Below are 144179 nucleotides of genomic sequence, written 5' to 3'. Positions count from 1 at the left end.
CTGGGTAGGGATTGCCTCTATCTTTTGCTGAATTGCACTCCCCAAGCGCTTAGTACAGTGCTCTGCACACAGTAAGCGCTCAATAAAGCGTGGCAGCGTGGCTCAGTGGAAAGAGCCCGGGCTTTGGAGTCAGAGGTCATGGGTTCAAATTCCGGCTCCACCAGTCGTCAGCTGTGTGAAGCCTTCCCCTCCCCACAGCACCTGTATATATGTATATATGTTTGTACGGATTTATTACTCTATTTATTGATTTTATTTGTACATATTTATTCTATTTTATTTTGTTTATATGTTTGGTTTTGTATGGATTTATTACTCTATTTATTGATTGATTTTATTTGTACATAGTTATTCTATTTATTTTATTTTGTTAATATGTTTGGTTTCGTCGTCTGTCTCCCCCTTCAAGACTGTGAGCCCGCTGTTGGGTAGGGACCGTCTCTCTATGTTGCCGACTTGGACTTCCCAAGCGCTTAGTCCAGTGCTCTGCACACAGTAAGCGCTCAATAAATATGAATGAATGAATAACGATAATACTAACAATGTCAGCTGTGTGACTTGGGGCAAGTCACTTCACTTCTCTGGGCCTCAGTTCCCTCATCTGTAAAATGGGGATGAAGACTGTGAGCCCCACGGGAGACAACCTCATCTCCTCTCCCCCTCCTCGCCCTCCCCATCCCCCCCGTCTTACCTCCTTCCCCTCCCCACAGCACCTGGATATATCTTTGTACATATTTATTACTCTATTTTATTTGTACATATTCTATTTATTTCATTTTGTTAATATGTTTTGTTCTCTGTCTCCCCCTTCTAGACTGTGAGCCCACTGTCGGGTAGGGACCGTCTCTAGATGTTGCCAACTTGGACTTCCCAAGCGCTTAGTCCAGTGCTCTGCACACAGTAAGCGCTCAATAAATACGATTGAATGAATCCTTCCCCTCCCCACAGCACCTGTATATATGTTTGTACAGATTTATTACTCTATTCATTGATTTTACTTGTACATATTTATTCTATTTATTTTATTTTGTTAATATGTTTGGTTTTGTTGTCCGTCTCCCCCTTCTAGCCCGTGAGCCCGCTGTTGGGTAGGGACCGTCTCTAGATGTTGCCGACTTGTGCTTCCCAAGCGCTTAGTCCAGTGCTCTGCACACAGTAAGCGCTCAATAAATACGATTGAGTGAATGAATTAATGAATCACCTTGTAACCTCCCTAGCGCTTAGAGCAGTGCTTTGCACATAGTAAGCGCTTAATAAATGCCATCATTATTATTACTATTATTATTATAATAAGAATATAACAGACATATTCCCTATAACAGTCAGCCATATAACATATAACAGGCATAGAGAAGCAGCATCGCTCAGTGGAGAGAGCCCGGGCTTTGGAGTCAGAGGCCATGGGTTCAAATCCTGGCTCCGCCACATGTCTGCTGTGTGACCTTGGGCAAGTCACTTAACTTCTCGGAGCCTCAGTTCCCTCATCTGTAAAATGGGGATTAAGACTGTGAGCCCTCCGTGGGACAACCTGGTCACCTTGTAACCTCCCCAGGGCTTAGAACAGTGCTTTGCACATAGTAAGTGCTTAATAAATGCCAACATTATTATTATATAAGAATATAACAGACATATTCCCTATGACAGTCAGCCATATAACAGACATAGAGAAGCAGCGTGGCTCAGTGGAAAAGAGCTCGGGCTTTGGAGTCAGAGGTCATGGGTTCAAACCCCAGCTCCGCCACATGTCTGCTGTGTGACCTTGGGCAAGTCACTTCACTTCTCTGTGCCTCAGTTCCCTCATCTGTAAAATGGGGATTAAGACTGTGAGCCCCCCGTGGGACAACCTCATCACCTTGTAACCTCCCCAGGGCTTAGAACAGTGCTTTGCACATAGTAAGCGCTTAATAAATGCCAACATTATTATTATATAAGACTATAACAGACATATTCCCTATAACAGTCAGCCATATAACATACAACAGACATAGAGAAGCAGCGTGGCTCAGTGGAGAGAGCCCGGGCTTTGGAGTCAGAGGTCAGGGGTTCAAACCCCGGCTCCGCCACTTGTTAGCTGTGTGACTTTGGGCAAGTCACTTCTCTGTGCCTCAGTGACCTCATCTGTAAAATGGGGATTAAGACTGTGAGCCCCCCGTGGGACAACCTGATCACCTTGTAACCTCCCCAGGGCTTAGAACAGTGCTTTGCATAGAGTAAGCGCTTAACAAATGCCAACATTATTATTATTATCATCATCATCATTATTATTATTATGATTGTTATTGTTATTATTATTATTATCCACTCCTGTCCCCCGCAGGTATATTCCGGTTACAGGTTCATTCTCGCTGCCCACGAGAAGAAGCTGCCCATCGCCATCGTAAACATCGGGCCCACGCGATCAGACCAGCTCGCAGCTCTGAAAATCAATTCCCGCTGCGGAGAACTGCTGCCCCTCATCATCCCTCAGTGACCGGAGCCTCACCGGGCCCAGCTCAGGAAGAGAAGGCCGCACTCAATCAATCAATCAATCAATCAATCGGATTTATTGAGCGCTTACTGTGTGCAGAGCACTGGACTAAGCGCTTGGGAAGTCCAAGTCGGCAACGTCTAGAGACGGTCCCTACCCGACAGCGGGCTCGCAGTCTAGAAGGGAGAGACGGACAACAAAACAAAACATGTGGACGGGTGTCGAGTCGTCAGAAGAAACAGAATTAAAGCTAAATGAAGACCACAATTCGTACTATTAATAAGAAGAAGTTCTTGGGAGAGGACGGCTCATTCATTCATTCAGTCGTATTTATTGAGCGCTTACTGTGTGCAGAGCACTGGACTAAGCGCTTGGGAAGTCCAAGTTAACATCTAGAGCCGGTCCCTACCCGACAGCGGGCTCACAGGCTAGAAGGGGGAGACAGAGAACAAAACAAAAAACATATTAACAAAATAAAATAAATAGAATAAATACGTACAAATAAAATAAATAGAGTAATAAATGCGTACAAACATATATACATATATACAGGTGCTGTGGGGAGGGGAAGGAAGTAAGGCTGGAGGGATGGGGGGAGAGGAAGGAGGGGGCTCATACATTTATTCATTCATTCAATCATATTTATTGATGGGGAAGGAGGTAAGGCTGGGGGGATGGGGGGGAGAGGAAGGAGGGGGCTCATTCATTTATTCATTCATTCAATCATATTTATTGATCGCTTACTGTGTTCAGAGCACTGGACTAAGCGCTTGGGAAGTCCAAGTTGACAACATCTAGGGACGGTCCCTACCCAACAGCGAGCTCACAGTCTAGAAGGGGGACACAGACAACAAAGCCAAACCTATTAACAAAATAAAATAAATAGAATAAATATGTACAAGTAAAATAGAGTAATTCATTCATTCATTCGTCAATCAATCGTATTTATTAATAATAATAATGGCATTTATTAAGCGCTTACTATGTGCAGAGCACTGTTCTAAGCGCTGGGGAATTTACAAGGTGATCAGGTTGTCCCACGTGGGGCTCACAGTCTTCATCTCCATTTTACAGATGAGGGAACTGAGGCCCAGAGAAGTTAAGTGACTTGCCCAAAGTCACACAGTTGACAAGTGGTGGAGCCGGGATTTGAACCCATGACCTCTGACTCCAAAGCCCGTGCTTTTTCCACTGAGCCACACTGCTTCTCTAAGGGGGAGACAGACAACAAAGCCAAACCTATTAACAAAATAAAATAAATAGAATAAATATGTACAAGTAAAATAGAGTAATTCATTCATTCATTCGTCAATCAATCAATCGTATTTATTGAGCGCTTACTGTGTGCAGAGCACTGTACTAAGCGCTTGGGAAATCCAAGTTGGCAACATCTAGAGACGGTCCCTACCCAACAGTGGGCTCACAGGCTAGAAGGGGGAGACAGACAACAAAGCCAAACCTATTAACAAAATAAAATAAATAGAATAAATATGTACAAGTAAAACAGGGTAATTCATTCATTCATTCGTCAATCAATCAATCGTATTTATTGAGCGCTTACTGTGTGCAGAGCACTGGACTAAGCACTTGGGAAATCCAAGTTGGCAACATCTAGAGACGGTCCCTACCCAACAGCGGGCTCACAGGCTAGAAGGGGGAGGCAGAGAACAAAACCGAACATATTAACAAAATAAAATAAATAGAATAAATATGTACAAATAAAATAGAGTAATTCATTCATTCATTCGTCAATCAATCGTATTTATTGAGCGCTTACTGTGTGCAGAGCACTGTACTAAGCGCTTGGGAAGTCCAAGTTGGCACCATCTAGAGACGGTCCCTACCCAACAGTGGGCTCACAGTCTAAAAGGGGGAGACAGACAACAAAACCGAACATATTAACAAAATAAAATAAATAGAATGGATAGGTACAAGATAAATAAATAGAGTAATAAATATGTACAAACATATATACATTGTGGCTCAGTGGAAAGAGCCCGGGCTTTGGAGTCAGAGATCATGCGTTCGAATCCCGGCTCTGCCACCTGTCTGCTGTGTGACCTTGGGCAAGTCACTTCACTTCTCTGAGCCTCGGTTCCCTCATCTGGAAAATGGGGATGAAGACTGGGAGCCCCATGTGGGACAACCTGATCACCTTGTATCCACCCCCAGCGCTTAGAACAGTGCTCTGCACATAGTAAGCGCTTAACAAATGCCATTATAATTATAATTATTATTATTATTATTAGTCTCTGGGCCTCAGGTACCTCATCTGGAAAATGGGGATGAAGACTGTGAGCCTGATTACCTTGTAACCTCCCCAGCGCTTAGAACAGTGCTTTGCACATAGTAAGCGCTTAATAAATGCCATCATTATTATACATATATACAGGATCTCCTAGACCCCAGACCCAATACCTTCCAGCGTGGGGACTTGTAGTAATCAGTCGTACTGAGCTTTACGGAGAAGCAGCATGGCCTAGTGGATAGAGCATCATCATCATCATCAATCGTATTTATTGAGCGCTTACTATGTGCAGAGCACTGTACTAAGCGCTTGGTAGAGCACCGGCCTGGGACTCTAAAGGTCATGCATCCTAATCAATCAATCAATCAATCAATGGTATTTATTGAGCGCTTACCGTGTGCAGAGCACCGTTCTAATCCCGGCTCCGCCACTTGTCTGCTGGGTGACCTTGGGCAAGTCACTTCTCTGGGCCTCAGTTCCCTCACCTGTCAAATGGGGATGAAGACTGGGAGCCCCACGGGGGGCCAACCTGATTACCGTGTACGTACCCCGTAACTTCCAGAGAAGCAGCGTGGCTCATTCATTCAGTCGTACCATTAAATAATAATGGCATTTATTAAGCGCTTACTATGTGCAAAGCACTGTTCTAAGCGCTGGGGAGGCTACAAGGTGATCAGGTTGTCCCACGGGGGGCTCCCAGTCTTCATCCCCATTTGACAGATGAGGGAACTGAGGCCCGGAGATGTGAAGTGACTCGCCCCAAGTCACACAGCTGACAAGTGTGAGCCCACTGTTGGGTGGGGACCGTCTCTCTATGTTGCCAATTTGTACTTCCCAAGCGCTTAGTCCAGTGCTCCGCACACAGTGAGCGCTCAATAAATACGATTGATGATGGTGATGATGAAGTGTGTGTCACTTGTCACGCCCCCTGATAGACTGTGAGCCCGCTGTTGGGTAGGGACCGTCTCTAGATGTTGCCAACTTGGACTTCCCGAGCGCTTAGTCCAGTGCTCCGCACACAGTGAGCGCTCAATAAATACGATTGATGATGATGATGATGAAGTGTGTGTCACCTGTCACGCCCCCTGATAGACTGTGAGCCCGCTGTTGGGTAGGGACCGTCTCTAGATGTTGCCAACTTGGACTTCCCGAGCGCTTAGTCCAGTGCTCTGCACACAGTAAGCGCTCAATAAATACGACTGACTGATTGATTGAAGTGGCGGAGCCGGGATTTGAACCCCTGACCTCCGACTCCAAAGCCCGGGCTCTTTCCACTGAGCCACGCTGCTTATATATTCGAAATTATTTACCTCTATTAACGTCTCTCTGTCTAGATCTCCCCCTTTTAGACTGTGAGCCCACTGTTGGGTAGGGACTGTCTCTATGTGATGCCAATTTGTACTTCCCAAGCGCTTAGTACAGTGCTCTGCACATAGTAAGCGCTCAATAAATACGATTGATTGATTGATTGATTGATTGACAGCTCGTTATGGGCAGGGAACGAGCCTGCCAATTCTGTTGGATCGTGCCCTCCCAAGCGCTTAGCACAGTGCTTTGTTTACAGTAAGCGCTCAGAAAATACCACCGAGGGATTGACGTGTCACACGAGTACTCCCGTTCCCTGGCTGGCAACTCAGGCTGAGCCGAGGACCTGTTTCTTTCATCCGCTGTGCCAACTTGTCCTTCCCAAGCGCTTAGTACAGTGCTCTGCACACAGTAAGCGCTCAATAAATACGATTGATTGATTGATTGAGCGCTTACTGTGTGCAGAGCGCTTGGGAAGTCCAAGTCGGCAACGTAGAGAGACGGTCCCTACCCAACAGTGGGCTCACAGTCTTGAAGGGCTCAGTGGAAAGAGCCCGGGCTTTGGAGTCAGAGGTCATGGGTTCAAGTCCCGGCTCCCCCCACTGTCAGCTGTGTGACTTTGGGTAAGTCACTTCACTTCTCTGGGCCTCAGTTACTTCATCTGGAAAATGGGGTTTAAGACTGTGAGCCCCCCGTGGGACAACCTGATCCCCTTGTAACCTCCCCAGCGCTTAGAACAGTGCTTTGCACATAGTAAGCGCTTAACAAATGCCATCATTATTATTATTACCCCGTAACTACCAGAGAAGCAGCGTGGCTCAGTGGAAAGGGCCCGGGCTTTGGAATCAGAGGTCATGGGTTCAAATCCCAGCTTCGCCGTTTGTCAGCTGGGTGACTTTGGGCAAGTCACTTCACTTCTCTGGGCCTCAGTGACCTCGTCTGTAAAATGGGGATGAAGACTGTGAGCCTCCTAGGGGACAACCTGATCACCTTGTAACCTCCCCAGCGCTTAGAACAGCGCTTGGCACATAGTAAGTGCTTAATAAATGCCATCATTATTATTATTATTCTCTGGGCCTCAGTGACCTCATCTGTAAAATGGGGATGAAGACTGGGAGCCCCACGTGGGACAACCTGATCATCTTGTAACCTCCCCAATGCTTCGAACAGTGCTTGGCACATAGTAAGTGCTTAATAAATGCCATCATTATTATTGTTATTCTCTGGGCCTCAGTGACCTCATCTGTAAAATGGGGATGAAGACTGGGAGCCCCGCGTGGGACAACCTGATCACCTTGTAACCTCCCCAGCACTCAGAACAGTGCTTTGCACATAGTAAGGGCTTAATAAATGCCATTATTATTATTACCCCAACACTTAGAACAGTGCTTGGCACATAGTAAGTGCTTAATAAATGCCATCATCATTATTATTATTATTCTCTGGGCCTCAGTGACCTCATCTGTAAAATGGGGATGAAGACTGGGAGCCCCACGGGGGACAACCTGATCACCTTGTAGCCTCCCCAGCGCTCAGAACAGTGCTCTGCACATAGTAAGGGCTTAATAAATGCCATTATTACCCCAACACTTAGAACGGTGCTTGGCACATAGTAAGCACTTAATAAATGCCATCATCATCATTATTATTATTATTCCCTGGGCCTCAGTGACCTCACCTGTAAAATGGGGATGAAGACTGTGAGCCCCACATGGGACAACCTGATCACCTTGTAACCTCCCCAGCGCTCAGAACAGTGCTTTGCACATAGTAAGGGCTTAATAAATGCCATTATCATTATTATTAATTACCCCAGCACTTAGAATAGTGCTTGGCACATAGTAAGCGCTTAATAAATGCCATCATCATTATTATTATTATTATTATTCTCTGGGCCTCAGTGACCTCACCTGTAAAATGGGGATGAAGACTGGGAGCCCCACAGGGGACAACCTGATCACCTTGTAACCTCCCCAGCGCTCAGAACAGTGCTTTGCACGTAGTAAGGGCTTGATAAATGCCATCATTATTATTATTATTACCCCAACAGTTAGAACAGTGCTTGGCACATAGTAAGGGCTTAACAAACACCATCATTATTATTATTATTCTCTGGGCCTCAGTGACCTCATCTGTAAAATGGGGATGAAGACTGGGAGCCCCACGGGGGACAACCTGATCACCTTGTAACCTCCCCAGCGCTCAGAACAGTGCTTTGCACACAGTAAGGGCTTGATAAATGTCATTATTATTATTATTATTATTATTACCCCAACACTTAGAACAGTGCTTTGTTAGTATGTTTGGTTTTGTTCTCTGTCTCCCCCTTTCAGACTGTGAGCCCACTGTTGGGTAGGGCCTGTCTCTATATGTTGCCAACTTGTAATAATAATAATAATAATGATAATAATGGCATTTATTAAGCGCTTACTACATGCAAAGCACTGTTCTAAGCGCTGGGGAGGTTACAAGGTTGTCCCACATGGGGCTCACAGTCTCAATCCCCATTTTACAGATGAGGTAACTGAGGCCCAGAGAAGTGAAGTGACTTGCCCAAAGTCACACAGCTGACAATTGGCGGAGCCGGGGTTTGAACCCATGACCTCTGACTCCAAAGCCCGGGCTCTTCTCCACTGAGCCACGCTGCTTCTCTTGTACTTCCCAAGCGCCTTAGTCCAGTGCTCTGCACAAAGTAAGCGCTCAGTAAATACGACTGATTGACTGATTGATTGCTTGGGGCATAGTAAGCGCTTAACAAACACCATCATTATTAGTATTATTGTTATGATCGTCAGTACCATCATCATAATGATTGTATTTGGTAAGTGCTTAGAACAGTGCTTTGCACATCGTAAGCGCTTAACAAATACCAACATTATTATTATTATTATTATTATTATAAACGCCGTTCTGAGCACTGGGATATAGACAAGTTACAGTTGCGAGATACAGACCACCACTCTCCCCACCTTCAAAGCTTCTTAAAATCACATATTCTCCACAAGATCTTCTCTGCCGAAGCCCTCTTGGCCTCTCCTCCCGCTCCCTCCTGCGCCGTCCTTGCCTCTGAATCCGTCCCTCCGCTCACCCCATCCTCAATCCCACAGCGCTTGCGTCCACGGCCGTCATTTTTAAAATTTATTAATTCATTCAGCCGTATTTGTTGAGCGCTCGCTGTGTGCACAGCACCGGACTAAGCGCTTGGGAAGTCCAAGTCGGTAACGTCTAGAGACGGTCCCGGACCCAGCGACGGGCTCGCAGGCTAGAAGGGGGAGACGGACAGCAAAACAAAACAGGGAGACAGGTGTCAAAATCGTCAGAACAAATAGAATTAAAGCTGCGTGCACATCATTAACAAAATAAATAGTAAATATCATCATCAATCGTATTTATTGAGCGCTTACTATGTGCAGAGCACTGTACTAAATATGTACAAGTAAAATAAATAGAGTAATTAACCTGTGCAAATATATATATGTACAGGTGCTGTGGGGAGGGGAAGGAGGGAGGGCGAGACATTTGTTTTATAATACGTATCTGTCTGACACTGTGCAATCCAGAGTCAGCAGGAATAAATAAATACGCTCAATAAATACGATTGATTGATTGATTGATTGAATAAACTGTAAGCTCCTTGTGGGTAGGGGACGTGACTACCAAATCAGCTATATTATACATTCCCAAGCTCTAAGAACAGTGATCTGCATGCAGTAGACGCTCATTAAATATCCGCTGTGTGACCTTGGATAAGTCACTTCGCTTCTGTGCGTCTGTTACCTCACCTGTACAATGGGGATTCAATTCAATCGTGTTTATGGAGCGCTTACTGTGTGCAGAGCACTGGACTAAGCGCTTGGGATGTCCAAGTTGGCAATCTATAGAGACGGTCCCTACGCAACGACGGGCTCACAGTCTAGAAGGGGGAGACAGACAAAACATGGAGACAGGTGTCAAAATCGTCAGAACAAATAGAATTAAAGCTGTGTGCACATCATTAACAAAATAAATAGTAAATATGTACAAGTAAAATAAATAGAGTAATTAGCCTGTACAAATATATATATACAGGTGCTGTGGGGAGGGGAAGGAGGTAGGGTGAGACATTTATTTTATAATACGTATCTGTCTGACACTGTGCAATCCAGAGTCAGCAGGAATAAATAAATACGCTCAATAAATACGATTGATTGATTGATGGATTGAATAAACTGTAAGTTCCTTATGGGTAGGGAACGTGACTACCAAATCTGCTATATTATACATTCCCAAGCTCTAAGAACAGTGATCTGCATGCAGTAGACGCTCATTAAATATCCGCTGTGTGACCTTGGATAAGTCAATTCGCTTCCGTGCCTCTGTTACCTCACCTGTACAGTGGGGATTCAATTCAGTCGTATTTATTGAGCGCTTACTGTGTGCAGAGCACTGTACTAAGCGCTTGGGAAGTCCAAGTTGGCAACATAGAGAGACGGTCCCTACCCAACAGCGGGCTCACAGTCTAGAAGGGGGAGACAGACAACAAAACGTATTAACAAAATAAAATAAATAGAATAAATATGTACAAATAAAATAAAGAGAAATATATCCGTACAAACATACATACATATATACAGGTGCTGTGGGCAGGGGAAGGAGGTAAGGCGGGGAGGATGAAGGAGGGGGCTCAGTCTGGGAAGGCCTCCTGAAGGAGGTGAGCTTTATTTATCAATTAATTCAATCATATTTATTAAGTACTGAGATGTGAGTTTTTGCAAAATTGGAGGAGTTTTGCAGTACTTTTGCTGAGGGCCCTGCAGTTTCTATTAATACCGATTTGTTTTAGAGGTCAGACCGCCTTATTAAATCCCCCTTTTAGACTGTGAGCCCACTGTTGGGTAGGGACCGTCTCTATATGTTGCCAACTTGGACTTCCCAAGCGCTTAGTCCAGTGCTCTGCACACAGTAAGCGCTCAATAAATACGATTGATTGATTGATTGATTGAAGGGTCACTTACTAGCTACATTTTTCGAAGCAAACTAGATCCGCTTCTCAAGTTCTGATGTGGAAGTCGCGTGGTCACAGGATTAGGCGCTGGGCCCTGTTTCTTTCCGGAGATTTCTTACTCGATTTCAGATACAAAACTGCCATTAGGACATTTTTTCCCCCGGGAATTGCTGGCTGGAGAAATCCTCAGGGAAAATTTCCGACAGACAACTCAACCTGGGAGGAGGGAGAAAAATAAAATCCATAGAAAATGAGCGCTGTGCCATCCCTATCCTCTCAGTGTAGACGGCGGAGGTATCCACGAAGCAAACATGTCGAGAAGCAGTGTGGTCTTGTTCATCATCAATCGTATTTATTGAGCGCTTACTATGTGCAGAGCACTGTACTAAGCGCTTGGGAAGTACAAATTGGCAACATATAGAGACAGTCCCTACCCAACAGTGGGCTCACAGTCTAAAAGGGGGATTTAATAAGGCGGGCTGACCTCTAAAACAAATCGGTATTAATAGAAACTGCAGGGCCCTCAGCAAAAGTACTGCAAAACTCCTCCAATTTAGCAAAAACTCACATCTCAGTACTTAATACGATTGAATTACTTGATAAAAAAAAGCTCACCTCCTCCAGGAGGCCTTCCCAGACTGAGCCTCCTCCTTCATCCCCCCCCGGGCCTTACCTCCTTCCCCTCCCCACAGCACCTGTATATATGTATATATGTTTGTACGGATTTATTACTCTATTTATTTTATTTGTACATATTTATTCTATTCTCACAGTCTTGTTGCCAACTTATACTTCCCAAGCGCTTAGTACAGTGCTCTGCACACAGTAAGCGCTCAATAAATACGATTGATTGATTGATTGATTGGTCTAGTGGAAAGAGCCCAGGCCTCGGAATCAGAAAGACCTGGTTTCTAATCCCAGCTCTGCCACTTGTCTGCTGTGCGGCCTTGGGCAAGGCACTTAACTTCTCTGTGCTTACCTGTAAAAAAAAAAAAGGGGGGATTAAGAGCATGAGCCCAATGTGGGACATGGACTGTGGCTACCCTGATTAGCTTTATGATGGCATTTATTAAGCGCTTACTATGTGCAAAGCACTGTTCTAAGCGCTGGGGAGGTTATAAGGTTGTCCCACACGGGGTTCACAGTCTTCATCCCCGTTTTCCAGATGAGGTCACTGAATCAATCGATCAATCAATCGTATTTATTGAGCGCTTACTGTGCGCAGAGCACTGGACTAAGCGCTTGGGAAGTCCAAGTTGGCAATATATAGAGACAGTCCCTACCCAACAGTGGGCTCACAGTCTAAAAGGGGGAGACAGAGAACAAAACCAAACATACTAACAAAATAAAATAAATACACTGAAGCCCAGAGAAGTGAAGTGACTTGCCCAAAGTCACACAGCTGACAAGTGGCGGAGCCGGGATTTGAACCCATGACCTCTGACTCCTAAGCCCAGGCTCTTTCCACTGAGCCACGCTGCTTAATACAGCGCCTGGCACATAGTAAGCACTTTGTTAGGGAAAGAGCATGGGCTTTGGAGTCAGAGGTCATGGGTTCAAATCCTGACTCCTCCAACGGTCAGCTGGGTGACTTTGGGCAAGTCACTTCACTTCTCTGGGCCTCAGTTCCCTCATCTGGAAAATGGCGATTAAGACTGTGAGCCCCCCATGGGACAACCTGATCACCTTGTAACCTCCCCAGCGCTTAGAACAGTGCTTTGCACATAGTAAGCGCTTAATAAATGCCATCATCATTATTATTATTCTCTGGGGCTCAGTTACCTCATCAGTAAAATGGGGATGAAGACTGTGAGCCCCCCGTGGGACAACCTGATGGCCTTGTATCTCCCCAGTGCTTTGCACACAGTAAGTGCTTAACAAATACCATCATCGTGATTATTATTCTCTGGGCTTCAGTTCCTTCATCTGTAAAATGGGGATGAAGACTGTGAGCCCCACGAGGGACAACTTCATCACCTTGTATCTCCCCCAGCGCTTAGAACAGTACTTTGCACATAGTAAGCGCTTAACAAATACCATCATCATTATTATTATTCTCTGGGCCTCAGTTCCCTCATCCGTAAAATGGGGATGAAGACTGTGAGCCCCACAGGGAACAACCTGATCACCTTATATCTCCCCAGCGCTTAGAACAGCGATTTGCACATACTAAGTGCTTAACAAATACCATCATCGTTATTATTATTCTCTGGGCCTCAGTTCTTTCATCTGTAAAATGGGGATGAAGACTGTGAGCCCCCCATGGGGTAACCTCCCCAGCGCTTAGAACAGTGCTTTGCACATAGTAAGTGCGTAATAAATGCCATCATCATTATTATTATTCTCTGGGGCTCAGTTACCTCATCAGTAAAATGGGGATGAAGACTGTGAGCCCCCCGTGGGACAACCTCATCACCTTGTATCTCCCCAGCGCTTAAAACAGTGCTTGGCACATTGTAAGTGCTTAACAAACACCATTATTATTATTATTATTATTCTCTGGGCCTCAGTTCCCTCATCTGTAAAATGGGGATGAAGACAGTGAGCCCCCCGTGGGACAAGCTGATGGCCTTGTATCTCCCCAGTGCTTTGCACACAGTAAGCGCTTAACAAATACCATCATTGTTATTATTATTCTCTGGGCCTCAGTTCCTTCATCTGTAAAATGGGGATGAAGACTGTGAGCCCCATGAGGGACAACTTCATCACCTTGTATCTCCCCCAGCGCTAGAACAGTACTTTGCACATAGTAAGCGCTTAACAAATATCATCATCATTATTATTATTCTCTGGGCCTCAGTTCCCTCATCCGTAAAATGGGGATGAAGACTGTGAGCCCCACGGGGGACAACCTGATCACCTTGTAACCTCCCCAGCGCTTAGAACAGCGCTACGCACATAGTAAGCGCTTAACAAATACCATCATCGTTGTTATTATTCTCTGGGCCTCAGTTCCTTCATCTGTAAAATGGGGATGAAGACTGTGAGCCCAATGGGGGACAACCTCATCACCTGGTATCTCCCTCAGTGCTTAGAACAGTGCTTTGCACATAGTAAGTGCTTAACAAATATCATTATCATTATTATTATTCTCTGGGCCTCAGTTCCCTCATCTGTAAAATGGGGATGAAGACTGTGAGCCCCACGGGTGACAACCTGATTACCTTGTATCTCCCCCAGCAATAAGAACAGTGCTTGGCACATAGTAAGCGCTTAACAAATGCCATCATCATTATTATTATTCTCTGGGCCTCAGTTCCCTCATCTGTAAAATGGGGATGAAGACTGTGAGCCCTATGGGGGACAACCTCATCACCTGGTATCTCCCTCAGCGCTTAGAACAGTGCTTGGCACATAGTAAGCGCTTAACAAATACCATCATATTATTATTATTCTCTGTGCCTCAGTTCCCTCATCTGTAAAATGGGGATGAAGACTATGAGCCCCACGGGGGACAACTTCATCACCTTGTATCTCCCCAGCGCTTAAAACAGTGCTTGGCACATAGTAAGCGCTTAACAAACACCATTATTATTATTATTCTCTGGGCCTCAGTTCCCTCATCTGTAAAATGGGGATGAAAAATGTGAGCCCCAGGGGGGACAACCTCATCACCTTGTATCCCCCCCCTCAGCGCTTAGAACAGTGCTTGGCACATAGTAAGCGCTTAACAAATACCATCATTATTATTATTATTATTATTATTATTCAACACGAGGCTTCAGAGCGAAATCCCCTCAGCCCGGAGGCCGCCTCACCTCAGCGGGGCAGGGCGGGAACGGCGGGCCGGGGGGGAGGGGGGGAGGGGGAGGGCCGCGCCCGCCAATCAGAAGGAGAAGAGAGGGTCACGTGCAACGCCCCAACCAATCGCCTCCCCGGATCCGTTTAGGCGGGGCCCAGTGTGACGTCACGGCCACGAGACTGGCGCGCGAAAGGGAGGGCGGGGGAGGAGGCGGGCTTAGGGGGTCACGTGACGGGGAGAAGTCAATACTGCCACGTGGTTCCCCTCCCGGCGAACCCTGCTCCTCCTGCCGGAAGGGGCTCGCTCATCATCCATCCATCCATCCATCCATCCATCCATCCATCCATCCATCCATCCATCCATCCATCCATCCATCCATCCATCCATCCATCCATCCATCCATCCATCCATCCATCCATCCATCCATCCATCCATCCATCCATCCATCCATCCATCCATCCATCCATCCATCCATCCATCCATCCATCCATCCATCCATCCATCCATCCATCCATCCATCCATCCATCCATCCATCCATCCATCCATCCATCCATCCATCCATCCATCCATCCATCCATCCATCCATCCATCCATCCATCCATCCATCCATCCATCCATCCATCCATCCATCCATCCATCCATCCATCCATCCATCCATCCATCCATCCATCCATCCATCCATCCCGATTGATTGATTCTTTCATTCATCCCTCCACCCATTCATTCAGTCATTCATTCATCTACCCATTCATCCATCCATTCACCTCCTCCAGGAGGCCTTCCCAGACTGAGCCCCTTCCTTCCTCTCCCCCTCGTCCCCCTCTCCATCCCCCCATCTTACTTCCTTCCCTTCCCCACAGCACCTGTATGTATGTATATGTGTTTGTACATATTTATTACCCTATTTATTTATTTATTTATTTTACTTGTACACATCTATTCTATTTATTTTATTTTGTTAGTATGTTTGGTTTTGTTCTCTGTCTCCCCCTTTTAGACTGTGAGCCCACTGTTGGGTAGGGACTGTCTCTATATGTTGCCAACTTGGACTTCCCAAGCGCTTAGTCCAGTGCTCTGCACACAGTAAGCGCTCAATAAATACGATTGATTGATTGATTGATTTAGACTGTGAGCCCACTGTTGGGTAGGGACTATATATGTTGCCAACTTGGACTTCCCAAGCGCTTAGTACAGTGCTCTGCAGACAGTAAGCACTCAATAAATACGATTGATTGATTGATTCATTCATTCATCCATCCATCCATCCATCCATCCATTCATTCAATCGTATTTATTGAGCACTTACTGTGTGCAGAGCACTGGACTAAGCACTTGGGGAGTACAAGTCGGCAACATATAGAGACGGTCCCTACCCAACAGTGGGCTCACAGTCTAGAAGGGGGAGACAGAGAACAAAACAAAACATATTAACAAAATAAAATGAATAGAATACATATGTACCAATGAACTAAATAAATAGAGTAATAAATCAAAAATAAATAGAGTAATAAATCCATCCATCCACTCATCCATCAATCCATCCATCCATCCATCCATCCATCCATCCATCCATCCATCCGTCCATCCATTCATTCATACACTCATCCATTCATCCATCCATTCATTCATCCATTCAACCATCCATTCATCCATCCATCTATCCATCCATCCATTCATTCATTCATTCATTCAATTGTATTTATAGAGCGCTTACTGTGTGCAGAGCACTGGACTAAGCACTTGGGGAGTACAAGTTGGCAACATATAGAGATGGTCCCTACCCAGCAGTGGGCTCACAGTCTAGAAGGGGGAGACGGACAACAAAACAAAACATATAAACCAAGTAAAATAAATAAAATATGTACAAGTAAAATAAATAAATGGAGTAATAAATACATACAAACACATATACATATATACAGGTGCTGTGGGGAAGGGAAGGAGGTACGGCAGGGGGGATTCATTCATTCATTCAATCATATTTATTGAGCACTTACTGTGTGTAGAGCCCTGTACTAAGCGCTTGGGAAGTACAAGTTTGCAATGTATATTCATTCATTCATTCATTCAATCGTATTTATTGAGCGCTTACTGTGTGCACAGCAATATGCTAAGCGCTTGGGAAGTCCAAGTTGGCAACATCTAGAGACGGTCCCTACCCAACAGTGGGCTCACAGTCTAGAAGGGGGAGACAGACGACAAAACAAAACATATAAACCAAATAAAATAGAATGTGTACAAGTAAAATAAATAAATGGAGTAATAAATTCGTACAAACATATATACATTTATACAGGTGCTGTGGGGAGGGGAAGGAGGTAAGGCGGGGGGGATTCATTCATTCATTCATTCAATCGTATTTATTGAGCGCCCACTGTGTGCAGAGCACTGGCAACATATATTGAGCGCTTACTGTGTGCAGAGCACTGTACTAAGCGCTTTGGAAGTACAAGTTGGCAACACGCAGAGACGGTCCCCACCCAACAGCAGGCTCACAGTCTAGAAGGGGGAGACAGACGACAAAACAAAACAGATACACCAAATAAAATAAATAGAATAAATATGTACAAGTAAAATAAATAAATGGTGCTGTGGGGAGGGGAAGGATGTAAGGCAGGGGGGATGGGGACTCTTCTAGACTGTGAGCCTGCTGTTGGGTAGGGACTGTCTCTCTATGTTGCCAAATTGTACCTCCCAAGCGCCTAGTCCAGTGCTCTGCACACAGTAAGGGCTCAATAAATACGATTGAATGAATGAATGAAGGAAGGGAAGGAGGTAAGGCGGGAATTCATTCATTCATCCATCCATCCATCCATCCATCCATTCATTCATTCTTCATTCATCCATCCATCCATCCATCCATCCATCCATTCATTCATTCATTCATTCATCTACCCATTCATCCATCCATCCATCCATCCATCCATTCATTCATCCATCCATTCATTCATTCATTCAATCGTATTTATTGAGCGCTTACTGTGTGCACAGCACTGGACTAAGCGCTTGGGGAGTACAAGTTGGCAACATATAGAGACAGTCCCTACCCAACAGTGGGCTCACAGTCTAGAAGGGGGAGACAGAGAACAAAACAAAACATATTAACAAAATACAATAAATAGAATAAATATGTTCAAATAAAATAAATAAATAATGTCAAAAATAGAGTAATAAATCCATCCATCCACTCATCCATCCATCCACTCATCCATCCATCCATCCATCCATTCATCCATCCATCCATCCATCCATCCATCCACTCATTCATTCATCCACCCATTCATTCATTCATTCATCCATCCATTCATCCATCCATCCATCCATCCATCCACTCATCCATCCATCCATCCATCCATCCATCCATCCATCCATCCATCCATCCATCCATCCATTCATTCATCCACCCACCCATTGATTCATTCATTCATTCAATCGTATTTATTGAGCACTTACTGTGTGCAGAGCACTGTACTAAGCGCTTGGGAAGTCCAAGTTGGCAACATATAGAGACAGTCCCTACCCAACAGTGGGCTCACAGTCTAAAAGGGGGAGACAGAGAACAAAACCAAACATACTAACAAAATAAAATAAATAGAATCCATATGTACAAGTAAAATAAATAAATAAATAAATAAATAGAGTAATAAATATGTACAAAATGCCAGGTTGAACCGCAGACAAGTGGAGGAGTCAGGATTAGAACCCTGTTACTCTATTACTTACTCTATTTATAAATTACTCAATTACTAAATTATAAATTTATAAATTATTTTACTTGTACATATTTATTCTATTTATTTTATTCTGTTAATATGTTTGGTTTTGTTGTCTGTCTCCCCCTTCTAGACTGTGAGCCCGCTGTCGGGTAGGGACCGTCTCTAGATGTTGCCGACTTGGACTTCCCAAGCGCTTAGTCCAGTGCTCTGCACACAGTAAGCGCTCAATAAATACGATTGAATGAATGAATGAATGAATGAATGAATGAATGAATGAACCCAGGTCCTTCTGATTCCCGGGCCTGGGTTCTAGTTACTAGGCCACGCCGCATCGCCCTGCTCATTGTCTTCATCATCATCAATCATATTTATTGAGCGCTTACTGTGTGCAGAGCACTGTACTAGGCGCTTGGGAAGTACAAGTTGGCAACATATAGAGCCCACTATATATGTCTCTATATGTTGCCAATTTGTACTTCCCAAGCGCTTAGTCCAGTGCTCTGCACACAGTAAGCGCTCAATAAATACGATTGATGATGATATAGAGACAGTCCCTACCCAATAGTGGGCTCACAGTCTAAATCAGTCACATTGTCCCCATCCCCGTCTCCCGTCATGGTTCTCCGGGAACGCGGTCAGGCAAGGTCAGAGTGTCCCTTCCTAATCCGTCCTTCCCTCCCGTCCCCATGGGAAGTTTTCCAAGAGGAAAGAGTCACCCAGCGTAAGATCTTTCTATGAGATGCTTTAATGGAGGCAGTGAGGAAGTCGGTCGGAAGAGAGGGTCCCCCGGGACCCCCCTAACGAGTGGAGCAGTATTTCTTGGTGTCCAGGCTCTTGTATTCCTCGTTGTACGGAGCTTCCGCGAAGCACATGGCCGCGGTCCGGTCGCAGTTGCAGATGAAATCGTCGCATACGCTGTTTTTTTCTAGAAAATATGGGTAATGCAAATCAATCAATCAATCACTCAATCAATCGGATTTATTGAGCACTTACTGTGTGCAGAGCACTGGACTAAGCGCTTGGGAAGTCCAAGTTGGCAACATACAGAGACGGTCCCTACCCAACATCATCATCATCATCATCAATCGTATTTATTGAGCGCTTACTGTGTGCAGAGCACTGTACTAAGCGCTTGGGAAGTCCAAGTTGGCAACATATAGAGGCGGTCCCTAATCAATCAATTGTATTTATTGAGCGCTTACTGTGTGCAGAGCACTGGACTAAGCGCTTGGGAAGTACAAGCTGGCAACATATAGAGACAGTCCCTACCCAACAGTGGGCTCACAGTCTAAAAGACTAAAAGACAATCAATCCCGCTTTAGGGAAAACTCCAAAATCCCCACAAAGGAATCCTAGCTACTCGCTTGCCTGCCCAGTGAGGCTGGGAAAACCACACAGGAGGCTGATTTCAGTCACTGTCTTTGAGGCCTTCGATGGAGGAATCGGACCGGGCGACTATTTCAATCAATCGATCAATCAATCGTATTTACTGAGCGCTTACTATGTGCAGAGCACTGGACTAAGCGCTTGGAAAGTCCAAGTTGGCAACGTATAGAGACAGTCCCTACCCAACAGTGGGCTCACAGTCTACAAGGGGGAGACGGAGAACAAAACCAAACATACTAACAAAATAAAATAAATAGAATAGATATGTACAAGTAAAATAAATAGAGTAATAAATATGTACAAACATATATACATATATATACATATATATGTGTATACACACATACATATATACACACACACACATCATCATCAATCGTATTTATTGAGCGCTTACTGTGTGCAGAGCACTGTACTAAGCACTTGGGAAGTACAAATTGGCAACATATAGAGAAAGTCGCTACCCAACAGTGGGCTCACAGTCTAAAAGGGGGAGACGGAGAACAAAACCAAACATACTAACAAAATAAAATAAATAGAATAGATATGTACAAGTAAAATAAATAAGTAAATAAATAGAGTAATAAATATGTACAAAATGCCAGATGCCAAGCGCTTGGGAAGTCCAAGTTGACAACATATAGAGACGGTCCCTACCCAACAGTGGGCTCACAGTCTAAAAGGGGGAGACGGAGAATAAAACCAAACATACTAACAAAATAAAATAAATAGAATAGATATGTACAAGTAAAATAAATAAATAAATAGAGCAATAAATATGTACAAAATGCCAGATGCCAAGCGCTTGGGAAGTCCAAGTTGGCAACATCTAGAGACAGTCCCTACCCAACAGTGGGCTCACAGTCTAAAAGGGGGAGACGGAGAACAAAACCAAACATACTAACAAAATAAAATAAATAGAATAGATATGTACAAGTAAAATAAATAAGTAAATAAATAGAGTAATAAATATGTACAAAATGCCAGATGTCAAGCGCTTGGGAAGTACAAGTTGGCAACATCTAGAGACGGTCCCTACCCAACAGTGGGCTCACAGTCTAAAAGGGGGAGACGGAGAACAAAACCAAACATACTAACAAAATAAAATAAATAGAATAGATATGTACAAGTAAAATAAATAAATAAATAGAGTAATAAATATGTACAAAATGCCAGATGCCAAATGCCAGAGGCGACTCTACCGGCAGCTGCTGGTTTCCTAGGCTGCAATTCCGGGACGGCTTCCCGCCCTACTAGACTGCCAGCCCCTCTTGGAGGGACATTCCCACCCGATCACCTTGATCTATAATAATCATAATGATGGTATTAAGTGCTTACTATGTGCAAAGCACTGTTCTAAGCGCTGGGCACAGTTATCTACCCCAGCGCTCTGCACAATGCACGGCACAGAGCAAGGCAAGCAGCGTAGCTCAGTGGAAAGAGCCCGGGCTTTGGAGTCAGAGGTCATGGGTTCATATCCCGGCTCCGCCAATTGTCAGCTGGGTGACTTTGGGCAGGTCACTTCACTTCTCTGGGCCTCAGTTACCTCATCTGTAAAATGGGGATTAAGTCTGTGAGCCCCACGTGGGACAACTCGATTAGCCTGTATCTACCCCAGTGCTTAGAACAGTGCTTTGCACATAGTAAGCGCTTAACAAATGCCATTATTATTATTATTATTATTTGGAGTCAGAGGTCATGGGTTCATATCCCAGCTCCGCCAATTGTCAGCTGGGTGACTTTGGGCAGGTCACTTCACTTCTCTGTGCCTCAGTTACCTCATCCGTAAAATGGGGATTAAGTCTGTGAGCCCCACGTGGGACAACTCGATTACCCTGTATCTACCCCAGTGCTTAGAACAGTGCTTTGCACATAGTAAGCGCTTAATAAATGCCATCATCATCATCATTATTATTATTATTATTATTATTTGGAGTCAGAGGTCATGGGTTCATATCCCGGCTCCGCCAATTGTCAGCTGGGTGACTTTGGGCAGGTCACTTCACTTCTCTGTGCCTCAGTTACCTCATCCGTAAAATGGGGAATAAGTCTGTGAGCCCCACATGGGACAACTCGATTAGCTTGTGTCTACCCCAGTGCTTAGAACAGTGCTTTGCACATAGTAAGCACTTAACAAATGCCATTATTATTATTATTATTATTATTATTTGGAGTCAGAGGTCATGGGTTCATATCCCAGCTCTGCCAATTGTCAGCTGGGTGACTTTGGGCAGGTCACTTCACTTCTCTGTGCCTCAGTTACCTCATCCGTAAAATGGGGATTAAGTCTGTGAGCCCCACGTGGGACAACTCGATTACCCTGTATCTACCCCAGTGCTTAGAACAGTGCTTTGCACATAGTAAGCGCTTAATAAATGCCATCATCATCATCATTATTATTATTATTATTATTATTTGGAGTCAGAGGTCATGGGTTCATATCCCGGCTCCGCCAATTGTCAGCTGGGTGACTTTGGGCAGGTCACTTCACTTCTCTGTGCCTCAGTTACCTCATCCGTAAAATGGGGAATAAGTCTGTGAGCCCCACATGGGACAACTCGATTAGCTTGTGTCTACCCCAGTGCTTAGAACAGTGCTTTGCACATAGTAAGCACTTAACAAATGCCATTATTATTATTATTATTATTATTATTTGGAGTCAGAGGTCATGGGTTCATATCCCAGCTCTGCCAATTGTCAGCTGGGTGACTTTGGGCAGGTCACTTCACTTCTCTGTGCCTCAGTTACCTCATCCGTAAAATGGGGATTAAGTCTGTGAGCCCCACGTGGGACAACTCGATTACCCTGTATCTACCCCAGTGCTTAGAACAGTGCTTTGCACATAGTAAGCGCTTAATAAATGCCATCATCATCATCATTATTATTATTATTATTATTATTTGGAGTCAGAGGTCATGGGTTCATATCCCAGCTCCGCCAATTGTCAGCTGGGTGACTTTGGGCAGGTCACTTCACTTCTCTGTGCCTCAGTTACCTCATCCGTAAAATGGGGATTAAGTCTGTGAGCCCCACGTGGGACAACTCGATTAGCCTGTATCTACCCCAGTGCTTAGAACAGTGCTTTGCACATAGTAAGCACTTAACAAATGCCATTATTATTATTATTATTATTTGGAGTCAGAGGTCATGGGTTCATATCCCAGCTCTGCCAATTGTCAGCTGGGTGACTTTGGGCAGGTCACTTCACTTCTCTGTGCCTCAGTTACCTCATCCGTAAAATGGGGATTAAGTCTGTGAGCCCCACGTGGGACAACTCGATTACTCTGTATCTACCCCAGTGCTTAGAACAGTGCTTTGCACATAGTAAGCGCTTAATAAATGCCATCATTGTTATTATTATTATTATTATTATTATTATTATTATTTGGAGTCAGAGGTCATGGGTTCATATCCCAGCTCCGCCAATTCATCATCAATCGTATTTATTGAGCGCTTACTATGTGCAGAGCACTGTACTAAGCGCTTGAATTGTCATTTGTCAGCTGGGTGACTTTGGGCAGGTCACTTCACTTCTCTGTGCCTCAGTTACCTCATCCGTAAAATGGGGAATAAGTCTGTGAGCCCCACGTGGGACAACTTGATTAGCTTGTGTCTACCCCAGTGCTTAGAACAGTGCTTTGCACATAGTAAGCGCTTAATAAACGCCATTATTATTATTATTATTATTATTTGGAGTCAGAGGTCATGGGTTCATATCCCAGCTCCGCCAATTGTCAGCTGGGTGACTTTGGGCAGGTCACTTCACTTCTCTGTGCCTCAGTTACCTCATCCGTAAAATGAGGATTAAGACTGTGAGCCCCCCGTGGGACAGCCTGATCACTCTGTAACCTCCCCAGTGCTTAATAAGTGCTTAATAAATGCCATTACCATTATTATTATTATTATCATCAAATACCACCGTGATCATTAGTAAATGCGAGGAGGTTTATTTTACCTCCCCAGCGCTTAGAACAGTGCTTTGCACATAGTAAGCGCTTAACAAATACCATCATTATTATTATTATTATTACTTTCTCCCCTCTAGATCGAGCCCGGGCCTGGGAATCAGAAGGTCACGGCTGATAATCATCATCATCATCATCAATCGTATTTATTGAGCGCTTACTATGTGCAGAGCACTGTACTAAGCACTTGGGAAGCCCAAATTGGCAACATCTACAGACAGTCCCTACCCAACAGTGGGCTCACAGTCTAAAAGGGGGAGCCAGAGAACAAAACCAAACATACTAACAAAATAAAATAAATAGAATAGATATGTACTCTGTGACCTTGGGCGAGTCACTTCACTTCTCTGGGCCTCAGTTCCCTCACCCGTCAAATGGGGATTGGGACTGCGAGCCCCATTTGCTTGTCTCCACCCAAGCGTCTAGTGCAGTGCCTGGCACACAGTAAGTGCTTAACTTAGTTACTAAGTGCTTAGGCCCTGCTGAGAGCTCACCTCCTCCAGGAGGCCTTCCCAGACTGAGCCCCTTCCTTCCTCTCCCCCTCGTCCCCCTCTCCATCCCCCCATCTTACCTCCCTCCCTTCCCCACAGCACCTGTATATACGGATATATGTTTGTACATGTTTTTTACTCTATTTATTTATTTATTTAATTTATTTCTACGTATCTATTCTATTTTATTTTGTTAGTATGTTTGGTTTTGTTCTCTGTCTCCCCCTTTTAGACTGTGAGCCCACTGTTGGGTAGGGACTGTCTCTATATGTTGCCAATTTGTACGTCCCAAGCGCTTAGTACAGTGCTCTGCACATCGTAAGCGCTCAATAAATACGATTGATGATGACGAACACCACAATAATAATAAAAAGACAACCTCAGGGGACAGGGAATAAAGAAGGTTTCGGCTCAGATTGGTTTCTAGTTCTCGGGGAGCGGTGGGGGCCGGTGGTAGGGGTCTTGGGAGCGGGGGAAGACCTACCGCTGCAGGTGATCTCCGTGCCGGAGCACTTGTAGGAGTAGCTGTTGGTGTAGGGATTGCCCAGGATCCATAAGCAATTGCTCAGTTTCTTGGCTTCGTCGTAACAGTTGTCATGCACCTGACAGCACCTGGAGAGCGAGAAGAATGACAAGAATGATAATGATAACTGTGGTATTTGTTAAGCACTTAAGAGCACAGGCTTGGGGGCCAGAGGTCATGGGTTCTAGTCCCAGCTCTGCCGCTTGCCACTTCGGGCAAGTCTCTTCGCTTCTCTGGGCCTCAGTGGCCTCATCGGGAAAATGGGGATGAAGATGGTGAGCCCCACGTGGGACAACCTGATCACCTTGTATCTCCCCCGGCGTTTAGAACAGTGCTTGGCACATAGTAAGCGCTTAACAAATGCCAACATCATCATCATCATGTAAAGCATCCACCTTCATCCTCCTCCTCCTCCCTTCCTCCTCCTCCTCCCTTCCTTCTCCTCCTCCCTTTATCCTCCTCCTCCCTTCTTCCTCTTCCTCCTCCCTTCTTCCTCCTCCTCCCCATCCTCCTCCCTTCCTCCTCCTCCTCCTCTCCCTCCTCCTCCTTCTTTCCCTCCTCCTCCCCATCCTCCTTCTTCTCCTCTTCCTCCTCCTCTCCCTCCTCTTTCTCCTTTCCCTCCTCCTCCTCCCCATCCTCCTCCTTCTCCTCTTCCTCCTCCTTCTCCTCTTCCTCCTTCTTCTTGTCCTCCTTCTCTACCTCCCTCTCTTCTTCCTCCTCCTCTCCCACACCCTCCTTTTCCTCATCTTCTTCCTTCTCCTCTTCCTCCTCCTTCTCCTCTTCCTCCTCCCTTTATCCTCCTCCTCCCTTCTTCCTCCTCCTCCTCCCTTTATCCTCCTCCTCCTCCTCTCTTCTTCCTCCTCCTCCTCCCTTCCTCCTCCTCCTCCTCTTCCCTTCCTTCTCCCCCTCCTCTTCCCTTCCTTCTCCTCCTCCTCCCCATCCTCCTCCCTTCCTCCTCCTCATCCTCCCTTTATCCTCCTCCTCCTCTTCCCTTCCTTCTCCTCCTCCTCCTCCCCATCTTCCTCCCTTCCTCCTCCTCTCCCTCCTCCTCCTTCTTTCCCTCCTCCTCCCCATCCTCCTCCTTCTCCTCTTCCTCCTCCTCTCCCTCCTCTTTCTCCTTTCCCTCCTCCTCCCCATCCTCCTCCTTCTCCTCTTCCTCCTTCTTCTTGTCCTTCTCTACCTCCCTCTCTTCTTCCTCCTCCTCTCCCACATCCTCCTCTTCCTCATCTTCTTCCTCCTCCTCTTCCTCCCCTTCCTCCTTCTTCCCTCCCTCCTTCTCCTCCTCCTCTTCCTCCTCTTCCTCTCCTTCCTCCTTCCCTCCTCCCCTTCCTCCTCCTCCTCCTCTTCTCTCCCTCCTCCTCTTCCTTCTTCTTCTCCTTCTCCTTCTCTTCCTCCTTCTCATCTTCCTTCTCCTCCTCTCCCTCCTCCTGCTCCTCCTTCTCCTCCTGCTCCTCTTCCTTCCCCTCCTCCTCTTCCTTCCCCTCCCTCCTCCTCCTCCTCCTGCATCCCTCCTCTGCCCCCTCACCTGTCAAGTTCATCCACAGGGGTGCCACTGCCACCCAGGCCACAGTAGCAACCGTAGTTGTTGTATTCCAGCAGGGGTTTGCTGTCCGGGATGGCGCACTTGATCATCCGCCGGAACTGCCATACGGCCCGGGAGCTGGTGTCTTCAGTAGAAGACACCCCTGCCGAGAGATGGTACAGTGCTCTGCACATAGCCGGAGTGCCCACTAAGTACCACAGATTGGTGGTGGGGTAGGGGGCATGGCAGGGGAATCCCATCCCCAAGAGGCAGGCAGTCAATTGCATTTACTGAGCGCTTACTGTGCGCAGAGCACTGGACTAAGCACTCGGGAGAGGACAACAGAACAGAACAGACCCATTCCCTGCCCACAGCGAGTGTACATTCAAGAGATATTCATTCATTCATTCAATTGTATTTATTGCTCAGGGGAAGCAGCGTGGCTCAGTGGAAAGAGCCCGAGCTTTGGAGTCAGAGGTCACGGGTTCAAATCCCGGCTCCAACCCTTGTCAGCTGTGTGACTTTGGGCAAGTCACTTCACTTCTCTGGGCCTCAGTGACCTCATCTGTCAAATGGGGATGAAGACTGGGAACCCGCCGAGGGACAACCTGATCACCTTGTAACCTCCCCAGCGCTTAGAACGGTGCTTTGCACATAGTAAGCGCTTAATAAATGCCATTATTATTATTATTATTATTATTAAGTGGCCAAGCCGGGATTAGAACCCACAACCTTCTGACTCCCAGGCGCCTACTCTATCCACTATGCCATGCGTCTTCCTGTGAGCCCTAAGTGGGACAATGATGGCATCCAACCCAATTATTTCCTTTCTACCCCAGTGCTTAGAAAAGTGCTGCCACACATTAATAATAATAACAATAATGATGGCATTTATTAAGCACTTACTATGTGCAAAGCACTGATCTAAGTGCATTGACAAATATCATTATTATCATTGCTATTATTGAGAAGCGGCGTGGCTCAGTGGAAAGAGCCTGGGCTTTGGAGTCAGAGGTCAGGGGTTCAAATCCCGGGTCCGCCAATTGTCAGCGGTGTGACTTTGGGCAAGTCACTTCACTTCTCTGGGCCTCAGTGACCTCATCTGGAAAATGGGGATTAAGACCGTGAGGCCCCACCGTGGGACAAACTGATCACCTTGTCACCTCCCCGGCACTTAGAACAGTGCTTTGCACATAGTAAGTGCTTAATAAATGCCATTAAAAAAAAAAATAATAATGCAGGGCACTGTACCCAGTGGGCGCTCAATAAGTGCTGCTATTACTCCTCTAATGGGGGCCTAACTCAATTACCTAGCAACCCCAGCCCGGGAACCAGCCAGTCAATTGTATTTATTGAGCGCTTACTGTGTGCAGAGCACCGCACTAAGCACTTGGGAGAGGACAAATATAACAATAAACACATGCGCTTAGAACAGTGCTTTGCACAGAGTAAGTGCTTAATAAATGCCATCATTATTGTTATTATTTATGTAATGTAATACATAAATGTAGTAATGTAATGTAGTAATGTAATACCATCATTATTGTTTTTATTATAATGTGTGCCCGCAATGAGCTTTCAGTCTAGAGGAAGCTTCTAGCCACTCTTCTAGACTGTGAGCCCGTTGTCGGGTAGGGACCGTCTCTATAGGTTGCCAACTTGGACTTCCCAAGCGCTTAGTCCAGTGCTCTGCACACAGTAAGCGCTCAATAAATACGATTGAATGAATAAAATGGGAACTCAATACCTGTTCGTCCTCCTATTTAGACTGTGAGCCGGACAGGGACTGTAATCAATCAATCAATCATTCAATCGTATTTATTGAGCGCTTACTGTGTGCAGAGCACTGTACTAAGCGCTTGGGAAGTCCAAGTTGGCAACATATAGAGACAGTCCCTACCCAACAGTGGGCTCCGACCTAAGTAACCGGTTCCTACCCCAGCAATTAATAATAATAATAATGATGGCATTTGTTAAGCGCTCACTATGTGCAAAGCACTGTTCTAAGCACTGGGGAGGATACAAGGTGATCAGGTTGTCCCACAGGGGTCTTCATCCCCATTTTCCAGATGAGGGAACTGAGGCCCAGAGAATCAATCAATCAATCAATCGTATTTATTGAGCGCTTACTGTGTGCAGAGCACTGGACTAAGCGCTTGGGAAGTCCAAGTTGGCAACATATAGAGACGGTCCCTACCCAACAGTGGGCTCACAGTCTACAGAGAAGTGGGCTCACAGAGAATCAATCAATCGATCATATTTATTGAGCGCTTACTTTGTGCAGAGCACTGTACTAAGCGCTTGGGAAGTCCAAGTTGGCAACATCTAGAGACAGTCCTGACCCAACAGTGGGCTCACAGTCTAAAAGGGGGAGACAGAGAACAAAACCAAACATACTAACAAAATAAAATAAATAGAATAGATATGTACAAGTAAAATAAATGAATAAATAAATAGAGTAATAAATATGTACATGAGAAGCAGCGTGGCTCAGTGGAAAGAGCCCGGGCTTTGGAGTCAGAGGTCATGGGTTCGAATCCTGGCTCCACCACATGTCTGCTGTGTGACCTTGGGCAAGTCACTTAACTTCTCTGAGCCTCAGTTACTTCATCTGTAAAATGGAGATTAAGACTGTGAGCCCCACGTGGGACAACCTGATCACTTTGTATCCCCCCCCAGCGCTTAGAACAGTGCTTTGCACATAGTAAGCGCTTAACAAATGCCAACATTATTATGTGCTGTGGAGAAGGGAAGGAGGTAAGATGGAGAGGGGGGCGAGGGGGAGAGGAAGGAAGGCCTCCAGACTGAGAAGTGAAGTGACTCGCCCAGAGTCACCCAGCTGACAAGTGGCGGAGCGGGATTTGAACCCACGACCTCGGACTCCAAAGCCCGGGCTCCTTCCACTGAGCCACGCTGCTTCTCCTTAGGGCAGAGAGGGAGAGACAGAGACAGCCCTTGCCCAGATGAGAGCGAAGAAGGAGAGATGAAGCAGACATACCTATCAGGAGAGCAGCCAGGAGGAAGAATTTCATTTTGTTACCAAAGAGGGCAAATGAAATTGAGAACCGCCCTGAAAGCCGAGCTGGTTTCTTATAGCCACCCATTCCTCTGCGATAAGAGGATTGTGTTTACTCTTCTGACGGCCAGTTCTCTTCAGTGGCCTTGATTCTTCGGTTGGAAATAACTCTGAGCAGCTCTCCTTTAAAAAAAAATAAAGGAGATTGATTTGATTTTTGTATCACCTTTACGCCAAAGGGCCGAGTTGGGCGCTTCACGTTGGAAACACAAGTGACCGTGGTATTTAATAATAATAATAATAATAATAATAATGGCATTTATAATAATCATAACAATGGCATTTGTTAAGCGCTTACTAGTTCTATTACTCTTCTGACAGCCAGTTCTCTTCAGTGGCCTTGATTCTTCGGTTGGAAATAACTCCGAGCAGCCCTCCTGTAAAAAAAAAAAGAGAGATTGATTTGATTTTTGTATCACCTTTACACCAAAGGGCCGAGTTGGGCGCTTCACGTTGGAAACGCAAGTGACCGCGGTATTTAATAATAATTATAATGATAATAATGGCATTTATTAAGCACTTACTATGTGCAAAGCACTGTTCTAAGCGCTGGGGAGGTTACAAGGTGATCAGGAGGCCTTCCCAGGGCTGTGCAGGCCATGCTGCTTCTCTTCTACGCTGTTCTAGCTCCATTCCTTCAGCAGCGTGGCTCAGTGGAAAGAGCCCGGGCTTTGGAGTCAGAGGTCGTGGATTCGAATTCCACTCCCCCACATGTCTGCTGGGTGACCTTGGGCAAGTCACTTCACTTCTCTGAGCCTCAGTTCCCTCATCTGTAAAAGGGGGATGAAGGCTGTGAGCCCCACGGGGGACAACATGATCACTTTGTAGCCCCCCCCAGCACTTAGAACAGTGCTTTACACATAGTAAGCGCTTAACAAATGTCAACATTATTATTATTATTATTATCTGTTCCCTCCATGGTTCACTGACCCCAGAGAAGGGAGACCTGGGCCTCTCCTCCGCCCCTGACGGGACCTAAGCCGACCCCGAATGATGGCGGCCACTGCCCTCACTTGGCCGCTTTCTTTTTTTTTTTCTTTTTTTTTTTATAATGGCATTTATTAAGCGCTTACTATGTGCAAAGCACTGTTCTAAGCGCTGGGGAGGTTACAAGGTGATCAGGTTGTCCCACGTGGGGCTCACAGTCTTCATCCCCATTTTACAGATGAGGTAACTGAGGCCCAGAGAAGTGACTTGCCCAAAGTCACACAGCTGACAAGTGGCGGAGCCGGGATTTGAACCCATGACCTCTGACTCCAAAGCCCGGGCTCTTTTCCACTGAGCCACGCTGCTTCTCATTTGTTTTTTGACATTTGTTAAGCGCCTTACTATGTACCAGGCACTGTACTAAGGACTGGGGTAGCTACAAGCAGCGTGGCTCAGTGGATAGAGCCCGGGCTCCAATTTGTACTTCCCAAGTGCTTAGTCCAGTGCTCTGCACACAGTAAGCGTTCAATAAATACGATTGATTGATTGATTGATTGATTGATTGATTTGGAGTCAGAGGTCGTGGGTTCAAATCCTGGCTCCCCACAAGTCTGCTGTGTGACTTTGGGCCAGTCACTTAACTTCTCTGGGCCTCAGTGACCTCATCTGTAAAATGGGGATGAAGACTGGGAGCCCCACGTGGGGCAACCTGACCACCTTGTAACCTCCCCAGCGCTTAGAACTGTGCTTTGCACATAGTAAGCGCTTAATAAATGCCATCATTATTATTATTATTATTCTCTGGGCCTCAGTTACCTCATCTGTAAAATGGGGATGAAGACTGGGAGCCCCACGTGGGGCAACCTGACCACCTTGTAACCTCCCCAGCGATTAGACCAGTGCTTTGCACATAGTAAGCGCTTAATAAATGCTATCATTATTATTATTATTATTCTCTGGGCCTCAGTTACCTCATCTGTAAAATGGGGATGAAGACTGTGAGCCCGCCGTGGGACAACCTCATCACCTTGTAACCTCCTCAGCGCTTAGAACAGTGCCTTCCACATAGTAAGTGCTTAATAAATGCCATTATTATTATTATTCAATGGGCCTCAGTTACCTCATCTGTAAAATGGGGATGAAGACTGTGAGCCCCCCGTGGGACAACCCGATCACCTTGTAATCTCCCCAGTGCTTAGAACAGTGCTTTGCACATAGTAAGTGCTTAATAAATGCCATTATTATTATTATTCAATGGGCCTCAGTTACCTCATCTGGAAAATGGGGATGAAGACTGTGAGCCCCCCGGGGTACAACCTGATCACCTTGTAACCTCCCCAGCACTTAGAACAGTGCTTTGCACATAGTAAGCGCTTAATAAATGCCATTATTATTCAATGGGCCTCAGTTACTTCATCTGTAAAATGGGGATGAAGACTGTGAGCCCCCCGTGGGACAACCTGATCACCTTGTAACCTCCCCAGCGCTTAGAACAGTGCTTTGCACATAGTAAGTGCTTAATAAATGCCATCATCATCATTATTATTATTCTCTGGGCCTCCGTTACCTCACCTGTAAAAGGGGGGTGAAGACTGTGAGCCCCCCGTGGGACAACCTGATCACCTTGTAACCTCCCCAGCGCTTAGAACAATGCTTTGCACATAGTAAGCGCTTAATAAATGCCATTATTATTATTATTATACAAGCTTATCAGGTTGGACGCAGTCCCTGTTCCACACAGAGCTCACGGCCGTGACCCCTTTTTTTACCGATGAGGCAACTGAGACCCGGAGAAGTGAAGTGACTTGCCCGAGGTCACCCAGCAGCACCTGTATACATGTATATATGTTTGTACATATTTATTACTCTATTTATTTATTTATTTTACTTGTACATATTTATTCTATTTATTTTATTTTGTTAATATGTTTTGTTTTGTTCTCTGTCTCCCCCTTCGAGACTGTGCGCCCGCTGTTGGGTAGGGACCGTCTCTAGATGTTGCCAACTTGGACTTCCCAAGCGCTTAGTCCAGTGCTCTGCACACAGTAAGCGCTCAATAAATACGATTGAATGAATGAATGAACCTGATGAACTTGTATCTACCCCAGCGCTTAGAATACTACTACTACTAATAATAATGTTGGTATTTGTTAAGCGCTTACTATGTGCAAAGCACTGTTCTAAGCACTGGGGGGAACACAAGGAGTTGAGGTTGTACCATGTGGGGCTCACAGTCTTAATCCCCATTTTACAGATGAGGGAACTGAGACACAGAGAAGTGACTTACCCAAGGTCACACAGCAGACATGTGGGGGAGGCGGGATTCGAACCCATGACCTCTGACTCCCAAGCCTGCACTCTTTCCACTGAGCCATGCTGGCATTTATTAAGTGCTTACTATGTGCTAAAAAACTGTTTTAAGCACTGGGGAGGTTACAAGGTGATGAGGTCGTCCCACGGGGGGCTCACAGTCTTAATCCCCATTTTAGAGATGAGGGAACTGAGGCCCAGAGAAGTGAAGTGACTTGCCCAAAGTCACACAGCAGACTTGTGGGGAGCCGGGATTTGAACCCATGACCTCGGACTCCAAAGCTCGTGATTTTTCCACTGAGCCACGCTTGGCACACAGTAAGGGCTTAACAAGCCCCCAAATGATTGTTATTAGAAGAATGCAGGGGCAGAATCAATCAATCATCCCCTCTCCATCCCCCCCCATCTTACCTCCTTCCCTTCCCCACAGCACCTGTATATATGGATATATGTTTGTACAGATTTATTACTCTATTTATTTATTTATTTATCTTACTTGTACATATAATAATAATGATGGCATTTTTTAAGCGCTTACTATGTGCAGAGCACTGTTCTAAGCGCTGGGGGGAGATACAAGGTGATCAAGTTGTCCCACATGGGGCTCACAGTCTTAATTCCCATTTTACAGATGAGGTAACTGAGGCTCAGAGAAGTTAAGTGACTTGTCCAAGGTCACACAGCAGACATGTGGCGGAGCTGGGATTCGAACCCATGACCTCTGGCTCCAAAGCCCGGGCTCTTTCCACTGAGCCATGCTGCTTCCTATTACATATCTAGTACATATCTATTTGTATCTATCTGTATGTACTTCCTGGTACATATCTATTCTATTTATTTTATTTGGTTAGTATGTTTGGTTTTATTCTCTGTCTCCCCCTTCTAGACTGTGAGCCCACTGTTGGGCAGGGACTGTCTCTATAGGTTGCCAACTTGTACTTCCCAAGTGCTTAGTACAGTGTTCTGCACACAGTAAGCGCTCAATAAATACGATTGATTGATTGATCGATCAATCAATCGTATTTATTGAGCATCGCCCCCTGGCCCACGTCCTCCCCCAGGCCCGGAATGCCCTCCCTCCGCACATCCGCCAAGTTCGTTCTCTTTCTTCCTTATATAAGCAGCGTGGCTCAGTGGAAAGAGCCCGGGCTTTGGAGTCAGAGGTCAGGGGTTCAAATCCCGGCTCTGCCACTTCAATCAATCCATCGCATTTATTGAGCGCTTACTGTGTGCAGAGCACTGGACTAAGCGCTCGGGAAGTCCAAGTTGGCAACATCGAGAGACGGTCCCTACCCAACAGTGGGCTCACAGTCTAGAAGGAATAAGAACGTGAGACCGAGGGCAGCGTCATGTCAGGGGCAGCCCATCCAGCCTTCTGGCACTTACTGTGTCAATCAATCAATCAATCATATTTATTGAGCGCTTACTGTGTGCAGAGCACTGTACTAAGCGCTTGGGAAGTACAAGCTGGCAACATATAGAGACAGTCCCTACCCAACAGTGTGATGGCGGTGTGATGGTGTCCACCGAACACCTGGAGGAAACAAGGAACCAAGAGAAGCAGCATGACCTCAGGGAAAGAACACACACCCGGGCTCTAATTCCGGCTCCGCCACTTCATCCATCCGTTCAATCGTATTTATTGAGCGCTTACTGTGTGCAGAGCACTGGACTAAGCGCTTGGGAAGTACAAGTTGGCGACATCGAGAGACGGTCCCTACCCGACAGCGGGCTCACAGTCTAGAAGGGGGAGACAGACGACAAAACAAGTAGACAGGCCTTAACACCATCAAAATAGATAAATAGAATTATGTCTGTCTCCCCCTCTAGACTGTCAGCTTGTGGTGTGCAGGGAGTGTGTCTGTTTATTGCTACATTGTCCTCTCCCAAGCGCTTAGTACACTGCTCTGCACACAGTAAGCGCTCAATAAATATGATTGAATGAAAGAACCTGTGATTTATTGATTTCTGCTCACGTCTGTCTCCCCCTCTAGACTGTCAGCTTGTGGCGTGCGGGGAATGTGTCTGTTTATTGTTACATTGTCCTCTCCCAAGCGCTTAGTACACTGCTCTGCACACAGTAAGCGCTCAATAAATATGATTGAATGAATGAATGAATTAATAAAATAAATACAGTAAAAAATATGTTCAGATATACACAAGTCCTGTGGGGAGGGGAAGGGGGGAGAGCAGAGAGAGGGACTGGGGCGATGGGGAGATAGGGATAGATGGGAAGATAGACACAGCCTAGAATGGGAGATAGACAACAAAACAAAACGTGCGGAAGTCGTCAGAACAAATAGAATTAAAGCTAAATGCCCATCATTAACAAAATAAATAGAATAGTAAATATGGACAAGTAAAATAAATAGAGTAATAAATCTGTACAAACATATCTAGCAGCATGGCTCAGTGGAAAGAGCCTGGGCTTTGAAGTCAGAGGTCATGGGTTCGAATCCCAGTTCTGTCACTTGTCCGCTGTGTGACTTTAGGCATGTCACTTAACTTCTCTGTGCCTCGGTGACCTCATCTGTAAAATGGGGATTAAGACTGTGAGCCCCCCATGGGACAACCTGATCACCTTGGAACCTCCCCAGAGCTTAGAACAGTGCTTTGCACATAGTAGCGCTTAATAAATGCCATTATTATTATTATTATTGTTATTATATACAGGTGCTGTGGGGAGGGGAAGGAGGTAGGGCGGGGCAGATGGGGAGGAGGAGCGGGAAAAAGGGGGCTCAGTATGGGAAGGCCTCCCGGAGGAGGTGAGCTCGCAGTAGGGATTTGAAGGGAGGAAAAGAGCTAGTTTGGCGGATGTGTGGTTGCCTGCAGTGTGACCTTGGGCAAGTCACTTTGCTTCTCTGGGCCTCAGATTCCTCAACTGTAAAATGGGGATTCAATACCTGTTCTCCCTCCTACGTATTCATTCATTCAATCGTATTTATTGAGCGCTTACTCCGTGCAGAGCACTGGACTAAGCGCTTGGGAAGTCCAAGTTGGCAACATCTAGAGACGGTCCCCACCCAGCAACGGGCTCACAGTCTAGACGGGGGAGACGGACAACAAAACAAAATATATTAACAAAATAAATAGAATATTTATCCAACCCAGCGCTTAGTACAGTGCCTGGCACATAGTTAAGCGCTTAACTTAACTGATTACTCTATTTATTTATTACTCTATTTATTTATTTATTTATTTTACTTGTACATATCTATTCTATTTATTTTATTTTGTTCGTATGTTTGGTTTTGTTCTCTGTCTCCCCCTCTTAGACTGTGAGCCCACTGTTGGGTAGGGACTGTCTCCATAGGTTGCCAACTTGTACTTCCCAAGCGCTTAGTCCAGTGCTCTGCACACAGTCAGCGCTCAATAAATACGATTGATTGATTGATTGATTAACAAATACCATCATTATTACTATTATGATGAGAGCGTGGTGCCATTTTGCAGAAGAATGCAGATATCGTGCAGTTTCTCCAGCAGGACCAAGCCAGACTATGACTGTTTTTTTTCTTTAATGGTATTTGTTAAGGGCTTACTATGTGGCAGGCACTGTACTAAGCGCCGGGGGAGATACAAGCAAATCGGGTTGGACACGGTCCATGTCCCGTGTGGGGCTCCCAGCCTTAATCCCCATTTTGAAGATGCGGTAACTGAGGCCCAGAGCAGTTTAGTGATTTGCCCAGAGTCACACAGCAGACAAATGGCAGTGACGGGATTAGAACCCAGGCCCGGGCTCTTTCCAGTAAGCCACGCTGCTTCTCCAGAGTAGTAGTAGTAATAGTGTTTATTAAGTGTCTACTACGTCCACAGTGGTACCAAGTCCTGGAAAAGTACACAGAGATGGGAAGGAGACATGGTTTCTGGCCCTCAAGGGGCTCTCACTCAAAGAGTATAAATTAATTCATTCAATCAATCGTATTTATTGAGCGCTTACTGTGTGCCGAGCACTGTACTAAGCGCTTGGAAAGGACAATTCGGCAACAGATAGAGACAATCCCTACCCAACAATGGGCTCACAGTCTATAAATGGGGAGAGGGAGAAGGGTGCCTGGCGCATAATAAGTGCTTAACAAAGACCATAATTCTTATCGTTATTCTTATTAACATTATTATTATTAGCATTATTATTATATAATAATAATGATGGCATTTGTTAAGCGCTTACTATGTGCAAAGCACTGTTCTAAGCGCTGGGGAGGATACAAGGTGATCAGATTGTCCCACGTGGGGCTCACATCCCCATTTTACAGATGAGGGAACTGAGGCCCAGAGAAGTGAAGTGACTTGCCCAAAGTCACACAGCGGACAATTGGCGGAGCTGGGATTTGAACCCATGACCTCTGACTCTCAAGCCCGGGCTCTTTCCATTGAGTCACGGTACGTTGCCGACTTATTATATTATGCACTTAACAAATACCATAATTATTATTGTTATTATTTTTAGCTTATTATTATATCATTATTATATGTTGCCGACATTATATTAGGCATGTATCAAATACCATAATCATTATTATTGTTATTATTTTTAGCTTATTATTATATCATTATTATATGTTGCCGACATTATATTAGGCATGTATCAAATGCAATAATCATTATTATTGGTATTATTTTTAGCTTATTATGATATCATTATTATATGTTGCCGACATGTTAGGCATGTATCAAATACCATAATCATTATTATTGTTATTATTTTTAGCTTATTATTATATCATTATTATATGTTGCCGACATTATATTAGGCATGTATCAAATACCATAATCATTATTATTGTTGTTATTTTTAGCTTATTATTATATCATTTTTATATGTTGCCGACATTATATTAGGCATGTATCAAATACCATAATCATTATTATTTGCTGTTATTTTTAGCTTATTATTATATCATTATTATATGTTGCCGACATTATATTAGGCATGTATCAAATACCATAATCATTATTATTGCCATTATTTTTAGCTTATTATTATATCATTTTTATATGTTGCCGACATTATATTAGGCATGTTATCAAATACCATAATCATTATTATTGTTATTATTTTTAGCTAATTATTATATCATTATTATATGTTGCCGGCATTATATTAGGCATGTATCAAATACCATAATCATTATTATTGTTATTATTTTTAGCTTATTATTATATCATCATTATATGTTGCCGGCATTATATTAGGCATGTATCAAATACCATAATCATTATTATTGTTATTATTTTTAGATTATTATTATATCATCATTATATGTTGCCGACATTATATTAGGCATGTATCAAATACCATAATCATTATTATTGTTATTATTTTTAGCTTATTATTATATCATTATTATATGTTGCCGACATTATATTAGGCATGTATCAAATACCATAATCATTATTATTGTTATTATTTTTAACTTATTATTATATCATTATTATATTTTGCCGACATTATATTAGGCATGTATCAAATACCATAATCATTATTATTGTTATTATTTTTAGCTTATTATTATATCATTTTTATATGTTGCCGACATTATATTAGGCATGTATCAAATACCATAATCATTATTATTGTTATTATTTTTAGCTCATTATTATATCATTATTATATGTTGCCGACATTATATTACGCACGTATCACATACCATAATCATTATTGTTGTTATTATTAACTTATTACTATTAATATATTATTATTATTATTATATGCTACTGACTTGTACTTCCCAAGCGCTTAGTCCAGTGCTCTGCACACAGTAAGCGCTCAATAAATACGATTGGATGGATGAGCAGGGCACTTCACTTCCCTGGGCCTCAGTTTCCTCATCTGTAAAATGGGCATTAAGATTGTGACGACAGTGTGTGGCACAGAGGGCTAAGGGAGGGGTGAATAAAAGATGGAAATCCAAGTGGGAGGATTTCCCACTGCAGAAGGCAGTAGAAGATGAAATGAGGGCTTAGACGGGAAAGGCTTTCAGAAGGGGATAATAATAATAATAATAATAATAATAATAATAATAATAATAATGATAGCATTTATTAAGCACTTACTATGTGCAAAGCACTGTTCTTCTAAGCGCTGGGGAGGTTACAAGGTGATGAGGTTGTCCCACGGGGGGGCTCACAGTCTTCATCCCCATTTTCCAGATGAGGGAACTGAGGCCCAGAGAAGTGAAGTGACTTGCCCCAAGTCACACAGCTGACAATTGGCAGAGCCGGGATTCGAACCCGGGACCTCTGGCTCCCAAGCCCGGGCACTTTTCCACTGAGCCCCGCTGCTTCGGTTATGGGCTTGTGAGACAGGGAGGGTGGAAGTTCATTCATTCAGTTGTATTTATTGAGCGCTTACTGTGTGCAGAGCACTGTACTAAGCGCTTGGGAAGTAGTGCTTAGTAAGCGCTACTTACTACTAAATGCTACTACTAAATACTAAATACTACTCCTACTAAATTCAACTGTATTTATTGAGCGCTTACTGTGTGCAGAGCACTGTACTAAGCACTTGGGAAGTTGCGCTTAGTAAGCGCTACTTACTACTAAATACCACTACTAAATACTAAATACTACTAGTACTAAATTCAATTGTATTTATTGAGCGCTTACTGTGTGCAGAGCACTGTACTAAGCGCTTAAGAGAAGCAGCGTGGCTCAGTGGAAAGAGCCCGGGCTTTGGAGTCAGAGGTCATGGGTTCAAATCCCGGCTCCACCACTTAGCTGTGTGACTATGGGCAAGTCACTTCACTTCTCTGGGCCTCAGTTCCCTCATCTGTAAAATGTGGATTAAAACTGTGAGCCCCCCACGGGACGATCTGATCACCTTGTAAGCTCCCCAGCCCTTAGAACAGTGCTTGGCACATAGTAAGCGCTTAATAATAATAATAATAATAATAATAATAATAATAATAATAATAATAATAATGGAATTCGTTAAGCGCTTACTATGTGCCAAGCACTGTTCTAAGCTCTGGGGGGGGGATACGATGTGATCAAGTTGTCCCACATGGGGCTCACAGTCTTAATCAAGCGTGGCTCAATGGAAAGAGCCAGGGCTTTGGAGTCGGAGGTCAGGGGTTCAAATCCCAGCCCCGCCGCTTGTCAGCTGTGTGACCTTGGGCAAGTCACTTAACTTCTCTGGGCCTCAGTTACCTCATCTGTAAAATGGGTATTAAGACTGTGAGCTCCTTGGGACAATCTGATCACCTTGTAACCTACCCAGCGCCTAGAACAGTGCTTTGCACATAGTAAGCGCATAATGAATGTCATTATTATTATTAATCCCCATTTTTACAGATGAGGGAACTGAGGCTCAGAGAAGTTAAGTGACTTGCCCAAGGTCACACAGCAGCCTTGTGGTGGAGCCGGGATTCGAACCCCTGACCTCTGACTCCAAAAACCAGGCTCTTTCCACTGAGCCACACTGCTTCTCTTAATAAATTAATAAATGCCATCATCATTATTATTATTATTACAAGTCGGCAACACATGGAGACGATCCCTACCCGACAACGGGCTCACAGTCTAGAAGGGGGGAGACAGACAACAAAACAACACATATGGACAGTGCTTAGTACAGTGCTAAATGCTTAGTACAGTGCTCTGCACATAGTAAGCGCTCAATAAATATGATTGATTGATTGATATGGACAGGTGTCAGGTCGTCGGAATAAATAAAAATAAAGCTCGAGGCACATTAGTAACAACATAAATAGAATAGTCACTATGTACATGTAAAATAAATAGAGTAATAAATCTGTACAAATATATGCAAGTGCTGTGGGGAGGGGAAAGAGGTACAGATTTATTATTCTATTTATTTTATTTATTTATTTTATTAATGATGTTTATATAGCTACCATTCTATTTATCCTCATTTATTGAGCGCTTACTATGTGCAGAGCACTGTACTAAGCGCTTGGGAAGTACAAATTGGCAACGTATAGAGACAGTCCCTACCCAACAGTGGGCTCACAGTCTAAAAATTTGAATTTTTGAATTCAAATTTAAAAATTTAAAAAAGTCTGAATTTCTCCATTCATTCATTCTGCCATCTACAGTGACGGGAAAGTCACGGGGAGGGCAGGGTTTGGGTGGGAAGCTGAGGCGTCTAGTATTGGACAGGTCAAGTCTGAGGTGACGGCGGGATGTCCAAGGAGAGGTGTCCCGAAGGCCGGAGGAAATATGAGACTGCAGAGAAGGAGAGAGATCAAGGCTGGAGCGGTCTATTTGGGAATCATCCCAAATCCTGGAAGCAGCGTGGCTCGATGGAAAGAGCCCGGGCTTGGGATTCAGAGGTCGTGGGTTATCTATTCGATAACCTTCGAGAAGATAATGCTTCGAGAAGCAGCGTGGCTCAGTGGAAAAGAGCCCGGGCTTTGGAGTCAGAGGTCATGGGTTCAAATCCCGCCTCCGCCACTTGTCAGCTGTGTGACTTTAGGCAGGTCACTTAACTTCTCTGGGCCTCAGTTCCCTCATCTGTCAAATGGGGATTAAGACTGTGAGCCCCAAGTGGGACAATTCGATCACCTTGTAAACTCCCCAGCGCTTAGATTATGTGGGGATTATATGGGGATTATGTGCTTTGCACATAGTAAGCGCTTAATAAATGCCATTTTATATATATATATGTATATGTATATGTGTGTATATGTATATACATATATATATGTATATATATATATGGATATCGGCACACAGTAAGCGCTTAACGGCTGCCATCATTATTAACACTATCTGTATATATGTATATATGTTTGTATGTATTTATTACTCTATTTATTTTACTTGTACATATTTATTCTATTTTATTTTGTTAATATGTTTTGTTTTGTCGTCTGTCACCCCCTTTGTTAAGACTGTGAGCCCCAAGTGGGACAACCCGATCACCTTGTAAACTCCCCAGCTCTTAGATTATGTGGGGATTATATGGGGATTATGTGCTTTGCACATAGTAAGCGCTTAATAAATGCCATTTTATATATATATCTATATATATCTATATATCTATGTATCTATATATCCCAGCGCTTAGAACAGTGCTCGGCACACAGTAAGCGCTTAACGGATGCCATTATTATTAACACTATCTGTATATATATGTATATATGTTTGTATGTATTTATTACTCTATTTATTTTACTTGTACATATTTATTCTATTTATTTTATTTTGTTAATATGTTTTGTTCTGTTCTCTGTCTCCCCCTTTTAGACTGTGAGCCCGCTGTTGGGTAGGGACCGTCTCTAGATGTTGCCAACTTGGACTTCCCAAGCGCTTAGTCCAGTGCTCTGCACACAGTAAGCGCTTAATAAATACGATTGAATGAATTGAATGAATGAATGAATGAATGGGTTCAAATCCCGGCTCCGCCAGTTATAATAATAATAATGATGGTATTTGTTAAGCGCCTACTATGTGCAGAGCACTGTTCTAAGCGCTGGGGGGATACAAGGTGGTCAGGCTGTCCCACGTGGGGCTCAGTGTGGCTCAGTGGAAAGAGCCCGGGCTTTGGAGTCCGAGGTCGTGGGTTCAAATCCCAGCTCCGCCAACTGTCAGCTGGGTGACTTTGGGCAAGTCACTTCACTTGTCTGGGCCTCAGTTACCTCATCTGGAAAATGGGGATTAAGATTGTGAGCCCCCCGTGGGACAACCTGATCACCTTGTATCCCCCCCAGCGCTTAGAACATAGTAAGCGCTTAACAAATACCATTATTATTAATCCCCATTTTACAGATGAGGGAAATGAGGCCCAGAGAAGTTCAGTGACTTGCCCAAAGTCACACAGCTGACAATTGGTGGAGCCGGGATTTGAACCCACGACCTCTGACTCCAAAGCCCGGGCTCTTTCCACTGAGCCACGCTGCTTCTCAATTGTCAGCTGTGTGACCTTGGGCAACTCACTTCACTTCTCTGGGCCTCAGTTACCTCATCTGTCAAATAGGGACGAAGACTGTGTGAGCCCACTGTTGGGTAGGGACCGTCTCTATATGTTGCCAACTTGTACTTCCCAAGCGCTTAGTCCAGTGCTCTGCACACAGTAAGCGCTCAATAAATACGATTGAACGAATGAATGAATGACTGTGAGCCCCAAGTGGGCCAACCTGATCACCTCGTATCCTCCCCAGTGCTTAGAACAGTGCTTGGCACATAGTAAGCGCTTAACAAATGCCATCATTATTATCATCCACGTAGAGATCGTAGCTGAAGCCACGGGAGAGGATGAGTTCTCCAAGGGAATGGGTATATTTGAGAAGCAGCATGGCTCAGTGGAAAAGAGCACAGGCTCTGGAGTCAGAGGTCATGGGTTCAAATCTCGGCTCTGCCAATTGTCAGCTGGGTGGCTTTGGGCAAGTCACTTCACTTCTCTGGGCCTCAGTTCCCTCGTCTGTAAAACGGGGATGAAGACTGTGAGCCCCCCGTGGGCCAACCTGATCACCTTGTAACCTCCCCAGCGCTTAGAACAGTGCTTTGCACATAGTAAGCGCTTAATAAATGCCATCATCATCATCATATTTGGAGAATAGGACACTTCTAGACTGTGGAGGGATTGTGTCTATTTGTTGCCGAATTGTATTTTCCAAACGCTTAATACAGTGCTCTGCACACAGTAAGCGCTCAATAAATACGACTGAATGAATGAACGACAGGACCCTTCTAGACTGTAAGATCAATCATCATCATCATCAATCGTATTTATTGAGCGCTTACTATGTGCAGAGCACTGTACTAAGCGCTTGGGAAGTACAAATTGGCAACATATAGAGACAGTCCCTACCCAACAGCGGGCTCACAGTCTAAAAGGGGGAGACAGAGAACAAAACCAAACATACTAACAAAATAAAATAAATAGAATAGATATGTACGAATAAAATGAATAAATAAATAAATAGAGTAATAAATCTGTACAAACATATATACATATATACAGGTGCTGTGGGGAAGGGAAGGAGGTAAGATGGGGGGGATCAATCAATCAATTGTATTTATTGAGCACTTACTGTGTGCAGAGCAGTGTTGAACGAACGAACGAACGACAGGACCCTTCTAGACTGTAAGATCAATCAATCAATCAGTCGTATTTATTGAGCGCTTACTGTGTGCAGAGCACTGGACTAAGCGCTTGGGAAGTCCAAGTTGGCAACATGTAGAGACGGTCCCTACCCAACAGTGGGCTCACAGTCTAGACTGTGAGATCACCGTGGGCAGCGAAAGTGTCCGCCCTGTTGTTATATTGCACTCGCCCTAGCGCTTAGTACAGTGCCCTGCCCCAGTAAGTGCTCAGCAAATGCGATGGATTGATTGATAGGCCCAGAACCGAGCCACGAGGGACTCCTGGATGGCAGAGGAGGAGCGCGCGAAAGGGATTGAGAACCAGAGGCTGGAGAGAGACAGAGGCAGAGAATCCGGGAGAGGATGGGGTCAGGGAAACTGAGGTGGGATAATCAATCAATCAATCAATCAATCAATCAATCGTATTTATTGAGCGCTTACTATGTGCAGAGCACTGTACTAATTGCTTGGGAAGTACAAGTTGGCAACATATAGAGACGGTCCTTACCCAACAGTGGGCTCACAGCGTGAGAAGCGGGAGAAGCAGCGTGGCTCAGTGGAAAGAGCCCGGGCTTTGGAGTCAGAGGTCATGGGTTCAAATCCCTGCTCCACCAACTGCCAGCTGGGTGACTTGGGGCAAGTTACTTCACTTCTCTGGGCCTCAGCGACCTCATCTGAAAAATGGGGATTCATTCCTTCAATCACATTTATTGAGCACTTACCATAATAATAATGGCATTTATTAAGCGCTTACTATGTGCAAAGCCCTGTTCTAAGCGCTGGGGAGGTTACAGGGTGATCAGGTTGTCCCATGGGGGGCTCACAGTCAATCCCCATTTTACAGATGAGGTAACTGAGGCCCAGAGAAGTGAAGTGACTTGCCCAAAGTCACACAGCTGACAATTGGCGGAGCCGGGATTTGAACCCACGACCACTGACTCCAAAGCCCGGGCTCTTTTCACTGAGCCACGCTGCTTCTCTGTGCTTCTCTGTCCATGTGCAGAACACTGGACTGAGCGCTTGGGAAGTCCAAGTTGGCGACATCGAGAGACGGTCCCTACCTGACAACGGGCTCACGGTCTAGAAGGGGGAGATGGACGACACAACAAAACATTCATTCCTTCATTCAATCGTATAGCGTGGCTCAGTGGAAAGAGCCCGGGCTTTGGAGTCCAAGGTCATGGGTTCAAATCCCAGCTCTGCTGATTGTCAGCTGTGTGACTTTGGGCAAATCGCTTCACTTCTCTGGGCCTCAGTTGCCTCATCTGTAAAATGGGGATTAAGATTGTGAGCCCCCTGTGGGACAACCTGATCACCTTGTAACCTCCCCAGTGCTTAGAACAGTGCTTTGCACATAGTAAGCGCTTAAGAAATGCCATCAATCAATCAATCGTATTTATTGAGCGCTTACTGTGTGCAGAGCACTGTACTAAGCGCTTGGGAAGTCCAAGTTGGCAACATTCATTCATTCAATCGTATTTATTGAGCGCTTACTGTGTGCAGAGCACTGTACTAAGCGCTTGGGAAGTCCAAGTTGGCAACATATAGAGGCAGTCCCTACCCAACAGTGGGCACACAGTCTAGAAGGTGTCTAGAAGTGTCATTATTATTATTATTATTACTGTGTGCAGAGCACTGTACTAAGCGCTTGGGAAGTACAAGCTGGCAACATATAAAATGGGGATAAAAACTGTGAGCCCCCCCGTGGGACAACCTGATCACCTTGTAACCTCCCCAGCGCTTAGAACAGTGCTTGGCACATAGTAAGCGCTTAACAAATACCATCATTATTATTATTACGAGGTAACTGAGGCCCAGAGATGTAAAGTGACTTGCCCAAGGTCACACAGCAGTTGTACAGACTTATTACTCTATTTTATTTATCTTGTTAATGATTGCATCTAGCTTTATTTCTATTTATTCTGATGACTTGACACCTGTCCACATGTTTTGTTTTGTCGTCGGTCTCCCCCTTCTAGACCGTGAGCCCATTGTTGGGTAGGGACCGTCTCTATATGTCACCGAATCGTACTTCCCAAGCGCTTAGTACAGTGCTCAGCACGCAGTAAGTGCTCAATAAATACGATTGAATGAATGAATATAGAGACGGTCCCTACCCAACAGTGGGCTCACAGTCTAGAAGCACACCCTTATATATTACATTTTGCAATCAGTAGTATTTATTGAGTGTTGTGTGCAGAGCAACTGAATTAAGCACTTGAGAGTGTCTACTACAATAGAGTTGGTAGACATGATCATAGAGAAGCAGCGTGGCTCAGTGGAAAGAGCCCGGGCTTTGGAGTCAGAGGTCATGGGTTCAAATCCCGGCTCCGCCAATTATCAGCTGTGTGACTTTGGGCAAGTCACTTAGCTTCTAGACTGTGAGCCCACTGTTGGGTAGGGACTATCTCTATATATTGCCAACTTGTACTTCCCAAGCGCTTAGTACAGTGCTCTGCACACAGTAAGTGCTCAAGAAATACGATTGGTTGATTGATTGATTAGCTTCTCTGTGCCTCAGTTTCCTCATCTGGAAAATGGGGATTAAGATTGTGAGCCCACGTGGGACAACCTGATCACCTTGTATCCCCCCCCAGCGCTTAGAACAGTGCTTTGCACATAGTAAGCGCTTAACAAATACCATCATTATTTTTATTACTATTATTCATTCTTTCATTCAATCATATTTATTGAGCACTTACTGTGTGCAGAGCACTGTCCTAAGCTCTTGGGAAGTCCAAGTTATCCCTTTCCACAAGGGGTTTACAGTCTAGAGGGAAGGTTTTAGGAAGCCTGTGAGCCCCCCGTGGGACAACCTGATCACCTTGTGACCTCCCCAGCACTTAGAACAGTGCTTTGCACATAGTAAGCGCTAAATGCCATCGTTATTATTATTATTATTATCAATCAATCAATCAATCAATTGTATTGAGTGCTTACTGTGTGCAGAGCACTGTACTAAGCGCTTGGGAAGTACAAGTTGGCAACATATAGAGACAGTCCCTACCCAACAGTGGGCTCACAGTCTAAAAGGGGGAGACAGAGAACAAAACCAAACATATTAACAAAATAAAATAAATAGAATAGATATGTACAAGTAAAATAAATAAATAAATAAATAGAGTAACAAATACGTACAAACATATATACATATAAACAGGTGCTGAGGGGAAGGGAAGGAGGTAAGATGGGGGGGACGGAGAGGGGGACGAGAGGGAGAGGAAGGAAGGGGCTCAGTCTGGGAAGGCCTCCTGGAGGAGGTGAGCTCTCAGTAGGGCCTTGAAGGGAGGAAGAGAGCGAGCTTGGCGGAGGGGCAGAGGGATTGGGGGCATTCCAGGCCCGGGGGAGGATGTGGGCCGGGGGTCGATGGCGGGACAGGAGAGGACGAGGCCTAACGGTGAGGAGATTAGCAGCAGAGGAGCGGAGGGTGCGGGCTGCGCTGGACAAGGAGAGAAGGGAGGGGAGGTAGGAGGGGGCCAGGGGATGGATGGACAGCCTGGAAGCCCAGGGGGAGGAGATTCTGCCTGATTCTGCCTGGAGATTTTTGAGGAGGGGAGTAACATGCCCAGAGCGTTTCTGGACAAAGACAATCCGGGCAGCAGCATGAAGTATGGATTGAAGTGGGGAGAGACACAAAGATGGGAGATCAGAGAGAAGGCTGATGCAGTAGTCCAGACGGGATAGGATGAGAACTTGAACGAGCAGGGGAGCGGTTGGGATGGAGAGGAAAGGGCGGATCTTGGCAATGTTGCAGAGCTGAGACCTGCAGGTTTTGGTGACGGCTTGGATGTGAGGGGTGAAGGAGAGAGCGGAGTCGAGGATGACACCAAGTTTGCGGGCCTGTGAGACAGGAAGGATGGTAGTGCCGTCAACAGAGATGGGAAAGTCAGGGAGAGGGCAAGGTTTGGGAGGGAAGACAAGGAGTTCAGTCTTGGACATGTTGAGTTTTAGGTGGCGGGCAGACATCCAGATGGAGATGTCCTGAAGGCAGGAGGAGATGCCAGCCTGGAGAGAGGGGGAGAGAGCAGGGGCAGAGACGAAGATCTCGGTGTCATCAGCATAGAGATGATAGTTGAAGCCGTGGGAGCGAATGAGGTCACCAAGGGAGTGCGTGTAGATTGAGAACAGAAGGGGACCAAGCACTGAATAACCCTGACCCCCGGAGCCCTCGACCGCAGCTGGGGAACAGGTGTGCAAGCCTCATGCCCACCCCGCTCTGGGAAGGGGATGTCCCCAGTCCCAGTGGAAAGAACAGCACATGAGGTAGGCCGGCAGCCCAAACAGATGGCAATGTACCCACACTCTTGGAAAGTCAACACTCTCACTGGCTCCGGGGTCTCTCCTCCCCACTCCCTGTTAATTATCCCCCACCCCCAAAAAGGTGGGTCACTATTTACATTTTTTTAAAGCTATTGGTTAATTAATGAAGGCATTTATTAAGCGCTTACTATGTGCCAAGCACTGTTCTAAGCGCTGGGGTAGATACAAGGTAATCAAGTGGTCCCACGGGGGGCTCACAGGCTTAATCCCCATTTTCCAGATGAGGTCACCGAGGCACAGAGAAGTTACGTGACATGCCCAAAGTCATTGGTGGAGCCGGAATTTGAACCCATGACCTCTGACTCCAAAGCCCGGGCTCTTTCCACTGAGCCACGCTGCTTCCCATTAAGCATTCCCTCATTCATTCTCTTCAATCAATCAATCAATCGTATTTATTGAGCGCTTACTGTGTGCAGAGCACTGTACTAAGTGCTTGGGAAGTACAAGTTGGCAACATATAGAGACGGTCCCTACCCAACAGTGGGCTCACAGTCTAGAAGTCTATTCTAGTCTATTCTAGTCTAGTCTATTCTCTTATAATACTAATAATAATAATGGCATTTATTAAGTGCTTACTATGTGCAAAGCACTGTTCTAAGCTCTGGGGAGGTTACAAGGTGATCAGGTCATCCCCCGAGGGGCTCACAGTCTTAATCCCCATTTTATAGATGAGGGAACTGAGGCACAGAGAAGTGAAGTAACTTGCCCAAAGTCACACACCTGACAAGTGGTGGAGCGGGGATTTGAACCCATGACCTCTTACTCCAAAGCCCGGGCTCTTTCTACTGAGCCACGCTGCTTCTCTAATGTATTTATTGAGCACTTACTGTGGGCATTCATTCATTCATTCATTCAATCGTATTTATTGAGCGCTTACTGTGTGCAGAGCACTGTACTAAGTGCTTGGGAAGTACAAGTTGGCAACATATAGAGACGGTACTAAGTGCTTGGAAAGTCCAAGTTGGCAACATCTAGAGACGGTCCCTACCCGACAGCGGGCTCACAGTCTAGAAGGGGGAGACAGACAACAAAACCAAACATATTAACAAAATAAAATAATTAGAATAGATATGTACAAATAAAATAAACAAATAAATAGAGCAATAAATCCGTACAAACATATATACATTATATACAGGTGCTGTGAGGAGGGGAAGGAGGTAAGGCAGGGGGGATGGGGAGGGGGAGGAGGGGGAGAAGGAGGGGGTGGCATTCATTCATTCATTTAATCGTATTTATTGAGCGCTTACTGTGTGCAGAGCGCTGTACTAAGCGCTTGGGAAGTACAAGTTGGCAACATACAGAGACAGTCCCTACCCAACAGTGGGCTCACAGTCTAGAAGGGGGAGACGGAGAACAAAACAAAGCATATTAACAAAATAAAATAAATAGAATAAACATGTACAAATAAAATAGAGTAATAAATACGTACAAACATATATACATATATACAGGTGGTTATATACATATGCACATATATATATACACACACATAGGTGGCATAGTAGTAAGCGCTTGGGAGAGTGAGTAGTAAGTAGTAAGTAGTAAGCGCTTGGGAGAGTACGATATAACAATAAATAGGCCCGTCTCCCCACCCACAACGAGCTTACAGTCTAGAGGGACGAGCTTCGGTTATTAGGAAACCCAAATCAAGAGTAATAATAATAATGATGGCATCATCATCATCATCAATCGTATTTATTGAGTACTTACTATGTGCAGAGCACTGAACTAAGCGCTTGGGAAGTATAAATTGGCAACATATAGAGACAGTCCCTACCCAACAGTGGGCTCACAGTCTAAAAGGGGGAGACAGAGAACAAAACCAAACATACTAACAAAATAAAATAAATAGAATAGATAAGTACAAATTAAATAAATAAATAAATAGAGTAAAAAATATGTACAAAGATATATACATATATACAGGTGCTGTGGGGAAGGGAAGGAGGTAAGATGGGGGGGATCTATAAAATAGAGATTAAGACTCTGAGCGAAGCAGCGTGGCTCAGTGGAAAGAGCCCGGGCTTGGGATTCAGAGGTCATGGGTTCTAATCCCCGCTCCTCCGCTTGTCAGCTGGGTGACTTTGGGCGAGTCACTTCACTTCTCTGTGCTTCAGTTCCCTCATCTGGAAAATGGGGATTAAGACCGTGAGCCCCACGTGGGACAACCTGATCACCTTGTAGCCTCCCCAGCGCTTAGAACAGCGCTTTGCACATAGTAAGCGCTTAATAAATGCCATTATTATTATTATTTATGCTACATCCTCTGGGAGGGCGTCCGGCAGGGATATTTTCCTTCCTAACTCGCTGCTGACCTAGAAGTGTTTCCCCCCTTCCTCCCATCCAGCTTTAATTCTATTTATTCTGACGATTTTGACACCTGTCTCCATGTGTTGTTTTGTTCCCTGTCTCCCCCTTCTAGCCTGTGAGCCCGTTGTTGGGTAGGGACCGCCTCTAGATGTTGCTGACTTGGACTTCCCAAGCGCTTAGTACAGTGCTCTGCATACAGGAAGTGCTCAATAAAAACGATTGAATGAATGAATGAATTTGTTAAAGAGAAGCAGCGTGGCTCAGTGGAAAAGAGCATGGACTTTGGAGATAGAGGTCATGGTTCAAATCCCGGCTCCGCCAATTGTCAGCTGGGTGACTTTGGGCAAGTCACTTCCCTTCTCTGGGCCTCAGTTTCCTCATCTGTAAAATGGGGATTAAGACTGTGAACCCCCTGTGGTACAACCTGATCACCTTGTAACCTCTCCAGCACCTAGAACAGTGCTTAGCATGTAGTAAGCATTTAATAAATGCCGTCATCATCATTATTATTATTAAAGCACTTACTATGTGCAAAGCACTGTTCTAAGCGCTGGGGGAGATATAAGGTGATCAGGTTGTCCCACGGGGGGCTCACAGTCTTAATCCCCATTTTATTCATTCATTCATTCAATCGTATTTATTGAGCGCTTACTGTGTGCAGAGCACTGGACTAAGTGCTTGAGAAGTCCAAGTTGGCAACATCGAGAGATGGTCCCTACCCGACAGTGGGCTCACAGACTAGAAGGGGGAGACAGAGAACACAACAAAACATATTAACAAAATAAAATAAATAGAATAAATATGTACAAACAAAATAAATAAATAAATAGAGTAATAAATACATACAAACATATATCCATATAATAATAATAATAATAATAATAATAATGAAGGCATTTATTAAGCACTTACTTTGTGCAAAGCACTGTTCTAAGCGCTGGGGAGGGTACAAGGTGATCAGGGTGTCCCACGAGAGGCTCACAGTCTTCATCCCCGTTTTACAGATGAGAGAACTGAGGCCCAGAGAAGTGAAGCGTCTTGCCCAAAGTCACACAGCTGACAACTGGCAGAGCCGGGATTTGAACCCATGACCTTCTAGACTGTGAGCCCACTGTTGGGTAGGGACTGTCTCTAGATGTTGCCAACTTGTACTTCCCAAGCGCTTAGTCCAGTGCTCTGCACACAGTAAGCGCTCAATAAGTACAATTGATTGATTGATTGATTGACCTCTAACTCCACAGCCCGGGCTCTTTCCACTGAGCCACGCTGCTTCTCATATCCATAGATACGGGTGCTGTGGGGAGGGATGGAGAGGAGGGGGCTGAGGTAACTGAGGCCCAGAGAAGTGAAGTGACTTGCCCAAGGTCACACAGCTGACAAGCGATGGAGGCGGGATTCGAACCCATGACCTCTGACTCCAAAGCCCGGGCTCTTTCCACTGAGCCACGCTGCTTCGCTCGGAGTAGCGTCTGAGGGAGCTGGGGTAGTCAACGGCTGCACCGGGGTCTTGGGGGTCTTGGACCCCAACCAAAATAGTCACTCCTGCTCTACCCAAAATGCCCTGCTCTACCCAAAATGCCCTGCTCCCAGGAGGCCGGGGCCACCCAAACTACTGTCATCCTCCCGAGCGAGAGCTCACCTCCTCCAGGAGGCCTTCCCAGACTGAGCCCCTTCCTTCCTCTCCCCCTCGCCCCCCTCTCCATCCCCCCCATCTTACCTCCTTCCCTTCCCCACAACACCTGTATATATGTTTGTACATATTTATTACTCTATTTATTTATTTTACTTGTACCTATCTATTCTATTTCATTTTGTTAGTATGTTTGGTTTTGTTCTCTGTCTCCCCCTTTTAGTCTGTGAGCCCGCCGTTGGGTAGGGACTGTCTCTAGATGTTGCCAATTTGTACTTCCCAAGCGCTTAGTACAGTGCTCTGCACATAGTAAGCGCTCAATAAATACGATTGATGATGATGATCCTCCAGGATCCGACCACCTCTCGCTCCCTGAAACTTCTCCTGGTACTTTAGGCTTAAAGGCCTAAAGTAGCGTAGAGAAGCAGCGTGGCTCAGTGGAAAGAGCCCGGGCTTTGGAGTCAGAGGTCATGGGTTCAAATCCCGGCTCCACCCCTTGTCAGCTGTGTGGCTTTGGGCCAGTCACTTCACTTCTCTGGGCCTCAGTGACCTCACCTGGAAAATGGGGATGAAGACTGTGAGCCCCATGTGGGACAACCTAATCACCTTGTATTCCCCCCTGAACAGTGCTTTGCACATAGTAAGCACTTAATAAATGCCATCATTATTATTATTATTAAAGACCAACTGAACCCATGAATCCATTCATTCATTCATTCATTCATTCAATCGTATTTATTGTTTACTGTGTGCAGAGAGAGCACTGTACTAAGCGCTTGGGAAGTACAAGGTGGCAACATATAGAGACGGTCCCTACCCAGATACCATTCATTCATTCATTCATTCATTCATTCAATCGTATTTATTGTTTACTGTGTGCAGAGCACTGTACTAAGTGCTTGGGAAGTACAAGTTGGCAACATATAGAGACAGTCCCTACCCAGATACCATTCATTCATTCATTCATTCAATCAATCGTATTTATTGTTTACTGTGTGCAGAGCACTGTACTAAGCGCTTGGGAAGTACAAGTTGGCAACATATAGAGATGGTCCCTACCCAGATACCATTCATTCATTCAATCGTATTTATTGTTTACTGTGTGCAGAGCACTGTACTAAGCGCTTGGGAAGTACAAGTTGGCAACATATAGAGACGATCCCTACCCAGATAATAATAATAATAATAATAATGGCATTTATTAAACACTTACTATGTGCAAAGCACTGTTCTAAGCACTGGGGAGGTTACAAGGTGATCAGGTTGTCCCACGTGGGGCTCACAGTCTAGAAGTCTATTCTAGTCTAGTCTATTCTCTTGTAATACTAATGATAATGGCATTTATTAAGTGCTTACTCTGTGCCAAGCACTGTTCTAAGCACTGGGGAGGTTACAAGGTGATCAGGTCATCCCCCGAGGGGCTCACAGTCTTAATCCCCATTTTATGAGGTAACAGGCACAGAGAAGTTAAGTGACTTGCCCAAAGTCACCCAGTTGGCAATTGGTGGAGCTGGGACTCGAACCCATGACCTCTGACTCCAAAGCCCGGGCTCTTTCCACTGAGCCATGCTGCTTCTCCGTTAGAATAATTAGAATAAATACGTACAAATAAAATAAATAAATAGAGTAATAAATCCATACAAACATATATACATATATACAGATGGCAGGGCGCTCTATCAATCAGTGGCATTTATTGAATGCTTACTGTGTCCAGAGTGCTGTACTGAGCGCTTGGGAGAGGACGATACAAGAGTTGGTCGACTCTTTTCGTGCCCACAAGGAATCCACAGTCCAGAGGGGAAGACGGACATGAAAATTAATTACAGATGTGTACGTAAGGGCTGCAGGGCTGAAGATGAAGTTAAGCTCTGCACACAGTAAGCGCTCAATAAATATGATTGAATGAATGAATGAATGAAGTGAATATCAAGTGCTTAAACAGTACAGATCTTTTTTTTTTAATTTTGGTATTTGTTAAATACTTACTCTGTGTCAGTACTGTGTCAGGGAAGCTGACACAGCTCCACGCTGTGGAAAAGCAGCGTGGCTCAGTGGAAAGAGCCCGGGGTTGGGAGTCAGAGGTCATGGGTTCGAATCCTGGCTCCGCCGCTTGTCAGCTGGGTGACTTTCATTCATTCAATCATATTTACTGAGTGCTTACTGTGTGCAGAGCACTGTACTAAGCGCTTGGGAAGTCCAAGTTGGCAACATATAGAGACGGTCCCTACCCAACAGTGGGCTCACAGTCTAGAAGGGGGAGACGGACAACAAAACAGAACATATTAACAAAATAAAATAAATAAAATAGATATATACAAGTAAAATAAATAAATAAATAGAGTAATAAATCTGTACAAACATATATACAGGTGCTGTGGGGAGGAGAAGGAGGTAAGGCAGGGGAATGGGGAGGGGGAGCAGGGGGAGAGGAAGGAGGGGGCTCAGTTTGGGATAAAGAGGTGAAAGATGAGAGATGAGAGATACAGAGCAGAGAGATGGAGAGAGACAAAGAGGGAAGAGAGAGATGAAACAGAAGAGAGAAGAGAGACAGAGAGAGGGGAAAGATGGAGCGGGAAGAGATGAAGAGGTGAGAGAGAGGTGAAAGATGAGAGAAGCGATGAGAGACTTTGGGCAAGTCACTTCACTTCCTGGTGCCTCAGTGACCTCATCTGGAAAATGGGGATTAAGACTTTGAGCCCCACACGGGACAACCTGATTTTCATTCATTCATTCAATCGTATTTAATGAGCACTTACTGTGTGCAGAGCACTGTACCAAGCGCTTGGGAAGTCCAAGTTGGCAACATCTAGAGACGGTCCCTACCCAACAGCGGGCTCACAGTCTAGAAGGGGGAGACAGAGAACAAGACAAAGCATACTAACAAAATAAAATAATTAGAATAAATATGTACAAATAAAATAGAGTAATAAATACTTACAAACATATATATATATATATAGGTGCTGTGGGGAGGGGAAGGAGGTAAGGCGGGGGGATGAGGAGGGGGAGAGGAAGGAGGGGGCTCAGTGTGGGATAAAGAGGTGAGAGAGAGAGGTGAAAGATGAGAGAAGAGAGATGAGAGATAGAGAGCAGAGATGGAGAGAGACAAAAATGGAAGAGAGAGATGAAGTAGAAGAGAGGAGAGACAGAGACAGAGCAGTATTATTACTGCTCTAAAGCCAGTAATAATAATAATAATGGTTTTTGTTAAGCGCTTACTATGTGCAAAGCACTGTTCTAAGTGCTGAGCACTGTTCTAAAGCCAATAATAATAATAATAATGGCTTTTGTTAAGCGCTTACTTTGTGCAAAGCACTGTTCTAAGCACTGAGCACTGCTCTAAAGCCAATAATAATAATAATGGTTTTTGTTAAGCGCTTACTATGTGCAAAGCATTGAGCACTGTTCTAAACACTGAGCACTGCTCTAAAGCCAATAATAATATTGGTTTTTGTTAAGCGCTTACTATGTGCAAAGCACTGTTCTAAGCGCTGAGCACTGCTCTAAAGCCAATAATAATAATAATAATGGCTTTTGTTAAGCGCTTACTTTGTGCAAAGCACTGTTCTAAGCACTGAGCACTGCTCTAAAGCCAATAATAATAATAATAATGGTTTTTGTTAAGCGCTTACTATGTGCAAAGCATTGAGCACTGTTCTAAACACTGAGCACTGCTCTAAAGCCAATAATAATAATAGTTTTTGTTAAGCGCTTACTATGTGCAAAGCACTGTTCCAAGCGCTGAGCACTGTTCTAAGCACTGAACACTGCTCTAAAGCCAATAATAATGGTTTTTGTTAAGCGCTTACTATGTGCAAAGCACTGAGCACTGTTCTAAGCACTGAGCACTGCTCTAATGCCAATAATAATAATAATATTGGTTTTTGTTAAGCGCTTACTATGTGCAAAGCATTGAGCACTGTTCTAAGCACTGAGCACTGCTCTAAAGCCAATAATAATAATAATAGTAGTTTTTGTTAAGCGCTTACTATGTGCAAAGCACTGTTCCAAGCGCTGAGCACTGTTCTAAGCACTGAACACTGCTCTAAAGCCAATAATAATGGTTTTTGTTAAGCGCTTACTATGTGCAAAGCACTGAGCACTGTTCTAAGCACTGAGCACTGCTCTAATGCCAATAATAATAATAATACTGGTTTTTGTTAAGCGCTTACTATGTGCAAAGCATTGAGCACTGTTCTAAGCACTGAGCACTGCTCTAACGCCAATAATAATAATAATATTGGTTTTTGTTAAGCGCTTACTATGTGCAAAGCACTGAGCACCGTTCTAAGCACTGAGCACTGCTCTAAAGCCAATAATAATAATAATAATGGCTTTTGTTAAGCGCTTACTATGTGCCGAGCACTGTCCTAGACACTGGGTTAGATACAAGGCGATCAGATTGTCCCGCGTGGGGCTCACATCTTAATCCCCATTTTACAGACGAGGCAACTGAGGCCCAGAGAAGTGAAGTGACTTGCCCAAAGTCACACAGCAGACAAGTGGCGGAGGCAGGATTAGAACCCACGACCTCGGACTCCCAAGCCCGGGATCTTGCCACTGAGCCACGCGGCGAGAGTCTGAACGCTTGTTTAGGAAAACGATCCCGGCGGCAGAGTGAAGCCCAAGCGCTCGGTCTGGTGCTCTGCACACAGTAAGCGCTCAATAAATACGATTGAATGAGTGAATGAATGAAAGTTAAGCGCCCAATAAATACAACTGAACGAGTGAATGAATGAAAGTAAGGACTGGAGAGGGGACAGGAGGCAGGGAGGTCAGAGGAGAGGCTGACCTCGGCCTTCCCGCGGGGTGACAGGGATGGGATCTGGGGTGGAGAGGGATCAGGCGGCTTCCGAGGGACGACGGACCGTGTGGAGAAGCCCCCTTCCCACCCCCAGAAGCACCAAAGCCACAGACCTGCACCGTCGTTTTTCAAATAATTTATTTTAGGAACTTTAACTGAAAAACCTGGAAAAGGGGAATTACAGAGGCGGACGGAACAGACACCAGAGAGTCGTAACTCACTGGCTTTGAAACAGCACTTAACGTTCCTCGAAAAAAGGAAAAGGAAGAGAAGGAAAAGAAACCCAGACAAGACCCCAGTGAGCCCGGGGAAGGGCATTTGGTGACTGACTGAGGGACGGAGGAGGAGGCGGCGCCGGACTGGGCCCCGCTCTGACGTGTAGAAAATGAAAATAAAAACCAATAAAATGCAGCTTCTCTTTTATTAGGAAATATTTGTTTTTTTAAAAAAACCATACAGCCGCGCGTCTCGGTAACAAAGATTATTGCTTCGTGTTCTCAGTACTAACAGGTCAAGTACCTCTTGTGCTGACAATTAACTCTCCGAAGGAGTTGAGGGGTCTGGGGGTGGGGGGGACCCGGGAGAGGGGCCCCCCCCGGCTCAGGTCCGTCCTACGTCTCGGAGAGGATCCTCGTCCCGGATCCCGCCCCGTCCCTCCGGGTCTTTGGTTGGCGGAACCCCAGATCCCAAATCCTCTCCTGCCCTCCCGCCGGTGCCGTCCGGGCGGGCGGCGGGAGGGTCCGGGGCGGCCGCCCGGGGGGAGAGAGAGCCGAGCGAGGCCGCGCCGTCCGTCGCGAGGCCGCGGTCGGAGTGTGGGCAATCCCTGAGAAGCCCGTCGCCCACCCCTGGGGTCTTCTTCCGCCCGCCAAGCGGCCCTCGGCCTTCCCGACAGGGAGGAGACACGAAGGCCCGGCCCGGAGGGAGACCCTTGGGAGAGTTAATTCGTTTCCAACGGGGCAGGGCGGGCGGTCCCTCCCGTCCAAAGCCGGGGCTTCGGATGGAGGTCTTGGGGGGGGACCAACCCGGGCCTCCTCCCTCGCTCAGCCTCGTGGCTGAGGGGAGAGGGTGGCTTCTCCCTGCCTCAGTCGAGGCCTTAACCCAAATCTTACAGTAATGGTGTCCAGGAAGAGGGGGGAAGGCCCCGGTTTGGGGGGAGGCGAGCCCCCAAGAGGGCCACGGGGAGGAGCGGGGGCTGCGGGCTGCAGCCGGGGTCACCTCACGGTATTTACATATATGATACAGGAGAGGGATTCGACCCGGGGCCCGGGAGCCGGGGGCGCCGGGCTGCCGCGTACCAAAATATACACTTGTCCTCCCGCTGGTGTGGGGCTCCGGCCCCCGGCCCGGAGCTTCACATTCACAAACCCAGAAACGGGTTAAAAACGTTTCCTTAAAATAAAAAAGGGAGAAGAGGAAAGAGGAAAAATCAGAATGAAAGAACGGCGGTGGACGCGGCCCGGGGGACGGGGACGGGGGGCGGGCCGCGGCTCGGACCACCGTCACCCTAGCTACACGCGAGCGCGGAAGCCGATTCACGGGGGGCTCTACGGGGTCGGCGGGGAAGGAGGGAGGGGCACAAACCCAAAGGGGGAAAACCGGGAGGCTACTGGCTAATCCAAAATAAATAAAAGCGGCGGCGGGAGGGGGAGAGGGTTAGTAAGGGCAGCGAGATGATGTCCGTGGGGCAGGAGCCGGCGGCCGGCTGGCAGTGTGCAGCGTCGCGAGAGGAGGAGGAAGACGAGGAGGAGGAGGACGAAGAGGAGGAGGAGGAGGATGCGATGGCGGCTGGCCCTCGTCCCCCCGGCCTTCGGCCGGTCCTGCAGCCCGCTCTCCTCAGGCAGCTGCCGGCCGGGACTCTGGGAAGAGAGGCAGAAAGGATTACGGGACCGCCCCAACAGCCCTTCCCTTTTTCATAATAATAATGATGACATTTATTAAGCGCTTACTATGTGCATGGCACTGTTCTAAGCTCTGGGGAGGTCACAAGGTGATCAGGTTGTCCCACGGGGGGCTCACAGTCTTCACCCCCATTTTCCAGATGGGGTCACTGAGGCCCAGAGAAGTGAAGTGACTTGCCCAAAGTCACCCAGCTGACATTCATTCATTCAGTCGTATTTATTGAGCACTTACTGCATGCAGAGCATGAGGTAACGAGAGGTGAGGTGACCTGACCACCTTAGTACAGCGTCCTGAACACAGTAAGCGCTCAGTAGATACGATTGACTGATTAACCCCCATTTTATAAATGAGGTAACGAGAAGTGACATGACCTGCCCAAGGTCACAGGAGACGAGCGGCAGAGCCGGGATTAGAACCCCCCTCCTCCTCCTTCCCATCCTTCCCGCCTTACCTCCTTCCCCTCCCCACAGCACCTGTATATATGTATATATGTTTGTACAGATTTATTACTCTATTTATTTTACTTGTACATATTCATTCTATATATTTTATTTTGTTAATATGTTTTGTTTTGTTGTCTGTCCCCCCTTCTAGACTGTGAGCCCGCTGTTGGGTAGGGACCGTCTCTATACGTTGCCAACTTGTACTTCCCAAGCGCTTAGTCCACTGCTCTGCACACAGTAAGCGCTCAATAAATATTTGGACAGTGCTAACAGCCATTGGAAAACGTTTAGTACATATTTACTATTCTTTTTATTTTGTTAATGATGTGCATATAGCTTTAATTCTATTTGTTCTGACGATTTTGACACCTGTCTATGTGTTTTGTTTTGTTGTCTGTCTCCCCCTTCTAGACTGTGAGCCCGTTGTTGGGTAGGGACCGTCTCTATATGTTGCCAACTTGTACTTCCCAAGCGCTTAGTCCAGTGCTATGCCCACAGTAAGCGCCCAATAAATATTTGGACAGTGTTAACAGCCATTGGAAAACATTTATTAAATATTTACTATTCTTTTTATTTTGTTAATGATGTGCATATAGGTTTAATTCTATTTGTTCCGACGATTTTGACACCTGTCTCCAGGTTTTGTTTTGTTGTCTGTCTCCCCCTTCTAGACTGTGAGCCCGTTGTTGGGTAGGGACCGTCTCTATATGCTGCCAACTTGTACTTCCCAAGAGCCTAGTACAGTGCTCTGCACACAGTAAGCGCTCTGATGTGCATATAGCTTCAATTCTATTTGTTCTGACGATTTTGACACCTGTCTCCATGTTTTGTTTTGTTCCATGTCTCTCCCTTCTAGACTGTGAGCCCGTTGTTGGGTAGGGACTGTCTCTAGATATTGCCAACTTGTACTTCCCAAGCGCTTAGTCCAGTGCTCTGCACACAGTAAGCGCTCAATAAATATTTGGACAGTGTTAACAGCCATTGGAAAACGTTTAGTACATATTTACTATTCTTTTTATTTTGTTAATGATGTGCATATAGGTTTAATTCTATTTGTTCCGACGATTTTGACACCTGTCTCCAGGTTTTGTTTTGTTCTCTGTCTCTCCCTTCTAGACTGTGAGCCCGTTGTTGGGTAGGGACTGTCTCTAGGTATTGCCAACTTGTACTTTCCAAGCGCTTAGTCCAGTGCTCTGCACACAGTAAGCGCTCAATAAATATTTGGACAGTGTTAACAGCCATTGGAAAACGTTTAGTACATATTTACTATTCTTTTTATTTTGTTAATGATGTGCATATAGCTTTAATTCTATTTGTTCTGACGATTTTGACACCTGTCTCCAGGTTTTGTTTTGTTGTCTGTCTCCCCCTTCTAGACTGTGAGCCCGTTGTTGGGTAGGGACCGTCTCTATATGCTGCTGACTTGTACTTCCCAAGAGCCTAGTACAGTGCTCTGCACACAGTAAGCGCTCTGATGTGCATCTAGCTTCAATTCTATTTGTTCTGACGATTTTGACACCTGTCTACATCAATCAATCAATCAATCGATCGTATTTATTGAGCGCTTACTGTGTGCAGAGCACTGTACTAAGCCCTTGGGAAGTACAAGTCGGCAACACACAGAGACAGTCCCTACCCAACAGCGGGCTCTACACGTTTTGTTTTGTTGTCTGTCTCCCCCTTCTAGACTGTGAGCCCGTTGTCGGGGAGGGACCATGTCTAGATGTTGCCGACTTGGACTTCCCAAGTGCTTAGTCCAGTGCTCTGCACACGGTAAGCGCTCAATAAACACGATTGGATGAATGAATGAATAAATACGATTGAATGACTGAATGAACCCGGGTCCCCCGATTCCCTGTCCTGTGTCCCTGGGCAGCATTGCTTCCTTCCACCACCTCTCAGCTGCCTGGCCTCCTCTCGGCTCCCCGTCGAGGACAAGGGGCCTAGTCTCTCCCCTGTCAATCAATCAATCAATCAATCGTATTTATTGAGCGCTTACTGTATGCAGAGCACTGTACTAAGTGCTCGGGAAGTACAAGTTCCTGTCCCGCCCCGGCTATCCCAAGCCACGGAAACCCCGCTCTCGGGCCCTCGCCCACCTACACCCCGCCGCCCCTGCCCAAGCCTCCTACCTCCTTCCTCCTTGGCCCCCAGCCTCAGTGGTACCCGTTGGTGAAAGCTGTCGCAATCAAAGGACCCTAAAAGGGAAAGAGAATTGAAACGGAGATGATGATGATGATGGCCCACGGTGCCGCGTGCCCGGCGGCCCGCGGCCTCCCCTGAGGAGCGCGGGGGGCCCTCCCGGGGGACCGGCCGGGGGGTGCTCACCCCAAGGCTGTGTCCGAAGCCGGTGCTGGGTGCGGGGCTGGCGGCGCTGATGTAGCTGCTGACGCCCGAGTCCTGGTTGGCGGCTCCGTACAGTTCCGCCATGGGCCCGGGGCTGGTGGTGCCCAGGAAGCCGCCCGTGCGGCTCGGGGTGGAACCTAGGTGGGGAGTCGGCGCCCAGGACGGGTGAGAACCTGGCAGCCCGCAGAGAAGGCCCCCAAAAAGCGGTGTGGCTCAGTGGAGAGAGCTCGGGCTTTGGGGTCAGAGGTCATGGGTTCAAACCCCGGCTCTGCCACTTGTCAGCTGTGGGATTCTGGGCAGGTCACTTCTCTGGGCCTCAGTTCCCTCATCTGGAAAATGGGGATGGAGATTGAGAGCCCCCCTGTGGGACAACCTGATCACCTTGGAACCTCCCCAGCGCTTAGAACAGTGCTTTGCACGTAGTAAGCGCTTAATAAATGCCATCATCATCATTATTATTATTCTCAGGGCCTCAGTTCCCTCATCTGGAAAATGGGGATTGAGACTGTGAGCCCCCCGTGGGACAACCTCATCACCTTGGAACCTCCCCAGCGCTTAGAACAGTGCTTTGCACGTAGTAAGCGCTTAATAAATGCCATCATCATTATTATTATTATTCTCAGGGCCTCAGTTCCCTCATCTGGAAAATGGGGATTGAGACTGTGAGCCCCCCCATGGGACAACCTGATCACCTTGGAACCTCCCCAGCGCTTAGAACAGTGCTCTGCACATAGTAAGAGCTTAATCAATGCCATCATTATTATTATTACTATTCTCTGGGCCTCAGTTCCCTCATCTGGAAAATGGAGATTGAGACTGTGAGCCCCCCCATGGGACAACCTGATCACCTTGTATCTCCCCAGTGCTTAGAACAGTGCTTTGCACATAGTAAGAGCTTAATCAATGCCATCATCATTATTATTACTATTCTCTGGGCCTCAGTTCCCTCATCTGGAAAATGGGGATTGAGCCTGTGAGCCCCCCGTGGGACAACCTGATCACCTTGTAACCTCCCCAGCGCTTAGAACAGTGCTTTGCACATAGTAAGAGCTTAATCAATGCCATCATTATTATTATTACTATTCTCAGGGCCTCAGTTCCCTCATCTGGAAAATGGGGGTTGAGACTGTGAGCCCCCCGTGGGACAACCTGATCACCTTGTAACCTCCCCAGCGCTTAGAACAGTGCTTTGCACATAGTAAGAGCTTAATAAATGCCATCATTATTATTATTACTATTCTCAGGGCCTCAGTTCCCTCATCTGGAAAATGGGGGTTGAGACTGTGAGCCCCCCGTGGGACAACCTGATCACCTGGTAACCTCCCCAGTGCTTAGAACAGTGCTCTGCACATAGTAAGCGCTTAATAAATGCCATCATCACCCGACCCACCGACGGACGGACAGACGGACGGGCGGACCGATGGATAATAATAATGATGGCATTTGTTAAGCACTTACTATGTGCAAAGCACTGTTCTAAGCACTGGGGAGGTTACAAGATGATCAGGTTGTCCCACGGGGGGCTCACAGTTTTAATCCCCATTTTACAGATGAGGTCACTGAGGCCCAGAGAAGTGAAGTGAGTTATCTAAAGTCACACAGCTGACAGTTGGCGGAGCCGGGATTTGAATCCCTGACCTCTGACTCCAAAGCCCGGGCTCTTTCCACTGAGCCACGTGGCTTCTCGGGGGGGCTGACACCTCTCACCCCACCCTCCCCAGAGGGATGATGATGATAATAATGATGATGGCATTTGTTAAGCGCTTACTATGTGCCAAGCACTGTTCTAAGCGCTGGGGAGGTTACAAGGTGACCAGGTCGTCCCACGGGGGGCTCCCAGTCTTCATCCCCATTTGACAGATGAGGGAACTGAGGCACAGAGAAGTGACTTGCCCAAAGTCACACAGCTGACAAGTGAAGCAGCGTGGCTCAGTGGAAAGAGCCCGGGCTTTGGAGTTGGACGTCCTGGGTTCAAATCCTGGCTCCGCCAATTGTCAGCGGTGTGACTTTGGGCAAGTCCACTTCTCTAGGCCTCTTTGACCGCATCTGGAAAATGGGGATGAGGATTGTGAGCCCCCCTGTGGGATGACCTGATCACCTTGTAACCTCCCCAGTGCTTAGAACAGTGTTTGGCACGTAGTAAGAGCTTAATAAATGCTATTATAGGTGGTAGAGGTGGGATGGCTGTCTCTGCGCCCGCCCGGGGCCCCCGTGACGCAGGTGTCCCTTACCTGTGCCTCGGACCACGGCCGCCGCGGCCGCCGCCGCCATCGGCCCATACGCCGTCAGAGGGATGGCTGCAAGAGAAGGCCTGGTTTCCTCAGAGACCCCCAGAGGCCTCTCCGGCCCCATCCCAGCCCGCCCCGGGCATCCCCTCCGGCCGGGTGTCCGTGCCCGGGAAGCAACGCGGCCCTGCCTCCTTCCCATGGAGGCAGCGTGGCTCGGTGGAAAGAGCCCGGGCTTTGGAGTCAGAGGTCATGGGTTCAAATCCCGGCCCCGCCAATTGTCAGCTGTGGGACTTGGGGCAAGTTACTTCGCTTCTCTGGGCCTCAGTGACCTCATCTGTCAAATGGAGATTAAGACTGTGAGCCCCCCGTGGGACAACCTGATCACCTTGTAACCTCCCCAGTGCTTTGCACATAGTAAGCGCTTAATAAATGCCATTATTATTATTAGATAGAGGAAACTGAAGCCCAGAGAGAGGGGAGTCCAGCTTTAATGATAATAATAATGATGGCATTTGTTAAGCGCTTACTATGTGCAAAGCACCATTCTAAGTCCTGGGGAGGTTACAAGGTGATCAAGTTGTCCCCCAGGGGGCTCACAGTCAATCCCCATTTTACAGAGGAGGTAACTGAGGCCCAGAGAAGTGAAGCGACTTGCCCAAAGTCACACAGCTGACAGTTGGCGGAGCCGGGATTTGAACCCATGACCACTGACTCCAAAGCCCGGGCTCTTTCCACCGAGCCACGTTGCTTCTCTGCTTTCCCACCCCGTGGTCCCCAGGGGCGGAATCCTCAGTGGACTTGGTGGGGAATGCCCCATTGGTCCCACTGTTGGGTAGGGACTGTCTCTATATGTTGCCAACTTGTAGTTCCCAAGCGCTTAGTATAGTGCTCTGCACACAGTAAGCACTCAATAAATACGATTGATTGATTGATTGATTGATTGATTGATTGAGAGGAGCTGGAAAGAGTCCGGATGGAACTCAGAGGGAAGAACTCTCCCTGTGGTTCCCGTCATGGGATTTATTAAGCCTTTACTGTATGCAGAGCACTACACCGCACACTGGGCCCACCATTTCCCCTTGCGCTTCCCTCAGGGGCAGGCCTGGCCAGGGACTCTCTATCTCCTGGTGGAAGGTGTGGGAAGAGGAGGGATGGAGGGAGAGAGGGAAGGAGGGAAGGAAGGGAGGGAGGAAAGAAGGGAGAGAGGGGGAGAGAGAAGGAGGGAAAGAAAGGGAGGGAGGAAAAAGGGAGAGAGGGAGAGAGGAAGAAAGGATGTGAGGGAGAAAGGAGAAGAGGGAGAGAGGGAAGGAGAGAGGAAGAAAGGAAGGGAAAGAAAGGGAGGGAGGAAAAAACGGAGAAAGGGAGAGAGGAAGAAATGAAGGGGGGAAGGGAGGGAGAGAGGAAGAGAGGGAGAGAGGGAGAAAGGAAGTGAGGGAGAAAGGAGAAGAGGAGGAGAGGGAGGGAGAGAGGAAGAAAGGAAGGGAGGAAGGGAAAGAATGGGAGGGAGGAAAAAACGGAGAAAGGGAGAGAGGGAGAGAGGAAGAAAGAAAGGGGGGAAGGGAGGGAGAGAGGAAAAGAGGGAGAGATGGAGAAAGGAAGTGAGGGAGAAAGGAGAAGAGGGAGAGAGGGAGGGAGAGAGGAAGAAAGGAAGGGAGGAGGGGAAAGAAAGGGAGGGAGGAAAAAATGGAAAAAGGGAGAGAGGGAGAGAGGAAGAAAGAAAGGGGGGAAGGGAGGGAGAGAGGAAAAGAGGGAGAGAGGGAGAAAGGAAGTGAGGGAGAAAGGAGAAGAGGGAGAGAGGGAGGGAGAGAGGAAGAAAGGAAGGGAGGAAGGGAGGAAGGGAAAGAAAGGGAGGGAGGAAACAACGGAGAAAGGGAGAGAAAGAGGGAGAGAGGAAGAGAGGAAGAAAGAAAGGGGGGAAGGGAGGGAGAGAGGAAAAGAGGGAGAGAGGGAGAAAGGAAGTGAGGGAGAAAGGAGAAGAGAGAGAGAGGGAGGGAGAGAGGAAGGAAGGGAGGAAAGGAAGAAGAGGGAGGGAAAGCGGAGGGAGGAAGGGAGAGAAGAGGGAGGGATGGGATAAATATAAGCCGATCAGGTTGGACACAGTCCATGTTCCATGTGGGACTCGCGGTCCCCTTTTACAGATGAGGGAACTGAGGTCCAGAGAAGGGAAGTGTCTCACCCAGGGTCACAGGGCAGACAGGTGGTGGGGCCGGGGTTAGAACCCTAGACTGTGAGCCCGTTGTTGGGTAGGGGCCCTCTCTATGTTGCCAACTTGTACTTCCCAAGTGCTTAGTATAGTGCTCTGCACATGGTAAGTGCTCAATAAATTCAATTGAATGAATGAATGAATAAAGGAGGGAGGGAAAGGGGAAGGAAGGAAGGGAGGGAAAGAAGGAGGGAGGGAGGGAAAGGAGGAGGGAGGAAGGAAAGGAGGGAAGGAAGGAAGGCGGGAAAGAAGGAGGGAAGAAGGAAGGAAAAGAGGGAAAGAAGGAGGGAGGAAAATAATAATGATGACATTTATTAAGCGCTTACTATGTGCAAAGCACTGTTCTAAGCGCTGGGGAGGTTACAAGGTAATCAGGTTTTCCCACGGGGGGCTCACAGTCTTAATCCCCATTTTGCAGATGAGGTAACAGAGGCACAGAGAAGTTGAGTGACTTGCCCAAAGTCACACAGCTGACATGTGGCGGAGCCGGGATTTGAACCCATGACCTCTGACTCCAAAGCCCGGGTTCTTTCCACTGAGCCATGCTGCAGGGAAGAAGGGAAGGAGGGAGGAATGGAGAGAAGAGGGAGGGAAAGAGGAAGGAAGGAAGGGAGGGAGGAAGGGCAGCTCTGGGCTTCTCTGGCTTCCAGCTTTTGGGCCATTCTTGCCCCCTGGTCCCATCCTGCAGAGAAGCAGCGTGGCTCAGTGGAAAGAGCCCGGGCTTTGGAGTCAGAGGTCATGGGTTCAAATCCTGACACCGCCACTTGTCAGCTGTGTGACTTTGGGCAAGCCACTTCACTTCTCTGGGCCTCAGTTCCCTCATCTGTAAAATGAGGATGAAGACTGCGAGCCCCCCCGGGACAACCTGATCATCTTGTAAGCTCCCCAGCGCTTAGAACAGTGCTTTGCACATAGTAAGCACTTAATAAATGCCATTATTATTATTATTATTATTATTATTATTATCCTGGAGCTTGGCAGAGGCTCCTTGGGCTTTCAGCTCCCCTGGGGACTGCCCATTCTCGTCTGCTGTTTCACAAACCATCTCCAAGAGAGGGCCCGATCATCATCAACGGTATTTTTTGAGTGCTTACTGTGTGCAGAGCCCTGTACTATGCGCTTGGGAGAGTACACTACCACGGCCTTGGTAGACACGTTCCCTGACCACAAGTCTAGAGGGGGAGACAGACAGGGAGAAATAATAATTATTGAGTGAGAAATAATAATAATAATGATGATGATGGCATTTGTTAAGCGCTTACTATGCACTGTTCTAAGTACTGGCAGGGGGAAATGGCCCTGAAAGATGTAAGAGTGGGTTTGGAGGGGGGAAACGGCAGCACAAGAAACTTCTGTTTCCACTTGTCCTGGCTGCTGCTGCTGCTGCTTAGGATGAACTGTTGGGTGGGTTGGGAAGTGGGGAGAAAGAAGGGAGTGTGGCCTGTGGATGGGAAACCTCGGGTGACATTTTGAGACTGCCAACTGTAAGCTCGCTGCGGGCAAGAAACGTATCTGCCGCCTCTGTTATATCGTCCTCTCCCAAGTTCTTAGTGCAGTGCTCTGTACATAGTAAGCGCTCAATAAGGGCCCGCTGTTGGGTAGGGACTGTCTCTATATGTTGCCAATTTGTACTTCCCAAGTGCTTAATACAGTGCTCTGCACATAGTAAGCGCTCAATAAATACAATTGATGATGATAACACTTCCCACAGTACCTGTATATATGTTTGTACAGATTTATTACTCTATTTATTTTACTTGTCCATATTTACTATTCTATTTATTTAGTTAATGACGTGCATCGAGCTTTAATTCTATTTGTTCCGACGAATTGACACCTGTCCACATGTTTTGTTTTGTTGTCCGTCTCCCCCTTCTAGACTGTGAGCCTGTTGTTGGGTAGGGACTGTCCCTACCTGTTCCCGACTTGTACTTCCCAAGTGCTTAGTACAGTGCTCTGCACACAGTAAGCACTCAATAAATACCGTTGATGATAATGGTAACATTTCCCACAGCACCTGTATATATATTTGTACAGATTTATTACTCTATTTATTTTACTTGTCCATATTTACTATTCTATTTATTTTGTGAATGATGTGCATCTAGCTTTAATTCTATTTGTTCCGACGACTTGACACCTGTCCACATGTTTTGTTTTGTTGTCCGTCTCCTCCTTCTAGACTGTGAGCCCGTTGTTGGGTAGCGACTGTCTCTATCTCTTCCCGACTTGTACTTCCCAAGCACTTAGTACAGTGCTCTGCACACAGTAAGCGCTCAATAAATATCATTGATGATGATGGTAACATTTCCCACAGCACCTGTATATACGTTTGTACAGATTTATTACTCTATTGATTTTTCTTGTCCATATTTACTATTCTATTTATTTTGTGAATGATGTGCATCTAGCTTTAATTCTATTTGTTCTGACAACTTGACACCTGTCCACATGTTTTGTTTTGTTGTCCATCTCCTCCTTCTAGACTGTGAGCCCATTGTTGGGTAGGGACCGTCTCTATATGTTGCCAACTTGTACTTCCCAAGCGCTTAGTCCAGTGCTCTGCACACAGTAAGCGCTCAATAAATACCGTTGATGATAATGGTAACATTTCCCACAGCACCTGTATATACGTTTGTACTGATTTATTACTCTATTTATTTTACTTGTACATATTTACTATTCTATTTATTTTGTGAATGATGTGCATCTAGCTTTAATTCTATTTGTTCCAACGACTTTACACGTGTCCACGTTTTGTTTTGTTGTCCGTCTCCCCTTTCTAGACTGTGAGCCCGTTGTTGGGTAGGGACTGTCTCTATCTGTTGCCAACTTGTACTTCCCAAGTGCTTAGTCCAGTGCTCTGCACACAGTAAGCGCTCAATAAATACCGTTGATGATGATGGTAACATTTCCCACAGCACCTGTATATGCGTTTGTGCAGATTTATTACTCTATTTTACTTGTCCATATTTACTATTCTATTTATTTAGTTAATGATGTGCATCTAGCTTTCATTCTATTTGTTCCGACGACCTGACGCCTGTCCACATGTTTTGTTTTGTTGTCCGTCCCCCCCTTCTAGACTGTGAGCCCGTTGCCGGGTAGAGACCGTCTCCATCTGTCGCCGACTTGTCCTTCCCAAGCGCTTAGTCCAGCGCTCTGCGCACAGTCAGCGCTCAATAAACGCGACCGAATGAATGAATGAATAAGGTTGAAAAGCTCTGCCGTAGCGCATCCCGTTCCTCTCCGAATAAGAGGCATGGAATTCGTTAGGCGCTCCCCGGGTGCTAAGCGCTGTGCAAGAGAAGCCGAAGCACGGTCCCCGCCCCATGTGGGACCCTCCCTTCTCCCGGTAAAAAAGCCCCCCAACTCTGCCGCCCCTGAGCTTAGAAGGACGGCTGTGGAAGAAAGCTCTTGTTTTCTCAGGGCAGTAACAGGAGTCACATCTTCCACACACTGCCCGGAAAAAGGAGCTAACGGGGTGGCGGGTGAAATCGCCCCAGCCGTCCTCAGTCCCGTACCCTTACCATCTTTTCCTCGGCCCAGTTTGGCTCTCATCGCCAATGGCTTCCTCCCACCTAAGTCCCCCACGGAGACTCTCTAAACCGCCTCTTCAGGGAGCGCAGGGGCGTTCGTCCACTGCCACGGGTCGGGCCCGTCTTCTTCGTCTTCTCAGCCTTCTCTCTGATCTCCCATCCTCGTGTCTCTCTCCACTTCAATCCATACTTCATGCTGCTGCCCGGATTATCTTTGTCCAGAAACGCTCTGGACATATTACTCCCCTCCTCAAAAACCTCCAATGGCTACCGATCAATCTGCGCATCAGGCAGAAACTCCTCACCCTGGGCTTCAAGGCTGTCCATCACCTCGCCCCCTCCTACCTCACCTCCCTTCTCTCCTTCTACTGCCCAGCCCACACCCTCCGCTCCTCCACCGCTGATCTCCTCACCGTACCTCGCTCTCGCCTGTCCCGCCATCGACTCCCGGCCCACGTCATCCCCCGGGCCTGGAATGCCCTCCCTCTGCCCCTCCGCCAAGCTAGCTCTCTTCCTCCCTTCAAGGCCCTACTGAGAGCTCACCTCCTCCAGGAGGCCTTCCCAGACTGAGCCCCTTCTTTCCTCTCCCCCTCGTCCCCCTCTCCATCCCCCCGTCTTACCTCCTTCCCTTCCCCACAGCACCTGTATATATATATATATATATATATATATATATGGTTGTACATATTTATTACTCTATTTATTTATTTATTTATTTATTTTACTTGTACATTTCTATCCTACTTATTTTATTTTGTTGGTATGTTTGGTTCTGTTCTCTGTCTCCCCCTTTTAGACTGTGAGCCCACTGTTGGGTAGGGACTGTCTCTATGTGATGCCAATTTGTACTTCCCAAGCGCTTAGTACAGTGCTCTGCACATAGTAAGCGCTCAATAAATACGATTGATTGATTGATTGATTCGTCATCCCCGGCCCGGGTGAACCATGGCTGGGCCCGGCAGCAGCTCCTTTGCTCCCCTCCTCTCTCCCCTCCTGTTTCCCTCTACCCCCACCCGCCCCTGCCCTCAATCCCAAGGGACGGAGGGCCCGTGGCCCAGCCAGATGACCGGAGGGAGGCCTCCGTTTTCCGGTCTCCCTTCTCCCCGTCCGGCCCGCGAGTTGTAGGAAATCCGAGGGACTGACCTGTGAGCTCGGGGAGGACTGGGGCGCTCGGGAGAGGGGTCCGCTCTACCCGGAACTCTAAAAGGAGAGGGAAAACGGCTTAGGAAGGTGGGGCGGCCCCGGGGCTGGGGTCCGGCAGAAGGACACGCGGGGGACACTCACATCCGCTGGGGCAACTCATGCAGAGCTCTCGGGAAGCTCCCAGCGGGCAGGCGAAGGGGCGTGGGAAGAGCGGAGGAAAGACAGAGAGAGATGGAGAGAGAAAGAGCCAGCCCACTCCACGGTTGCCTCCTCCCCGCCCAATACAGGCCTTGGGTCTCTAGGAGCGGGGCAATAGACTCCAGCAGCAGTGTGAGCCGCCGAGCCCACCTCCCTCCTTCACCTTCCTTTATCCGCCTGGGGCCGAAAGGCATCTTGGAAAGAGCCCAGAGGGCACTCCCTTCAAGGCCCTGCTGAGAGCTCACCTCCTCCAGGAGGCCTTCCCAGACTGAGCCCCTTCCTTCCTCTCCCCCTCGTCCCCCTCTCCATCCCCCCATCTTACCTCCCTCCCTTCCCCACAGCACCTGTATATATGGATATATGTTTGTACATATTTTTTTTTACTCTATTTATTTATTTATTTAATTTATTTGTACATATCTATTCTATTTATTTTATTTTGTTAGTATGTTTGGTTTTGTTCTCTGTCTCCCCCTTTTAGACTGTGAGCCCACTGTTGGGTAGGGACTGTCTCTATATGTTGCCAATTTGTACTTCCCAAGCGCTTAGTACAGTGCTCTGCACATAGTAAGCGCTCAATAAATACGATTGATGATGATGATGATGATGATTTTTGTTTTACAAAAATTGTACCTGTTAAGCGCTCGCTATGCGCCGGGCACTGCGTAGAATAGGTTGGACCCAATTCACTTCCCCTCTGGGACTCCCGGTCTTCATCCCCATTTTACAGATGAGGGAACTAAGGCCCCCAAGAAGTGAAGCGACTTGCCCAAGGTCGCCCAGCAGACTCCCTTCAAAGCCCTACTGAGAGCTCACCTCCTCCAGGAGGCCTTCCCAGACTGAGCCCCCTCCTTCCTCTCCCCCTCCCCATCCCTCCTGCCTTACCTCCTTCCCCTCCCCACAGCACCTGTCTATATGTTTGTACAGATTTATTACTCTATTTATTTTACTTGTACATATTTACTATTCTATTTATTTTATTTGGTAAATATGTTTTGTTGTCTGTCTCCCCCTTCTGGGCTGTGAGCCCGCTGTTGGGTAGGGACCGTCTCTATATGTTGCCAACTTCCCAAGCGCTTAGTGCAGTGCTCTGCACACAGTAAGCACTCTCAATAAATACGATTGAATGAACGAATGAATAAGTGGCAGAGCCGGGATTAGAACCCAGGCCCTTCTTTAACTCCCAGGGCTGTGCTCTATCCATTAGCTGCTTCTTGCTCCCAGAAAGGTTTTTCAGCTGTCCACCATGTAAGTGTCCAACTGCAGGGGAAGTGGAGGGCTGGAGGGGCTGGGGGGTAGGGGATTCAGCATCCCGAGGAACCATGCAAGGTCACCATGCAGGCCTGTCATCGACAGCAACTATGGACGGATCAATCAATCAATCGTATTTATTGAGCGCTTACTGTGTGCAGAGCACTGTACTAAGCGCTTGGGAAGTACAAGTTGGCAACATATAGGGGGTCTCTTCCCCAGAACAACCCTTCTTCCGACTCAAAAATAGGAGGACCTCCAACCGATCGATCCATCCGTCCTGGGTATCGATCTGATGATTGTGATGTTTTGTTTATTGTCTGTCTCCCCCTTCTAGACTGCGAGCCCGTCGTTGGGCAGGGACCGCCTCTATATGTTGCCGACTTGGACTTCCCAAGCGCTTAGTACAGTGCTCTGCACACGATAAGCGCACAGTAAGTACGATCGAATGGACGATTGACCTCCAAGCGACGCACCCGTCAACCGCCAGGCCATCGCCCAAGGGAAGCCAGCCAAAGTGGGTCGGGTCCCTGGGGTGGAAGGCCTTCCCAGACTGAGCCCCCTCCTTCCTCTCCCCCTCGTCCCCCTCTCCATCCCCCCCATCTTTCCTCCTCCCCTTCCCACAGCACCTGTATATATGGATATATGTTTGTACATATTTATTACTCTATTTATTTATTTATTTTGCTTGTACATATCTATTCTATTTATTTTATTTTGTTAGTATGTTTGGTTTTGTTCTCTGTCTCCCCTTTTTAGACTGTGAGCCCACTGTTGGGTAGGGACCGTCTCTATGTGTTGCCAACTTGTACTTCCCAAGCGCTTAGTACAGTGCTCTGCACGTAGTAAGTGCTCAATAAATACGATTGATGATGATGAAGGGAAGACAGCTGGGAGACACCCCCCCCCGCCAAGCCGGACTTACCGGGGAATTGGTAGGTGTAACCGGGAGCGATGCCCGTGTAACTCCGGCTGGTGTAGGTGGCAGCTTGGAACCCTGGATAACCTGCGGGTAGGAGAGACGTTCAGTACACTGCTGCGGAATCGGGGCCACCCCACCCCCCGAACTGGAGGCCAGACAAGGTCAGAGCTGGGGGACACTGAGGCTGGAGTCCTGAACCCATCTGGGAATTGATGAGGGGACAGGGGGTTGGAGTCCCAAGCCCCTGTCTGGAAATTGGCTTTAATAATAATAACAACGATGGCATTTACTAAGCGCGCGCTGGGGAGGTTACACGGTGATCGGGTTGTCCCGCGGGGGACTCACGGTCTTCATCCCCATTTTACAGATAATAATAACGGCATTTATTAAGCGCTTACTATGTGCAAAGCACTGTTTTAAGTGCTGGGGAGGTTACACGGTGATCGGGTTGTCCCGCGGGGGACTCACGGTCTTCATCCCCATTTTACAGATAATAATAACGGCATTTATTAAGCGCTTACTATGTGCAAAGCACTGTTCTAAGCGCTGGGGAGGTTACACGGTGATCGGGTTGTCCCGCGGGGGACTCACGGTCTTCATCCCCATTTTACAGATAATAATAATGGCATTTATTAAGTGCTTACTATGTGCAAAGCACTGTTCTAAGAGCTGGGGAGGTTACAAGGTGATCGGGTTGTCCCGCGGGGGACTCACGGTCTTCATCCCCATTTTACAGATAGTAATAATGGCATTTATTAAGCGCTTACTATGTGCAAAGCACTGTTCTAAGCGCTGGGGAGGATACAAGGTGATCGGGTTGTCCCGCGGGGGACTCACGGTCTTCATCCCCATTTTACAGATAATAATAATAATAATGGCATTTATTAAGCACTTACTATGTGCAAAGCACTGTTCTAAGTGTTGGGGGGTTACAAGGTGATCAGGTTGTCCCACGTGGGATTCACGGTCTTCACCCCCATTTTACAGATAGTAATAATAATAATAATAATGGCATTTATTAAGCGCTTGCTATGTGCAAAGCACTGTTCTAAGCATTGGGGAGGTTACAAGGTGATCAGGTTGTCCCACGTGGGACTCACGGTCTTCATCCCCATTTTACAGATAATAATAATAATAATGATGGCATTTATTAAGCGCTTACTATGTGCAAAGCACTGTTCTAAGCATTGGGGAGGTTACAAGGTGATCAGGTTGTCCCACGTGGGACTCGCAGTCTTCATCCCCATTTTACAGATAATAATAACAATAATAATGGCATTTATTGAGCGCTTACTATGTGCAAAGCACTGTTCTAAGTGTTGGGGAGGTTACAAGGTGATCAGGTTATCCCACGTGGGACTCACGGTCTTCATCCCCATTTTCTAGATGAGGGAACTGAGGCCCAGAGAAGTGAAGTGACTGGCCCAAAGACACCCAGCTGACAAGTGGCGGAGCCGGGATCTGAACCCGTGACCTCCGACTCCAAAGCCCGGGCTCTTTCCCCCTGAGCCACGCTGCTCCAGACTTCCAGCTCCAACTCCAGAAAGAGGGATCCAGGAGAGGAGACAGGCTCAAACTTGGAAAGCATCGTGGCCCCCTGGAAAGAGCCTGGGGGTCAGAAGGACTTGGGTTCCAATCCTGGCTCCCCCACTTGTCTGCTGTGTGACTTCGGGCCAGTCGCTTCACTTCTCTGGGCCTCAGTTACCTCATGTGTAAAAAAGGGATGAAGTCTAGGAGCTTCGTGAGGGACTCCGTCCAACCTGATTATCTTGTAGCGACTCCGGCGCTTAGCACTATGCCTGGCACTAGAAAGCACTGAAAAAATACCATAAAAAGCAAAATAAAGAAACAAAAAACTCTGAAAGGAGGTACTGAGCTGCGGCAAGGCCTCGGGGCTTTGGGGGGAAATGAACCCACCCCTCTGCACCCCAAAACTCCTCTAGACTGTACGTTTGTTGTGGGCAGGGACTGTATCTGTTACAGTGTCGTATTGTCCTCTCCCAATCAATCAATCAATCAATCAATCGTGTTTATTGAGCGCTTACTATGTGCAGAGCACTGTACTAAGCGCTTGGGAAGTACAAATTGGCAACATATAGAGACAGTCCCTACCCAACAGTGGGCTCACAAGCGTTTAGGGCCGTGCTCTGCACACAGAAAGCGCTCAATAAATCTCAATCAATCAATCAATCGCATTTATTGAGCGCTTACTGTGTGCAGAGCACTGGACTAAGCGCTTGGGAAGTCCAAGCTGGCAACATAAAATTAAGAGAAGCAGCGTGGCTCAGTGGAAAGAGCCCGGGCTTTGGAGTCAGAAGTGATGGGTTCCAATCCCGCCCCTGCCACTTGTCAGCTGTGTGACGTTGGGCAAGTCACTTCACTTCTCTGGGCCTCGGTGACCTCATCTGTAAAATGGGGATGAATCAATCAATCAATCGCATTTATTGAGCGCTTACTGTGTGCAGAGCACTGGACTAAGCGCTTGGGAAGTCCAAGTTGGCAACATATAGAGACAGTCCCTACCCAACAGTGGGCTCACATCATCATCATTGTCATCATCATCAATCGTATTTATTGAGCGCTTACTGTGTGCAGAGCACTGGACTAAGCGCTTGGGAAGTCCAAGTTGGCAACATATAGAGACAGTCCCTACCCAACAGCGGGCTCACAGTCTAGAGACAGAGAACAAAACCAAACATATTAACAAAATAAAATAAATAGAATAGATATGGACAAGTAAAATAAATAAATAAATGGAGTAATAAATATGTACAAACATATATACATATATACAGGTGCTGTGGGTTGTGAGCCCCCCGTGGGACAACCTGATCACCTCGTATCTCCCCCAGCGCTTAGAACAGTGCTTTGCACATAGTAAGCGCTTAACAAATGCCATCCTTATTATTATTATTATTGTCAGCTGTGTGACGTTGGGCAAATCACTTCACTTCTCTGGGCCTTAGTTCCCTCGTCTGTAAAATGGGGATTAAGACCGTGTACCCCACGTGGGATATTCTGATTACCTTATATCTCCCCCAGAGCTTAGGACAGTGCGTTGCACATAGTAAGTGTTTAACAAATACCATTATTATTATTACTATTACTCTATTTTATTAACGATGCGCCTATATCTATAATTCTATCGATCTATTCTGATGGTATCGACACCTGTCTAATAATAATAATAATGTTGGTATTTGTTAAGCGCTTACTATGTGCAAAGCACTGTTCTAAGCGCTGGGGGGAACACAAGGAGATGAGGTTGTCCCACGTGGGGCTCACAGTCTTAATCCCCATTTTACAGATGAGGGAACTGAGGCACAGAGAAGTGAAGTGGCTCACCCAAGGCCACCCAGCAGACATGTGGGGGAGGCGGGATTCGAACCCATGACCTCTGACTCCCAAGCCCGCGCTCTTTCCACTGAGCCACGCTGCCGTCTACTTGTTTTGTTGTCCGTCTCTCCTTCTAGACTGTGAGCCCGTTGTTGGGTAGGGACCGTCTCTAGATGTTGCCAACCTGTACTTCCCAAGCGCTTAGTACAGTGCCCTGCACCCAGTAAGCGCTCAATAAATACGGCTGAACGAACGAACGAATGAATCCCGCAGCAGACGGGGCAGAACCGGAGAACCAGTGCTCTTTCCACAGGGCCACGCTGTATTCTCTCAAGCGCTTAGTGCAGTGCTCCGCACAGAGAAGGCGCTCAATTGATAGCCCTGATGGAGCTGTGACCTTCCATCTAGCCTGTGAGCCCGCGGTTGGGTAGGGACCGTCTCTAGATGTTGCCAACTTGGACTTCCCAAGCGCTTAGTCCAGTGCTCTGCACGCAGTAAGCGCTCAATAAATATGATTGAATGAATGGGAATTGGCCAGAGCCAGAGAGCTGGGCCCCCCTCCAAGTGATGATGATGATGGCATTTATTAAGCGCTTACTATGTGCAAAGCACTGTTCTAAGCGCTGGGGAGGTTACAAGGTGATGCGTGGCTCTGTGGAAAGAGCCCGGGCTTTGGAGTCAGAGGTCATGGGTTCAAATTCCGGCTCCCCCACTTGTCAGCTGGGTGACTTTGGGCAAGTCACTTCGCTTCTCTGCGCCTCAGTTCCCTCATCTGGAAAATGGGGGTGAAGACTTTGAGCCCCCCGTGGGACAACCTGATCCCCTTGTAACCTCCCCAGTGCTTAGAACAGTGCTTTGCACATCGTAAGCACTTAATAAATTTATTTATTTATTTATTTGACTTGTGCATAGCTATTCTATTTATTTTATTTTGTTAGTATGTTTGGTTTTGTTCTCTGTCTCCCCCTTTTAGACTGTGAGCCCACTGTTGGGTTGGGACTGTCTCTAGATGTTGCCAATTTGTCCTTCCCAAGCGCTTAGTACAGTGCTCTGCACATAGTAAGCGCTCAATAAATATGATTGATGATGATGATGATAAATGCTATCATCATTATTATTATCAGGTTGTCCCCATCCCCATTTTACAGATGAGGGAACTGAGGCCCAGAGAAGTGGGCCTCAGAGGCTCAGACTGAGCCCCCTCCTTTCTCTCCCCTTCCTGCCCTTCCCCATCCCCCCCCCGCCTTACCTCCTTCCCCTCCCCACAGCACCTGTATATATGTTTGTACGTATTTATTACTCTATTTATTTATTTATTTTATTTGTACAAATTTATTCTATTTATTTTATTTAGTTAATACGTTTTGTTTGGTTGTCCGTCTCCCCCTTCTAGACTGTAAGCCCACTGTTGGGTAGGGACCGTCTCTCTCTGTTGCCAACTTGGACTTCCCAAGCGCTTAGTCCAGTGCTCCGCACACAGTAAGCGCTCAATAAATACGATTAGATTGATTGGACTTCCCAAGCGCTTAGTCCAGTGCTCTGCACACAGTAAGCGCTCAGTCCAGTGCTCTGCACACAGTAAGCGCTCAATAAATACAACAATGAATGAATGAATGAAGAGATTTGCCCAAAGTCACACAGCTGACAAGCGGCGGAGCCGGGATTTCCGGCGCTTAGAACAGTGCTTCGCATGTAATGCCATCATTATTATCATTATTATTAGTAGTAGCATTTGAACTCATGACCTCTGACTCCAAAGCCCGGGCTCTTTCCACTGAGTCACGCTGCTTCTGCAAGTTCCAGATAGTGCCCCCCCATATAGCGCGCCCTCCGGACACGGCGGGGTCACCTACGGGCTTTGGGGGGACACAAGAGAAGTTTGGGGGAGCAGGGGACCCGTCCAATAACCCTAAATGACCCCTGTGACCCGGAAGGCTACAGAATAATCATAATCATAATCATAATCAAAATCATGATGGCATTTGTTAAGCGCTTACTCTGTGCCAAGCACTGTTCTAAGCACTGGGGGGGATACAAGGTGATCCAGTTGTCCCACGGGGGGCTCCCAGTCTTCATCCCCATTTTACAGATGCGGTAACCGAGGCACAGAGAAGTGAAGACGGGCCCAAAGTCACACAGTTGACAATTGGCGGAGCCGGGATTAGAACCCATGACCTCTGACTCCAAAGCCCGGGCTCTTTCCACTGAGCCACGCTCAATACGATTGAATGAATGAATGAATTAATTAATAATAATGATAGCATTTGTTAAGCGCTTACTCTGTGCCAAGCACTGTTCTAAGCACTGGGAGTGTACAAGGTGATCCGGTTGTCCCACGGGGGGCTCCCAGTCTTCATCCCCATTTTACAGATGCGGTAACCGAGGCACAGAGAAGTGAAGACTGGCCCAAAGTCCCACAGCTGACAATTGGCGGAGCCGGGATTAGAACCCATGACCTCTGACTCCAAAGCCCAGGCTCTTTCCACTGAGCCACGCTCAATAAGATTGAATGAATGAATGAATTAATTAATAATAATGATGGCATTTGTTAAGCGCTTACTCTGTGCCAAGCACTGTTCTAAACACTGGGGTGGATACAAGGTGATCAGGTTGTCCCAGGTGGGGGTCACAGTATTCATCCCCATTTTACAGATGAGGGAACTGAGGCACAGAGAAGTTAAGTGACTTGCCCAAAGTCACACAGCTGACATGGGGCGGAGCCAGGATTAGAACCCATGACCTCTGACTCCAAAGCCTGTGCTCTTTCCACTGAGCCATGCTCAATACAATTGAATGAATGAATGAATTAATGAATAATAATGATGGCATTTGTTAAGCACTTACTCTGTACCAAGCACTGTTCTAAACACTGGGGTGGATACAAGGTGATCAGGTTGTCCCACAAGGGGCTCCCAGTCTTCATCCCCATTTTCCAGATGAGGGAACTGAGGCACAGAGAAGTGAAGTGAGTTGCCCAAAGTCACACAGCTGACGTGGGGCTTAGCCGGGATTAGAACCCATGACCTCTGACTCCCAAGCCCACACACTTTCCACTGATCCACGCTCAATACGATTGAATGAATGAATGAATTAATTAATAATGATGGCATTTGTTAAGCGCTTACTCTGTGCCAAGCACTGTTCTAAACACTGGGGTGCACACAAGGTGATCAGGTTGTCCCACAAGGGGCTCCCAGTCTTCATCCCCATTTTCCAGATGAGGGAACTGAGGCACAGAGAAGTGAAGTGACTTGCCCAAAGTCACACAGCTGACAAGCGGCGGAGCCGGGATTAGAACCCATGACCTCTGACTCCAAAGCCTGTGCTCTTTCCACTGAGCCATGCTCAATACAATTGAATGAATGAATGAATTAATGAATAATAATGATGGCATTTGTTAAGCGCTTACTCTGTGCCAAGCACTGTTCTAAACACTGGGGTGGATACAAGGTGATCAGGTTGTCCCATGTGGGGCTCACGGTATTCATCCCCATTTTACAGATGAGGTAACCGAGGCACAGAGAAGTGAAGACGGGCCCAAAGTCACACAGCTGACAATTGGCGGAGCCAGGATTAGAACCCATGACCTCTGACTCCAAAGCCCAGGCTCTTTCCACTGATCCACGCTCAATACGATTGAATGAATGAATGAATTAATTAATAATAATGATGGCATTTGTTAAGCGCTTACTCTGTGCCAAGCACTGTTCTAAACACTGGGGTGCACACAAGGTGATCAGGTTGTCCCACAAGGGGCTCCCAGTCTTCATCCCCATTTTACAGATGAGGTCACTGAGGCACAGAGAAGTGAAGTGACTTGCCCAAAGTCACACAGCTGACGTGGGGTGGAGCCGGGATTAGAACCCATGACCTCTGACTCCAAAGCCTGTGCTCTTTCCACTGATCCACGCTCAATAAGATTGAATTAATTAATTAATTAATTAATTAATAATGATGGCATTTGTTAAGCGCTTACTCTGTGCCAAGCACTGTTCTAAACGCTGGGGTGCATACAAGGTGATCAGGTTGTCCCAGGTGGGGCTCACAGTCTTCATCCCCATTTTCCAGATGAGGGAACTGAGGCCCAGAGAAGTGAAGTGATTGGCCCAAAGTCACCCAGCTGACAAGCGGCAGAGCCGGGATTAGAACCCATGACCTCTGACTCTCAAGCCCGGGCTCTTTCCACTGAGTCACGCTGCTTTGGTTAAGCGCTTACTATGTGCTAGGCACTGTAATAAGAACAACAATAATAATAACTATGGTATTTGTTAAGCGCTTACTTTATGTCAAGCACTGTTCTAAGCGCTGGGGTACACTGTACTAAGCAGCGCTTAGAGAAGCAGCGTGGCTCAGTGGAAAGAGCCCGGGCTTGGGAGTCAGAGGTCATGGGTTCAAATCCCAGCTCCACCACTTGTCAGCTGGGTGACTTTGGGCAAGTCACTTCACTTCTCTGGGCCTCAGTTCCCTCATCTGTAAAACGGGGATGCAGACTGTGAGCCCCCCGTGGGACAACCTGGTCACCTTGGAACCTCCCCAGCGCTTTGAACAGTGCTTTGCACATAGTAAGCGCTTATTAAGTGCCATCATTATTATTATTAAGCACCGGGGTGGATACAAGCAAATCAGGTTGCACAGTCCCAATCCTGCATGGGGCTCATGGTCTTCATCCCCATTTTCCAGATGAGGTAACTGAAGCCCAGAGAAGTGCAGTGACTTGCTCAAGGTCACACAGCTGACAAGTGGGAGACCCGGGATTAGAACCCGTGCCCTTCTCCACTAAACCACATTTAGATTGGTCCCCACTGCCCCATTCTGGGGTGGGCTTTTCTGTTTTTTGTATTTGTTAATAATAATAATAATGATAATGGCATTTTTAAGCGCTTACTATGTGCAAAGCACTGTTCTAAGCGCTGCGGGGGGATACAAGGTGATCAGGTTATCCCACGGGGGGCTCACAGTCTTCACCCCCGTTTTCCAGATGAGGTCACTGAGGCTCAGAGAAGGGAAGTGACTTCCCCAAGGTCACACAGCTAAGTGGCGGAGCCGGGATTCGAACCCATGACCTCTGACTCCCAAGCTTGTGCTCTTTCCACCGAGCCGCGCTGCTTCTCTCGTTGAGCGCTTACTATGATAATAATAATCGTAATTGTGGTGTTTTTTTAAGCGCCTACTGTGTGTCAGGTACTGTACTAAGCGCCGGGGCGGATACAAGATAATCGGGTTGGACACAGTCCCTGCTCCCAGCCTTAACCCCCATTTTCCAGGTGAGGGAACTGAGGTACAGAGAAGTGAAGGGGCTTGCCCAAGGTCACTCAGCAGCCAAGCGGTGGGGCTGGCAGTAGAGAAGCAGCGTGGCTCGGTGGAAAGAGCCCGGGCTTGGGAGTCAGAGGTCATGGGTTCGAATCCCGCCACATATCGGCTCTGTGGCTTTGAGCAAGTCACTTAATAATAATATAATAATAATGATGGCATTTGTTCAGCGCTTACTATGTGCCAAGCACTGTTCTAAGCGCTGGGGGGGATACATGGTGATCAAGTTGTCCCACGGGGGGCTCACAGTCTTCATCCCCATTTTCCAGATGAGGTCACTGACGACCAGAGAAGTGAAGTGACTTGCCCAAGGTCACACAGCAGACATGTGGCAGAGCTGGGATTCGAACCCATGACCTGTGACTCCCAAGTCCGTGCTCTTACCACTGAGCCACACTGCTTCACTTAACTTCTCTGTGCCTCAGTTACCTCATCTGCAAAATGGGGATTAAGATTGGGAGCCCCCCGAGGGACAACCTTGTATCCCCCCAGTGCTTAGAACAGTGCTTGGCACATAGTAAGCGCTTAACAAATACCATCATTATTATTATTAATTAGACCCCAAGTCCTTGCAGCGTGGCTCAGTAGGAAAGAGCCCGGGCTTTGGAGTCAGAGGTCACGGGTTCAAATGCCGGCTCCACCAAGTGTCAGCTGTGTGACTTTGGGCAAGTCACTTCACTTCTCTGGGCCTCAGTTCCCTCATCTGGAAATGGGGATGAAGACTGTGAGCCCCACGAGGGACAACCTGGTCACCTTGTAACCTTCCCAGTGCTTAGAACATAGTAAGCGCTTAACAAATACCATCATTATTATTATTATTAATTAGACCCCAAGTCCTTGCAGCGTGGCTCAGTAGGAAAGAGCCCGGGCTTTGGAGTCAGAAGTGACGGGTTCAAATCCCAGCTCCGCCAAGTGCCAGCTGTGTGACTTTGGGCAAGTCACTTCACTTCTCTGGGCCTCAGTTCCCTCATCTGTAAATGGGGATGAAGACTGTAAGCCCCACGAGGGACAACCTGATCAACTTGTAACCTTCCCAGTGCTTAGAACAGTGCTTGGCACACAGTAAGCGCTTAACAAATACCATCATTATTATTATTAATTAGACCCCAAGTCCTTGCAGCGTGGCTCAGTAGGAAAGAGCCCGGGCTTTGGAGTCAGAAGTCACGGGTTCAAATCCCGGCTCCGCCAAGTGTCAGCTGTGTGACTTTGGGCAAGTCACTTCACTTCTCTGGGCCTCAGTTACCCCATCTGGAAAATGGGGATGAAGACTGTGAGCCCCACGAGGGACAATCTGGTCACCTTGTAACCTCCCCAGAGCTTCTAGACTGTGAGCCCACTGTTGGGTAGGGACTGTCTCTATATGTTGCCTACTTGTGCTTCCCAAGCGCTTAGTCCAGTGCTCTGCACACAGTAAGTGCTCAATAAATATGATTGATTGATTAGAACAGTGCTTTGCACACAGTAAGTGCTTAATAAATGTCATTATTATTATTATTATTATTCTGACTTTCAGGCCTGAATTCTTTCCACTAGACCCCACTGCTCCCGCTGCTGGGTAGTGACCGTCTCTAGATGTTGCCAACTTGGACTTGCCAAGCGCTTAGTCCAGTGCTCTGCACACAGTAAGCGCTCAATAAATACGATTGATTGATTGATTAGAACAGAGCTTTGCACATAGTAAGCGCTTCATAAATGTCATCAATATTATTATTATTATTCTGACTTTCAGGCCTGAATTCTTTCCACACTGCTCCCACTGTTGGGTAGGGACCGTCTCTAGACGTTGCCACCTTGGACTTCCCAAGCGCTTAGCCCAGTGCTCTGCACACATTCATTCATTCATTCCTCATCATCATCAATCGTATTTATTGAGCGCTTACTGTGTGCCGAGCACTGTACTAAGCGTTCATTCATTCATTCATTCATTCAATCGGATGTATCGAGCGCTTACTGTGCGCCGAGCACCGTAAGCGCTCGAATGGATGAATGCTCCCTCCGGCTGGGAAGAGGGTTCCTGGCTGGGCCGCTCACCGCTCTGCCACCCGCGCGCCCCGTCAGTCAATCGTATTTACTGAGCGCTTACTGTGTGCAGAGCACCGGACTAAGCCCCCCGGCCCGGAAAGGCGGCCCAGTCCCACGGGAGCTCCGGGTGGGGTGGGCATCCATGTCCTGCCCTCTTCCCGGCGGTCCGGCTGGCTACTCCGGCCCGTGGGCTCGGGGCCTGGGACCCTCTCCCCTCCCGGGTCCGGGCCGGGACGGTAGCCCGGCGTGGCCCGGTAGCCCAGCGTGGCCCGGCCCGGTGTCCCTGTGGCCCGTCCCTCCGGCCGATGCGGGGCCCGGCGGAGTGTAGCACGTACCCAGCATGCCAATGCCCAGCATGAAGGCGTCCATCCCGTAAGGCATGACCCGGGAACGCCCCCGGGCAGAACCGGTCGGGGACATCACCTCCTTTGGTTGGGCTTTCTTACATTCCACCTGCGGAAACAAAACCCATTCATTCAGTCGTATTTATTGAGCGCTAACTGTGTGCAGAGCACTGGACTAAGCGCTGGGGAAGTTCACGCTGGCAATAATAATAATCATGATGGCATTTATCGAGCGCTTATGGTGTGCAGAGCACTGGACTAAGCGCTTGGGAAGTTCAAGTTGGCAATAATAATAATGATGGTATTTATTGAGCGCTTAGCACTGGACTAAGCACTGGGGAAGTTCAATTTGGCAATAATAATAATCATGATGGCATTGATCGAGCGCTTACGGTGTGCAGAGCACTGGACTAAGCGCGTGGGAAGTTCAAGTTGGCAATAATAATAACCATGATGGCATTTATCGAGCGCTTACGGTGTGCAGAGCACTGGACTAAGTGCTTGGGAAGTTCAAGTTGGCAATAATAATAATCATGATGGCATTTATCGAGTGCTTATGGTGTGCAGAGCACTGGACTAAGCGCTGGGGAAGTTCAAGTTGGCAATAATAATAATCATGATGGCATTTATTAAGCGCTTACTATGTGCAAAGCACCGTTCTAAGCACTGGGGAGGGTACAAGGTGATCAGGTTGTCCCTCGTGGGGCTCACAGTCTTCATCCCCATTTCCAGATGAGGTAACTGAGGCACAGAGAAGTGAAGTGACTTGCCCAAAGTCACACAGCTGATACTTGGCAGAGCAGGGATTTGAACCCATGACCTCTGACTCCAAAGCCCGGGTTCTTTTCCACTGAGCCACGATGCTTATAGAGACGGTCCCTACCCAACAATGGGGTCGCGTCCGGCCTCCAACACCGACCCCCTTGCCCTCCTCCGCCCCCAGTCCCCACCTCTAAAATCAAGGCAGCACAGTCCCACCGTGCGGAACTTAGGCCGGCAGCCCCCGGCAGTAATGATAGCATTTGTTAAGCGCTTACTATGTGCGAAGCACTGTTCTAACCGCTGAGGGGGATACAAGGTGATCAGGTTGTCCCACGTGGGGCTCACAGTCTTCACTCCCATTTTACAGATGAGGTCACTGAGGACCAGAGAAGCGACTTGCCCAAAGTCACCCTGCTGACAAGCAGCAGAGCCGGGACTTGAACCCATGACCTCTGGCTCCCAAGCCCGGGCTCTTTCCACTGAGCCACGCTGCTTCTTTAGATGATAGATGATTCTCTAAAAGCGCTTACTATGTGCGAAGCCCTGTTCTAAGCGCTGGGGGGGATACAAGGTGATCAGGTTGTCCCACAGGGGGCTCACAGCCTTCATCCCCATTTTACAGATGAGGTCACTGAGGACCAGAGAAGTGACTTGCCCAAAGTCACCCAGCTGACAAGTGGCAGAGCCGGGATTAGAACCCATGACCCCTGGCTCCCAAGCCCGGGCTCTTTCCACTGAGCCACGCTGCTTCTCTAGATGATAGATGATTCTCTAAATGATAGCATTTGTTAAGCGCTTACTATGTGCGAAGCACTGTTCTAAGCGCTGGGGGGGATACAAGGTGATCAGGTTGTCCCACGGGGGGGCTCACACTCTTCATCCCCATTTTACAGATGAGGTCACTGACGACCAGAGAAGCCCAAAGTCACACAGCTGACAAGTGGCAGCATGGCTCAGTGGAAAAGAGCCCAGGCTTTGGAGTCAGAGGTCATGGGTTCAAATCCCGGCTCCACCAACTGTCAGCTGTGTGACTTTGGGCAAGTCACTTAACTTCTCTGTGCCTCAGTGACCTCATCTGTAAAATGGGGATGAAGACTGTGAGCCCCCGTGGGACAACCTGATCACCTCGTAAGTTCCCCAGCGCTTAGAACAGTGCTTTGCACATAGTAAGCGCTTAATAAACGCCATTATTATTATTATTATTAAGTGGCAGAGCCGGGATTAGAACCCATGACCTCTGGCTCCCAAGCCCGGGCTCTTTCCTCTGAGCCACGCTATTCCTTCCCCAACTCACCCCTCATTTCCTCTTCTCCCACTCCCTTCTGCTTCGCCCTCACACTTTGATCTGCTCCCTTTATTCATCCCTCCCTCAGCCTCAGCGCACTCATCTCCATACCCATAATTTATTTATTTATATGAATAATAATAATAATAATAATGATAAACTCGCCCCTCATTTCCTCATCTCCCACTCCCTTCTGCTTCGCCCTCGCACTTTGATCTGCTCCTTTTATTCATCCCCCCCTCAGCCTCAGCGCACTCATCTCCATACCCATAATTTATTTATTTATATGAATAATAATAATAATAATAATAATGATGATAAACTCGCCCCTCATTTCCTCATCTCCCACTCCCTTCTGCTTCGCCCTCGCACTTTGATCTGCTCCCTTTATTCATCCCTCCCTCAGCCTCAGCGCACTCATCTCCATACCCATAATTTATTTATTTATATGAATAATAATAATAATAATAATAATAATAATAAACTCGCCCCTCATTTCCTCATCTCCCACTCCCTTCTGCTTCGCCCTCGCACTTTGATCTGCTCCCTTTATTCATCCCTCCCTCAGCCTCAGTGCACTCATCTCCATACCCATAATTTATTTATTTATATGAATAATAATAATAATAATAATGATAAACTCGCCCCTCATTTCCTCATCTCTCACTCCCTTCTGCTTCACCCTCGCACTTTGATCTGCTCCCTTTATTCATCCCTCCCTCAGCCTCAGCGCACTCATCTCCGTACCCGTAATTTATTTATTTCTAACAATAATAATAATGATGATGGCATTTATTAAGCGCTTACTCTGTGCAAAGCACTGTTCTAAGCGCTGGGGAGGTTACAAGGTGATCAGGTTGTCCCACGGGAGGGCTCCCAGTCTTCATCCCCATTTTCCAGATGAGGTCACTGAGGCCCAGAGAAGTGAAGTGACTTGCCCAAAGTCACCCAGCTGACAAGTGGCGGGGCCGGGATTTGAACCCATGACCTCTGACTCCAAACCCCGGGCTCTAGAAGCAGCGTGGCTCAGTGGGAAAAGCACGGGCTGGGGAGCCGGAGGGCACGGGTTCAAATCCCGGCTCCGCCTCATCGGCTGTGTGACCTTGGGCAGGTCACTTCACTTCTCTGGGCCTCAGTGACCTCATCTGTAAATTAGGGATGAAGACTGTGAGCCCCCCCGTGGGACAACCTGATCACTGTGTAACCTCCCCAGCGCTTAGAGCAGTGCTTTGCACATAGTAAGCACTTAATAAATGCCATAATAATAATAATAATAATAATAATTATTCTCTGTGCATAATTATAGTAATTATAATAATAATAATAATAATAATTATTCTCTGTGCCTCAGTTCCCTCATCTGTAAAATGAGGGATGAAGACTGTGAGCCCCACGTGGGACAATCTGATCACCTTGTATCCTCCCCAGCGCTTAGAACAGTGCTTGGCACATAGTAAGAGCTTAACAAACGCCATCATTATTATTATTATTATTATTATTATTATTATTATTATTATTATTTCCACCCAGCCACGCTGCTTCTCTATTATTATGAATGTCTGCCTCCCCCCATCATCGTTGACAGGGACCGTGTGACTGAAGCAGTCAGCCCCGTGCTCCGAGCGCTTAATAAAAACCACCGATCGATTGATTCCTAGGATCTCCAACTCTGCCGTGGGCCGGACGGCGGAGTGAATCTCCCGCTCCGGACCACGGCTCGGATGGGAGAGGAAAAAAGAAACTTTGGAGGGGTGAGGAGAAATGGGGGGAAAAGAAGGGTCCGGTCTAAGGCGAGGATTCCCGCCCCCCCAGGCCCTCCCAATTCTGGCCTGGGGGCGGAAGGCAGGGTGGATTAGCGAAGCAGCGTGGCTCAGTGGAAAGAGCCGGGGCTTTGGAGTCACAGGTCATGGGTTCGAATCCCGCCTCCGCCACACGTCTGCTGTGGGCAAGTCACTTAACTCCTCTGAGCTTCAGTTCCCTCATCTGTAAAATGGGGATTAAGACTGTGGGCCCCACGTGGGACAACTTGATCCTCCTTCCCCTCCCCGCCGCACCTGTATATATGTTTGTACATATTTATTACTCTATTTATTAATTTTATTTGTACATATTTATTCTATTTATTTTATTTTGTTAGCATGTTTTGTCTGTCTCGCCCTTCTAGCCTGTGAGCCCACTGTTGGGTAGGGACCGTCTCAATATGTTGCCAACTTGGACTTCCCAAGCGCTTAGTACAGTGCTCTGCACACAGTAAGTGCTCAATAAATATGATTGATTGATTGATTGTACATATTTATTACTCTATTTATCAATTTTATTTGTACATATTTATTCTATTTATTTTATTTTGTTAATATGTTTTGTCTGTCTCGCCCTTCTAGCCTGTGAGCCCACCGTTGGGTAGGGACCGTCTCGATATGTTGCCAACTTGGACTTCCCAAGCGCTTAGTACAGTGCTCTGCACACAGTAAGCGCTCAATAAATACGATTGATTGATTTATTGATTGATTGTACATATTTATTACTCTATTTATTAATTTTATTTGTAAATATTTATTCTATTTATTTTATTTTGTTAGTATGTTTTGTCTGTCTCGCCCTTCTAGGCCGTGAGCCCACTGCTGGGTAGGGACCGTCTCTATACGTTGCCAACTTGGACTTCCCAAGCGCTTAGTCCAGTGCTCTGCACACAGTAAGTGCTCATTAAATACGATTAATGTTGATGATGAATAAATACGATTGAATGAATGAATGAATGACCTTGTATCCCCCCCAGCTCTTAGAACAGTGCTTTGCACATAGTAAGCACCTAATAATGCCATTGTATTTCCAGCGCTTAGAAGAGTGCTTTGCACATAGTAAGTGCTTAACAAATGCCATTGTATTTCCAGCGCTTAGAACAGTGCTTTGCACATAGTAAGCGCTTAACAAATGCCATCATCATTATTATTATTATTATTATTATTATTATTATTATTATTATTATTATTATTATTATTATCATGGGGGCTCCTTAGTCTGCTTGTACCAGATCCTTCCTGGGTCCCGCCCTCTGCCCTCACTAATCACTCACCATCTTGTTGTTGATCTCATGGAAGTGGATCTCGCACACTTTCTCCACGATTTCCTCGCTCTCGAATGTGACAAACCCGAACCCTGAAGCGGGAGAGACAGGGACACCCCCGGGGCCAGGGGCGAGGACGGGCTTAGCCCCCGGGCACAGGAAGGGCAACGGGATTGACCCAAATTCCCGTCACCGCCTAGCCCGTCTGCAAGCAAGGAAGTCTTCCTGGAGACGGGCACGCTCTCCGGTCAAACCTCCAGTCCGGAGAGCTCAGCAGAGGAAACATCGGGGGCAGCTCCCGTTTCAGCAGGGTGGCCCTCTCCCTTAATTATGTTGCCAATTTGTACTTCCCAAGCGCTTAGTTCAGTGCTCTGCACACAGTAAGCGCTCAATAAATACGATTGATGATGATAATACCGGCATTTACTACACAGACCGTGAGCTAAGCTCTGGGGCTAGGTGCAAGATGACCGGTTCGGCCACGGTCCCCGTCCCAGCCAGGGCTCACAATTCATTCATTCAATCGTATTTATTGAGTGCTTACTGTGTGTAGAGCACTGTATTAAGCGCTCACAATCTAAGCTACTCTCCAACTACAACCCAGGCCGCACACTTTACTCCTCCAATGCCAACCTACTTACTGTGCCTCCATCTCATCTATCTCATCATCATCATCATTATCAATCGTATTTATTGAGCACTTACTGTGTGCAGAGCACTGTACTAAGCGCTTGGGAAGTACAAGTTGGCAACATATATCTCCCGCCGACATCTCGCCCACGCCCTGCCTCTGGCCCCCCTCTCTCGTATCGGACAGACAACGACTCTCCTCCTTCTTCAAAGCCTTACTGAAGACACACTTCCTCCAAGAGGCCTTCCCTGACTAACCCTCTTTTCCTTCCCTTCCACTCCCTTCTGCGTCAGCCCTTTCTTGCTCTCTTTGCTCATTCCCCCCTCCCAACCCCACAGCACTTACATATCCCTATTTTATTTATTTCTATTACGTCTGCCTCCCCCCTTGGCTGTAAGCTCATTGTGGGGAGGGACCGTGTCTGTTATATTGTTCTACTGTCCACTCCCAAGCACTTACATATCCCTATTTTATTTATTTCTATTACGTCTGCCTCCCTGTCTTGGCTGTACGCTCACTGTGGAGAGGGACCATGTCTGTTATATTGTTCTACTGTCAAGCACTTACATATCCCTATTTTATTTATTTCTATTATTTCTGCCTCCCCGTCTTGGCCGTACGCTCACTGTGGAGGGGGACCGTGTCTGTTATATTGTTCTACTGTCCTCTCCCAAGCACTTACATATCCTTATTTTATCTATTTCTATTACGTCTGCCTCCCCGTCTTGGCCGTAAGCACATTGCGGGGAGGGACCGTGTCTGTTATATTATTCTGCTGTCGTCTCCCAAGCACTTACATATCCCTATTTTATTTATTTCCATTACGTCTGCCTCCCCGTCTTGGCTGCATGCTCATTGTGGAGAGGGACGTGTCTGTTATATCGTTCTACTGTCCTCTCCCAAGCACTTACATATCCCTATTTTATTTATTTCTATTACGTCTGCCTCCCGTCTTGGCTGTACGCTCATTGTGGGGAGGGACCGTGTCTGTTATATTGTTCTACTGTCCTCTCCCAAGCACTTACAAATCCCTATTTCATTTATTTCTATTATGTCTGCCTCCCCGTCTTGACCGTAAGATCATCGTGGAGAGGGACCGTATCTGTTCTATTGTTCTACTGTCCTCTCCCAAGCCCTTACAAATCCCTATTTTATTTATTTCTATTACGTCTGCCTCCCGTCTTGGCTGTACTCTCACTGTGGGGAGGGACGTGTCTGTTGTATCGTTCTACTGTCCTCTCCCAATCAATCAATCAATCGCATTTATTGAGCGCTTACTGTGTGCAAAGCACTGTACTAAGCACTTGGGAAGTACAAGTTGGCAACATACAACACTTACATATCCCTGTTTTATTTATTTCTATTACATCTGCCTCCCCCCCTTGGCTGTAAGCTCATCGTGGGGAGAGATTGTGTCTGTTATATTGTTCTACTGTCCTCTCCTAAGCACTTACATATCCCTATTTTATTTATTTCCATTACGTCCGCCTCCCCGTCTTGGCTGTAAGCTAATCGTGGGGAGGGACGTGTCTGTTATATCGTTCTACTGTCCTCTCCCAAGCACTTACATATCCCTGTTTTATTTATTTCCATTACGTCTGCCTCCCCGTCTTGGCCGTAAGCTCATCGTGGGGAGGGACGTGTCTGTTATATCGTTCTACTGTCCTCTCCCAAGCACTTACATATCCCTATTTTATTTATTTCTATTACGTCTGCCTCCCGTCTTGGCTGTAAGCTCATTGTGGGGAGGGATCGTATCTGTTATATCGTTCTACTGTCCTCTCCCAAGCACTTACATACCCCTATTTTATTTATTTCCATTACGTCTGCCTCCCCGTCTTGGCCGTAAGCTCATCGTGGGGAGGGACGTGTCTGTTCTAGTGTTCTACTGTCCTCTCCCAAGCACTTACAAATCCCTATTTTATTTATTTCTATTACGTCTGCCTCCCCGTCTTGGCCGTAAGCTCATCGTGGGGAGGGATCGTGTCTGTTATATCGTTCTACTGTCCTCTCCCAAGCACTTACAAATCCCTATTTTATTTATTTCCATTACGTCTGCCTCCCCGTCTTGGCTGCATGCTCATTGTGGAGAGGGACGTGTCTGTTATATCGTTCTACTGTCCTCTCCCAAGCACTTACATATCCCTATTTTATTTATTTCTATTACGCCTGCCTCCCGTCTTGGCTGTACGCTCATTGTGGGGAGGGACCGTGTCTGTTATATTGTTCTACTGTCCTCTCCCAAGCACTTACAAATCCCTATTTCATTTATTTCTATTATGTCTGCCTCCCCGTCTTGACCGTAAGATCATCGTGGAGAGGGACCGTATCTGTTCTATTGTTCTACTGTCCTCTCCCAAGCCCTTACAAATCCCTATTTTATTTATTTCTATTACGTCTGCCTCCCGTCTTGGCTGTACTCTCACTGTGGGGAGGGACGTGTCTGTTGTATCGTTCTACTGTCCTCTCCCAATCAATCAATCAATCGCATTTATTGAGCGCTTACTGTGTGCAAAGCACTGTACTAAGCACTTGGGAAGTACAAGTTGGCAACATACAACACTTACATATCCCTGTTTTATTTATTTCTATTACATCTGCCTCCCCCCCTTGGCTGTAAGCTCATCGTGGGGAGAGATTGTGTCTGTTATATTGTTCTACTGTCCTCTCCTAAGCACTTACATATCCCTATTTTATTTATTTCCATTACGTCCGCCTCCCCGTCTTGGCTGTAAGCTAATCGTGGGGAGGGACGTGTCTGTTATATCGTTCTACTGTCCTCTCCCAAGCACTTACATATCCCTGTTTTATTTATTTCCATTACGTCTGCCTCCCCGTCTTGGCCGTAAGCTCATCGTGGGGAGGGACGTGTCTGTTATATCGTTCTACTGTCCTCTCCCAAGCACTTACATATCCCTATTTTATTTATTTCTATTACGTCTGCCTCCCGTCTTGGCTGTAAGCTCATTGTGGGGAGGGATCGTATCTGTTATATCGTTCTACTGTCCTCTCCCAAGCACTTACATACCCCTATTTTATTTATTTCCATTACGTCTGCCTCCCCGTCTTGGCCGTAAGCTCATCGTGGGGAGGGACGTGTCTGTTCTAGTGTTCTACTGTCCTCTCCCAAGCACTTACAAATCCCTATTTTATTTATTTCTATTACGTCTGCCTCCCCGTCTTGGCCGTAAGCTCATCGTGGGGAGGGATCGTGTCTGTTATATCGTTCTACTGTCCTCTCCCAAGCACTTACAAATCCCTATTTTATTTATTTCCATTACGTCTGCCTCCCCGTCTTGGCCGTAAGCTCATCGTGGGGAGGGACGTGTCTGTTATATCGTTCTACTGTCCTCTCCCAAGCACTTACATATCCCTGTTTTATTTATTTCCATTATGTCTGCCTCCCCGTCTTGGCTGCACGCTCATTGTGGAGAGGGACGTGTCTGTTATATCGTTCTACTGTCCTCTCCCAAGCACTTACATATCCCTATTTTATTTATTTCTATTACGTCTGCCTCCCGTCTTGGCTGTACGCTCATTGTGGGGAGGGACCGTGTCTGTTATATTGTTCTACTGTCCTCTCCCAAGCACTTACAAATCCCTATTTCATTTATTTCTATTACGTCTGCCTCCCCGTCTTGACCGTAAGATCATCGTGGAGAGGGACCGTATCTGTTCTATTGTTCTACTGTCCTCTCCCAAGCCCTTACAAATCCCTATTTTACTTATTTCTATTATGTCTGCCTCCCGTCTTGGCTGTACTCTCATTGTGGGGAGGGACGTGTCTGTCATATCGTTCTACTGTCCTCTCCCAATCAATCAATCAATTGTATTTATTGGGCGCTTACTGTGTGCAAAGCACTGTACTAAGCACTTGGGAAGTACAAGTTGGCAACATACAACACTTACATATCCCTGTTTTATTTATTTCTATTACATCTGCCTCCCCCCCTTGGCTGTAAGCTCATCGTGGGGAGGGATTGTGTCTGTTATATTGTTCTACTGTCCTCTCCTAAGCACTTACATATCCCTGTTTTATTTATTTCCATTACGTCCGCCTCCCCGTCTTGGCCGTAAGCTCATCGTGGGGAGGGACGTGTCTGTTATATCGTTCTACTGTCCTCTCCCAAGCACTTACATATCCCTGTTTTATTTATTTCCATTACGTCTGCCTCCCCGTCTTGGCCGTAAGCTCATCGTGGGGAGGGACGTGTCTGTTATATCGTTCTACAGTCCTCTCCCAAGCACTTACAAATCCCTATTTTATTTATTTCCATTACGTCTGCCTCCCCGTCTTGGCCGTAAGCTCATCGAGAGGAGGGACCGTGTCTGTTATATTGTTCTACTATCCTCTCCCAAGCACTTACATATCCCTATTTTATCTATTTCCATTACGTCTGCCTCCCCATCTTGGCCGTAAGCTCATCGAGCGGAGGGACCGTTTCTGTTATATCGTTCTACTGTCCCCTCCCAAGCACTTACACATCCCTATTTTATCTATTTCTATTACGTCTGCCTCCCCGTCTTGGCCGTAAGCTCATGGTGGGGAGGGACCGCGTCTGTTATATTGCTCTACTGTCCTCTCCCACGCAGTAAGCGCTCAACGAGTACGACTGACCGGCTGACGGGACAGGATTCCCTCTTTAAAGACGAGAAAACGGAGGATCCTTCCTGAGCCAAAGGGTAGCCTTGCTTCCCAGGCCTGCTCCCTGTCCCAATTCTGGGGGTAACGGGAGGGAGGAAGCAGCAGGGCTGGGAGAGGGGGCTGCTCCGGCCTCCGGTCCATCCGTCCGTCCGTCCGTCGGTCCATCCGTCCATCCCCGGACTCGGGCGAGTGGGGGACAAGGTGAGGCCCAGACCAGCAGCAGCAGCAGCAGGCCGGAGCCACGGAGGGAGTCGGGGAGGAGCCAGGGCCTCTCCCGTATCTGCAACTCGGCAAGTTTCTAGCACCGGAAAGGGGCCGCACAAAAGCCCTCTGTGCTGGCAGGGGACACGGATCCTGAGGGATAGGATGTCAGCAGGGAAGATGAAAGGGCAGCTGTGACCCGTAGGGAGGCCCGGCCACTGCCCACGGGACCCCTGACCCCCTCCCGCGTCCCCCCCGGCCCCCAAGCCCCCCACCCAGCCAGCCCAGGGAGGGGGAAGGGCCGCGCTCACCTCGGTGTCGGTTGGTGGTTTTGTCGAACATCAGCATGGCGTCGTCCACCTGAAACAGACCCCAACGCTGAGACCGCCCGTAATAATAATGATGGTATTTCAATGAATCAGTGGTTTTTATTGAGCATTTTCTATGAGCAGAGCACGGCACAAAGCACTGCCCACGCTCGTCAGCCCCTTGTCCCCAACGCCTCCCATCAGTCCCTCCCCAGAGGGGTGGATGGGTGGGTCGCCCCGCGGCCGGCTCCTAGCAAAGTTTAGCTCTCGGCATTCCTGATAATTATAATAATATACTAGAGAAGCGGCGTGGCTCAGTGGAAAGAGCACGGGCTTGGGAGTCAGAGGTCATGGGTTCGAATCCCGGCTCCTCCACTTGTCAGTTGTGTGACCTTGGGCAAGCCACTTAACTTCTCTGGGCCCCGGTTTCCTCATCTGTGAAATGGGGATTAAGACTGTGAGCCCCACGTGGGACAACCTGATTACTTTGTATCCCCCAAGCGCTTAGAAAACTGCTTTGCGCATAGTAAGCATTTAACAAATATTTTCTCCCCCTTCTAGACTGTGAGCCCACTGTTGGGTAGGGACCGTCTCTATATGTTGCCAACGTGTACTTCCCAAGTGCTTAGTACAGTGCTCTGCACGCAGTAAGCGCTCAATAAATACGATTGAATGAATGAATGAATGATGGCATTTGTTAAGCGCTTACTATGTGCCAAGCACCGTTCTAAGAGCTGGGGGGGATACAAGGTGATCAGGTTGTCCCGCGGGGGGCTCACAGTCATCACCCTCATTTTACAGATGAGGGAACTGAGGCTCCAAGAAGTGAAGTGGCTTGCCCAAGGTCACACAGCAGACATGTGGCGGAGCCGGCATTCGAACCCATGACCTCTGACTCCAAAGCCCGGGCTCTTTCCACAGAGCCATGCTGCTTGCCCTTCTCCAGGGGCCTGAGGCTGGCCTCCCCAAGAGCCCCCCTCGCAGAGACCCTTGGGCTCCAACAAAAGTACTGACCGCTCCCCACCCGGGAGGGCCCAGCCCAATCTCCCACCTCAAACAACACTCTCCCCAGGTAATAATAATAATGATGGCATTTATTAAGTGCCTAATAAGTGCAAAGCACTGTTCTAAGCGCTGGGGAGGTTACAAGGTGATCAGGTTGTCCCACGGGAGGCTCACAGTCTTCATCCCCATTTTCCAGATGAGGTCACTGAGGCCCAGAGAAGTGAAGTGACCTGCCCAAAGTCACCCAGCTGACAATTGGCGGAGCCGGGATTTGAACCCATGACCTCTGACTCCGAAGCCCGGGCTCTTTCCACTGAGCCATGCTGCTTGTGAGCCCCCCATGGGACCACATGATCACCCTGTAACCTCCCCAGCGCCTAGTACAGTGCCTGGCACATAGTAAGCGCTTGAATAGTAATAAGAATAATGATGGCATTTATTAAGTGCCTACTATGTGCAAAGCACTGTTCTAAGCACTGGGAAGGAAGGTCCCTTCAGCTCCCTCATCAGGGAGCGAAGGTCAGAATCGTGCTCTCCCAAGTGCTTAGTACAGTGCTCTGCATGTAGCTGTATATATGTTTGTACATATTTATTACTCTATTTTACTTGTACATATTTACTATTCTATTTATTTTATTTTGTTAATATGTTTTGTTTTGTTGTCTGTCTCCCCCTTCTAGACTGTGAGCCTGCTGTTGGGTGGGGACCGCCTCTAGATGTTGCCAACTTGGACTTCCCAAGCGCTTAGTACAGTGCTCTGCACACAGTAAGCGCTCAATAAATACGATTGAATGAATGAATGAATGAATGTTGGTCGACTGACCGAATGAGGGGGAGTCGGTGGAAGAGGGGGCCCCTGAGAACCATATGAGCCTGCTTTTGGGTAGGGACCGTCTCTAGATGTTGCCAACTTGTACTTCCCAAGCGCTTAGTCCAGTGCTCTGCACACAGTAAGCGCTCAATAAATACGATTGAATGAATGTTGGTTTAGACCGTGAGCCCACTGTTGGGTAGGGACTGTCTCTATATGTTGCCAATTTGTACTTCCCATGCGCTTAGTACAGTGCTCTGCACATAGTAAGCGCTCAATAAATACGATTGATGATGATGATGATGATGACTGACCGAATGAGGGGGAGTCGGTGGCCCCTGAGAGCCATATGAGCCTGCTTTTGGGTAGGGACCGTCTCTAGAGGTTGCCGACCTGGACTTCCCAAGGGCTTAGTCCAGTGCTCTGCACACAGTAAGCGCTCAATAAATGCGATTGAATGAATGAATGAATGGATATGGCGGGGGGGGGGGGGGGGGGGGGGGGGGAAGGAGCCTCATCCTTGAAGCACAGGCTAGGGAGGCCATCTCGGCCAAGCTGCCCAGCCCCCTGCTAGGATCCTTTGCTCTAATTGAGGTTTCCTCTTGCTGGAGGCTGTAATTAGAGCAACTCAGGGGGCCTCCCCCTGACTACTGGGGGAGGGGAAGGTCCACCTTATTCATTCATTCAATCGTATTTATTGAGCGCTTCCTGTGTACAGAGCACTGGACTAAGCGCTTGGGAAGTCCAAGTCGGTGACATCTAGAGACGGTCCCTACCCAACACCGGGCTCACGGTCTAGAAGGGGGAGAAAAGCAACAAAATAAAACATGTGGACAGGTGTCAAGTCGTCAGAATAAATAGAATTAAAGCTAAATGCACAGCGTTAACAAGATAAATAAAATGGTAAATATGTACAAGGTTTCTAGACTGTGAGCCCACTGTTGGATAGGGACTGTCTCTATATGTTGCCAACTTGTACTTCCCAAGCGCTTGGCACAGTGCTCTGCACACAGTAAGCGCTCAATAAATACGATTGATTGAATGAATAAATGAATGAATAGGGACCCTCTCTATATGTTGCCAACTTGTACTTCCCAAGCGCTTGGTACAGTGCTCTGCACACAGTAAGTGCTCAACAAATACGATTGATTGAATGAATGAATGAATGAATGAATAGGGACCCTCTCTATATGTTGCCAGCTTGTACTTCCCAAGCACTTAGTACAGTGCTCTGCACACAGTAAGTGCTCAATAAATACAATTGAATGAATGAATGAATAAATACATACGATTGAATGAATGAATGAATTAATAAAATAGAGTACTAAATCTGCACAAAGATATATACAGGTGCTGTGGGGAGGGGAAGGAGGTAGGGCAGGGGGCTATGGGGAGGGGAGAGGAAAAAGGGGGCTCAGTGTGGGAAGGCCTCCTGGAGGAGGTGAGCTCTCAGTAGAGCTTTGAAGGGAGGAAGAGAGCTGGCTTGGCGGATATGCGGAGGGAGGGCATTCCGGGCCAGGGGGAGGACGTGGGCTGGGGGTTGACAGCGGGACAGGTGAGAACGAAGTACAGTACTTTATAATAATAATAATGATGGTATTTGTTAAGCGCTTACTATGTGCAAAGCACTGTTCTAAGCGCTGGGGAGGTTACAAGGTGATCAGGTTGTCCCACGGGGGCCTCACAGTTTTAATCCCCATTTTACAGATGAGGTAACCGAGGCCCAGAGAAGTGAAGTGACTTGCCCAGAATCACACAGCTGACAGTTGGCGGAGCCGGGATTTTGAACCCATGACCTCTGACTCCAAAGCCCGGGCTCTTTCCACTGAACCACGCTGCTTCTATTATCCACCCTCCTCCCCAGTCCCAGCCTCCCCTCCTAGGACATCCCCTTGCCACTCTTTCTATCAGCCGGAGTTCTTCCTTCTCATTCAATTGTATTTATTGAGCGCTTACTGTGTGCAGAGCACTGTACTAAGCGCTTGGGAAGTCCAAGTTGGCAACATATAGAGACGGTCCCTACCCAACAGCGGGCTCACAGTCTAGAAGCCCCTTCTGGACTAGGGGCGGCCCCAATCTATCAATCAATCAATCGTATTTATTGAGCACTTACTGTGTGCAGAGCACTGTACTAAGCACTTGAAAGGACAAGTTGGCAACATATAGAGACAGTCCCTACCTAACAGTGTGCTCCTTCCCCTTCCCACTGTTTCCCCTTGCCTTCATTTAATCCTTCTCCCTCATCCTCTATTCTGTATCCCTGTTTCCCAAGCACCGAATGGGGTCGAGCTGGGAGAGCCTTCGGAAGCCAAGGAGTGGCCCTATTCATTCATTCACACAATACTATTTATTGAGCGCTTACTGTGTGCAGAGCACTGCACTAAGCGCTTGGGAAGTCCAAGTCGGCAACATATAGAGACAGTCCCTACCCAACAGCAGGCTCACAGTCTAGAAGGGGGAGGCAGACAACAAAATAATATTTATTGAGCGCTTACTGTGTGCAGGGCACTGTACTAAGCGCTTGGGAAGTACAAGTTGGCAACATATAGAGACGGTCCTTACCCAACAGCGGGCTCACAGTCTAGAAGGGGGAGACAGACAACAAAACATATTAACGAAATAAAATAAACAGAATAGTAAATGTCTACAAGTAAAATAGAGTAATCAATCTGTACTGTGCCTCAGTTTCCTCATCTGTAAAATGGGGGTGAAGACTGTGAGCCCCAAAGGGGACAACCCGATCATATATATATTATCACCTGTATATATGTATGTACATATTTATTACTCTATTTAATTTGTACATATTTATTCTATTTATTTTATTTTGTTAATATGTTTTGTCTTGTTGTCTGTCTCCCCCCCTTCTAGACTGTGAGCCCGCCGTTGGGTAGGGACCGTCTCTAGATGTTGCCAATTTGGACTTCCCAAGCATTTCCCTGCTAACTAGGCCCCTTCTAACCAATCAATCAGTTGTATTTATTGAGCGCTTACTGTGTGCAGATCATTGTACTAAGTGCTTGGGAAGTCCAAGTTGGCAACATTTAGAGACAGTCCCTACCCAACAGTGGGCTCACAGTCTAGAAGGGGGAGACAGAGAACAAAACCAAACATACTAACAAAATAAAATAAACAGAATAGATATGTACAAGTAAAATAAATCAATAAATAGAGTAATAAATAGGTACAAACATATATACATATATACAGGTGCTGTGGGGAAGGGAAGGAGGTAAGATGGGGGGGATGGAGAGGGGGACTTCTAGACTGTGAGCCCACTGTTGGGTAGGGACCGTCTCTAGATGTTGCCGACTTGGACTTCCCAAGTGCTCAGTTCAGTGCTCTGCACACAGTAAGCGCTCAATAATTATTGAATGAATGAACTAGGCTAAAAAGCTGGCGATTCCGCCAAGGATTACGGGGGCGGAGATGTCATCCTCGTGCTCCCTTGCCCCCTTCCACTCTAATGGCTTTCCCTTTCCAGAGTGCTTGGCCTCCGGAGGCACCTCCTCCCTCCACACCACATCTGACACGGGATCTTCGCCTTCTCTCACTGACTCGTTTTCCCTTCCCCCAGGAAACCATCTGCTCCCTCCCCACCCCTCTGCCCTTCCCAGCCCGCATGGAGCTGTGTCCTAAGCAACTCCCTGGTGACCAGAGCAAGGGAGCAAGCCTCCTCGGCCAGCTGCCTCCGGGAGCGGACGGAGACTCATTCCCAGAGAGAAGGGCAGAGTCGGGCAGTAATAATAATAATAATAATGATGATGGCATTTGTTAAGCGCTTACTATGGGCAAAGCACTGTTCTAAGCGCTGGGGGGATACAAGGTGATCAGATCGTCCCACGGGGGGGCTCACAATCAATCAATCAATCAATCGTATTTATTGAGCGCTTGCTGTGTGCAGAGCACCGTACTGAGCGCTTGGGAAGTACAAGTTGGCAACTTCATCATCATCATCATCATCATCAATCGTATTTATTGAGTGCTTACTATGTGCAGAGCACCGTACTGAGCGCTTGGGAAGTACAAGTTGGTAACATATAGAGACAGTCCCTACCCAACAGTGGGCTTAATCCCCATTTTACAGATGAGGGAACTGGGAGAAGTTAAGTGACTTGCCCAGGGTCACACAGCAGACATGCGGCGGAGCCGGGATTAGAACCCACGTCCTCCGGCTCCCAAGCCCGGGCTCTTTCCACTGAGCCACGCTGCTTCGATAGCGGGTCGGTCCTCCCCTACGGCCACCAAGTGATTTCAAAAGGCCAGCGGCGGCGGCCCAAACCTCTTCCTCTCTGCCCAGGAACCTGGAATTCCCCGGAAGGTTCCCCCCTTACTCAAGTCTCTAACTTTTCAGGAACCGAGGAGACCCCCTCCCCAAGACAGCAGCCGGCACCTTACAGCACAGGGGCCAGGTGGACCCCTGGAACGGGTCTAGGCCCAAGCCTCCTCCCGCCGCCGTCTCATCATCATCATCATCAATCGTATTTATTGAGCGCTCACTGTGTGCAGAACACTGTACTAAGCGCTTGGGAAGTCCAAGTTGGCAACATATAGAGACGGTCCCTACCCACCAGCGGGCTCACAGTCTAAAAGGGGGAGACAGAGAACAAAACCAACCATGCTAACAAAATAAAATAAATAGAATAGATAGTCTCCCGGGAGGATGGAGGTTGGGGAGGGGATGGGACGGGGCTCAAGGATGTTCTCCCTGAACATGGACGTTCTCCACCCAGGCCGGGGGGGTGGAAAAGTAACCAAGCCTGTGGGTGAAGGGGGCCTCGGGCAGCCCCGGGCTTCAGATGTGTGTCCTTAATGGGCTTCGGTCTCCATGGAGATGGAGGGCCATAGCAGGGCGGGCCGCTGACCGGTCCGAGCGCCAAGTTCGTGGGGCCGCGTGCTAAGCCTGATTGGCAGCCATTGCCGCTGACCATTGTTCCCGCTCGGCGTGGCGGCCCCTCGCTCCCTCTCTCCCGGGAAGGGCCTCCCGCGGCGCCAGGCCCTTGGCATTCCAGGCCCGGCCTTCCCCATCCCAACCCAGCATCCCCTCCCGCAGTGGTCCTCTCCCCCCATCCCCCTGGTCCGGGCCCCCCAGCCTATTCTCCGGCTCCCCCCTTGCCCGCTGGCCCGCCCGCCCGCCGTCCGGCCTCTCCGGCCCGGTTTCACATGCCAACGCCGATTTAGGCCCGAACAAAAGAGGCTGCCGCTGCCGGCTTCTCCTGGGGCCCGGTTGCCATGGCAACCCCGGGCCCAGGGGCCAGCCGCCTCCAATCACAGCTGCTGGATCAGATTAGCGTGAGCTCTTATGCTCCGCCACGGCGCACAGACACAAAGACATCCCGCCGCGGCCCGGCCCGGACCCCCGCCTCCCATCCCCACAACCCCGGGACCCTCGACACCCCGGATCCTGGACTCCCATCTCTTCTGCTAGGGATGGGGCGGCTGGGTCTCCCTCGCATCCCCTCCCAGGGGCTTCCAGAAGCCCCACCGCCTCTGGACGGAGTCGATAGGCCTAAGGGTGGAGGCCCAAGTCTGCCCTTCCTCTTTGTTTCCCCGCTCTCCGACCACTAAAAGAGCAATAGGATGGGGAGAGCGCCGACCACCCCTTTACCGTGGGAGAGTCGAGGGGCGGCAGGGCGGGGGGATTCACGGCCCCAACACAAGCCGCTAAAACCAAAGTTCCGCTCGGGTTCCCCCACTTTTCTCCCTGCCCTGTTCTGCCCACCCTCTGTCTGACCTCATTCCGCCTCCCCCGGGCGGGAAAGTCATCGAGTTGGAAAAGAACACGAGTTCGAAAGTGACACGAGCTCTCAGTTCCGTCAGTTTTTCTCTCCCGGACCAATCCAGACCACAGCTAGACACCCTTTAGGAGTCCAGGAGGGACAAGGAGGACGGGGACCCCGTTTAATTCCCATCTGGGTATTCTTTCCGATGGCTCGGCACAGTGCTCCGCACACAGTAAGCGCCTAATGAGTACCACGGCGACCGCTACCCCTCGGGAACTGGGGAGGGCGAGAACCAAGCCGGGACGGAGAAAACCGGAGCTCGCCCCCACGCCCCGTCTCCCAGCTTTCATGAGGATGAGCCTCTGACCCTCACCTCAGCACTTTCATTCATTCAATCGTATTTATTGAGCGCTTACTGTGTGCAGAGCACTGTACTAAGCACTTGAACTTGTACTAAGCATGACCACCTCCCCCCAACTCCAGATGTGAGCCCGCTGTTGGGTAGGGACCGTCTCTATATGTTGCCAACTTGTACTTCCCAAGCGCTTAGTACAGTGCTCTGCACACAGTAAGCGCTCAATAAGTACGATTGATTGATTGATCCCACGAAACGCGGCTCCTCTTGGCCGAATGACCCTTCCCCTTCCTCCACCTCCGGACCCCGGCTCCGCTCTGGGTTTCTTGTCCGTCTCCCCCTTCTAGACCGTGAGCCCGCTGTCGGGTCGGGACCGTCTCTATCTGTTGCCGACTCGTACTTCCCAAGCGCTCAGTCCAGTGCTCTGCACGCAGTGAGTGCTCAATAAATACGATTGGACGAATGAATGAATCAGGAATAATCTCCGACCGGGCCGAGCGATGAGACCGGGTTAGACTGTGAGCCCGTTTTTGGGCAGTGTTGCCGACTCGTACTTCACTCACTCATTCAGTCGATCGTATTTATTGAGCGCTTACTGTGTGCAGAGCACTGTATTAAGCACTTGGGAAGTACAATCAATCAATCAATCGTATTTATTGAGCGCTTACTGTGTGCAGAGCACTGTACTGAGCGCTTGGGAAGTACAAGTTGGCAACATGTAGAGACAGTCCCTACCCAAGAGTGGGCTCACAGTCTAGAAGTACAACATATGGAGACGGTCCCTACCCAACCCGAGCGCTTAGTCCAGCGCTCGGCACACAGCAAGCGCTCGATAAGTACGACTGAATGAATGAGTGAATCCCCCTCCCGCCACCCCCTCAATAATAATGATTTTGGTATCTGTTAAGCGCTTACTATGTGCCAGGCACTGTTCTAAGCGCTGAGTGAATCCCCCTCCCACCACCCCCTCAATAATAATGATTTTGGTATCTATTAAGCGCTTCCTATGTGCCAAGCACTGTTCTAAGCGCTGGGGAGGATACAAGGGGATCAGGTTGCCCCATGCGGGGCTCACAATCCTCACCCCCATTTGCCAGATGAGGTCACCGAGGCCCAGAGAAGTGAAGTGACTCGCCCGAAGTCACCCAGCTGACAAGCGGCAAAGTCGGGATTTGAACCCATGACCTCTGACTCCAAAGCCCGGGCTCTTTCCGCTGAGCCACGCTGCAACCCCCATCGTGCTCACCACACCCTGTCCGCACGGGAGCAAGAGACTAGGGGCCTGACCGCCTTGCGGGTGGGATGGGGGGGACGCTTCCCGCCCGGCCATCATCGTGCCTAACGGAGTCTCCGGCTCCGGACAGGGTCGAACCCCGAGGGAGAGAAGGGGGGGACTGGGAACGGGCTGGATTCACGGAGGTAGAGCCGGATGGCACGGGACGAAGAAAGGGAAAACTTGGGTCGGAGGGGAGGGGGGGACCGGGAAGAGATCCCGTGTAGCATCCGCTCCCCAGACACGCAGAGCAACTGGCCGCATCCCGGGAAGGTGGGGCCGGCCTGTCAGTGCCTCCCGGGAAGGAGGGATTGGTTGGATGTTCCTGGGAATTTTCCGTCCTGGGTGGCACCCCCTCGCACCCCCGCGGCCTTCCTCTCTCTTTGGCGGCCACCCCCCGAGGGGAGGGAAAGGTTGGGGGGTCTCTGGCAGCCGCCCGGTCTGTGGCAGGGAGCCCCCCGCGACCCAGGGCCCAGACCCACCTTTCCAAACTGCTCAAAGTACTGTTTCACATCCTCCACCGTGGTGTTCACCGACAGCCCCCCGACAAAGATCTTCTTCGTCCGCGTAACCATCTGCGGCGGGGTGGGGAAGAGGGGACGGGGGAAGAGATGAGAGAAACGGCGTGGCTCAGTGGAAAGAGCCCGGGCTTTGGAGTCGGAGGTCATGCGTTCAAATCCCCGGCTCCCCACTTGTCAGCTGTGTGACTTTGGGCAAGGCACTTCACTTCTCTGGGCCTGTTACCTCGTCTGTAAAATGGGGATGAAGACTGTGAGCCCCCCGAGGGACAACCTGATCACTTTGTAACTTCCCCAGTGTTTAGAACAGTGCTTTGCACATAGTAAGTGCTTAATAAATGTCATTATTAATATTATTATTATTATTATTATTATTATACCCCAGCAGTAGCCCACCCACTCCCCACCCCCTCCACTATGAGGACGACAGCCCCATCCCTAAGGCCTGTGCGTTGGACCACCCCAGCCCGAAGACTGTCCCCGTCAGCTGCTTGCTGCTTTCTAGACCGCGAGCCCGTCGTTGGGTAGGGACCGTCTCTATCTTGTGCCGAATCCTACTTTCCAAGCGTCTAGTCCGGTGCTCTGCGCACAGTAAGCGCTCAATAAATACGACTGAATGAATGAACGCTTGCCCCCGTGCCCTCATTAATAATAATAATAATGATGGCATTTGTTAAGCACTTCCTATGTGCAAAGCACAGCTCTAAGCGCCGGGGGGGAATACAAGGTGATCGGGTTGTCCCACGTGGGGCTCACAGCCTTCATCCCCATTTTACAGAAGAGGGAACTGAGGCTCAGAGAAGTTAAGTGATTTGCCCAAGGTCACAAAGCAGACGTGTGGCGGAGCTGGGATTAGAACCCATATATATATAATATATATATAATGGTATTTGTTAAGCGCTTGCCATGTGCAAAGCACTGTTCTAAGCGCTGGGAAGGTTACAAGGTGCTCACAGTTTTAATCCCCATTTTACAGATGAGGTAACAGGCACAGAGAAGTGAAGTGACTTGCCCAAAGTCACACAGCTGACAGTTGGCGGAGCAGGGATTTGAACCCATGACCTCTGACTCCCAAGCCCGAGCTCTTCCCACTGAGACACGCTGCTTCTCCTCATTAGCCCTCTTCTTATGGGCAGGGTGACATGCCTGCTAATTCTGTTATAGTGGACTCTCCCAAGCGCTTACTACAGTGCTCTCTGCACATAGTGAACGCTCGGTAAGTACCGCCGATGGATGGATTCTTCTCCTGGTTGCCCAGGACGTGCTTCTCTGCCTCTGCTCCGGACTCCACCTTTCTACATCTACGCCGCTGCTCCCCCCCGCTCGGCTCCCATCCCTCCTCGTGGAAGGGGAGACGGATCCGGGCGGGAAGGGAAGACGGGGTGGACGTCCACCCCCGGCCCACGTCCTCCCCCGGGCCTGGAATGCCCCCAATCCCTCCACACATCCGCCCAACTAGCTCTCTTCCTCCCTTCAAAGCCCTCCTGAGAGCTCACCTCCTCCAGGAAGCCTTCCCAGACTGAGCCCCCCTTTTTCCTCTGCTCCTCCTCCCCTCCCCATCACCCCCACTCCCTCCCTCTGTCCTTCCCCCTTCCCCTCCCCACAGCACTGGTGTCTATTTGTACATATAATAATAATAATCATAATGATGGCATTTATTAAGCGCTTACTATGTGCAAAGCACTGTTCTAAGCGCTGGGGAGGTTACAAGGTGATCAGGTTGCCCCACGGAGGGCTCACGGTCTTCATCCCCATTTTCCAGATGAGGGAACTGAGGCCCAGAGAAGTGAAGTCCCACAGCTGACAATTGGCAGAGCTGGGATTTGAACCCATGACCTCTGACTCCAAAGCCCGAGCTCTTTCCACTGAGCCACGCTGTATGTATTACTCTATTTTATTAATGATGTGTATCTATCAATAATTCTATTTAGGGTTAGGGTTAAAGTTAATAATAATAATAATAATGATGGCATTTATTAAACGCTATGTGCAAAGCACTGTTCTAAGCGCTGGGGAGGTTACAAGGTGATCAGGTTGTCCCATGGGGGGCTCACGGTCTTCATCCCCATTTTACAGATGAGGGAACTGAGGCCCAGAGAAGTGAAGTCCCACAGCTGACAATTGGCAGAGCTGGGATTTGAACCCATGACCTCTGACTCCAAAGCCCGAGCTCTTTCCACTGAGCCACGCTGTATGTATTGCTCTATTTTATTAATGATGTGTATCTATCAATAATTCTATTTAGGGTTAGAGTTAATAGTAATAATAATAATAATGATGGCATTTATTAAACGCTGACTATGTGCAAAGCACTGTTCTAAGCGCTGGGGTAGATACAAGGGAATAAAGTTGTCCCACGTGAGTTAGTGGCTGAGCCCGCTATTGGGTAGGGACCGTCTCTATATGTTGCCAACTTGGACTTCCCAAGCGCTTAGTCCAGTGCTCTGCACACAGTAAGCGCTCAATAAATACGATTGAATGAATGAATGAATGAATGGCTCAGTGGAAAGAGCCCGGGCTTTGGAGTCAGAGGTCATGGGTTCAAAATTCGGCTCCACCAATTGTCAGCTGTGTGACTTTGGGCAAGTCCGCTTCTCTGGGCCTCAGTTACCTCATCTGTAAAATGGGGATTAAGACTGCGAACCCCCTGTGGGACAACCTCATCACCTTGTAACCTCCCCAGTGCTTAGAACAGTGCTTTGCACATAGTAAGTGCTTAATAAATGACGTTATTATTATTATTATTTATCTATTTTGATGGTATTGACACCCGTCTACGTGTTTTGTTCTGTCGTCCGTCTCCCCCTTGTAGACTGTGAGCCCGCTGTTGGGTAGGGACCATCTCTATCTACCATCTCAAACTGCCAAACTAAGAAGCGGCATGGCTCAGTGGAAAGAGCACAGGCTTTGGAGTCAGAGGTCATGGGTTCAAATCCCGGCTCTGCCAATTGTCAGCTGTGTGACTTTGGGCAAGTCATTTCACTTCTCTGGGCCTCAGTTACCTCATCTGTAAAATGGGGATTGAGACTGTGAGCCCCACGTGGGACAACCTGATCACCTTGTATCCTCCTCAGTGCTTAGAACAGTGCTCTGCACATAGTAAGTGCTTAATAAACACCGTCATTATTATTATTATTTATCTATTTTGACGGTATTGACACCCGTCTACGTGTTCTGTTCTGTCGTCCGTCTCCCCCTTCTAGACTGTGAGCCCGCTGTTGGGTAGGGACCGTCTCTGTTGCCAAACTGTACTTTCCAAGCGCCTAGTCCAATCAATCAACCAATCAATCAATCGTATTTACTGAGCGCTTCCTTTGTGCAGAGCACTGTACTAAGCGCTTGGGAAGTCCAAGTTGGCAACATAGAGAGACAGTCCCCACCAGTGGGCTCACAGTCTAAAAGGGGGAGACAGAGAACAAAACCAAACATACTGACAAAATAAAATAGAATAGATATGTACCAGTAAAATAAATAGAGTAATAAATACATACAGACATATATACAGGTGCTGTGGGGAAGGGAAGGAGGTAAGATGGAGTGGGGGATGGAGAGGGGGAGAACATCCAGTGCTTTGCACACAGTAAGCGCTCTATAAATGCGATTAAATGAATGAACGAACGAGCGTTTTCCGTCCTGAGCGGTCCGACTGCCCGGGCTGCCCTCTGGAGAGGGGTCCCCGGGGCGGGGGGCGGCTGGGACGCCCCGGGCCGGGAGAGGCCAAAAGCCGCCCACCACCAACGCCCCGTTAGTATCTTCTTCCCCAGACTGAGCCCCTTCCTTCCTCTCCCCCTCGTCCCCCTCTCCATCCCCCCATCTTACCTCCTTCCCTTCCCCACAGCACCTGTATATATGTATATATGGTTGTACATATTTATTACTCTATTTATTTATTTATTTATTCATTTTACTTGTACATTTCTTTCCTATTTATTTTATTTTGTTGGTATGTTTGGTTCTGTTCTCTGTCTCCCCCTTTTAGACTGCGAGCCCACTGTTGGGTAGGGACTGTCTCCATGTGTTGCCAATTTGTACTTCCCAAGCGCTTAGTACAGTGCTCTGCACATAGTAAGCGCTCAATAAATACGATTGATTGATTGATTGATTGATTCTCCCCAACCTGGGCAGCCCACTGGCCCTCACCGTGGCCTGGAAGGAGCACATGGTTCGAATTACCCAGCGGAGCGCGCGGCTAATCCGGAGCCGTTCCAGCCCCCATCCCAACACTAAAGAACCTTCTGTCACCAAACCGCTTAATGGAATTAACCCAATTCTGACCATGTCCTTCCTCGGGATACCCGCTTGCTAATTGCTTTCAGTTCCTCTTCCCCTTCCCCTCCCGGACTGGCCTCCTTCTCGCAATCCTCTCCCTTCTCCTCTCCCCGCGGAGAGGATGGACATTTTTGTCCACATTAATAATGATGATAATGGCATTTGTTAAGCGCTTACTATGTGCAAAGCACTGTTCTAAGCGCTGGGGAGGTTACAAGGTGATCGGGTTGTCCCGCGGGGGACTCACGGTCTTCATCCCCATTTTACAGATAATAATAATGGCACTTCTTAAGCGCTTACTATGTGCAAAGCACTGTTCTAAGCGCTGGGGAGGTTACAAGGTGATCGGGTTGGCCCGCGGGGGACTCACGGTCTTCATCCCCATTTTACAGATAATAATAATGGCATTTCTTAAGCGCTTACTATGTGCAAAGCACTGTTCTAAGCGCTGGGGAGGTTACAAGGTGATCGGGTTGTCCCGCGGGGGACTCACGGTCTTCAGCCCCATTTTACAGATAATAATAATGGCATTTATTAAGCGCTTACTATGTGCAAAGCACTGTTCTAAGCGCTGGGGAGGTTACAAGGTGATCGGGTTGTCCCGCGGGGGACTCACGGTCTTCAGCCCCATTTTACAGATAATAATAATGGCATTTATTAAGCACTTACTATGTGCAAAGTACTGTTCTAAGCACTGGGGACGTTACAAGGTGGCCAGGTTGTCCCGCACATTAAGCACTTAGTACAGTGCTCTGCGCACAGTAAGTGCTCAAGAAATCCATTCATTCATTCAACCGTATTTATTGAGCGCTTACTGGATGCAGAGCGCTGCGCTAAGCGCTTGGGAAGTACAATTTGGCAACCTATAGAGACGGTCCCTACCCAACGGTGGGCTCACAGTCTAGAAGAAATACGATTGAATGGATTTTTGGGGTGGAGGGGGAGTGGCTGGCGACTATAGCATCACACCCCCCATCCCATTTTGGAAAAACTGAGAGCTCCCCGAGAGGGTGGGGCTTCTTCTTTCCCCCACTCGCATCCCTATTCCTCAATTTCCTCATTTCCCTTGCCGGAGACCATAGGGACACAGCGACTTCACCCCCGTGGTGAAGGAGCCCGGATGAGAGAGATGGAAGGCAGGACTCCTGGGTCCCAAGGGAGGAGAAAAGCCGCCAGGCTTCCTGGGTCCCAGCCCTCAGAGGTCAAATATGATAATAATAATATTAATAATAATAATAATGGCATTTGTGAAGCGCTTACTACAGGTGAAGCACTGTTCTAAGCACTGGGGGAGGATAGATACAAGGCGATCACGTTGTCCCACGGCGGGGGCTCCCAGTCTTCATCCCCATATGACAGATGAGGTCACTGAGGCTCAGAGAAGTGAAGTGACCAGCCTGAGGTCGCCCAGCAGATGGGCGGGGGAGCCAGGATTCGAACCCACAACCTCTGACTCCCAAGCCCGGGCTCTCTCCACTGAGCCGCGCTGCTTCTCCAAGGCAGCAAGCTGACACCTCCTTGCTTTGCAAAGCCAGCTAAGCTCTTTCAAGGCCTCCGATCGATCAGTCGGTGGAATCGAGAAGCAGCGCGGTTCGGCGGAAAGAGCCGGGGCTTTGGAGTCAGGGGTCACGGGTTCAAATCCCAGCTCCGCCAATTGTCAGCTGTGTGACTTTGGCCAAGTCACTTCACTTATTACTATTATTATTTATCGGGTGTGTTCTATGTGCAGAACACTGCACTGTGCTGAACTAATTCATCCAATTGTATTTATTTAGCGCTTACTGTGTGCAAAGCACTGCATTAAGCGCTTGGGAGATCACGATAATAATAATGGCATTTATTAAGCGCTTACTATGTGCGAAGCACTGTTCTAAACACTGCGGGGGGGATACAAGGTGATCAGGTTGTCCCACGTGGGGCTCCCAGTCTTCATCCCCATTTTCCAGATGAGGGAACGGGGGCCCAGAGAAGTGAAGTGACTTGCCCGAAGTCACCCAGCGGACAAGCGGCAGAGCCGGGATTAGAACCCACGACCTCTGACTCCCGAGCCCGGGCTCTTTCCACCGAGCCACGCTGCAACCCCGCACCGACCTCGGGTCCAGAATTCCCATTTCCAGCAACCAAAGCTGAGGCTGTGGTGAGCTCCCCGGCCCCAACGTGCCCGCCTTGGGCACTGTACCCCGTGATCCAGGATCGACTGGCCACGTCCTCTTCCCATCCCAACTTCCAGGATCATCATCATCATCATCAATCATATTTATTGAGCGCTTACTATGTGCAGAGCACTGTACTAAGCGCTTGGGAAGTACAAATTGGCAACATATAGAGACAGTCCCTAGGATGACCCTCGGCCGGCCCCCAGCCCACCCCGAGAGCCCACCGCCGCTACCCCGCACTCGCGGGCGGCGAAGCCGGGGAGAGGCCGCATCCCAGAGATTCCCAAGGGCTCCCAAGTCTTCTCCCAGGCCCACCCGACTTACCTTGGGCTGTGCTCGGCGCGGGAATGCCACCTTGGGATCGATCTGAAAGAACGGGTCGGGGAAGGAGGAGGAGGATGCATTTTAGGGAAAGCATTTCGGCTCCGCGGACCACCTAATCCAACATTTTCCCCCCAACCCCCCCATTCTCCATCCCATCAGCCCAGGAAGCCCAACGGAGACCAGAGAGATCTCCTCTGGAAGCCCCAAGAAAATCCCAGCTTCCAATTCTTCTAACTGGATCGTACTCCCCTACGTTAATAATAATAACGACGGCATTTGTTAAGCGCTTACTACATGCAAAGCACTGTTCTAAGCGCTGGGGAGGATACAAGGTGATCAGATTGGACCACTTGCGTCTCACATCCCCATTTTACAGGCAAGGTAACTGAGGCGCGGAGAAGTGAAGTGACTCGCCCGAAGTCACACAGCGGACAACTGGCGGAGCCGGGATTTGAACCCATGACCTCTGACTCCCAAGCCCGGGCTCTTTCCATTGACCCACGCTGCTTCTTATAATCTCCGTTACAATCATTCATTCTATCGTGTTTATTGAGCGCTTACTATGTGCAGAGCACTGGACTAAGCGCTTGGGAAGTACAAGTTGGCAACATCTAGAGACGGTCCCTACCCACCAACGGGCTCACGGTCTAGAAGGGGGAGATGGACGACACAACGAAACATGTGGACGGGTGTCAAGGCGTCAGAATAAATAGAATTAAAGCTAAATGCACATCATAAACCTCGGGCGGTCCCCCAGAACCCCGGATAGTGTTCCGGGCGAAGGGAGGAGCCCGTCAGGTATGGACCCGTCCCTCAGAAGCCTTGCAAAAGCCTTCCTTCCTCTCCCCCTCGTCCCCCTCTCCATCCCCCCATCTTACCTCCTTCCCTTCCCCCCATCTTACCTCCTTCCCTTCCCCACAGCACCTGTATATATGTATATATGGTTGTACATATTTATTACTCTATTCATTTATTTATTTATTTTACTTGTACATATCTATTCTATTTATTTTATTTTGTTGGTATGTTTGGTTTTGTTCTCTGTCTCCCCCTTTTAGACTGTGAGCCCACTGTTGGGTAGGGACTGTCTCTATATGTTGCCAATTTGTACTTCCCAAGCGCTTAGTACAGTGCTCTGCACATAGTAAGCGCTCAATAAATACAATTGATGATGATGATGATGATGATGCAAAAGAGAAGCAGCGTGGCTCAGTGGAAAGAGCCCGGGCTTTGGAGTCAGAGGTCATGGGTTCAAATCCCGGCTCCACCAGTTGTCAGCTGTGTGACTTTGGGCAAGTCACTCCACTTCTCTGGGCCTCAGTTCCCTCATCTGTAAATGGGGATTAAGACTGTGAGCCCCCCGTGGGACAACCTGATCACCTTGTAACCTCCCCAGCACTTAGAATGGCACTTTGCACATAGTAAGCACTTAATAAATAATAATAATAATAATGGCATTTATTAAGCGCCTACTATGTGCAAAGCACTGTTCTAAGCGCTGGGGAGGTTACAAGGTGATCAGGTTGTCCCACATGGGGCTCACAGTCTTCACCCTCATCTGGAAGATGGGGGATCTGAGGCCCAGAGAAGTTGAGTGACTTGCCCAAAGTCACACAGCCGACAGTTGGCGGAGCCGGGATTTGAACCCCTGACCTCTGACTCCAAAGCCCGGGGCTCCTTCCACCGAGCCACGCCGCTTCTCCTAAATGCCATTATCATTATTATTATGGGTTCAAATCCCGGCTCCGCCAATTGTCAGCTGTGTGACTTTGGCCAAGTCACTTCCCTTCTCAGTTACCTCGTCTGTAAAATGGGGATGAAGACTGTGAGCCCCCCCGTGGGACAACCTGATCGCCTTGTAACCTCCCCAGCGCTTAGAAGGGCGCTCTGCACATAGTAAGCGCTTAGTAAATGCCATCACCATTGCAAATCACTACGATCCTTTGGCCTGAAATCCGTGTCAGTCCCAGAGGCCGGGAAGGGGTCCCTTCCGACTCCAGGATTCTGGAATGATTCCGGGGAGGGAAGGCGGGTCAAATGGCGGGTCTGAACTCCAAAACGCGGGGCAAATGAAGAGGCCTGCCAGCTAGTCTTCCATTCCACGGGGTGGGAGGGTCTCCTAGGCCTTAGCAAGCGAAACATAACTGCGCTTCAAGCTCATTCTCGACACAACTCCGGGGCAGGAGGAGGTGGCGGCTATTTGGCAGGTCTTAATAATAATAACGATGGCATTTATTAAGCGCTTACTATGTGCAAAGCACTGTTCTAAGCGCTGGGGAGGTTCCAAGGTGATCAGGTTGTCCCACGGGGGGCTCGCAGCCTTCATCCCCATTTTCCAGAGGAGAGAACCGAGGCCCAGAGAAGTGAAGTGACTTGCCCAGAGTCACCCAGCTGACAAGCTAGGTCTTGACAGGGCGAGGACTTAACGGGTCTCTCGCTCTGGCTCTGCACGGACTTGGCCTCCCGGGGGTCCCACCCTCATCGATGTCATCAATAATATTGATTGGTTAAGTTTTTTGTGTGTGTGCAGAGCACAGTCCTGGGGCCCTGGTTGGGGGTGGAAATTACCCAGCGTCCTGCCTTCGAGGTGCTTACGATCTAATGGACATTCCCCTACTACTACTACTACTAATAATAATGATAGCATTTATTAAACGCTTACTATGTGCAAAGCACTGTTCTAAGCACTGGGGAGGTTACAAGGTGACGAGGTGGTCCCACGGGGGGCTCACGGTCTTCATCCCCATTTTCCAGATGAGGGAACTGAGGCCCAGAGAAGTGAAGTGACTTGCCCAGAGTCACCCAGCTGACAAGCGGCGGAGTCGGGATTTGAACCCACGACCTCTGACTCCAAAGCCCGGGCTCTTTCCAGTGAGCCATGCTGCTTCTCTACTACTACTACTACTAATGATGGCATTTATTAAGTGCTTACTATGTGCAAAGCACTGTTCTAAGCGCCGCGGAGGTTACAAGGTGATGAGGTCCCATGGGGGGCTCACAGTCTTCGTCCCCATTTTCCAGATGAGGGAACTGAGGCCCAGAGAAGCGAAGTGACTTGCCCAGAGTCACCCAGCTGACAAGTGGCGGAGTCGGCATTTGAACCCACACCCTCTGACTCCAAAGCCCGGGCTCCTTCCACTGAGCCACGCTGCTTCTCTACTACTACTACTAATAATAGTGATGGCATTTATTAAGCGCTTACTATGTGCAAAGCACTGTTCTAAGCGCTGGGGAGGTTACAAGGTGATCAGGTTGTCCCACGGGGGGCTCCCAGTCTTCATCCCCATTTTCCAGATGAGGGAAGTGAGGCCCAGAGAAGTGAAGTGACTTGCCCAGAGTCACCCAGCTGACAAGTGGCGGAGTCGGGATTTGAACCCACGCCCTCTGACTCCAAAGCCCGGGCTCTTTCCACTGAGCCACGCCGCTTCTCTACTAGAAGAGTCACCCGGGTGAAAACCAAGAGCCTTATGTGTCTGATTTTGGCCGGCGTCTCTGCACCTCTAGGACGCTCCCCTTTTAGACTGTGAGCCCACTGTTGGGTAGGGACTGTCTCTATATGTTGCCAATTTGTACTTCCCAAGCGCTTAGTACAGTGCTCTGCACATAGTAAGTGCTCAATAAATACGATTGATGATGATGATGATGATGATGATGACGCTCGTCTTCATCACCGGAAGTCTCCGAAAGCACCCCCGACTCCTCCACGTCACCCTCCCCGGCTACGCCGTCAACTCCTCGAGAGTAGGGATGGCGTCTTCTGGTTCCACCCCACCCTCCCGGGCGCTCGGCAACACGGTGAAGCAGCGTGGCTCAGTGGAAAGAGCCCGGGCTTTGGGGCCTGGGGTCATGGGTTCGAATCCCGGCTCCACCAACTATCAGCTGTGTGACTTTGGCCAAGCCACTTCACTTCTCTGGGCCTCAGTGACCTCATCTGTAAAATGGGGATTAAAACTGTGACCCCCGTGGGGGACAACCTGATCATCTTGTAAACTCCCCAGCGCTTAGAACGGTGCTTTGCACACAGTAAGCGCTTAACAAACACCATCATCATCATCACGGTGGGCGCTCAAACAACGCTCCTGACTGAGGAGAGCGTCTCACTCCAATGTACTCTATTTTATTTGTACATATTCATTCTATTTATTTGGTTCCTATGTTTTGTTCTCTGTCTCCCCCTTCTAGACTGTGAGCCCGCTGTTGCGTAGGGACCGTCTCTATATGTTGCCAACTTGTACTTCCCAAGCGCTGCACTCAGTAAGCGCTCAATAAATACGATTGATTGATTGATTGTGAGACTAGGGTGGACCCTTTGAGGTTTGACCCTTCCTTCCGCGGGGCCCGGTCCGACGATGGGGGAAATCTCTTGCTCCTCCACGGCCACCTGCTCCTCCTAAAGTTCCTGCCGCCCGACTGGGGCCGGGGCTGGGGGCCCGGGGGGTGGGCTCCGCTCCGCTCCCCTCCCATCTGCCGGGCGGGAAGCAGCCCACTCCTGACCCTCACAGAGGAACCATCACTCAGAGAGGGGGCCCAGCCGATCCCCCCCAAAAGCAGCTGCTGAACCAACCCATCTGGCCTCTCTCCCACTAGCCCACAGCCCAACCAGTCCCCCGGGGAAATGACAGCTGCCCGCCCGGCTCTCCTCCCCGGTATTGTTCCACTCCCCGGACTGACTTATCTCTGTTTTCCTCTCATCCTTCCACTTGTCAAGCAGAACCGAAAGCTCCTTGCCCGGCTCAGGAGCATCTCAAGAACAAGCAGACACTCTCTCTCGCACAAACTCACACACAGACACACGCACTCACACGCCCAGACCCCCAAAACCTCATAATCCCAGGATACAGCCCCACAAACAAGACGCAGAAACTTCACCTCTGGATTCAGCCAACATCTCAGGAACAAGAAGACACACAAATACACACACACACACACACACACACACACACATCACACGCACCCCAAAACACCCCCTCATAATCCCAGGACGCAGAAACTTCACCTCCGTTCGGATTCAGCCAACATCTCAGGAACAAGAAGATACACAAATACACACACAAACACAGACACATCACACCCACCCCAAAACATCCCCTCATAATCCCAGGACACGGAAACTTCACCTCCGTTCGGATTCAGCCAACATCTCCAGAACAAGAAGACACACAAATACATACACACACAGACACATCACACCCACCCAAAAACACCCCCTCATAATCCCAGGATACAGCCCCACAAACAAGACACAGAAACTTCACCTCCGGATTCAGCCAACATCTCAGGAACAAGAAGACACACAAATACACACACACACAGACACATCACACCCACCCCAAAACACCCCCTCATAATCCCAGGCTACAGCCCCACAAACAAGACACAGAAACTTCACCTCCGGATTCAGCCAACATCTCAGGAACAAGAAGACACACAAATACATACACACACAGACACATCACACCCACCCCAAAACACCCCCTCATAATCCCAGGATACAGCCCCACAAACAAGACGCAGAAACTTCACCTCCGTTCGGATTCAGCCAACATCTCAGGACCAAGAAGACACACAAATACACAGACACACACACAGACACATCACACCCACCCCAAAACACCCCCTCATAATCCCAGGATACAGCCCCACAAACAAGGCGCAGAAACTTCACCTCCGTTCGGATTCAGCCAACATCTCAGGAACAAGAAGATACACAAATAAACACACAAAGACACATCACACCCACCCAAAAAAACCCCCCTCATAATCCCAGGATACAGCCCCACAAAAAAACCACAGAAACTTCACCTCCATTCTGGCTCTAGTTAGTTCCCCAGGAACAAGACCCACACCCCCACACACCACGCATACCCCCCCACCTCCCCAAACTCACAATCCCAGATGCAGACCCACAAATAAGAGGCAGACACCTCACTTCCACTCTGACTCACAACCGGCCACGTAAATAAACTCAATCGGTAAATAAATAAAAGGCCGAAGTCGGAACTCAAAATAAACTCCACCCTGGACTCTCTCCCCGGTGGGGAAGGCGGAGGGAGTCGGGGGGAGCCTCCTTCGGGTCCGACGAGAGGCACCTCGTCGTCTTCCCCGGGTCTCCCAGGGGCAACCGCCTCCCGGCCCCCATCCCGTCGCCCTCCTCCTACTTCCCTCTTCCTCCTTCGTCCCATCCCTCCCCTTCCCCCCTTCCTGGCTAGGCCCGAAATCTTCAGTGAATTCCGAGGACAGGGGACGGCAGGAGAGCAGGAGGCCGATGGCAGATAATCAGCAAAAACAATAATCCACTGTCTCTCCGCTCCCAGCCGGTGTCATTCAGAGGCTGCCAAGAAGATGCTTTCAGCCCCAGCAAAGTTGCGGTCTGGCCTCATTTTCTCATTACTCTGTGCGGGAGCCACTGGGCAGAGATAACGTGCGTGCCCGGCTGGACGGGGACAGCCGGTAATTTAGCAAATTCTTCTGCACAACTAGCTATTGTTGCAGGTAAACAGGAGCCCGGGTGGACCTGCCTAAGATCCAGGGGCGGAAGGGGGGGACGGCGAGGGAGAAGGGGAAGAGACAGAGATCTTTGTTGTTTCCTTACGGCATCCGTTAAGCACGCACTAGGGGCCAGGCGCCGTACTAAGCACCGCGGACGCGGTCCACGTCCCACGTGGGGCTCCCGGCCTCGCTCCTCGTTTTACAGGAGAGCAAAGTGAGGCTCGGAGGAGCGAGGAGACTCGGCCAAGGTCGCGCGGCGGGCAAGTGGTTCTTCCGACACCCAGGCCAGGGCTCCGCTCCACTAGGCCCTGCTGCTTCTCTTCGGGGGAGTTTCCCGGCCGTTCGATCGCAGGCCCCCCGCCCCGACCTCGGACGGCCTCCCCCGACACGCGCAGACGACGGCGGACGGAGCCCGTTTGGGCCCGGAAAGGGTGTCCCCGATTCTGGGGGGGATTTGGGGGGTCCCAGGGGGACGGGATCGGCAGCCCCAACCTGCACCCTCGCAGGCCCAAGGCCACGGGGTGAACGGGACGCTCGCAAAGCTTAGAAGTTTGAAAAACAAACACGTAGGCTGCCCGCTCCAAGCCCTGCCACTGCCAGGCTGAGGCCTTCTCCTCGTCCTCGTCCTCCTCTTCCTCCCGCCCCCTCACTGCCCTCCACCCCAGGCAAACCCTTCACCTCGAGCCAGCCCAGTTCGGGTGCCGTCGGGCCTTCCCGTAAATCCCCCTGGGATCCTTGTCCTCCCCCCAATCCCGCAGCCCCGAGGTCCGCCGAACAAAGGGGAAACGGGCCGAACGGACAAACTGGGGGACGGACGAGGGTCGGACGGCTTTCAAGGGGGCAGCCGCGTCTGGGACAAGTGCCGGTCGGAAGGAGCCACCCACCGAGGCCGAATCGTAGGGGCGAGGGATGGCGGGGAGAGAGAAGGCTGCCTTATTACCGCTCTGACTCACCCGGCCTTGGCCGGGAAGGGTTCAGACGCTCCCCTCCGCTCCCCCCGTCCGCCTCCCAAGGGCTCCCCCTTCCCACACCCTCTCGGTGCCAATTCCCCGGGGGGTCGCCGAGCCCCAGACCCCCAGAGCCAGCCCAAGGGGGGTGTCTGTGACCGGGGGACACACGTTCGCTCGCTCGTGGACCCGGTCATCAAGGGAGGAGACGGGACTGACCCAACCGAAGAAACCCTCGCCGGCCTGTGGATTCCCCATCCGCCCACCCCAACACCTACAGACACACACGGAGGACTCAGACCCCCTCCCGGACCCAACTGTACTTTCCAAACGCTCATAACAGTGCTCCGCACACAAGAAGCGCTCAACAAATACGATGGAATGAACGAACGATGAATGAATGAAGCAGGGGAGGGGGGGCGGAGGTGGCCCGCTTCGGTCCACTCCTGAAGCTGGCGGCCCGGCGGCGGGGGACTTACCGTTTTGGAGTCCAGCTCGTGTCGGGATTGGGCCAGCACTTTGTCCACCCCAGCCTGGTCCATGAAAGTGACAAAGCCAAAGCCCCTGCGTCCGGTTCCGGGCCGGGTGACGAGCGGGGACGGTCGGAGAGGAAGGAAGCGGGCGGTTTAGTGTTAGGGTGACTCCGGGGGTGGGGGTCCGGGGCGGGGGTCCGGAGGCGGGACAAGAGGGAGGGGGTCTCACCTGGATCTTTTGGTCAGTGGGTCCCGCATCACCAGACACTCCTTCACCTCCCCGAACTGGCCAAAATACTCTCGCAATCCCTCTGCAACCACACAGCCCGCGTCGGACGAGGCCCACGCCCGCTCCGGCCCCCCCGCCGCCCTCCCTCCCGGGGACCCCTCGTGTGGGGGTGGGGACGGAGGGGATCCCTTATCGGGGCAGCCCCCCGAGGCCTTGCCTCGATTTCCCTTCTCCTCACGCCCCCACCCCCGTCGCCCCCTCCCTGGTCGCGCCGCAAAAGTTTGAGTCGCAGGTGTGAGCGTGGAGTTTGCGCACGGAGGACGCTCCGCTCCCGGACGACCCCAAAGTCCACTCATCCCGCACCCCACTCGTCCCGCACCCCTCGGGCCGGGGGAGGGAAGGGAGGGGGCTCCTTCTTTCCCCCTCCCCCAAGTCTTGAGGGAACCGGTCCTTGCTTCAAAAGGCCTCGGCACTGGTTGGGGGGTCTTGGGTTGGAGGATCCTGGGGGGGGACTTTGGGCCAGAGGGGTTCCTTCTTTCCCCCTCCTCCAAAACTTGGGGGAACCGGTCCTTGCTTCACAAAGCCTCAGCACCGGTTGGGGGGTCCTGGGATGGGGGGGGTCCTAGGGGGTGGACGGGACTTTGGGCAGGGGGGGTTCTTCTTTCTCCCTCCCCTAAGACTTGGGGCAACCGGTCCTTGCTTCAAAAGGCCTTGGCACCGGTTGAGGGGTACTGGGATGGCGGGGGTCCAGGGATGGGGGGGTCCTAGGGGGTGGACAGGACTTTGGGCAGAGGGGGTTCCTTCTTTCTTCCACCCCCAAGACCTGGGGCAACCGGTCCTTGCTTCAAAAGGCCTCGGCACTAGTTGGGGGGTCTTGAGGTGGGGGGGGGTCCTAGGGGGTGGATGGGACTTTGGGAAGAGGGGGTTCCTTCTTTCTCCCTCCCCCTAGACTTGGGGCAACCGGTCCTTGCTTCAAAAGGCCTCAGCACCGGTTGGGGGGTCCTGGGATGGGGGGGGTCCTAGGGGGTGGACGGGACTTTGGGCGGAGGGGGTCCCTTCTTTCTTCCTCCCCCAAGACCTGGGGCAACCGGTCCTTGCTTCAAAAGGCTTCGGCACTAGTTGGGGGAGGGGGATCTTGAGATGGGGGGGTCCTAGGGGGTGGATGGGACTTTGGGAAGAGGGGGTTCCTTCTTTCTCCCTCCCCCAAGACTTGGGGCAACCGGTCCTTGCTTCAAAAGGCCTCAGCGCCGGTTGAGGGGTCCTGAGATGGGGGGGGGGGGGTCCTAGGGGGTGGATGGGATTGAAGGGTCATGAGATGGGAGGGGGGGTCCTAAGGGGTGGACGGGACTTTGGGCGGGGGGGGTTCTTCTTTCTCCTTCCCTTAAGACTTGGGGCAACCAGTACTTGCTTCAATAGGCCTCGGCACCGGTTGAGGGGTCCTGGGATGAGGGGGGTCCTGGGATGGGGGGGGTCCTAGGGGGTGGACGGGACTCTGGGGAGGGGGGTTCCTTCTTTCTCTCTCCCCCAAGACTTGGGGCAACCGGCCCTTGCTTCAAAAGGCCTCGGCACCGGTTGGGGGGTCCTGGGATGGGGTGGGGGGTCCTAGGGGGTGGACGGGACTTTGGGGAGGGGGGTTCCTTCTTTCTCCCTCCCCCAAGACTTGGGGAAACCGGTCCTTGCTTCAAAAGGCCTCAGCATCGGTTGGGGGGTCCTGGGATGGGGGGGTCCCGGGAGCTGGATGGGACTTTGGGGAGGGGGGGTTCCTTCTTTCTCCCTCCCTCAAGACTTGGGGCAACCGGTCCTTGTTTCAAAAGGCCTCAGCATCGGTTGGGGGGGGGCTGGGATGGGGGGGGGGTGTCCTAGGGGGTGGCCGGGACTTTGGGGAGGGGGCTTCTTCTTTCTCCCTCCCCCAAGACCCGGGGCAACCGGTCCTTGCTTCACAAGGCCTCGGCACCGGTTGGGGGGTCCCGGGATGGGGGGGTCCCGGGAGGTGGACGGGACTTTGGGCAGAGGGGGTTGTTGTTTCCCCCTCCCCCCAGCTTTGGGGACACCGGTTAGGGGGGGTCCCGGGGGCGGGGGGGGGGGGCTCACCCTGCGTGGTCTGCCAGCTCAGTCCCCCGATGAACATCTTGCTGCGGGAGGAGGAGGAGGAGGAGGAGGAGGAGGAAGGACACAAAGAGGCGGCGTGAGAGGGGGCCGGGGGCCCCGGGGTCCCGGGGGTCGGGCCGGGGGGGAGGGGGTGGTCCGGGCCCCGGGGGTCGGCCATGCTGGGGGGCTCGGGGCGGGGGGGGGGTCCCGGGGGGGGTGTCCCCGGGGGGGGGGGGGCTACCGGGGGGCTACCAGGGGTCGTGCGGGGAGTCCGGGCCGGCCAGTCCGGGCTGGGGCGCGTCCGGCTCCATCGGAGGAAGAAGGAGGCGAAGGCGGAGCAGGCGGAGGAGGAGCTGGAGCAGGAGGAGCGGGAGGAGGGAGGGGGGAGGAGGGAGGAGGGAGGAGGAGGGGGCGGGAACGGGAGCGGGAGCGGGAAGAAGAGGAGGAGGAGGAAAGGGAGAGGGAGGGAGAGGGAGGGAGGGAGAGGGAGGGCCCGATGAGGAGGAGCGCGGCTGGGGGCCGCCCGGGACGGGCCATCGGGCTGCCGGGCCCCCGGCACCCACCCGGGGGGGGCGGGGAGGACGGAGGGGGGAGGAGGGAGGGAGAGGGAGGAGGAGGAGGGAGAGGGAGAGGGAGGGGAGGAGGGACGGACGGACGGACGGACGGGCCGGACCCGCCGATCACCGGGGGACGGAGGGACGGAGGGACGGAGGGAGGGAGGGAGGGAAGGGCGGCCCGGCCCCCGGCGGGGGGGGGGGACACACGCACACTGACACACACACACACACACACACACAGAGAGACACACACACACACCCCCAGACATCCAGGTTCAGTCATTCCATCGTCTTTTTTGAGCGCTTACTGTGTGCGCAGCACTGGGCTAAGCGCTTGGGAAGGACAAGTTGGCGACGTTTAGAGACGGGCCCTACCCCACAGCGGGCTCGCAGTGGAGAGGATACACACAGATACACACACACACACACAGACAACACAGAGACACACACACACACACCCAGACATCCAGGTTCATTCATTCCATCGTCTTTATTGAGCGCTCACTATGCGCGGAGCACTGGGCTAAGCGCTTGGGAAGGACAAGTTGGCGACGTTTAGAGACGGTCCCGACCCGACAGCGGGCTCGCAGTCGAGGAGATACACACAGATACACACACACACACACAGAGACACACACACAGACACCCAGATACACACAAACACGGGCAGACAGACACACACACACAGAGACACTCTCAGAGACACACAGACAACACAGGCACACACTCAGACACACACACACACACTCAGACATCCAGGTTCATTCATTCCATCGTATTTATTGAGCGCCTACTGCGTGCGGCGCACTGGACTAAGCGCTTGGGAAGGACAAGTTGGCAACATCTAGAGACGGGCCCTACCCGACAGCGGGCTCGCAGTGGAGAGGATACACACAGATACACACACACACACACACACACTCAGACACACACACAGAGACACACACACAGACACCCAGATACACACAGACACGGGCAGACAGACACACACACAGAGAGACACTCTCAGAGACACACAGACAACACAGACACACTCAGACACACACACACACACACACACTCAGACATCCAGGTTCATTCACTCCATCGTATTTAGTGAGCGCTTACCGTGTGCAGAGCACTGGGCTAAGCGCTTGGGAAGGACAAGTTGGGCGACGTATAGAGACGGGCCCTACCCGACAGCGGGCTCACAGTCGAGGGGATACACACACACACACACACACACACACACACTCAGACACACACACAGACACCCAGATACACACAAACACAGGCAGACACACATACAGAGACACTCTCAGATACACACAGACACCACAGAGACACACACACACCCCCTCAGACATCCAGGTTCATTCATTCCATCGACTTTATTGAGCGCTGACTGTGTGCGGAGCACTGGGCTAAGCGCTTGGGAAGGACAAGTTGGCGACGTGAAGAGACGGTCCCGACCCGACAGCGGGCTCACAGTCGAGAGGATACACACAGATATACACACACACACTCAGACACACACACACACACAGACACACACAGAGACACCCAGATACACACAGACACAGGCAGACACGCACTTAGACACCCAGATGCGCACAGACACAGACTCACACACAGACACTCTCAGATACACACAGACACACACACACACAGAGACACTCTCAGATACACACAACACAGAGACACACACTCAGACACACACACACTCAGACATCCAGATTCATTCATTCGATCGTATTTATTGAGCGCTTACTGCGTGCAGAGCACTGGACTAAGCACTTGGGAAGGACAAGTTGGTGACGTATAGAGACGGGCCCTACCCAACAGCGGGCTCACAGTCGAGAGGATACACACAGATACACACAGACACACACTCAGACACACACAGAGACACAGAGACACACTCAGATACACTCAGGCACACACACACTCAGACATCCAGGTTCATTCATTCCATCGTATTTACTGAGCGCTCACTGTGTGCGGAGCACTGGGCTAAGCGCTTGGGAAGGAGAAGTTGGCAACATAGAGAGACGGGCCCTACCCGACAGCGGGCTCACAGTCGAGGAGATACACACTGATACACACACACACTCAGACACACACAGAGACACACACACAGACACCCAGATGCACACAAACACAGGCAGACAGACACACACAGAGACACTCTCAGAGACACACAGACAACACAGGCACACACTCAGACACACACACACACACACACACACTCAGACATCCAGGTTCATTCATTCCATCGTATTTATTGAGCGCTTCCTGTGTGCAGAGCACTGGGCTAAGCGCTTGGGAAGGACAAGTTGGGCGACGTATAGAGACGGGCCCTACCCGACAGCGGGCTCACAGTCGAGGGGATACACACACACACACACACTCAGACACACACAGAGACACACACACACAGACACCCAGATACACACAAACACAGGCAGACACACATACAGAGACACTCTCAGATACACACAGACAACACAGAGACACACACACACACGCCCTCAGACATCCAGGTTCATTCATTCCATCGTATTTATTGAGCGCTGACTGTGTGCGGAGCACTGGGCTAAGCGCTTGGGAAGGACAAGTTGGCGACGTGAAGAGACGGTCCCGACCCGACAGCGGGCTCACAGTCGAGAGGATACACACAGATATATACACACACACACTCAGACACACACACAGAGACACACACTCAGACACCCAGATACACACAGACACAGGCAGACATGCACTTAGACACCCAGATGCGCACAGACACAGACTCACACACAGAGACACTCTCAGATACACACAGACACACACACACACACAGAGACACTCTCAGATACACACAACACAGAGACACACACTCAGACATCCAGATTCATTCATTTGATCGTATTTATTGAGCGCTTACTGTGTGCAGAGCACTGGACTAAGCGCTTGGGAAGGACAAGTTGGCGACGCTTAGAGACAGTCCCGACCTGACAGCGGGCTCACAGTCGAGAAGATACACACAGATACACACACACACACACAGAGACACCCACAGACACACACTCAGACACCCAGATACACTAAGCGCTTAGTCCAGTGCTCTGCACACAGTAAGCGCTCAATAAATACGGTTGAATGAATACACACAAACACAGACAGACACACACACACACACAGACTCAGATACACACAGACAACACACAGACACACAAACACAGAGACACACACTCAGACACACACTCAGACATCCAGATTCATTCATTCCGTCGTATTTATCGAGCGCTTACTGTGTGCAGAGCACTGGACTAAGCGCTTGGGAAGGCCCAAGTCGGCGACGTAAAGAGTCGGTCCGGACCCGACAGCGGGCTCACAGTCGAGAAGATACACACACACACACACACACACACACACAGACAGCCACAGACACACACTCAGACACCCAGATACACTTAGCGCTTAGTCCAGTGCTCTGCACACAGTAAGCGCTCAATAAATACGGTTGAATGAATACACACAGACACACACACAGACAGACTCAGATACACACAGACAACACACAGACACACAAACACAGAGACACACACTCAGACATCCAGATTCATTCATTCCATCGTATTTATGGAGCGCTTACTGTGTGCAGAGCACTGGACTAAGCGCTTGGGAAGGCCCAAGTCGGCGACGTAAAGAGTCCGTCCCTACCCGACAGCGGGCTCACAGGCTAGAAGACACACACAGACACCCACAGACACACACAGAGACACACACTCAGACACCCAGATACACACAGACACACACACACAGACACCCAGATACACACAAACACAGATAGACACACACACACACGGAGACACACTCAGAGACACACACTCAGACACACACAGAGGCACCCAAATACACACAGACACACACTCAGGCATCCAGATTCATTCATTCATTCAGTAGTGTTTATTGAGCGCTTACTGTGTGCAGGGCACTGTACTAAGCGCTTGGGAAGTACAAGTCGGCAACAGATAGAGACAGTCCCTACCCAACACCGGGCTCACAGTCTAGAAGACACCCACAGACACCCACAGAGACACACACTCAGACACCCAGATACACACAAACACAGGCAGACACACACTCAGACACCCAAATACACACACAGATACACACAGACACACTTAGAGACACACAGGCAACACACAGACACACAAACAGAGACACACACTCAGACACACACACAGTGGCACCCAAAAACACACAGACACACACAGAGACACACACTCAGACATCCAGATTCATTCATTCATTCAATTGTATTTGTTGAGCGCTTACTGTGTGCAGAGCACTGGACTAAGCGCTTGGGAAGTACAAGCTGGCGACATCGAGAGACGGTCCCTACCCAACAGTGGGCTCACGGTCTAGAAGATACACACAGACACACACACACAGACACACTCAGACACCCAGACACACACTCAGACACACAAACACACACACCCAGAGACACCCAGATACAAACACACAGACACACAGACACAGAAACACTCAGACACCCAGATACACACAGACACACACTCACACACACACAGTCAGACACCCAGATACACTCAGACACACACACAGAGACACACAAACGCACACAGACACACAGATACACATAGACATACACACAGACCCAGACACAAACACACACACACAGACACACACTCAGACACCCAGATACACACAGACAGACACCCAGATACAAACAGACAGACAGACACTCAGACACACACACAGACACACACTCAGACACCCAGATATACACACAGACATACAACCACACACACGGACGCACGGATACACACAGACACACATAGACACATTCAGACACCCAGATACACTCAGACACACACACAGAGACACACAGACACAAACACACACAGACACCCAGATACACACAGACACACACACTCAGACACAGATACACACACACTCAGACACAGACACACAAACACACACACAGACACACAACCAAACACACAGACACACGGATACACACAGGCACACAAGGACACACTTGGACACCCAGATACACTCAGACACACATACAGAGACACGCAAACAGACACAAACGCACACAGACACCCAGATACACACAGACACACACACACTCAGACACAGATACACACACACACTCAGACACAGACACACAAGCACACAGACACACACTCAGACACCAAGATCCACACGGACAGATAGACACCCAGATCCACACAGACAGACACTCAGACACACAACACATCCCCCCCCCACAGAGACACACAGACATAGACACACACACACACACACAGACACCCAGATACACACAGACACACAGACACACACACGCAGACAGACAGACAGACCCCAGCCTCCCCCCTCAATCAATCAATCGTATTGATTGAGTGCTTACTGTGTGCAGAGCACTGTACTAAGCGCTAAGCCCTCACCCCCGCTGACCCCCTGCTGACCCCTGGGCCCCCGAGGATGGAGAAGCAGCGTGGCTCAGTGGAAAGAGCCCGGGCTTTGGAGTCAGAGGTCGTGGGTTCAAATCCCGACACCACCAATTGTGAGCTGGGTGACTTTGGGCCAGTCACTTCACTTCTCTGGGCCTCAGTTCCCTCATCTGTCAAATGGGGATGAAGACTGGGAGCCCCACGTGGGACAACCTGATCACCTTGTATCTCCCCCAGCGCTTAGAACGGTGCTTGGCACATAGTAAGCGCTCAATAAACACGATTGAATGAATGAATATGAATGAGAATGAATGAGAAGCAGCGTGGCTCAGTGGATAGAGCCCGGGCTTGGGAGTCAGAGGTCATGGGTTCTAATCCCGGCTCTGCCACATGTCTGCTGGGTGACCTGGGGCAAGTCACTTCATTTCTCTGGGCCTCAGTTACCCTCACCTGTCAAATGGGGATGAAGACTGTGAGCCCCCCTTGGGACAACCTGATCACCTTGGAACTTCCCCAGCGCTTAGAACAATGCTTTGCACGTAGTAAGTGCTTAATAAATGCCATTGTAAAAAAAAAAAAAGCCCCTGTGCCCCCGACCCCTGGGCCCCCGAGGATGGAGAAGCCCCTCTGCCCCCGACCCCTGGGCACCAGGGATGGAGAAGCAGCGTGGCTCAGTGGAAAGAGCCCGGGCTTTGAAGTCAGAGGTCATGGGTTCGAATCCTGCCTCCACCAATTGTCAGCTCGGTGACTTTGGGCAAGTCACTTCTCTTCTCTGTGCCTCAGTTACCTCATCTGTAAAAGGGGGATTAAAACTGTGAGGCCCCCCATGGGACAACCTGATCACCTTGTAACCTCCCCAGAACAGTGCTTTGCACATAGTAAGCGCTTAACAAATGCCATCATTATTATTATTATTATTTGGAGTCAGAGGTCATGGGTTCAAATCCCGGCTCGTCCAGTTGTCAGCTGTGTGACTTTGGGCAAGTCACTTCACTTCTCTGGGCCTCAGTTACCTCATCTGCAGAAGGGGGATGAAGACTGTGAGCCCCTCGTGGTACAACCTGATCACCTTGCAACCTCCCCAGCGCTTAGAGCAGTGCCTTGCACATAGTAAGCGCTTAATAAATGCCATTATTATTAATATGGGGATGAAGACTGGGAGCCCCCCGTGGTACAACCTGATCACCTTGCAACCTCCCCAGCGCTTAGAGCAGTGCCTTGCACATAGTAAGCGCTTAATAAATGCCATTATTATTAATATGGGGATGAAGACTGGGAGCCCCCCGTGGTACAACCTGATCACCTTGCAACCTCCCCAGCGCTTAGAGCAGTGCTTTGCACATAGTAAGCGCTTAATAAATGCCATTATTATTAATATGGGGATGAAGACTGTGAGCCCCCCGTGGTACAACCTGATCACCTTGCAACCTCCCCAGCTCTTAGAGCAGTGCTTTGCACATCATAAGTGCTTAATAAATGCCATTATAAAAAAAGCCCCTCTGCCCCCGACCCCTGGGCCCCCAAGGATGGAGAAGCCCCCCTGCCCCCACTGACCCTTGGGCACCGGGGTTGGAGGAGCCCCTCTGCCCCTGCTGACCCCTGGACCGCAGAGATGGAGGAAACCCCTTTGCCCCCCCGCTGACCCCTGGGCACCAGAAATGGAGAAGCCCCTCTGCCCCCGCTGACCCCTGGACCGCAGAGATGGAGAAGCCCCTCTGCCCCCCACTTACCCTTGGGCCCCCGAGGATGGAGAAGCCCCTCTGCCCCCGACCCCTGGGCACCAGAAATGGAGAAGCCCCTCTGCCCCCCGCTGACCCCTGGGCACCAGAAATGGAGAAGCCCCTCTGCCCCAGCTGACCCCTGGGCACCAGAAATGGAGAAGGCCTGCTGACCCCGCTGACCGCAGAGATGGAGAAGGCTCGCTGACCCCTAGACCGCAGAGATGGAGAAGCCCCTCTGCCCCCCGCTGACCCCTGGGCACCAGTAAATGGAGAGGCCCCCTGCCCCCCGCTGACCCCTGGGCACCGGGGATGGAGAAGCCCCCCTGCCCTAACTGACCCCTGGGCCCTGGGGATGGAGAAGCCCCCCTTCCCCCCGACCCTTGGGACCTCAGTTTTTGGAGAAGCCCCCCACTCCACCTGCCACCAGGCCTGGATGAGGACCCCCCCCCCCCCCAAACCCTACCACCACCACGATTTGCCCCCCGGGCCTGGGGTAAGAACCACTCCATCAGCCACTCCATCAGTCTTTTAGACTGTGAGCCCACTGTTGGGTAGGGACTTTCTGTATGTGTTGCCAATTTGTACTTCCCAAGCGCTTAGTACAGTGCTCTGCACACAGTAAGCGCTCAATAAATATGATTGATGATGATGATGATGATGATCAGCTGCCACAGGTTCAAAGCCCTACTGAAGGCCCACCTCTTCCAAGAGGCCTTCACACACTCAGCCCCCATTTAATAATAATAATAATAATGATAATAATGATGGCATTTATTAAGCACTTACTATGTGCAAAGCACTGTTCTAAGTGCTGAGGAGATGATAAGGTCATCAGGTTGTCCCCCGGGGGGCTCACAGTTTTAATCCCCATTTTCCAGATGAGGGAACTGAGGCCCAGAGAAGTTAAGTGACTTGCCCAAGGTCACACAGCTGACAAGTAACGCCCTCCCCCTCCTTCTCTGGCCCCTGTGGTGAGGAAGCTCCTCCAGAAGCCGCCCCTCGGCCCTAGCCCCCGTTACCTTCTATTCATTCATTCAATTCATTCAATCGTATTTATTGAGCGCTTACTGTGTGCAGAGCACTGGACTAAGCGCTTGGGAAGTACAAGTTGGCAACACCTAGAGACGGTCCCTACCCGACAGTGGGCTTACAATCTAGAAGGGGCATATATGCACATCATGTGGAAAGAGCCTGGGCTTCATTCATTCATTCGTTCATTCAATCGTATTTATTGAGTGCTTATTATGTGCACAGCACTGTACTAAGCGCTTGGGAAGTCCAAGTTGGCAACATCTAGAGACGGTCCCTACCCAACAGTGGGCTCACAGTCTAGAAGGGGGAGACAGAGAACAAAACCAAACATATTAACAAAATGAAATAAATAGAATAAATACGTACAAGTAATACGTACATGTTTTGTTCTGTTGTCCGTCTCCCCCTTCTAGACTGTGAGCCCACTGTTGGGTAGGGGCCGTCTCTAGATGTTGCCAACTTGTACTTCCCAAGCGCTTAGTCCAGTGCTCTGCACACAGTAAGCGCTCAATAAATACGATTGAGTGAATGAATGAACAAAACAAAACATGTAGACAGGTGTCAAAATTGTCAGAACAAATAGAATTAAAGCTCTATGCACATCATCAACAAAACAAATAGAATCGTAAATATGTACAAGTAAAATGAATAGAGTAATAAATCTGTACAAACATATATACATAGCGCTTTTTATTGTATTTTTTAATTGTTTATTAGACGTCAAACACTGTTCTAAGCACTGGGGAAGGTACATGGCATACTGTCTATTGGTTCCTCCCTTGGGGTAAAGTTGGTAGCCATCTCACTCCCTCACAATATGCTGGTACTTATAGATGTCTCCCTGAGAAATTTTCTAGCTGGAGCATCCAAGTCCTAGTATCAGTTGATGCTTAAATCCGGGATTCTCCTATTATCATCATCATCATCATCAATCGTATTTATTGAGCACTTACTATGTGCAGAGCACTGTACTAAGCGCTTGGGAAGTACAAGTTGGCAACATCTAGAGACGGCCCCTACCCAACAGCGGGCTCACAGTCTAGAAGGGGGAGACAGAGAACAAAACCAAACATATTAACAAAATAAAATAAATAGAATAAACATGGACAAAGTGTTGAGCATTGTACCAAGTGCTTGGGAGAGTACAATAGACGATCCCTGCCCTCAAGGAGTTTACCGTCTAGTGGGGGAGACGGGCATTAAAGTGTATTTTTAAAGTATATTAAAAAAGGAGGAAGTTATAGATTATACTAAGAATTAATTTGCTTAGCTGGTGAGAAAGTGCTACCGAGGTATTTATATGTGGAGCACGGAACTCAGCGTTTAGGAGGACGGTACTGACGGAGTCGGGAGACTCATGTGCTGCCCACAGTACGGAGGAAAAGACACAAGTTCGAATGAATAATGAATAAAGTCAATATGATAAAGTGGGCAATATTATTATTATTATTATTATTATTATTAATAGTAGATGTTAAGTGCTTGTTATGTGCCAACCACTGTACCAAGGACTGCGTTGGGTACAAGAAAATAATAATAATGATGGCATTTATTAAGCACTTACTATGTGTAAGTCACTGTTCTAAGCGCTGGGGAGGTTACAAGGTGATCTGGTTGTCCCACAGGGAGCTCACAGTCTTAATCCCCATTTTACAGTTGAGGTAACTGAGGCCCAGAGAAGTGAAGTGACTTGCCCAAAGTCACACAACTGACAATTGGCGGAGCCGGGATTTGAACCCATGACCCCTGACTCCAAAGTCTGGGCTCTTTCCACTGAACCACGCTGCTTCTCGCTCAGAAAGTCACTCAGACATGGTCCCTCTCCCTCACGAGGTTCACGGTCTAAGGGAAAAGATAATAATAATAATAATAATAATAATAATAAAAATGATATTTTTTAAGCCCTTACTATATGTATCTATATAGAGAGAGAGAAGCAGCGTGGCTCAGTGGAAAGAGCCCTGGCTTTGGAGTCAGAGGTCATGGGTTCAAATCCCGGCTCCGCCAACTGTCAGCTGGGTGACTCTGGGCAAGTCACTTCACTTCTCTGTGCCTCACTTACCTCATCTGTAAAATGGGGATTAAAACTGTGAGCCCCCCGGGGGACAACCTGATCACCTTGTGACCTCCCCTGCGCTTAGAACAGTGCTTTGCACATAGTAGGCGCTTAACAAATACCATCATCATCATCAACATGAGAAGCAGCGTGGCTCAGTGGAAAAAGCCCGGGCTTTGGAGTCAGAGGTCATGGGTTCAAAAACCGGCTCTGCCAAATTGTCAGCTGTGTGACTTTGGGCAAGTCACTTAACTTCTCTGGGCCTCAGTGACCTCATCTGTAAAATGGGGATTATGATTGTGAGCCCCACATGGGACAACCCGATCACCTTGTAACCTCCCCAGCGCTTAGAACAGTGCTTTGCACATAGTAAGCACTTAATAAATGCTATTATTATTATTATTATCATCATCATCATCATGTGTCAAGCACTGTTGTAAGCCCCGGGGTATCTCTGGGTCAATCAGATAGGAAACAGTCCCTGTCTCACCTGGGGCTCCGTTTCATTAGAAGAGAGAAAAAAGCCACTGAATCCCCATTTGACACAGGAGAAAACCCAGGCAAAGTGAAACGACTGGCCCAAGGTCACACAGCAGGCAAGGAGCAGAGCAGGATTAGAACCCAGGTCCTCCGCCACCCAGGCCCAGGTGCTCTTTCCACTAGACCACGCTACTTCTAGCGCGCAGTGGCCAATGAGGCCCGCTAGCGTTCGAAGCCACGATCCAAGGGAATTCAATATTTCCGAGGTGTTCATTAAACCATTAATTCACCCTTCCAGTTTCACGCAGAGAAGCAGCACGGCTCAGTGGAAAGAGCCCGGGCTTGGGAGCCAGAGGTCATGGGTTCTAATCCCGGCTCCGCTGCATGTCAGCTGGGTGACTTTGGGCAAGTCACTTCACTTCTCTGGGCCTCAGTTCCCTCTTCTGGAAAATGGGGATTAAAACTGTGAGCCCCACATGCGACTACCTGATTCGTTCATTCATTCATTCAATCGTATTTATTGAGCGCTTACTGTGTGCAGAGCACTGTACTAAGCGCTTGGCAAGTACAAGTTGGCAACAGACAGAGACGGTCCCTACCCAACAACGGGCTCGCCTTGTATCACCTCTCCCCCACCCCCCGCCTTACCTCCTTCCCCTCCCCACAGCACCTGTGTATATGTATATATGTTTGTATGTATTTATTACTCTATTTATTTATTTATTTTACTTGTACATATCTATTCTATTTATTTTATTTTGTTAATATGTTTTGTTTGAGCCCACTGTTGGGTAGGGACTGTCTCTATATGTTGCCAACTTGGACTTCCCAAGCGCTTAGTACAGTGCTCTGCACACAGTAAGCACTCAATAAATAGAGAAGCAGTGTGGCTCTGTGGAAAGAGCCTGGGCTTTGGAGTCAGAGGTCATCGGTTCAAAATCCCGGCTCCGCCACTTGTCAGCTTGTGACTTTGGGCAAGTCACTTCACTTCTCTGGGCCTCAGTTCCCTCATCTGGAAAATGGGGATTAAGAGTGGGAGCCCCCCGTGGGACAACCTGATCACCTTGTATCCTCCCCAGCGCTTAGAACAGTGCTTTGCACATAGTAAGCGCTTAATAAATGCTATCATTATTAAATACGGTTGATTGATTGATTGATTTGTTCTCTGTCTCCCCCTTCTAGACTGTGAGCCCACTGTTGGGTAGGGACTGTCTCTATATGTTGCCAACTTGGACTTCCCAAGCGCTTAGTACAGTGCTCTGCACACAGTAAGCGCTCAATAAATACGATTGATTGATCACCTTCGCACATAATAAGCGATTAACAAATGCCATCATTATTATTTGTGGGTTTTAGAGCGACGTAGGGTATGTAAATTTTTATTTTATTTCAGTCACTCAACCCTATTTATGGAGCACTCCTTGTGTGCAGGGCACTGTACTAAGCATTTCGGAGACTATAATATCATCATCATCATCAATCGTATTTATTGAGCGCTTACTGTATGCAGAGCACTGTACTAAGCGCTTGGGAAGTACAAATTGGCAACATATAGAGACAGTCCCTACCCAACAGTGGGCTCACAGTCTAAAAGATAGATAATATAGATAATATAGCAGAGTTGGTAGTCACACAATGAGCTTTCAGCCTAGCTCTGCCCAATGCTTAGCTTGTATCTCCCCCAGGGCTTAGTACAGTGCCTGGTATACGTTTTGTTTTGTTTATTGATTATATACATATACCTGTATATATGTATATATGTTTGTACATATTTATTACTCTATTTATTTATTTATCTTACTTGTACCTATCTATTCTATTTATTTTATTTTGTTAGTATGTTCGGTTTTGTTCTCTGTCTCCCCCTTCTAGACTCTGAGCCCGCTTTTGGGTAGGGGCCGTCTCTATGTGTTGCCTACTTGTACTTCCCAAGCGCTTAGTACAGCGCTCTGCACACAGTCAGTGCTCAATAAATACGATTGATTGATTGATTGATTGATTGTCTGTCTCCCCCTTCTAGACTGTGAGCCCGTTTTTGGGTAGGGACCGTCTCCATCTGTTGCCGACTTGTCCTTCCCAAGCGCTTAGTCCAGTGCTCTGCACACAGTCAGCGCTCAATAAATGTGATTGAATGAATGATGCAGTCCTAAGCACCCTATCCTTTCCCGATCCTGGGTGGGAGACTCCCTTCCTCTGAATCAATTTTGGGGATTCAGACAGGGCCTAGTGGAAAAAGCCTGGACCTGGGGGACGACTCATTCAATCGTATTTATTGAGCGCTGACTGTGTGCTGAGCACTGTACTAAGCGCTTGGGAAGTACAAGTTGGCAACATCTAGAGACGGTCCCTACCCAGCAACGGGCTCACGGTCTAGAAGGGGGAGACGGACAACAAAACAAAACATGTGGACAGGTGTCAAGTCGTCAGAACAAACAGAATTAAAGGTGAATGCACATCATTAACCATCACCTCGCCCCCTCCTACCTCACCTCCCTTCTCTCCTTCTACTGCCCAGCCCGCACCCTCCGCTCCTCCACCACTAATCTCCTCCCCGTACCTCGCTCTCGCCTGTCCCGCCATCGACCCCCGGCCCACGTCATCCCCCGGGCCTGGAATGCCCCCAATCCCTCTGCCCATCCGCCAAGCTAGCTCTCTTCCTCCCTTCAAGGCCCTGCTGAGAGCTCACCTCCTCCAGGAGGCCTTCCCAGATTGAGCCCCTTCTTTCCTCTCCCCCTCGTCCCCCTCTCCATCCCCCCGCCTTACCACCTTCCCCTCCCCACAGCACCTGTATATATGTATATATGGTTGTACATATTTATTACTCTGTTTATTTATTTATTTATTTATTTTACTTGTACATTTCTATCCTACTTATTTTATTTTGTTGGTATGTTTGGTTCTGTTCTCTGTCTCCCCCTTTTAGACTGTGAGCCCACTATCGGGTAGGGACTGTCTCTATGTGATGCCAATTTGTACTTCCCAAGCGCCTAGTACAGTGCTCTGCACATAGTAAGCGCTCAATAAATACGATTGATTGATTGATTGATTGATTAACAAAATCAATAGAATAGTAGAGATGTACAAGTAAAATAAGATAAAATAACCTCAGCTCCTCCACTTCTCAGCAGCCTGACCTTGGGCAAGTCGGTTCACTTCTCTGGGCCTCAGTCACCTCATTTGTAAAATGGGGATTAAAACGGTGCGTCCCATGCGGAACATGGGCTCCTCCCAATGCTTAGCTTGTACCTCCCCCAGGGCTTAGTACAGTGGCTGGCGCATGGTAAGCACTTAACAAATGCTATTAAACAAAAAAAAAGAAAACCCCTGCATCACTGGGAGTAATTTCTGAAGTATAATACAATATCCTGGACTCTGTTTATCCGTAAGATTTCTAAAATGCATGCATAAACACACAAATACACACACTCTCTCTCTGTCTTTGTCTCTCTGGTTGTCTCTGACTCTCTTTGGGTCTGGCTCTATCTCTCTCTGACTCTCTGGCTGTCTCTGGCTCTGTCTCTCTGTCTCTGAATTTCTCTCTGGTTGTCTCTCTGACTCTGTTTCTCTCTCTGGTTTCTGACTCTGGCTGCCTCTGGCTCTGTCTCTCTCTGTCTCTCTGACTTTCTCTCTGGTTGTCTCTCTCTGGTTCTGTTTCTCTCTCTTTATCTCTATCTCTATCTCTCTCTGGCTCTCTTTCTCTCTGGCTACCTCTCTCTGTCTCTGTCTCTGACTCTGGTTGTCTCTCTCTGGCTCTGTTTCTCTCTCTGACTCTGGCGGTCTCTCTCTGTCACTGACTTTCTCTCTGGTTGTCTCTCTTTGGCTCTGTTTCTCTCTCTGTCTCTGTCTCTATCTCTGATTCTTTCTCTCTGGTTGTCTCTGGCTCTGTTTCTCTGTCTCTCTCTGACTCCTTCTCTCTGGCTGTCTCTTTCTGGCTCTGTTTCTCTCTCTGACTTCCCTCTGGCTGTCTCTCTCTGGCTCCATCTCTCTGACTGTGGTGGTCTCTCTCTGTCTCTCTGTCTCTGTCTCTTTCTGACTTTCTCTCTGGTTGTCTCTGGCTCCGTTTCTCTGTCTCTGTCTCTGACTCTTTCTCTCTGGTTGCCTCTGGCTCTGTTTCCTCTCTGTTTCTCTCTGACTCTTTCTGGCTGTCTCTCTCTGGCTCTGTTTCTCTCTCTGACTTCTCTCTGGCTGTCTCTCTCTGGCTCTGGCTCTCTAACTGTGGCAGTTCTCTCTGTTTCTCTCTCTGTCTTGGTCTCTGACTCTTTCTCTCTGGTTGCCTCTGGCTCTGTTTCCTTTCTCTGTTTCTCTCTGACTCTCTCTAGTTGTCTCTCTCTGTCTCTCTCTGACTCTCTCTGGCTGTCTCTGGCTGTCTCTCTCTGGCTCCGTCTCTCTGACTCTGGCGGTCTCTCTCTGGCTCTCTGCCTCTGTCTCTGACTTTCTCTCTGGTTGTCTCTGGCTCTGTTTGTCTCTGTCTCTGACTCTTTCTCTCTGGCTGTCTCTGGCTCTGTTTCTCTCTCTGACTTCTCTCTGGCTGTCTCTCTCTGGCTCTGTCTGACTCTGGTGGTCTCTCTCTGGCTCTCTGGCTCTGGCTCCGACTTTCTCTGGTTGTCTCTCTGGCCCTGTTTCTCTGTCTCTGTCTCTGTCTCTGACTTTCCCTCTGGTTGTCTCTCTCTGGCTCTGTTTCTCTCTCTGTCTCTGACTCTCTGGTTGCCTCTGGCTCTGTTTCTTCTCTCTGTTTCTCTCTGACTTTCTCTGATTGTCTCTCTCTGGCTCTGTTTCTCTCTGTGTCTCTCTCTGACTCTCTCTGGCTGTCTCTCTCTGGCTCCATCTCTCTGACTGTGGCGGTCTCTCTCTGTCTCTGTCTCTCTCTGACTTTCTCTCTGGTTGTCTCTGGCTCTGTTTCTCTGTCTCTGACTCTTTCTCTCTGGCTGTCTCTCTCTCTGGCTCTGTTTCTCTCTCTGACTTCTCTCTGGCTGTCTCTCTCTGGCTCTGACTCTGGCGGTCTCTGTCTCTCTCTCTCTGACTTTCTCTCTGGTTGTCTCTGGCTCTGTTTCTCTCTCTCTGTCTCTATCTCTGACTCTTTCCTTCTGGTTGTCTCTCTCTGGCTCTGTTTCTCTGTCTCTCTCTGACCCTTTCTCTCTGGCTGTCTCTCTCTGGCTCTGTTTCTCTCTGTGTCTCTCTCTGACTCTCTCTGGCTATCTCTCTGACTTTGGCGGTCTCTCTCTGTCTCTGTCTCTCTCTGACTTTCTCTCTGGTTGTCTCTGGCTCTGTTTCTCTGTCTCTGACTCTTTCTCTCTGGCTGTCTCTCTCTCTGGCTCTGTTTCTCTCTCTGACCTCTCTGGCTGTCTCTCTCTGGCTCTGTCTGACTCTGGTGGTCTCTGTCTCTCTCTCTCTCTGACTTTCTCTCTGGTTGTCTCTGGCTCTGTTTCTCTCTCTCTGTCTCTATCTCTGACTCTTTCCTTCTGGTTGTCTCTCTCTGGCTCTGTTTCTCTGTCTCTCTTGAACCTTTCTCTCTGGCTGTCTCTCTCTGGCTCTGTTTCTCTCTGTGTCTCTCTCTGACTCTCTCTGGCTATCTCTCTGACTTTGGCGGTCTCTCTCTGTCTCTGTCTCTCTCTGACTTTCTCTCTGGTTGTCTCTGGCTCTGTTTCTCTCTCTCTGACCCTTTCTCTCTGGCTGTCTCTCTCTGGCTCTGTTTCTCTCTCTGACTTCTCTCTGGCTGTCTCTCTCTGGCTCTGTCTGACTCTGGCGGTCTCTGTCTCTCTCTCTCTGACTTTCTCTCTGGTTGTCTCTGGCTCTGTTTCTCTCTGTCTCTATCTCTGACTCTTTCCCTCTGGTTGTCTCTCTCTGGCTCTTTTTCTCTGTCTCTCTCTGACCCATTCTCTCTGGCTGTCTCTCTCTGGCTCTGTTTCTCTCTCTGACTTCTCTCTGGCCATCTCTCTCTGGCTCCGGCTCTCTGACTCTGGCGGTCTCTGTCTCTCTCTCTCTCTGATTGTCTCTCTCTGGCTCTGTTTCTCTCTCTGTCTCTTCCCAGGCCTGATTAATTGAAGGAGCAGCTGGTTCCCAGCAACCACGGCAACACTGTATCTTCTTGGGTCTGTGTTTTGGGCTGCCCCTCCTGCCCCCAGTTCTCTCCCTGGTCTCAGCCTTGATTTTGTTCCTCCTCCGCTGACTCGTTGGCCCGGCCGATGCCCGCTCCCCAGGCTGCCAGGCTCCCCGGCCTCCCCGGGATCTTCTGTAATTATCGCTTCTGCCTTTGGCAGGAGCAGGCGCCGGGGCGTTCAATAAACTGCCAGGGTAGCCCTGGCTTGTATTCGGAATGCCCACGTCCTGCCCGGACCTGCTGACACCCCCGGCTGTCGGTTCTAATGACAGCCGTGTTGATTTGATGCGTTGGGGCAGAAGTGGATGGTCAGGAGTTTATTTTCACAACATCTAAAGCCTCCTCGCTGCTGTAATTAACTATTTGATTTCATTTGGCCGATTAATAAACCCACCAGTCTGGCGCTGAAGACAAAAGCAAGCCAGAAGCCTTTTTTTTCGTTCTTTCTTTTGTGTGTGTGTGTGTTTATTTTGGGAAAGCGAAAGTGCAGCCCTGGAGAATATAATCCGCAGGCCTGCAAGGCTGGTTACGGGTTGTGCCCTGTGAGTTGGCAGGGGCTTCCGCTCCCATTCATAATGATAATAATAATAATAATGGCATTTATTAAGCACTTACTATGTGCAAAGCACTGTTCATTCATTCAATCGTATTTATTGAACGCTTACTGTGTGCGGAGCACTGGACTAAGCACTTGGGAAGTCCAAGTTGGCAACATATAGAGATGGTCCCTAGCCGACAACGGGCTCACAGTCTAGAAAGCGCTGTTCTAAGCGCTGGGGAGGTTACAAGGTGATCAGGTTGTCCCACGGGGAGCTCACAGTCAATCCCCATTTCCCAGATGAGGTCACTGAGGCCCAGGGAAGTGAAGTGACTTGCCCAAAGTCACACAGCTGACAAAGTGGCGGAGCCAGGATTTGAACCCAGGACCTCTGATGCCAAATAATAATAATGATGATGATGGCACTTCTTAAGTGCTTACTATGTGCAAAGCACTGTTCTAAGCACTGGAGAGGTTACAAGGTGATCAGGTTGTCCCACAGGGGGGCTCACAGTCAATCCCCATTTCCCAGATGAGGTCACTGAGGCCCAGAGAAGTGAAGTGACTTGCCCAAAGTCACACAACTGACAAAGTGGTGGAGCCAGGATTTGAACCCAGGACATCTGACGCCAAAGCCCAGGCTCTTTCCACTGAGCCATGCTGCTTCTCCATTCACGCGTGCCATGGGCCAGAGCTGTTGGTGCCAGGGGAGCTCCCTCTCTCCTGCTGGCCTCTCTAATAATAAGAATTAATAATAAATAATAATAATGGCATTTATTAAGTGCTTACTATGTGCAAAGCACTGTTCTAAGCGCTGGGGAGGTTACAAGGTGATCAGGTTGTCCCACAGGGGGCTCCCAGTCTTCACCCCCATTTTCCAGATGAGGGAACTGAGGCCCAGAGAAGTGAAGTGACTTGCCCAAAGTCAGACAGCTGACAAAATGGCGGAGAGAGGATTTGAACCCAGGACCTCTGACGCCAAAGCCTGGGCTCTTTCCACTGAGCCACGCTGCTTCTCCATTCACGGGTGCCATGGGCCAGAGGTGTTGGTGCCGGGGGAGTGGAGCCCCCTCTCTCCTGTTGGCCTCTCTAATAATAAGAATTACTAATAAATAATAATAATGGCATTTATTAAGTGCTTACTACTTGCAAAGCACTGTTCTAAGCGCTGGGGAGGTTACAAGGTGATCAGGTTGTCTCACAGGGGGCTCCCAGTCTTCACCCCCATTTTCCAGATGAGGGAACTGAGGCCCAGAGAAGTGAAGTGACAAGTGGCTGACAAGTGGCAGAGGTGAGATTTGAACCCATGACCTCTGACTCCAAAGCCCAGGCTCTTTCCACTGAGCCACACTGGTTATTATTGTGACAATAATAATAGTTATAATAATAGTAATAATAACAATAATAAATGCTAATATTCCTGGTATTTGTTAAGTGCTTACTACGTGCCAGGGGGTAGAGACAAGCAAATCAGGTTGGACCAGGTCCCTGTCCCACGTGGGGCTCAGAGTCTTCATCCCCATTTTCCAGATGAGGACACTGAGGCCCGGAAAAGCAAGGTGACTTATCCAAGGTCACACGTGGCTCGGTGGAAAAAGCCCGGGCTTGGGAGTCAGAGGTAGTGGGTTCTAATTCTGCCACTTGTCAGCTGTGTGACTTTGGACAAATCACTTCACTTCTCTGGGCCTCAGTATTATTATTATTATTATTATTATTATTATTATTATTAGGGGAAGCAGCATGGCTCAGTGGAAAGAGCCCGGGCTTTGGAGTCAGAGGTCAGGGGTTCAAATCCCGGCTCCCCCAATTGTCAGCTGTGTGACTTTAGGCAAGTCACTTCACTTCTCTGTGCCTCAATTCCCTCATCTGTAAAATGGGGATTAAGACTGTGAGCCCCACATGGGACAACCTGATCACCTTGTGAACTCCCCAGTGCTTAGAACAGTGCTTTGCACATAGTAAGCGCTTAATAAATGCTATTATTATTATTATTATTATTACAATCAATCAATCAATCAATCAATCGTATTTATTGAGCGCTTACTATGTGCAGAGCACTGTACTAAGCGCTTGGGAAGTACAAATTGGCATCACATAGAGACAGTCCCTACCCAACAGTGGGCTCACAGTCTAAAAGGGGGAGACAGAGAACAGAACCAAACATACCAACAAAATAAAATAAGTAGGATAGAAATGTACAAGTAAAATAAATAAATAAATAAATAAATAGAGTAATAAATATGTACAACCATATATATATATATATACAGGTGCTGTGGGGAAGGGAAGGAGGTAAGACGGGGGGATGGAGAGGGGGACGAGGGGGAGAGGAAAGAAGGGGCTCAGTCTGGGAAGGCCTCCTGGAGGAGGTGAGCTCTCAGCAGGGCCTTGAAGGGAGGAAGAGAGCGAGCTTGGCGGATGGGCAGAGGGAATGGGGGCATTCCGGGCCCGGGGGAGGACGTGGGCCGGGGGTCGATGGCGGGACAGGCGAGAGCGAGGTACGGTGAGGACATTAGCGGTGGAGGAGCGGAGGGTGCGGGCTGGGCAGTAGAAGGAGAGAAGGGAGGTGAGGTAGGAGGGGGCGAGGTGATGGACAGCCTTGAAGCCCAGGGTGAGGAGTTTCTGCCTGATGCGCAGATTGATCGGTAGCCATTGGAGGTTTTTGAGGAGGGGAGTAATATGCCCAGAGCGTTTCTGGACAAAGATAATCCGGGCAGCAGCATGAAGTATGGATTGAAGTGGAGAGAGGCACGAGGATGGGAGATCAGAGAGAAGGCTGGTGCAGTAGTCCAGACGGGACAGGAGGAGAGCTTGAATTAGTCGGGTAGCGGTTTGGATGGAGAGGAAAGGGCGGATCTTGGCAATGTTGCGGAGCTGAGACCGGCAGGTTTTGGTGACGGCTTGGATGTGAGGGGTGAATGAGGGGTGAATGAGGGTGAATGAATTACAAGGTCATCAAGTTGTCCCATGTGGGGCTCACAATCAATCAATCAATCAATCATATTTATTGAGCGCTTACTGTGTGCAGAGCACTGTACTAAACGCTTGGGAAGTACAAGGTGGCAACATATAGAGACAGTCCCTACCCAACAGTGGGCTCACAGTCTCTATCCCCATTTTTCAGATGAGGGCACTGAGGCCCAGGGAAGTGAAGTGACTTTCATTCATTCAGCCGTATTTATTGAGCACTCACTGTGTGCAGAGCACTGTACTAGGCGCTTGGGAAGTCCAAGTTGGCAACATATAGAGACGGTCCCTACCCAACAACAGGCTCACAGGCTAGAAGGCTTGCCCCAAGTCACACAGCTGACAAGTGGTGTGGGGTAGGATTAGAACCCATGACCTCTGACTCCAAAGCCTGGGCCCTTTTCACTGAGCCATGCTGTTTCTCTAGTCTATTACCTGCCTGAATTACAACAAAATGGCAGGAGCAGTTAGACCTTAGGACTTTTGAGTGGCATCAATAATAATAATGATGGTATTTGTTCATCATCATCATCATCAATCGTATTTATTGAGCGCTTACTGTGTGCAGAGCGCTGGACTAAGCGCTTGGGAAGTACAATTTGGCAACATCTAGAGACGGTCCCTACCCAACAGTGGGCTCACAGTCTAAAAGGGGGAGACAGAGAACAAAACCAAACATACTAACAAAATAAAATAAATAGAATAGATATCTACAAGTAAAATAAATAGATAAATAGAGTAATAAATATGTTCAAACATATATCCATATATACAGGTACTGTGGGGAAGGGAAGGAGGTAAGATGGGGGGGATGGAGAGGGGGACGAGGGGGAGAGGAAGGAAGGGGCTCAGTCTGGGAAGGCCTCCTGGAGGAGGTGAGCTCTCAGTAGGGCTTTGAAGCTTATTTGTTAAGCGCCTACTATGTGCCAAGCACTGTTCTAAGCGCCGGGAAGGTTACAAGGTGATCAGGTTGCCCCACGGGCGGCTCCCAGTCTTCATCCCCATTTTCCAGATGAGGGAACTGAGGCCCAGAGAAGTGAAGTGACTTACCCAGGGGATGAAGACTGGGAGCCCTACATGGGACAACCTGATGACCTCCTATCTCCCCCAGCGCTTAGAGCAGTGCTTGGCACATAGTAAGCGCTTAACAAATGCCACCATTATTCAGTGCTGAAAACAGTGCTTTGTACATAGTAAGCGCTTAATAAATGCCATCGTTATTATTAAGCGGCGGAGTCGGGATTAGAACCCAGGTCCTTCCGACTCGAAGGCCTCTGCTCTATCCACTAGGTCACGCGGCTTCTCCTGGTGTGTGTTAAACGCTTACGATTAGAGAAGCGGCGTGGCTCAGTGGAAAAGAGCCCGGGCTTTGGAGTCAGAGGTCATGGGTTCAAACCCCGGCTCCACCACCTGTCAGCTGTGTGACTTTGGGCAAGTCACTTCACTTCTCTGGGCCTCAGTTATCTCATCTGTAAAATGGGGATTAAGACTGTGAGCCCCTGCCCCCGTGGGACGACCTGATCACCTTGTAACCTCCCCAGCGCTTAGAACAGTGCTTTGCCATCATCATCATTATTATCATCATCATCATCATCAATCGTATTTATTGAGCGCTTACTGTGTGCAGAGCACTGGACTAAGCGCTTGGGAAGTACAAATTGGCAACATATAGAGACGGTCCCTACCCAACAGTGGGCTCACAGTCTAAAAGCGGGAGACAGAGAACAAAACCAAACATACTAACAAAATAAAATAA

At 48.8% G+C, this 144179-nt stretch overlaps 3 protein-coding genes across 4 annotated transcripts in view; 1 reads left to right on the top strand and 2 right to left on the bottom strand.

The window, feature by feature from the left end:
• SIRT4 (sirtuin 4) overlaps positions 1-2822 on the top strand; it is a 20543-nt gene extending 17721 nt beyond the window's left edge. The window contains exon 3 of the mRNA XM_038763374.1: positions 2318-2822. Coding sequence (XP_038619302.1) covers positions 2318-2470 — 153 coding nt within the window. The 3' untranslated portion in view covers positions 2471-2822. The remainder of the gene's footprint in view (positions 1-2317) is intronic.
• A 16370-nt stretch (positions 2823-19192) lies between these two features.
• Positions 19193-29799, bottom strand: PLA2G1B (phospholipase A2 group IB). The gene is made up of 5 exons (XM_038763720.1): positions 29725-29799; positions 29349-29549; positions 26354-26513; positions 24790-24917; positions 19193-19388 (listed from the first exon to the last, which is right to left on the bottom strand). Exons 2-5 carry the CDS (start codon positions 29452-29454, stop codon positions 19261-19263), a joined length of 522 nt encoding a protein of 173 aa, XP_038619648.1. The 5' UTR covers positions 29455-29549; positions 29725-29799; the 3' UTR covers positions 19193-19260.
• A 27114-nt stretch (positions 29800-56913) lies between these two features.
• Positions 56914-121836, bottom strand: MSI1 (musashi RNA binding protein 1). Of its 2 annotated transcripts, none has more exons than XM_038763850.1 (15): positions 121778-121836; positions 121529-121569; positions 119438-119519; positions 119215-119299; positions 111300-111341; positions 104515-104607; positions 94869-94917; positions 89090-89172; positions 83961-84078; positions 72961-73041; positions 70587-70643; positions 63705-63770; positions 61456-61646; positions 61260-61325; positions 56914-58641 (listed from the first exon to the last, which is right to left on the bottom strand). In XM_038763850.1, exons 1-14 carry the CDS (start codon positions 121834-121836, stop codon positions 61284-61286), a joined length of 1089 nt encoding a protein of 362 aa, XP_038619778.1. In that variant the 3' UTR covers positions 56914-58641; positions 61260-61283. The 2 variants fall into 2 exon arrangements, with proteins under 2 accessions (XP_038619778.1, XP_038619779.1); XM_038763851.1 differs by having other exon boundaries at positions 61456-61610.
• Positions 121837-144179: the final 22343 nt, after the last annotated feature.

The sequence above is a fragment of the Tachyglossus aculeatus genome, chromosome 21, assembly GCF_015852505.1.
Source record: "Tachyglossus aculeatus isolate mTacAcu1 chromosome 21, mTacAcu1.pri, whole genome shotgun sequence".
NCBI lineage: Eukaryota > Metazoa > Chordata > Mammalia > Monotremata > Tachyglossidae > Tachyglossus > Tachyglossus aculeatus.
The sequence above is the reverse complement of the archived record's forward strand: the minus strand, read 5'-3'. Positions and strand labels throughout refer to the sequence as shown.

Excerpts from the sequence above, each read along its gene's own strand:
- PLA2G1B (XM_038763720.1), bottom strand. The coding sequence starts at position 29,454 with ATGGGTGGCTATAAGAAACCAGCTCGGCTTTCAGGGCGGTTCTCAATT. Across the intron at positions 26,514-29,348 it reads CCTGGCTGCTCTCCTGATAG|GGGTGTCTTCTACTGAAGAC; the intron begins GTATGTCTGCTT and ends ATCTCTCGGCAG. Across the intron at positions 24,918-26,353 it reads CCTGTGGATGAACTTGACAG|GTGCTGTCAGGTGCATGACA; the intron begins GTGAGGGGGCAG and ends CTCGCTCTCCAG.
- MSI1 (XM_038763850.1), bottom strand. The coding sequence starts at position 121,836 with ATGGAGCCGGACGCGCCCCAGCCCGGACTGGCCGGCCCGGACTCCCCG. Across the intron at positions 119,520-121,528 it reads GAGCTGGCAGACCACGCAGG|AGGGATTGCGAGAGTATTTT; the intron begins GTGAGCCCCCCC and ends GTGTGGTTGCAG. Across the intron at positions 111,342-119,214 it reads ACGAGCTGGACTCCAAAACG|ATCGATCCCAAGGTGGCATT; the intron begins GTAAGTCCCCCG and ends CCGTTCTTTCAG.